Genomic DNA, 112,281 nt, shown 5'->3' on the forward strand with positions numbered 1-112,281 from the left:
ACGATAGGTACATAAGGTACATTCACATCATACTTTGCTTTTACATAAACCTCGTATGTATTGAAGGCGTAGCTATAGGTGGTTCAAGCAGTTAATTTATCCCTGGCCCGCAGTTCTCAGGAGAGTCCTGAGGTTTGGTTCCCAACAGTATTAGCCAACGGATGACAACTGCCAGTGATTTTTTAGCATAAATAATTCAATGAGTGCCAGCATGCCTACACCAAAGTATTATTTCGCCGTCAGTGGCGTAGCCAGAGGTAGATGGAATGTACCCCTCCCCCATACACACAAGATTTGCGGTGAAGAAACTGGGATGGTAAAGAAAATTGACAAAAGAAAAAATAGCTATGATATATGATATTGGATAGGCTACTCGATTTTACAGCACGGTTTGATCTGCTACTCAGAAGGTTTCCCTCTTTAGCTGTAGGCCTACTTAGAATAGAAATAGTAAAAAAAAATAGTAAAAGTAAAATTTGAGTCAATAATTGATACTTCTAGTCAAAGTGAGTCGTACGGCACTGGATTGTCGTCTTTTATAAAAGATCACTGAGAAATCAGATAACTGTGAATACCTACTTACGAGTATTACTATGTATTTGTAAATGTTTGATATCGTTAATATATATACAAGGCCGTAGCAATTGGGGCCACGGGAAGAAGTACTTGCCCTGTCCTCAAAGTTTCTTGCAATATTTAGCATTTTATAAAGCAACTTAATGTAGTTCTAATAATGGTAATGATAGTATCATTTTGCGTCTAAGATCCCTTATCGACAGAAAACTTTCTCAAAGGCGATTGACACTACTCCCAGTATAGGCCCCACCCCTTAAGCCCTTCACTGTACGGACGTCAGAACAATTTTGTCGTATATCGTAGTATACGACAAAAATACAGGCTGTATTTGTTGTGCAAAATCACTTCAATACAAGCGTCAATTCAACCTCCATCGTAATTATGCAATTCACGCATATTCCGTGAGCCGGTCTGATATAGTACAATGTTTAATTAATTGAATTTTTCTTCGTCAATGCCTGGTATGCACATAAAATAAAATTAATACTCTTTTCAACTATAAAGGTGCAATCCATGGCAGTGCTAAATCGTCTAGCTCTGTCTTTGTACATTTTACAGAAACAATAACGTAAATCGGTTGATCCATTTGTGATATGGTGGTAATAAGAAGTAGAAAGTGAGCGTTCATAAAGGTCGAATTTTTAGCATTATATGCCCTACTTTTCAGTAGAAATGTTTAAAAAAGAATGAACCAAATTTGGAAGTATTCCTCCTTATTTCTGGGAGACTATAGTTAGAAGAAAAGAAAACAGGATTTCCAATGTGAGCGGTCCTTTTCGGGCGCGGAACAGAAACTATAATAGTGCTGTTTTGACTGTTTTATTAACACTTTACTCTGAAATATGAATTCTTCTAGACCTCCCCTTTAGATAGTGTAGCCGAATTTTGACATCATATTAAACCAATTGTTTCATGATACAAAAATTTAACCGTTGGGAAATTATTGAGCGATATTTTTAATAATATTTTCATTAAAATATTTTTTATAATAATAATAATACTGTTTTTAATAATATTTCATTTAAAATATGTTTTTAAATTATAATATATCTAATAATATTTCTAAATAAAATATATATATTTTCTTTTGCTTCAACAAAACAATTTTAGACCTCAGAGAGAAAAATGCCGCATTAAAGTGAAAGTGTAGATCGCTTGAAAAAAAGAGTAACACACCTAGAAGAAACCCAAACCATCTATGCCACCCTGTTGAACAAGCAGGAACGTTTCTCTTGAAGGAACAACAACAGAATCGTCGGCATGAAACATCACATTAAGGAGACTGCATTAATATAGCTACCAAGGTTTTCGAGGAAGTAGGAGTCCAGCCGTGCAAAATTGAACGGGCACATCGAGACGGCAAAGCCATACCAGGGAGGGACAGACATCTGCTGGTTAAATTATCCTTCTACCAAGACAAAATCGGAATCCTCAGATCTGCCAAGCAGGCTCTTGCTTATCAAAATCACTACATTATAGACGGCCTCACCTAAGCACAAAGTACAACACCTCTGTTGCAATGTAGTGAGACTAATATTCTCTGGGGGCCTCTGGAGAGGAAGCGATGGAAAACCGTACAAAATTGATTGATGTTTCTCTTGGCAGCCAACTAAATACTTCATCATTTACCCTGTAATATGTCTCCAATCTGTTCTACAATTAATTTACCGTTCCTGCTGTTCAGGAACATTTTGTCAACATTGAAATGCATCCCCATAAGAAGCCACCGACGGGACTTTTGTTTACCCAAGTGGATCCCAGACACGTTGCTTCTTTTTTAACAGATATCTTGGATTTTCTTTGTGTTTTTATGTGTTTGTGTATTCGTGGACTTTATTTCTATCTCAATTCTGTTTTTCGTCGTAAGTACAACTACATGCAGAGACTGTATTCCACATTTCGATTCATATTGATATTTCATTGCCCTAGCTGATATAAAGATTTGCTCCTGTAATATCAGAGGCTTAACGCAGAGTTAAAAACGTAGGCAACAATTTACATATTTTCATCGCCATCATTTTAATATAATTCTTGTCCAGAAAACGCACAGTACCCCTGAGGTGGAGCGCTTCTGGACTAATGATTGGGAAGGGAAAATTATTTTTTCTCATGGTACTGCTCTAAAGTGCATACTGACCAGCATGGTTAATGCATTATTGTTGAATTTAACTACAATCATCGGTTTTTTAATATTGTTTGTACCTATGGCCCTAACCAAGATAATCCTGCTTTCTACAATGACGTTTCTCGTAACTTAAATTTGTTCAATACTAATAATATCATTTGAGGTGGGGATTTCAACTTTGTACTTAATCTTGCATTGATATCTCGGTGGTGACCTTAGAACAAACTTTAAAGCCCGTGATGTATGCCTAGCTCTCATGGATATTCAAAATCTGGTCGATTTCTGGAGAGAGAGAAACCCTCTCTTAAACGATTTCAGCTAGCATTCTAACATTGCCTACATTCCTTGCAGATTTTTTCCTTATATCTCTTAGTTTTGTTAGTAAAGTCGTCAATATTGATTTCCAGCCTCCTCTTCAATCTGACCACTCCTATGGTGGTTTTATCGATTCACAATCATGAAGATAATAGAGGTCCAGGGTATTGGAAGTTTAACAACTCTCTTTTAGCTGATTCTGCGTATAACGTCCTAATCCAATATCTAGTTGCTACTGTTACTCGCAACACACGTTCTCTAAACCCTTCCGCAATTTGGGAGAATCTCAAATATGTCATTTGCTCTAAAACTATTAAATTTGCCAAACAAAAAGCTAAAAGTACACGTAAAAGCGAATCGAAATATTACGCAGTATCTCCAATCTGGAAAGAGAGTTGTATTAAAACCACTCCGATGACATTCGTCAAAGTTTAGATACTGCCCGTAATAAATTAAAAGGTTTGTATCATGACAAGCTTCATGGCATTATTGTTCGGTCGAGAGCTCGTTGGGTTGAGGCTGGTGAAGGAAGCACGTAATATTTTTTGAATTAAGAAAGGCGCAACAAGGCAAATAACAGCATTTTTAGCTTAGATATGAACGGGGGCAATGTCACCAGCAACATTGGAGAAATTATCCGTGATATACGTTTGTTTCATAGTACATTATACTCTCATTCACAATGTTATCCTTCATATTTTATTAGAGATTTGCCTGACTTTCACTTTGAGGAATCGGACCCCAGTTCATGCGACGGGCCCATTACTTTAGAGGAATGTCATAGAGCCTTAAGCTCAATGGCTAACGGTAAATCTCCCGGTAGTGATGGTCTCTCTACTGAGTTTTATAGAAATTGTTTTTTTCTTGGTCAGCTTGCTGTCGATTCCTTGAATTTTGGTTTTGATCATCATTCATTATCCTGTGAGCAAAATAGAAGGGTCATTACTCTAATTCCTAAACCGGATAAGGACCATAATGTTATAGCTAACTATATACCTATCAGTTTCCTTAACACTGACTACAAGATAGGAGCAAACGCATAAGCTAACCGGTTAAAACGGGTCGGCGACAATACTGTTTTGGATAACCTTACTGGTTTTACCAAAAATAAGTTTATTGGGGAAAACATTCGTTTTGTGCTGGACCTAATCGATCACACTACGACAAATAAAAGCTTTTGATTGTATCGATTGGGATTTTATTGACCACACTCTTATTTATTTCAACTTTGGGAACAGTTTTCGACGATGGATCAAAACACTCTACACTGGTAGTTCTTCCTGTGTTTTAAATAATGGTCATTTGACAGGTTTCTTCCCTATTCAGAGAGGAGTAAGGCAAGGTTGTCCCTTTAGCCCGTACCTCTTTATTCTATGTGCAGATATTTTAGCTGGAAAATTATTTATGACAACACAGTCAAGGAGATAAAAATATTTGGCCGGAGATTAATGTTCTTCTTAGACGGTAGCCGCAACAGCACTGTTAAGGTGCTGAATACCTTAGAGAATTTTCGACTAGCATCAGGTCTCAAAATTAATTTCAGCAAATCCCAGTATCTTCCCTGGGTCCTTTCATTTAAAAAAATCTTGCTCATGTCAGTGAATTCAATATTTTGATTACTAACGCTCCTATTAAGTATCTCGGTATCAACTTTACTCACAAGGGTAACGTTCTCTTTCGCTTAACATATGAGCAGAAGCTACCTAGGATGAAACACCAGCTTAGAGTTTGGAATGAGCGCGATCTTACACCTATTGGCAGAAACACAATAGTAAAGTCTTTTGGAATCAGCCAACTCGTCTTCCTTTTTTCAGGTTCTGCCTAGTCCCCCAAAAGACTTTATTTATAAAGTCCAAAGTTTTATTTTTTGACTTCATTCGGAACGGGAATCCTGACAAAGTTAAGAGACTTACTATGTATTACCCAATTGAAAAGGGAGGTTTTAAAATAAAACATGTTCACAGCTTTGTGGAAGCTCTTAAAACCTCATGGGTCAAACGTTATTGTAACAATGCCACCACTGGGTATTGGAAGCTCCTTTTTCATTCCTCTCTTTCGCCGTTCGGTAAAGAGTTGCTTTTCAAATGTAATTTTCATGTCGAGGATATTTCCTGTATCAAACATATCTTCATTTAGCAAATTTGCATGGCTTGGAGAAACGTTACCTTTAAGAAACCCTCGGATCACTTTGGTGATCAAATCCTTTTGAATTATCATTTTATTAGAATTGAAAGTACCATTGTTGATGACAAAAAACTTCACGTCGCCGGTTTACTGTTTGTTAAGGATATATTTTTGCCAGATGGGAAGCAATTGTCCTTCAATGCTTTTTTAACCAAATTTAAAATGTTAAGGTATCGTTTTACTTGTTTTCATGGGATCATTTCTGCAATTCCTAGAGGCTGGAAATATTCCGTCAGTTTAGAAAACGGTGTCGAGGAACAGCAAGATCACCTTATCAATCTTATGTCTAGCTTTTCTAACTTGTCACAAGTAGTCTACCCTCGTCTTATGGACTGCATTTCACTCCCGCCAAAAGCCTGCTCTAAATGAAGCGTTACTTATGACTTCTCTCAGGACGATTGCATAGTTATATTTAAGGTGCCTTCCCGTACGCTTTCTGAAGCAAAAATACAATATTTCCGATTCAAATTCTTACACCGCATCTTAGGAACCAATCGGTTTTTAAATTTAATGAAAATATCGGCTTCTCCGCTCTGTACATTTTGCAATATTGAAGAGAAAACTATTGAACATTTATTCTGGTCCTGTCATGTGACGTCTAATTTCCTTTGAGATTGCGAACAGAAAATTTTTGGTAGACAGTTTATAGGCTCAAACAAAGATCTTTTCCTTCGGTAAAGTGGTAACAGGTTACGACCCATTGATTTTTTTTATCCTTCATATGAAATACTTCATCTTCAATGTAAACAAAACAATGTTTAGCCTGTCTGCTATAATTTCTTCTTTAAAATGAAATTCATTCTTTACGTTGAAAAGCACATGGACTCGAAGCGAAACTCTACTAGCTCTGCTCGTAGAAAATACACGGCATTAAGGACTTGTTTTACTCATTCAATCAATGAACTTTGCGACTCTTGACTTAACCTCTGCTTATCATCTACTTTACTGTTACATATATGTAGTAGCATAGACAATCTCTGATGTTTATCGCTGTTTTATTCCTCACTGTGCTTTGTTTTACCTGTGTGTGTTTGGGTGTTTATGTTCGTAAGTACTTGTTTGTATGCATGTGTGTCTCTATTTTTTTTTGGGAGGGGGGTGTGGAGAATTTGATTTGCTGACGAATCTGGAAGTGGTAACTGAAATGGGGAAGGGGGAAAGTTTTAGTTTTGAAACGTCCTTAGATGCAATTTGGTGCATATTTTAAGTCAAATTTGGCACCGTAGAATTTCCATTTCGATATTATTTTTATGGCAGTCGGCAGAAAACGAATTAATTGCATTACGAAAATAATTTGCATACCGGTACCTTATATTGGAAAGTAGATTATACAAATCGCAGCTTGAAATTAGGAAGTCAGATTCTAATTGCTGAACATTGGTGAATGTAATTATGCTTTGCCTATGCCTCTCGGGCTCAAACCATCGCAATGAGTATGTATACCTTTTCATCAATATTTTTAGTTCGAGCATTATCAGTTATTTGCCGAGAGGTTTTTAACCTCTTTTAAATGCTAAAGAAGTATTTGAGAAAAATATCCTGAAATAAGAAGATATCCTCAGAAAATATTTTCATAGAAATGAAACAGAAATAGAACCAAGACTTGCTGAAGTCCTACTGGAGTGCTTTATAGCTATTGTACGTTGTCACACGGTGACATATTTCACCCTGAAGACTATAAGAATAATTATAATTTTGGTGATTATAGAAGTTATCTTAATACCATACTCACGTACTTTGCAAGAAATTAATAGAGGAAAAACTAATAAAATGTTTGGGACAGAAAAAAGTAACTTTGATCATTTTCTACTATTTTCTTTTATTAATAACTGTTTTCCATGTTTTGTTTAATATAAGCAAACACGAAAAGTTGAAACAATTCTGAAACGGTTCAAAGCGACATATTTTCATTTCCATGATACATTTAAATAACGTTTTATGTTGATAGCAATGGTTTGTTGACCTTGAATCAGGAAGCAAAGGAAAATGAGAAGGAAACTAAAATTAAAATGTTAAAAAACGTTGGTTTCAGTTCACAGTTCCTAACAATTTTTGATCCTTTTAGTATTACTTATTTGACTTTTTGCAAACGTTGTGCGATTTTTCTTTGTTATTCATCTATCATGTTTAATTCAATTGAATGTCAAACCTTATTTACAGCAACAAATATAGTGGTGAGATACGATTGTAGTTCATTAGAAACCAGACAATCTGGTATGGGTATCAATTAGGGTAATGATTGTCTGTAGTTCAAGATTGCACCACTATATACTACAACGAAATGGCGATTACATGCGATAACATTTAAGAAACCCTTTGGGTGGTCTTTGGTATGAAATTTACGTAATTTGGCTGGGAGTTTATCTGGAGAAACTCTACATCCCAGTTTACAGACTGGAGATGTCTATTGTTCATATTAATACAATGGAATGAACAGTACAAAACAGTGTTAGAGACAGTGTCAAAGGGCAAATGATTGCAATTTTGGGTGGTTTGGTGAGGCACAGTCGGTGGGATCAGGTGGGGGGGGGGAGGGTGGCGGGGGTTGAACAGGTTCTGTTGAGTTTGAAGCTACCATGATTATAAGTTATAAATGGGGTGGCTGTTAGCTTACTGCCAGAAGTAAGATGCTTCATTAGTCTACTGGAATCACCCATTGACTGGCAGGTAAATCAACTGTTTGCAGTTTGTTAGGGTTATAAAATTAACATCATATAAAATTCTGATATATTTGAAATGTTAATTATCTTTCAGATAGTAAATCACATAAATATTCCTTGTTATCGTAAAGCAGTCGTCAGCAACGGAAGAAGATGCCTTGGAGCGTGAGAGGCAAAGGGCAGAAGGAATCACTCCAACTGAGTTGAAAGGATGACATAAAAAAATTAAGACAGAAATAACTTCTGGATCTCTAACCGTTACCATCTGAGTCAAAGCAGCTCACACTGTAGTAAGTTGGTTAGCTACAGAATATTTATGGTATGCGTTATTGGTCACCTTGATATTCAAAGATATTTTTTCAATCTTAAAGGCTCAAAGTAACTTAGTGATCACGGCGGGTGAATTTGTTTTAAGACGGTGCTGGATGAGTGATTGACTCAAAGTTCTGTTTGTGCAGTTTCACAGAATGAAAACATGTTTAAAGGGTATTCTGGTGACAGACAATTGTAAACATATAAACTATTCCACAATGCTAGTTGAAAACACCATCTCAATATCATGCCTGTGAATGTGAACGTTTTTGACTGGCTAAACCCTCAACTACTACAGGAAGTTGGATCACAGTAAGGGTTTCGTGTTGTCTTATTTACAAATGCTATTTGGAAGCTTTACTTAGGCTATTATAATCTTCTTGTTGATTTGTCATTGAAACCTGATTCATATGGAAGTTTGCATAGCTGTCAATGTTCTCTGTACTTACAACTTCATCAAAATGCATCTTTTCGTAGAAATATTCTTTTGTTTGTGAATAAATCATTGAGATATTATAAAGAAAAAAAGACATTTTCAGCTAAAATGTCATGACGACATCATCCATTCTGCTGTTGCCAGATGCATTTAAAACATATCACCAGTTTGAAACATTCATATCTTCACAATACAAAAATGCTATGAGGATTTGGTTTTCACAGTAAGATTAAAACAAAATTGTTCAGCAATCAACTTTAGCTACCAGAATATTCTTTTAAGAATAAAACAAGTTAAGATGCTTAACTTAAAATGCATAACTGGAGGCGGAAAAAAACCAACTTTTATTTGACTAATACTAAAGTATTTTAGTACACAAACAATACTGTAGTTCCGGTTTAGTCAAAAGAGACAGTAATTTAGAGAAATTTGATGTCAACGTTAGCAGATTCTCACTGACCAGAAAAACGATGCATGTTACAATGACGTCATTTTATTGTGACATCAACTGCGGAGTGAACCGCAAACGCTAAGCAATAACAATGGACTTTCTAAGTACTTCTCGTTAGAAAGTGAACCTTTTCTTAACATTATACTTCCAATAAAAATGCAGATGCATGAGAAAGAATGGTTGTTAGAATATTTCAGCATTTTTAACTCATGTTATGTAGCAATTCTTCAATCAAAAGTACATTATGGATAAAAACCTGCCTCAACGTCTGGTGATATTCCGTTAGATTAGTTACTTTTATAGGCCAGTATGCACACTGTGCCGTACGAAATTAAGGTGTTTCAACAATTGAAATGCCTACCTTATGAAATATGTCGACATCTCTGGTATATCTTCATTTGTTGTTGCAATTTTAATCGAATCCACAAAATAAGAAGTTTTGGGTGTGTCTCAGTCTCGCTGGCATAAAGTAAGGCGTTCAGAAAATCACAACTCCACGAGAGTAGATACACAAGTGAAGGGAACACCACAGTGAAAAAAGGGCCTGATAGATTCCATATTCCATATACTATTTTCAAAAGTTAAAAGATGCGAAAACTTTTACCGTCGCAGAACAATATATACATGCCTACAATGCACATTGTCCATAAACGTGTTAGTGTGCGTAGTGTCATTTCGTTGGTTCTGCTAAAGAGAACTAAGTCACGCCTGTGGCCTATTGTATAGCAGTGTACGACCTTTCTTTTGTAACATGATCTTTTTTCCCTGCACCTATAGGGTAAATCACGGCTGAAGATAAACAATTGAGCTTGCACATTAGAATAACAAGGCAGTTGTGACTAATGAGTTTAGGCAAATATAAATATAAATATATTAGGGAGACTACCTTTAGAGGGCCTCTGCATAGACTATACTGCCTATAAGTGTTTGCCTGCAGCCACCCCGTTCAAAATTAATCCAAAACCTGTGACGTTTTTCGTCGGTTTCATGACTGGGAAACGTAAAGAAACTTAAACTTTGGTTTTCTGAAGTGTTGCAACCTCCTACTACCCAGTTCCATGGTATTTTGATAATAACAGTATGACAGAGTGTCGTATCAGCCTAGTGTTAGTTCTGAGTGAATAGCTTGATCGAAAGTTTACCTCAAGAGACTCGGCACAAGTACGTCAAAGGGGAAACCTGTAGTCATCTGAGCGCTTTGGAATTTTTGACAAGACGCCGTAATGAGGCAGTCGATTTCTTCTGCTTTTGACAATAGACCTAGCTATTTTCCGGAGGGGAAAACCCCAAGCAGGAAAATTATTTTGTTTGTATTTTTATCAAGAGTCCTATAGGCTACAAAATAAAAGGAAAAATATCCCTGCAAACACGCCTGGGGCATGGTTATTGTTGCCCCAATGAAATCCTTGGACAAGTAAGACCATGTACGAAAATTTGATACAATGTTCTTCTTTAGGGGGCCTTGCCTACGTAAGTCAGTACCAGGTGTATTTAACCTGTTTAGGATGGGGACCTGTTTTTCTTCCGAGCCAAGTTTAAGCTGCATTTGGGCTAACATGTAAGAATGTAGGATGGTATACGCTAATTTCGCGTTGCTAAGGGCCTTTGTATTTCTCCAAAAATTAATGATGAAGCTGATCGTTCTGTTTCCTGAGGATTATTTAATATTACACATATTACAAAATGAAGTCGACTCACTACCGTAAAGATTCTCTAAGCTTTGACTGTCGAAGCCTTAGCCAATTTTCCATAACTTAGCGTATGCGTACATGTAAAAACGACACACTGTGGTATGGATGTGTTTAACTATGGATGTCGTTTGATCTGCTTTTACCATAATGCAAAATAACGTTAATCCGGTTCACTATATGATTTGTCAAGGTATCCGTACCATGTTTAAGCCATCGAATGACAACGAATTTGTCTAAAGTGATTTTACATTAAAATTACACACAATTCCCCAGCACTGACTACTCGCAAGCCGATGACTTGAGAAACATTACATTAATCCAAACAACAACATCCACAAGAATTTGTTTCGAATTAAAGCAAGTTAGGCCTACGCTAGACTGTACTTATAAACACTACATAATAGTATAAATTATGTGCTACACAATAAACATATGTAGGACCAACAGAATCAGATGTTGAGCAATATTCTATTCACACGATGCGATCAAGTCGTGCGTGGTTTTAAAAGAAATTTTGAAAGATTTTGTCTTGAACGATAATTTCTCATGACAAGAGGAGAAGCCATTCACACGTACCGACAAAATCGTACACGACAAGTCGGCTGAAACAACACCGCAGACGATTTTGTCGTGTCGTGTAAATGCGCCTTAAGCGTAGATTAAAGGTGACAATTGTTATGATAAATCAAGTCACTTTCTAGTAATAAACGTAGTTTGAATTTGCTAATTTCCGTCCAGAAAAGCAATGCAATTAGTTTGTTTGTGAACTTAGGACCACATGTTATTGTATATTTGATTTTTAACAAAATTGATTATTTTCCTTACAAAAGGACTTTATACTCGACAGATAATTTTAAGAATACCAGCCACTGTGCACATGCTATTCCATTTAATTGGGATTTATTTCAGAAATCATGATCAAACAACTATGGGCTCCTGAAGAAAATTGTAAGTAGGAAGGCAGTTTTTTGTTAGAGAAAGGATAATGGGTAGAGACATAAAGTTACACAGAAGAAGATGAATATTACTTCCCAAAAATGATCATTTTGAAGCTAAGCCCATGGAGTGATCTGAAGGTGTGACACACCTTCTAATCTTGTGAATGCAGGCATCGCTACTTATATTCACTAATCCATTTAGACTAATGTCTTTCAAATGCAAATATATGTGACAAACTGAAAGAAGAGCTTCAGGTTTTTTCTTACCTTAATGATGCAATATTATCTCATATTAACAATATTGTTGCAGAATGTTACAATAAATTTAATGTCAATATTTTATTGGTATCAAATTCACAATATTACAAACAGAAAAAAAGACAGAATGTTTGTAACAGAATAAATATTAGGGCTTTTTCACATGGTTGTTATTGAATTGATTAGTTTGTTGTGACTGTAATGTACAGTCCACACATAGCTTTAGTTGAGTTTTTCAAGCACTGCATTACATTATTTGTGGGTCCTAAATGCTGTTTCTTTCCTCTGTTTGATAGGGTTCTCAATGACGTAGGATTTTTAGACTTTTTAGACAAGTTGAGACTAATGGAACACTAGTTGTTGTTACTCGCGTTGAGCGATCATCAGACAACTGTTGCATCATTAGGTATCCACTTTCACGCAATTGTTAATTTCCTACAAACTTTTTTCTCTCTTCTTTTTTTTGAGGGGAGGGGGTGGTTGAGGGTTGGGATGCAAACAAATGAAAAGAAATTTGGACAAGTTCACTTTTTCATTTTATCCATTTATGAGACTCATACAATAATCAATTTGCAAATTATCAAACAACAGTAAGCTAGTTAACATTCACAATTTGACATTTATTTCAATTATTGTTATATATGTTCTTATTAGCTTAAAAATAAATTATTTGTCGATTTGCTCTGGTTGGAATTTTTGTTGCAGTTTCTGTTTCTTTCTTGTCTTCTGCCCGTCCTGGTTTCCGACACTCAAAGATCTGTTTGGATCTTTCCCTACATTCTAAGTAAAGACTGCACTGTTGGGCACTTTGTTATACAGTGTTTTGTCTACACCGGCCGTATTTTCATATCTGTGTATTGAAGGCTACATCCGTAACTGTCCAAAGTATCACTATACCAGTAGATGTTTGTTCCTCGAGTAGAGCCGTCGTAGTCCCCGTTGAGGTGAGAATAAGCGCAAGCACCGCAGTTGTCGCTGCCATCGGGGAATAATGCACAATAATAGGGACAGTAAGGCCGACATTCAGAAGCAGAGTAATATTCCCTACAGTGATAATAATAATAGAACCACCAGGCTCCTCGATGTCTCTCCGCACAGTTGTAACTACTCCATCCATCGTTGTCCTGGTCTTTTGTACTGAATTGTTCATTGTTGCTATAATACAAATCATCCTTATCTGCAGCAAACGAGACAGAATAAATAAACCGATTAATTTATATACTTTGAACGAATCCAACATCGAATACAAGTTAGAGGGCCGTGAGTTTTTGTCCTACCAAGATGAAAACGTCAGTTCCGCGTATTTTTTGTTTTTTTGTTTGTTTGCGTGTGTTGAATATTTAGAATACATAGGTAGGTATATTGTCTTTGCAAGTACGTTATTATACAATTTAGTGTTTGTTCCGTGAAATACAGTGCCACAAAAGAAGTCACATACAGATGGGGAAACTACTTAAAGCAAATGACAGGGTTTGGTTACTGTAGAGTCGCTAATATCGCCATTTATTTTACATTTATTTACCGTCATTTATTGGCAATACTATTCATTCAATTTGCTTTAATTCTTATTTCTAAGTCCCCATCTGATTAATCTCCTACTTCATCATATGTGTCGGTATTAAATCGTGTAATTTCTTGAATAATATTATTTGTAATTTAGTTTGCATCATCAAATTTTCATTTCTCCTCTTATTCAACCCTGTGCATGTACCATACAAGTTAACTTAGGCTTTCTTTGAAGCTGGGCCGGGGGGGGGGGGGGGCTGTGTGAGGAAGCTAAATATATTCATCAAGTTAGGAAAGCAAGGATATCATTTAAAGATCTAGTCCTGAGTAACCAAGGTCTGGTTCTACTGGACAGGGCAAGAAGGGTGCTAATTGCGATCGACTGTTCAATTTTGTACCCGATTTTTATAGCACGTTGTAATCTTTGAATTTTTCAACCTGAGCTCACATGTTGGAGTGTAAACGTAGATTACACTAAACACATAACATATCATGAAAAAAATTAGTGTAAATGAAGAATAGAACTAACATAAAGTGAATTGACTATAAATGTTGTAGCTATTATTTTGGGTTAGACAAAGTAACCAAAAGTTGATATGCTACTTTTACAAAAGGATTCAGTAATATTGATTATTGGCAATTTATTATTTAATTCGTATCGACATGTGCAACCTAGTCTCGTACGTTTAACTTCTTCGAACAAACTGATTGATGACATTTTTTACTTTTGAAGCTATATAGACGAGTATTTAAAGATATAACATCTGTTATCTGTTTCAATTTGCTGTCACAGTGAATGATAAAACTTCGATGATTTTATATAACATGATTATCCTAAAATAGTACCTCAACGTTTGCACATATGAGAATCATCAAATATACATACCACTGGAAGTATCGCTCAATAGTAAAGAGAAGGCACATGTGACATACTTCCAGATACTACTAACATATTATTTATCCCCTTTGTAAGTTTGAAATGCTGCGAGCTTTGTAGAAAACAGCGCCAAGGCAACAATCATTTACGTTGAATTTCAGAATACTCGTTTAGGTTGGAATGATAGTGATGTTGAGATTTAATTTCTCTGTGTCAGAAATACATAGAGCCTGGCTTCTATTAGAACATCTACTGTCATAGTTTTATAGATTGCGTATGACGGTCAGTTCTATCATGCTAGGCGCTTGTTACGTGCAAACACGGTAAGGAGACCTGTGCTGCCAAGGAACAACGATATCTTATCGTTTGCTTCTTATGTTTATTCACATTGTATACAGTCTTGATAACATACGTGCGTTCCAACTGCAGCTCAAACGTTTGAAAGAAAATAGCAATGTTTGGAATTGAAAATTGCTGTAAACATTGAAAACATATATCATTTAACTATGGTATCAAGACATTCGTTGTAGTAGAATGCACATTTAAGGAGTACTATAAGAATGCATTGCTATAGGGGAGCACGTCACATGATCCTCCATGGTTGGCATGTTTTTTTTTTTTTTGTCTTGACGCTTCTCCTAATTGATGTAATCGGTCCAGTTTATGTTTGCGTCAATGATTAGAACTTCAACTACTCACCTACATTTCCACTGGCTGATCCAACTGATAGTCGAAACTTGTCTGCCTCGTTATTAATGCTAAAATTCGAATAAACGACGTAATACGATGATGAAGCGGAGTCCCGTAGATCAATACGTAGCTGGTACGTTTTCTGGTTGGTCAGAGAGTGGATATATTTATTACCTAGCCAGTGGTCTTGATTCTTATCACCGAAACCGTCCTTGTAGTCCGACCAACCAAGATAAAAGTCAACGTAGGCACTCGATCGTCGCTGGAAAACCTTTAAAATGAAAGAAAAGGTAATTCAACTGTTTCATCTACTTATCCTAAAGGGCATGACATCCAAAGCCGTTAAAGAGTTAATAAAGATAAATATAAAGATACGAACGTTTACGTTCAGTAGTTGATTTGAAGTCCGAGGCAATTAAAATACATTTAACGTAAAGAAATCGATTGGATCTTTCGTATTAAGTCTCACATCACCGGCCTCAACAAAGACTTGGGACCCCTTAACAACTATCAGTTCTACAAGCATATGTAATCCGTTCTTTGCTCCTTAATCCGCTTCCTGTATAGTCATGGTTTATTTGGTTTTAATTCCATCATTGCAACTTACACTTATCTAGCGTCATACTTTCATTGTGTCACATTTTGCACTTCTCATTTGACTGCCAAGAATTGCTGACGAAGGTCCCAGGGGGACCGAAAATTGCAATATATTTCTAAAACTTACTCCGTATTTGTCAATTGTGAGTCATATCTTATTTCTCTGGTTTTCTCTAATAATATCTTCTTTTGTAGTAAACGTAGATTTTCGTTATATTATATATATATATATATATATATACAAAATGAAATGAAATAAAACTGTTAGCAAACTGCTTATCCACTAGAGAGCCTGTGTAATAGAATGTGTAAAAGTAAGTTGGCCTGACGTTTCGATCCTAGCAGGATCTTCTTCAGAGGCTAAATGACAAGTTACAGTAACAGAGGGGACAAAAACACGCACAGAATACAGACAGGTTAATGAGCACGGTGAACACAATGAGATGGATGAAAGGGGATTATAAGTAGAAAGCAACAGGAGAAGAGGAGAGGAAGGAGATAAACTGTGGAGGGACAAAGAGAGGATTAAAGGCACAGGGTGAGGAATAAACTGGAGAGGGACAAAGACAGAAAGGTGTGAAGAAAAATGGAGGGGAAGAGAGCTGTAAGAGGAAGAGTGAAAGGGGGGGGGGGGAAGGGAGAAAGGGGAGAAGGAGTAGGGAACAGAGGAAAGTTAGTCATGTCCTTCCTGAATGTTCAGCCCATGAGGTTGAATGGTACGAAGGCGTTGCATCCAGAGCCTCTCTCTGCTGATACGTACTAGGTCAGGACGGCTACCTAAGGATTCAATCCCCTGTAGGGACATGTCGTTAATGGTATGGTTGGGAAGGTTAAAATGTTCTCCAACTGGGGTCTCAGTCTTCATGGTGTTGACTGTGGATCTGTGACCATAGAAACGCTTCTTGAGGGTGGTTTTGGTTTCGCCAACATACTGGATGCCGCAAACTCTACAAGAGATCAGATAGATGACATTGGTGGTAGTGCAAGTGATGTGACCCTTAGTCTTGTGTGTGAGTTGCATGCTGTGGCTGGTGATGGAATTGGATTCAACAATGTGGTGGCTGCAGACGATGCATCTCGAAGTACGATCACATTTGAAGGTACCATGCTGAATGGGTGTGGGGTTAGAAGTAAGAGGTGGAACAGCAGCACGTACAAGAAGGTCCCGTAGGTTGCGTGGTCGTCTGTAGGCGATGATGGGTTTTTCAGGGATGGCTCGTTGGAGTCTATCTGAAGTGAGGAGAATGTTGTGGTTGTTAGAGGTGATTTTCTGAAGGGGAGGAAGATTTGGGTGGAAAGTAACAACGAGGGGCAGCTTGTTGTCGCAATCTCGTCCCTTTTTGTCCTTCACTGCCAAAGTAGATGATCTGGAAAGGGAGCGGACTCTCTGAATGGCTTCACGCACCCTTCTGGCACTATGGCCCCTGGCAATAAGGTGTTTTTCCAAAGCATCTGTATGGCGAATGAAAGAGGAATTGTTAGAGCAAATGCGACGAAGACGTAGTGCTTGACTGTAGGCAATTCCAGACTTGCAGTGACGGGGATGGCAGCTTGAAGAATGGAGATACTGGTGTGTGTCTGTGGGCTTGGTGTATAAGTCTGTGGAGAGAGAACCGTGTTCCTTGCGAACAGTCACATCGAGAAAGTTAACCTGTTGGTGAGAGTAATCAGAGGTGAATTTGATGGTGCTGTGGAAAGAATTGATATGATTGATGAAGGTGAGCAGGCTATCCTCATCACTGGTCCAAATGAAGAAGATGTCATCGATGTAGCGCCACCAGATAAGGGGACGACAGGGAGCCGTACTGAGCATGCGTTCTTCAAGGCTAGACATAAACAGGCATGCATAGGAAGGAGCCATCCTGGTTCCCATGGCTGTCCCGTGTCTTTGAAGGTAATGCTTGTCCATGAACGTGAAGTTGTTTTTGGTGAGAACCTGTTGCATGAGAGCTTTGATGTCAGAGATGGGTGGACAAGGGTGGACCTTCTTAGACAGGGCTGCACACGTGGCTGCGATACCTTCAGCATGAGGGATGTTAGTGTACAGAGAAGTGACGTCGAAAGTACCGATGATGGCTGTACTGGGGATTTGGTTTTTGATATCTTCAAGTTTCCTGAGGAAATCTGGAGTGTCATGGATATAAGAATTAATCTGAGGAACAAGAGGTTTGATGAAGTGGTCCACAAACAAGGATATCTTCTCGGTGGGGGACCCATTGCCCGAGATGATAGGCCTACCAGGGTTACCAGGCTTGTGAATTTTGGGCAGGAGATAAAACCTGGCTGCCTTACAGTCTGTGGGAGAAAGGAAAGAAACAGCCTTCTTAGAGATCTGGTTCCGCTGGTACATATCAGTGATGGTCTGTTTTATCTGCTGGGAGAAAATATCTGTGGGATCAGAATCAAGAAGAGTGTAAATATCACTGTTGGAGAGATGACGCATGGCTTCCTTGATGTAATCCTGTCGATCCTGGATGACAACTGCAGAACCTTTGTCGGCTGGCTTGATGATAATGTCACTGCGAGACATCAGTGAGGAGAGTGCTGTTCGCTCATCTCTTGGAAGGTTGTCGTGTGTTCTGCGGAGAGGAGAGTTTGACTGGTTAGTCTCAGAGCTGACGACCTGTGTGTAGGCTTCTAAAACAGGGACTCTGTTCTTAGGAGGCATCCAAGAACTTTTCTTGCAGAAGGGTTCCCGTTCAGTTGGAGGATCATCTAGGAAAAACTCACGAAGGCGAATTCTGCGAAAGAAATGAGTAAGATCTTGACTCAGTTCCGCTTGGTCAAATGCTGGAGGAGTAGGACAGAAGTTGAGTCCTTTGGAGAGAAGTCCTCCGTTACTTTCCATCTCACAGTAGACCTGAATGCCGCTTGGCCAACCATCAGGGTAAATGGTGTAAACTCCATCACTGAGTGCACCGGAAACATAAAGCTCGTAGCAATCTTTTTGGAACAATGTGCACGTCACTCCGTCCCCTTCGTAGCCATTATTACAGTAACATTTGCGGACATCGTTCCTTTCATCACAGGTTGCGTGTTCACTACACTGGTAACTCTGATCTATATGAAGCTGGTTGTTCTTACAAGTTGAATTTCGTGTACATCTTGAACTGATGTAATAGTTGCCCTCCTAATTTAAGATATTCGGAGAAAAAGCAAACAAACTAATACATAAATAAATAATGTACAGGATTTCAACGACAGATGACCAATGCAGAACTCCCCTCGATTGATCTAGTTATGGGTATGAATCACTATGAAAGTTTTATGAGGTTTATGACTCCGATGTAGGGGACCTAGGGATCCGCTCTCAAGAACAATGGTAGCCGTCAAATGTTGCATACAACGGCTTATTGCGACTTTACATTACGCCTACAATTAGTTCTAACCACAAGACTGTGGTATGAAAGATCCATGAATTTTGTGTTAGGTTTATAAGGGGATGCACATCCATAGGTCTTATCTTTCTGACTAATGTAATACGTCCCTCGACTGACAGTTTTGCTGGGCTGGCGACAAAGGTGGGGTCCATGCCTATTCCCAACCGCGATGCGACCGCTACTCGGTTATCTGTAAATGTGATGTGATAATCAACAACTTAAAATAGTAAAAGGTTTTCTTCTAATTATATGGACTATGAATTAATAGAAAAGCATTAAAACTGTCCTGAAAGAACCGTACTGACCGTTAATACACTTCCTTTTTCATCGACGAAGCAGTTGCATTGGTTGAGAGGGATGCATTGTTCTTGCTGTCTCAGATAATCACCTACACAAACACATTGCTCTAATTCTGTGCGAGATGTTGCCGAGATGCAAGTGTCATGGTCATCACAGGTCCTCTCACATGTCGCATTGCTAAATATCTCATTAGCTGGACACCATTCAATCTTTGATTCTAGAAAACAGGAAAGGAAAATAATAGTAACCTGATACAGACACGACGAATATGACATGTGGCAAAGAATAGTTTTTCTTTTGTCATTACTTCAATCCGTGGCTGTCAGAAGGTTAAAGGAAAGTAACACACATTCAGAAGCAGTTCGAATAAATCCAGAACATTTTAAATCAAGTAGTGGTCGTTCCGTAGTCACATTAATGTTAATAGTTATTGAACATTACGAGATAACACCCCATCATTTGTTGTACAACTGGTTTGAAACCATTAAGTCATAGCTTCTGTTTCAGAGTTTCCCGTGGTGTAAGTATACTGCTTTCTGACAACAATGATAATTAATAACAGCATCAAATTTCTTTTGCGTTGGTTGCGTTGATGAAACTGGGAGACGTATCTGCTTTCGGTTTAAACTTTCTGTTGAAAAAATGTTAGGTACGGTTCCTTGTTCAGAGCCAAGGTTAGTGTCGAGTACGCAGCAGTCTTGTAGTGAGTGCGTAATCACACTTTAGCTTATGGAGGCATTTTGGAAATCTTGTATAGATACTAATGCAACATTAAGTATTTGAACTTGCGCTTAGAGCTTGTACTCGCACTCACATGATCATATTGTAATCGCTACTATATGTAATGTATCGCTATTGTACTCTCTGGTACACGATATGTATATTCGTACTTTATGTACTGTAGCAGTTTCTTCAAAGTAAGAAACATATTTGACTTGTAAAGTTTACTTCCAAAATATCAATCGGTTTTTAGAATAAACCTTTACATTTTATGCACGTTTACTTTTGACATTTAATAAACAATTTTGTTTATTATTTTGGCTTTAAATTTAATAAGAATGTATAAGACACTTACCATCTGATATTACGAATGTACCTAAACTTGATATATAATATTTCCCCCATTCATCTGAGATACGAAACTCGTCGTATGTTACATAGTAAGTTTCTCCAGCAACGTTCTCAAAGTCCATCCTCAGTTGGTACCGCTTTTGATTTGTTAAGTAGGCAATTTTCTCATTTCCGATCCAAAACTCACTCCCTAGAAAGCCAAAGCCATTTCTGAAGTCTTTCAAACTTCTATTAAAATTTACAGAATCCAATCTTCTTCGCTGTAGTACCTACAACGAAACAACAAGTTAAGTGTTAACCAGGACGTTATCAAATATGTATATTCGTTCCCTTAGGATGCAATGCGATTTGTTGCTAACAATTATTACACCGAAATAACAAGTTATATTCTAACATCAGTTTGTGGTGTGTCGGCTAGAGGTTTACGGTTTTCTTGGAAAAGAACCACACTGTCCTTAAATTTCAAAATATATAAAATCATTGATTTAAAATTTCTTTTCGATAAAAATATCAAGATTCTATTTGAAATAACCTTGTATTACATCGCTAAATATTACTGTATGCAAAAATGAAGTAAATGTGTACAAAACTATTTAAAGTTGAAAAGGAGACATCAAGTAATCAGCCATACCGTCCATCCACCAGCATCAAGATCATTATTACAGTAAGCCTCAAACGGTTCCGGATAGCCATCTGGTTTAATAAGGTACACTCCAGATGTATTGTGGGTAGAGGAACATACATTCAATACTTCTTTGCAATCTCTCGGATACGCAGGTTGTTGAAAAACAAAGTATGAAGAACCTGGATGGAGAGTAAAATAAAGTTAACATTTTATTGCGACTGAAAAAATCACTTCAGTAAACGAAACTAACGCCTTAGATTCTGAGCCAATTGTAAAAAAACTCGGTTCGTTACAATGAGAACTAAGGTAATAAATCAGTTTAACTACCAATTATTTCTCAACTACCATATAGAGGAAGATATCGCGACTAACATTTGATACGGTAATCTTTATTGAATTCTCAGATGTAACTGTTTTGAAGCATTAGTTTTAATTAGTTTTCAGCTTGCAATGAAAATTCAAAGACGAAGTAAATTGAACTTATTTTTCATCACGCTTCCGTAGTTTTCAATTACATCCAAGTCAGATCAAAAGACTCACGAAAACAGGCATATCCCATTTGTTTAACGTACCTGGGAAAATATCGATGAAACACTTAGGATGTAAAAAAGATGGAAAATATGCGACTCAAAGGAAATCAATCTCATAATAGATCTTCGGAAATGGTGACACGATTGTAAAACAAACATCTAGAGCGAACACTATAAAGAGCCAATATTTTCAGCCATTCAGCTGGCCAACTAAAAGTGTTAACGTTTAGAATACATAGCTGATATGACTCACAAAGGTTACTTGTAATAATAAGGTAAGTCATATGTCATAACTACTACACCTACCTGAAGACCGCCCCTCGGCACTGACAATGACCTGCGATATAAAATAAGGATAAAATGAATCTGTTCGATCGGAAGAAAGAACATTTAGGCGAACTGGTCCGACAAATCTTAGTTTAAGGCAGTAGTTGTTTTATCTTCTACCTAAAATTCATATCTAGTATGCAAGTCAATAAACACAGAACTGAACTTCATATTACAACTTTCATCCAGGAAGCATTAGGTTAATGGCATTTTCCCGGTGTTACAGATACCCTGGTACATGCTATGTAAGCTAACGTAAAAGAACAAAGGCAATAGCCGGCTGCTTTCGTACACAGCTTTGTTGCTTATATTCTTGCAGATGTTCTTTGTTCAAGTTATGTTATGACATTAGAACATTTCAGACATATGTTGTAACGCATTTGTGTTTAACAGTCCTTAACAACCAGTAGGGATCCTTTATATCGTTCCAGCTATTCTTGTTGGAATACGATCTCCATGTCTTCATAATAACATAGCAAAGAGAAACTCTGAGATTTAAAAGGTGTCATTTTACATGTAAGGTAAGTTCTTCGTCACAGACTTGTATATCTTACTAAATAAAAACCTCCATTCAAATTATTAAGGCACGAGATTGAGAGAGATGCATAAGTAGAATTAAGCTATAAAGCGTAAAATAGTAAAAACATATAGTATGCGATCATTTTAAGAAAATTTCTGTCTTGATTGTTTTGTCAGTTTCTTGCGAATTTCACAGCATTAAAAGCTAACAAATGATACAATGTAGCAGTACAAAATGAACTAGAGAATATAAGACAACCTTGTTAAACGCTAATTCTACAAATCTACGTAATTAAGAAAAATGAATAGAAAACTTAACATTAAAATTCTGTCTTCTATAACATGGTCATGGTAATGATGACAATTGCAAGAGATAAAGAATTTTATCAGAAAATGGACAAAAGATAATGAGGAAGGTTTCAAAGAAATAAGAAATATTTTCTTTCTCTCTTTCAGACCAAGGCATTCAATGATAACAAATGCATAGTCTCTAATTATTCTGCTATATGTTATACAAGTAGTCGGCTTTAAATTTGTTATAGTAAGAATGATCGTAAGCACCTTAAAAATTTACGTTTTGTCTTTTTTGGTAAATTCCGAATACCGACATGTTAGAACAGACGAGTATATGGCAGCTCATTTTTCATTAAATTATGATGTTATGTGTCAAGACTAAAATATTTTACAACATTTCCAGGAGATGAAGTGAATTTATACAACTCTCTGAATAAACAAGAGGACACGCTTTAGTTCTTTCCTGAAATGTCAACAGTTCTCTGATTTATGAACATGCTATGTAAGCTAACGTGAAAGAACAAATGCAATAGCTGGCTGCTTCCTTAAACAGCTTTGTTGCTCAATGCAGATAGATGTTCTTTGTTCAAGTTATATTTTGACATTAGAACATTTCAGACATATGTTGTAACGCATTTGTGTTTAACAGTTCTTAACAACCCGTAGGGATCCTTTATATCGTTCCAGCTATTCTTGTTGGAATATGATTGCCGTGTCTTGATACTTACATAGCAAAGGGAAACTCTGAGATTTAAAAGTTGTCATTTACATGTAAGGTAAGTTCTTCGCCACAGACTTGTATATCTTACTAAATAAAAACCAGCATTCCAAATATTAAAGCACGAGTTTGACAGAGAGATGCATATGTAGTATTCAGCTGTAAGGCGTGAAATTGTAAAAACATAATCTGCGATCATTTAAAGATAATTTCTGTCTTGATTGTTTTGTCAGTTTCTTGCGAATTTCACAGCATTAAAAGCTAACATTTAATACAATATAGCAGTACGTTATGAAATAGAGAATATAAGACAACCTTGTTAAACGCTAATTCTACAAATCTAGGTAAAGAAAAAAGCATAGAAAACTTAACGTTAAAGACTGTCTTCTATAACATGATAATGATGACAATTGCAAGAGATAAAGAATTTTATCAGAAAATGGAGAAACGATAATGAGGAAGTTTTCAAAGAAATAAGAAATATTTTTTTCCTTTCAGGCCAAGACATTCAATGATAACAATTCCCTAATTGTTCTCCTATATGTTGTACAAGTAGCCGGCTTTAAATTTGTTGCAGTTATGATCTTTAGCACCTTCAAAATTTACAGTTTTTTTCTTGTTTGGTAAATTGCGAATACTTAAATGTCAGAACAGACGAGTATATGGGAGTTAATTTTTCATGAAATTATGATGTTTTCTGTCAAGACAAAAATATTGTATAACATTTCCAGGAGATGAAGTAAATTTAGAGAACTCTCTGAATAAACAAAAGGACACGCTTTAGTTCTTTCCTGAAATTTCAACAGTTCTTTGATTTATATTTGTCTCTATCAAGTGTTTGATTTTGATCAAACAATGCCTGCACGCTCGTCGTCTTGTCAATATCGACTTGACACGTTCATCATGTCAAGAGTTACTTTATCACGATTTGGAGAAGAATATGTTCCTTTAATACAAGGATATCAAATCACCTTTAACTTTAAGTCATGAAAAATAAAATCAATAGAATCGAAATAATTACGAATGTCGATATAAGCTACCCTAGTGGTACACTGTGTAATTTGCTGTTGCAAACAGAGTAAAAACAAAATGATACCATTTCTACAAAGAGATGGACGCGGTCAAAGGCGATTATTTTGGGATATAGCCAAAGTTTTTGTTATCGCCGATAACGCTTTTTAGAAAGCAATGACTTAGACTGTGTGAGCCGTTATACTGTTCTATCTGCACACATCATTGTGTTTATTATCACAGTAATTTGATTGTCACAAGTCGTGTTTTTCTTGAATATGTTGCTCGTTTGAACGATAGCCACATAATATCATATGGAGGAATTTAATTAGGTATCTTCTAACACATCAGTGAATCGAAAGTGTTTCAAGCTAATTATTATTATTTATGGAGTTGTTAGGTGTTATGATATACTCTCTAGTGTTTGTAAAATGTGCTAGTAAAGCGACATTTAGATTCCATGTAACAGATTTGATGAGTTTGTTTAATTCGTCAAAGTCTATCATCCATATTTTTTAGGTATAGTGAAATTTTCCTTTTGTATACCGAATTAGTTTACATGTTACTTTAAAACGACAAACGAAACGTTAAGTTGTGTACTACACCGACCAGCCACATGGTAACATGCAGGGAAGGTGAGAGTCAGGTTGGAGGGTGTGATGACGGCCAGTGAAAATGGTTGGATATGGGTGGATGTCGGTGACTACGCCCATCACATTTGTATTGAGCTTATGTATAAAAGCTTTAATTTCTTAACACGATAAACTAGCCCGTTGTATTCCACAGTTTGAAGAATAATCATTGCTGATTGTCATTAAAATTTTGTTAAACTGGACTATGTAGAAAGTAGGTTGTTCTCGATCAAAATGAAATGAAATTTACTTGTCGGTGGAAATTTTCGATCTGCAATAATATTGTCATACTTTTTATTCTGCATTGTTGTTACTGTTACAGATTATATCCCAATTTGAATTTAAAAAAAGAGGAAATTATGTATTAATGAATTTACAGGTTTTCAATTTGTGTTGAACATTATAATTATTTAAGGACAAACAACCAGAATATTTTTATATTTACACGTCGCTATGCAGCTATTTTATGTCCTTTTTTATGATTGGTGAAGATGTATATTTGCTTGTCAAACTATGTCCAGAATAGGGCTTGTATTTTAAACTACAACCCCCCCCCCCAAAAAAAAAAACAATTAACAAATTGAGGAAAACATACTTCTTCCGTGAAATTGACTTTTTTGACAAGACATTTATATAGATTTTAAAACAATTTTCGTTGTATTACTTGTTGTTTGACTTAAATTTAACACGTACTAAGAAAATTGTCTGAGGAATTTTATAATGTGTCTAAATTTATACAAATAACTTTTATCCGCTTTTATCCGCAATTAGCCTTCACATTGATCTGTTTTAAAGGTTGGTTTTGAAATTTAAACGGTTTAAACGAGTAATCCAACACTAGCTATAATCTAATCTGTTATAATTTTTTTATTTGAAGGATTGGAAGAAATAATTCAAATAGTACAAAAATGGCAACTTATAAAAGATCTTATAAAAGAAACATAAGTTATAAAACAACTTATACGTATCAGTAACGTCTATGTCATTTGAAATCGACTTTCAATTTTTTTATCTTCCAGTTTATTTGATTGAATATCATGTTCGTGTCACAGTATTTTTTTTTCAATGATGCTTTTACATTACTACTAGTTGTTATTATCATCGCCAAAATCGATTCTACTTACTAGACTAACGTTTTAGAACATTTTATAATAGCGCGACACGTGAATAAGGGATAGATAGTTAAACATGTTGCACACATTTGACAAACAATACTATACAGGTATTTTATTTTAGCTCATAAAATTAAAACAGACATAACAATAGGACAATGATCATATGCGTCTTTTGAAGAAAGAAAATTCTTTGGTTAATATTTAAATTGATTTATTGAATGAATGCAATATGAGCACCTATTTTTTAAATATAAATCTTCGGTTTCGTAACGATGTATCATAAATTCAGATTTAAGTTTTCCGTTTTAAATTTATTTTCGTCCTTTCGATTCTCCCTTACATTGGTATTGTAATACGACATTAAATCTGAGTTGCTATCACGCAGTTACTTTTGGTTAATTCAAATTATTTCTCTTTATGACTCAATTATTAAGGAAATACATATACTCTCTAGTTTAAAATCTCTCTAATTTAACTGTCATTTCAAAAAGCAGGCGATATAGATTTTTTTACACACTTCATCATATCTTAAAGTTTTTCTACTCGTTTATCTAGTATCTTTGCGAATGTGCGGTTAAACTGTTTTATTAATCAAGATCAAATAGTATCTAAATTATATTTACTGGAAGTGACTAACAATAGAGACGAAAAAGAAAAACGGAATCAGGAAAACACCGTTGGCTAGACACTTAAATCGCCAGAGACATCTCTTATGATCGCATACCATTCTTTCGTGAAAGCAATTTAAAGCCATATAGTAGTGTCTGAAAACAGACGTAGCACTCATAAAAAGCTAATTGTCAATGTTTGGGCTTTGTAGCAGTCTTGTTTTCTTTGCTAATTTTGTACTGAAATAAACTCGAGTAACCTAAGTTTATGATATTCAACATTAATCCCGTCCATATATTTATATTTATATCACATCGTTAAATTTCTTTCAATTGGTTTAAATCAGATTGACATAAAAACCAGTTAGTTTTAATGTTGATCAACCTTGTTTCCTTGAATATGTGTTTAAAAAGAATGATCATAGCATATTATTTTGATAACATATAAAAATGGCTCTATTGATTGTTGCAGACTGTTTGCTACACACTGCTACATGAATAATGATATCTAATGAATTGATATGTATAATCATGTGAAGGATGTAACCATTTCGGCAATCTTTATAAATTTTTGAGCTGCAAAATTTCGCCTTTGGATGATAGTTTGCTGCAGCAATATCACCAAACTTAAATTGAAAATTTCTTCAAATTTGATTACAAAGTATGGAACCTTCCACCTTTTTAAAGTTAAGATATCTTACAAAAAAATGTACCATATCATTATAGTTGTGTTCCCAGTAGCTATCAAACTGTTTACTATTTGAAATATAACTTAATTATCTTTGTACTGGTATTTTGACATAGAAATGTTGTCTTTTGTTTTTAGATTAGCCAACGCCAATGTTGCTTTAAAATTTCCATACCGATAACTTGAAAAAGGACAATCAATAACAAAACTGTTCGGAAATCATATCAAAATAACAGAGCCGACAAGGGAAGTTGCCTTTATACAGATTAGACTCAAGTTATATGTATGCATAAGTTCAGTTTGTAAAAATAGCAGGGCATTATAAAACATCTGATCAATTTTGGACTATATAGGAGAACATTGTATACATTTACCCATACAAAGAGTATAGCTCTGTTTCGATAGGGGAATCGCATGATTGAATTTTAAACAAGAAGAAATATTTGAAATTATGAATCTTGAAATAACTGAATGTTACAGTTTAGCATTTAGTTATTATACTAAAAGAGAGAAATAGGCATATGGAGCATGAATTTGAACTAAAAAAAAAAGAAAAAAACATGTGATGTAAAGCTCAATAATGTATAACATGCAATGAAGGATTGTTGTAACGTGTTGGTAAGTATCGGTGAAACAGTGAGGTTGGATATTAAAGGGAAACATTGTGCGCTGACGATCTGTACATGATACTGGAAAGCTCTATACTCGAAATTTTCCTGGCCATATCACGAAACGCGATTGATTTAAAATTAGTGCGTAACAAAACAATAACTTTTGAGATGTATAATTGGCTTTTATTCTTAGTATTGTACATGGAAGCAAGTTTAAAAAAAGAACAAAGTATATAGGCATAAAGGATTCAATTAGAACGTTTTGTTCTAGGGTGAAACACATTGTCTTTTCGCGAAGTTGAAAATACTCAGTATTTAAAGTGAAGGCTTTCTTACTGAATGTCATCAATTATTTTAATCTTTGTTTACCTATTTCTTGTGAGATGCTAACACTCAGTTTGTCTTAACATTTAACTTTAATAAGATTGGCGCAGCAGCACATTGATGCGACTTAGCATTTAAAACTTGAAACAGTCAGAAGATAATCAATAGAGTAATATATTTTTAAAAACAAAATTAAAAAATTAGAATGACTTACCATTTCTGTTCCAAACGAGTTCCAAATCGTCAAAACAGTTAAACAAACTTTGACAAACCTCTCCATAATTTCAGCTTTGTAGAAATGTCACGCTGAAATATATTTGATGAAGGGCAAGATGACAAGTGACACAGAGTATCCAGTTAGGGGTTGACCAACACTTTATTGGAATGACCGTAGTAGTATGGATGTCCATGAATGCCATCGTTTTATTTGAAACATGATTAGTTGATCAGCTTATACATAACGTACTGCGCATATAGAGTATTCGTAGGCTTGTATGTAAAGAAGACTATTCGACATGCGCAATCCAACTTAATATTATTTACAGCTATTTATATCTTGAGATTTAGTCAATAGTACAGTAAGCTTCAGTTGCATCATGTTGAATTGTCCTTGCTCCAATAAAGTCAACATAAACACATATTGCATAGCTAATGAATATCGTGTCTCTAGTTCCAAGGACAGCAATTGTATTGCAAATTCAATAACTGTCAATTTATTTAGTTCTTGAAACAAATATCAATTACAATGGTCGCTTTTCATTTATATTACATATAGCGTGGTATATGTTAAAGGGTTTTGTAGTGGTGTGCCAAACAACGTTCAGGCTACCTAGTCGATGAAAAGAGTCAGAATGCTGATTTTGCTGGTTGTGGTTAAGATGTCATTTTCGATAATCTTTAGAACCCTTAATGAGTAAATTAAGTTAGCTACGTTACAATGCTTTTGATTGGCAGGAAAAATTCAAGAAGTGTCGACTGGATGAAAGGAAGTGTTATTAAAGTACATGGTCTAGTCAGCACTTTATAACATGCAAGAACTGGTACACTATATCGTGTAAACAGTGAAATGTAATGTATGAGTTATACAACACTATCAATAATGCAAGGAATAATCTACAATTTACACACTGTTTGAAATAGTGTACACTTTACGCGCTGTATAATGTAGAATATCATTTAAACACTACGTTAACTAGTCCACACTATACAATGTATGATCTAGTCTACAATAAGACACTGTAAGAACTAGTTTATACTATATGCAAGGTATGATTTGATTAATACCCGATGTGGACTACTGTTTACACTATACACACTGTATGAAATAGTCTTCACTTCATTCAAGGTATGATATAGTATAAACTATACACACTGCACGAACTATACACAACGTGCACTATAGTCTACACTTTACGCACTGCGTGAACTAGTCTAGAGTATACACATTGTATGAATTATGTCTACTCTATACACATCTTATGAGCAAGCATATACCATACACTAAGCATGCATTACGGTGTACAATATACACATTGTATGTACTATTCTACACCATCAATGGTATGAACTAAATTATAGTGCATCTACCCATTATCACCAATAACACACTATAGGGTTTTCTTTTCCAATTTTTTTTTCCATCATGTTATTTAAATCTCTCAAAAATATATGGTACTAAAGATAGCCCTTATTGTGCACCAAACCCACCCACCTGCTCCCCATCTCCCTTCCTCGTTCCAAATTAAATTTTCGGAGGTACTTCCCATTATAGCAGAATATTTCTAACAATGTGTTTGTGTGTGTGTGTATGTGTATATATATATATATATATGCACCCGATACTCATAGCTAGCACAGTAACTACTGTTCATGTTCCACAACCGTGCATCAGTAACTACTGCGCTGTGTTCGCAACACGGTAACATGTGTTACAGTTGGCACAGTAATTACTGCAAAGCTGTTACACGTTGAACTACGAGTCCGACAGGTGAAAATTTGTAGTAATTTAAAATAAAATAAACATTAAATTTAAATTGTTTTAAATTTTTAAAATTTTTAATTTTTTAAATTAAATTTTTAAATTTGCAGTAACAAAAAACTTGCAGTAATTACTGTGCCACCTGTAACACATGTTACCGTGTTATGAACACAGCGCAGTAGTTACTGATGCACGGTTGTGGAACATGAACAGTAGTTACTGTACTAGCTATGAGTATTGGCTGGAATAAACCAGAAAAAAACAAGCTTTAGATCAATCCTGAAATTTTATCAGTTCTCTGATGTTTTTCGTCTCCATCAAATTTGTGAAAATTCTTGAAAACAATGTTTGCATACGGGTCATCGTGTCAATAGTTTTAACACGTCGAACACGTCAAGAGTTACTTTTTGGCACGATTTAGTATCCTTCAAGAAGAATTTGGCCAAGGGTACAGCAAATGGTATCACATAAATCAAAAGTCATGAAAACTAAAATGTACATTTTAAACTTTGCTGTTGCCAACAGAGTAAAGTACACAGTATAAAACTATTTCCACAAAGAGATTGAATCGGGCAAGGCCATTTCTTTGGGATATAGCCAATTTATTTTGTCGTCGATAATGTTACTAAGCAACGACTGTGAGCGACGTTGTATCTGTATACAGCATTCTGTTTATTGCCACTGTATGCTGATTACCACGTACCGTTTCTTTCCTTTGAATATAACGCTCGTTCGAACGATAGCCACTAAATATCATATGGCGGAATTTAATTACATATCTTTCAACATATCTGTAAAACGAAAGTTTTTTAAGCGAATTATTACCAAACAAGGAGTAGTCATAAGTGTTATGACAATACTTTCTAGTTTTTTTCTAGTGTTAGACATTTAAATACAGTGTAACATATTTTATGTTGTTTTATCTGTAAAAAGTCTATCATCTGTGTTTTTAAGTATGGGAGTTTCCTTTCGTATACTGAGTTATTATACATGTTACTGTAAACGACAAACGAAACGTTAAGTTATTTACTACAACGACCAACCACATGGTATAATGAATGGCAGGTGTGAGTCGGGTAGGAGAGAGTGTTTGTGGGCAGCGAAGAGGTAGAGTATGGGTGGGCATCGGTGACTACTCCCATCGCATACATGTTAAAGATGAAATACATTTTCAGTGCTCCTATATAAGTAGTGTGGTCATTAAGTATGAAAGATGACATACATGAATATTTTCGCTTTGGTTTTACATTTAATTCCTATGAAATGTTATAAGTAAGTTTGCATGATTGCCACGACTCTATGGAGCATCTTGTATGAAAATCAAAGTAAACTACGGTATTTGTTATTAGAGTATTAACAGATAACTTAAAGGATCATGAATATCTGTACTTCTCGTAGCAGCCTATTTCCAGGTCATACGTTTACACCTTATAAATTATATCGCACAGTTGTAGTTAATATATTCATACAATGTGTAAGTTTTTTTCACCGTAAACTAGCCTTAAAAATTCCAATAGTTGACAAAACATCTCTCTGGATTGTCATTAGAATGTTGGTGAATTGCGTTGTGTTAAAAGGAATTGTTTTCAATAAAACTGAAATGTAATTTAATTTTTGGTGCAAATTTTCTCGCTCCAAATATGTTGTATTACTTGTTCTCTACTTAGTGTTACTATTATAGATCATTCCTAAGTAACAAAAAAAAAGAAAAAAAAAAGAAGCTATATATTGAAATGTATAATTATTTAAAGACAAGCAACCGAATAAGAAACATGTTATTTTAAACTGTTAGAAATGTTTTCTGCATCTGCACTGAGTTATTCCCCTAGTAATATGGTCTTCAGATATTTTCATGATTGGCTGAGATTTTAGATCTATGTCCAGAATATGGCTACTATTTGAAGCTATAATGTAACAAAACAGATTTAATAGAAGAAAAATAAAATTCTTCCGTGAAATTAATTTATTTAATAAGTCATTTTTACAGCTTTTAAACAGTTTTCTTTCTCTTGAGACTTCAAATTGCCCAGTTGAAAGTTTGGTTTTAAAACTTCAATGAGACAACCGAAACTAAGTACAAAACTAATGATCATTTTAAATTAATCAAAAATTGCAATATATAAGATCTTATTAAACAGCTTATAGGTATACGTAACGTCTATTCCATTGGAAATCGACTTTCAATCTGTTTAATCATCTAGTTCATACAATTAAAGATCGTGCAATACCAGTACTATTTTTAAACAATTCACATTTTATTATCAAAGCGTGACACGTAAATCAGAAATACACAGTTAAACAAGTTGCACACTTTCGACAAACATTTCTTTATAGTTGTTTCATTTTAACTCAGGAGAAACTAAACAGAAGCTAAGAAAAGCACGATGTTCATACAATTAGGTTAAAGAAAGTTTTTTTTTTATTGTATTCTGAACTTAATTTATTGAAGGCAATATGAACATATTTAGGGGTATGCACATTTTCTGTTACTTTTTGATTTAGGTAAGGATATATCAAAATATCTCAATTAAGTTTCCCATTCACAATCGAAATCTTATTTTCTTTCTTTCAGTTTCCCCCGTTAAATTGGTATTGAAATACGACTGAAATCTGAGTCTGTATCAATAGGTTACCTCTGGTCGAGTTATACTACTTCTCGTCATGACATAATCATTGCGAAAGTGACTGTGATCTCTTATTTTGAAATCCATCTTATTTAACTGTCATTTTAAAAGGCATGCCATAACATTTTATTTACAAACTTGATCATTTCAATTAAAGTAAACGAACATATGTTACATTTTCTGCTCTACTATCCATCATCTTTAAAATAGCGGAATATTGGGATTATGTTTCTGGGAATTTCTAACAATATATTTTAACTGAAGAAAAAAGGGAAACATCAAAAGAGAGCAAAATTGGAAGCTAGTCACTCAAATTGCTGTAGACATTACTAAAAATCGCGCTCAATACCATTCTTTCGTTAAAGCAATTCAAATATAAAACGCAGTGCCTGAAAACAGCCGTAGCACTCAGAAAAAAAATGATTTGTTACTTTTTGACATTGTAGAAGTCATGTTTTCTTCGTTCTGCAATAAATCCGTGTAACTTAAGTTTACTATTTTCAACATTAATTTCGTATATGTCACTTTTTTCTAATTTCCATGAATTTTTAATTAGATTGACGTGTATACAAGTTGGATTTATGCTACTCAACCTTGTTTCTTTGAATATGTACATGTACAAGACTAGTGATCAAAATGTTTATATTTCCAAAATACATATCAAAATTACTTCATTTTTGTTGCAGGCTTTTTTCAAACATTACTACACAAAAAACGATATATGTTAAAGAGATCTCTATGAGCATGTGAAGGAAGTAAATATTTAGGTGCTCTTTAGAAATTCTGAGAATAACACGTTTGAATGATATTTTACAGCAATATAATCAAACTGTAAAGTGAGTATTGCTTCAAATTTGATTAAACCTGAAACCCCCTTTAAAGTTATAAATATCTAATTAAAAGGATGTACGTTATCATTATAGTTTTGTTCACATTAGTTAACCAACTGTTGACTATTTGAAATGGAAGTTAATTAGGCATCTTTGTGATTGAATTATGGCATAGAAATGTTTAGTTTTTAGATTAGTCAGCGCAGATGATATATTCATAAGGATAACTTGAACAAAGACAATAAAGTGTCTGTTCGGTAATCATATCAAAATAAACAGAACTGAGGAAGTTGCCAAGTTTATACAGATGAGAACTAACTTATCGTATCCAATTTATGTTGAAAAATAAAATAAAAGCAAGGCATTATAAATAATGAAAGCACAAAAAAATTGAAAATGTTTAACCATACAAAGAATATCGAGAAACGCTCTGTCTTGATATGGTATCTCATGCTGGGATTTTGAACAAGAAGATACTTTGAAGCTAGAAAACATGAATTTTATAGTTTAGTTTTCATTTATCGCTGAAATAAATGATTTATTTTTAGTTTTCGTAAAATTATGGAGCATACATTTATAAACTAGAATGATCTACATGTAAATTTAAGCTCACTTATTTATAACATGTATTGACAGAGTGTTGTAACATGTGTTGGTTTGTATCTGTGAAAGGTGTGGTGACTGAGGAGGATAACTTTGTGAGCTGATCTACTGTAAAGGATATGTGGTGAGCGATATACTCAAAAGTTTGAAAAGATAACAAAAAATCATGGCCATATCACAAAACGTGATTGATTTTAAACATCGGCGTGTTAAGAAAACCGTTGAGATGTAGGAATTTGCTTTCCTTCTAAGTATTTTACATGTGAGCAAATTTTAGAGAATACTGTATTTAGGCATAGGAGAACCAAATAGAACTAATTTATTTATTTTTTCTTCAATTTTTGTGGTTAAAGACGTTTTATTTTATGTCCAAACACTGTTGTCCTATCGCGAAGTTACAAATTATGAGTATTTTAAATTTAAGGCCTTCTTACTGAATATCATCAGGTATTTTTTTATCGAAATTTTCCTATTTCTTAGAAGATGCGTACACTTCAGTTTGTCACATCATTTAATATTAACAGAGTTAGCTCAACAACACACTAGCGCAACTTATGTTACTTTAGAAACAGTCAGAAGATATTCAATGGGAAAATACAAAATATAGTAAATAATAGAAAGACTTACCATTTCTGTTCCAAACGAGTTCCAAATCGTCAAAACAGTGAAACAAACTTTGAAAAACGCCTCCATGATTTCGAGTTTGTATAAATGACACTCGAAAATATATTCGATGAAATGCAAGATGACAAATGACACAGAGCACCAAGTTAGGGTTGACCAACGCCCTATGAAAATATCGTAGTAGTATGGATGTCCATTAGTGCCATCGTTTTATGTGAAATGTGATTTGGTGAACAGCTTATACAGATGTACTGCACATCTAAAGTATTATTAGCTTGTATGTAAAGAAGACTATTCGACATGCGCAATCCAACTTAATATTATTTACAGCTGTTTATATCTTGAAATTTCAGTCAATTGAACATTAAGCTTCAGTTGCATCATGCTGAATTGTCACTGTTCCGATTACAATGTGCAGTTTTAATTGATATTACGTTTAGTTTGGTTCATGTTAAAGGTTATGTAGTTGTGTGTATGCGACGGCAATGCTACCAAGCCGATGAAAAGAGTAGGAGTGCTGATTTGCCTGTTCTGGTTAAGCTGATATTATCGATCTGGATAAGAACCTTTAATGAGTTATTACATTAGCTAAGTTACTGCGCTTTTTGCTGGAAGATAAAATTAATGAAGAATCGAAAGGGCAGGAAGTGATACTATTAATCAGCACTATATAACATGCATGAACTAGTACCATACATCTTATAAATGTACATTTATGATCTATTCTACACTATCAATATGTATTTTACAAATATCTAATTTACACGGTTGGAACATTCGAAGTTTTGCAGTGGTAAACTACGTGAACAATACTTCCTTGTTTATGATGCCTACGTCACACCCTGTTTACGGAATCGAGTATCCTCACATCTGATTGCATAAACATGTCAACTGCTCACTGGGCTTTGAATGGATTTTTCTTGACTGTAAGACTAACACCAATCATGCCAGTAAATTATTAATTAAAAAGCTATTTGTTATTTTGGTACGCTGATATCATATTTCTTTTATATACTCCCTTTTAGTAATAATATGTTTTTAAGCAGAGGCGTAGCTGTAGCTTATTTGGAGGCATAGAATTACTTTATATGCGTTGCTATGGGGGGGGGGGGTATTTAACCGTTTTCCCAGTTATTGAATAAAGCCCTGAGGGGTTGGTTCCCAACAGCTTTAGCCAACAGATGACAACTGCCAGTGATGTTTTTGCATGAATATTTAAATGAATACCAGCACGCCTACGCCAATTTATTATTTCGCTGACAGTACCGTAGCCAGAGGTGGCTGGAAGGTTGCCCTCCCGTACACACAAAACATTTTCAGGGATGAAAACTCGGGCGGCAAAGAAAATTAGCCGAAGAAAAATAAATAGTTATCATATGTGATACTGGATAGGCTACTTTATGTTACAGTGCTTCTCAGAGGGCTTTTCTACTTAGCTATAGGCCTACTAAGCATGGAAAGAGATTTCAAAGAGGTTAACAAGTTAACTTTGATTAGTAGTTGACACTTCGTGTCAAAGTTCCGTGAGTCGTACGGCACAAAATTCCATTTTGATCACCCCTCTCCTAAGATCCCTTCCCAGTGCTGACGCCAGCACAATTTTGTGCTCCTTCACCTAAAAATTGAATTGATTTCGTAACAGAGCGTATAGACTTTATATTTGTACTGCCAATTAAAGCAGATTAATTTACAAATGGTTCAAGGGATGTGAATGGAATGGTTATATTGATTTGGACAATATCATATATGTGTTGCCCTACTAGGCTTTCTTTAATATCATAAACAGCAACTACCATCATTGTCTAGACGTGGAGTTAGATTAACCTTATCCATCTTTTAGATTTAATTGGTCAAACTCTTTGTTCATTATTTTACTTCGCGTTTTTAACTTGTGACCAATAGAGGGCAGCATTGTTGGAGAAAGAAGCAGAAGGGGAAGCAATAAATGTGTAATCGCAGAGTTGACAGAAATTGTGCCGATCTCAGCTAGGCTATTTGGGCCCGAATTGGATCTACATTCACTTTGAAAAGGAAGGATTTACGCCCCTGTACTTGCATTACACGTTTTATATTCGTTGTGGTGCATTAGGACTGGAAGTTGCGCCAAAGACTTCAGATAAGTGAACTTTACATTTTAGCTTTACATTTGAATCTTCTATTACAATAATTCATAAATAAACATACATTAAATCACATGCAGTGATACATATTCAATATATCACATTTTTATATATATAATTTGAGAGCGATGTAAATTTATATCATCTTCATATAAATGTATTAACTATTAAAAGGGGTTAAACTTGTTGGGAAAAACTGTTTAAATCCCAGCCAGTAAAAGCAGATTAATTTACAAATGGAGGGATTTGCATTGGTATGGTTATATTGATATGAACTATATCATATATGTTACACTGCTATGTTTTCTTTAATATTATAAACAGCGATTTCCATCATTGTGTAGACGTGGAGTTAGATTAACCTTATCCATCTTTTAGGGTTTCAGTAGTCAAACTCTTTGTTGATTATTTTACTTCTTATTTTAAATTGGTGGCTAATAGAGGGCTGAAAAAGGTACAATTTTAGCAAACCAAATGTAATCAAAGAACAGGAATTAATTAGCATTTTCGCAGTTTGTAAAAAGTTTATATTTATTAGTTTGTCAATAATATATCAAAAAACTATAAAAATACGAAAACCAACAAACAACAACCACTCAAAACAAGGCAACAAGAAAAAACAAGGCATTACTCAGAAAAACAACATTTGGGATTTCATTTTAATAAAGAATATAGCATCGTGAAATGAGGATATATTCATACAATATTTTCATAACATAAAGCTAAATTGTACCTTGAAGACCGTAAGAATAATTTGAATTTTGATGAAAATGTTTTCTTCATAAGTGTTTTTCCATGTTTAAATCATACAGAAGAGAAACATGAAAGAATTAGAAGGGAATTGAAAGTTGCAAGTCAAGAGAAAGCTGGCACAGATGTTGACATGAAAAAAGTTGAAACCATCTCTGTAATAACTCGAAGTGAGAGATGGTGAGTTGTTTATTTTCATTAAAATTTGAAATACTTTTCAAGTTGATAGCAATGGTTTGTTAATATGATTGGCGTGAAATTAGAAAAGAAAATGAGACGAAACCAAACCAAAAAGTTCCAAAGTATTGTTTCCCAAGTGAGAGTTTCTTTAAATGTTACTTACTAGTATTTTTTATAGTCCGTTGTGCAATTGTTCTTTTTATCATTCATCTTTCATGTTTAAGTTCAGATATTTGAAACAACAAACTAAGACTCTAATTTAATATTTTTCTACAATATCATCCCTTTTTGTATTCTGTTGAAATTAATGTGTGAAATTATGCAATAGAATACTAACAGGAAAATTATGAATTAAGTTAAAAAGAGTAAAAGAATAAAAGGATAACCAAAACAAAAAGTTCCAAAGTATTGTTTCTCAAGTGAGAAATTCTTTAAATGTTACATACTAGTATTTTTTATAGTCCGTTGTGCAATTGTTCTTTTTATCATTCATCTTTCATGTTTAAGTTCAGATATTTGAAACAACAAACTAAGACTCAAATTTTTAATATTTTTTCTCCAATATCATCTGATGATTTTTTAATGCATCCCATTTTGTATTCTGTTCAAATTAATGATTGAAATTATGCAACAGTATACTAACAAGAAAATTATAAATAAAATTGAAAAGAGTTAAAGAATGAAAGGATATACTTGAACCTGTAATCTTTGGGTACAGTCGTGTGCTCTTCTGACTGAGCTATCCAGCTGTTAGGTAGATGTCAGTGCTGGGGCTGCTATATTCTTTGCTTGGGTGAGTTTCTGCAGTGTTGTGTAATAGCACTTTGCATTGCATCATCAAGTTTGTTCAAGGGCATGATCTCATAGCAATGCAGCTATTTGGCTGAAACATTAAAATGTTAGTCCATACAGTTGTGTTCAACATTAAGTAATTTCAGACCCCTACCTTCTACAAAACTTGTATGCATTATATTTCAGACGTTTTGGGTTGTAAAGTTTGTGTGAAATCATAGACCGGTGTAACATCTGTTGCAAATGACTCTCTTTTGAAACGCTTAGTTGATGGTATGTAGTTCCAGATTGCACCGCTATATACTACAACAAAATGTCACTTGCATATAACAAAATATTAAGTATCTGTTGGAAGGTCATTGGTATGAATTTACGTAATTTGACTGTCTGTTTATCTCTGCATTCAAGTTAACCGGCTGGATATGTTTATAGTTCATAACGCAGTTGCTGTAAAATACATTACCGGTGTACAGTGTTAGCGCCATAGTTAACTGTTTAATAATAGCAACGTTGCGTGGTTTGGTAAGGGGTGGGGTGGGGAAGCGGGACAGAGGTTTTGGTGAGTGTAAGTTATAAATGGGGGTGGCTGTAAGCTTAATGCCAGAAGGAAGATGCATCATTAGTCTTCTGGACTAACCGAACATACTGGCAGGTAAATCAATTGTTTACAGTTTGTTATTAACATGGGTTATAAAATTCACATTATGAAAAAATCCTTAAAATTATGATATATCATAGAAAGGTTATCATAATATAGATATTCATTTTATCATAAAATAGTCGTCAGCAACAGAAGACAATGTCTTGGAGAATGAGAGGCAAAGGGCAGAAGGAATCACACCAACTGAATTAAGGGAGGAAAAACAGAAATAACGTCTGGATTTCTAACCATTGTCATCGCAGCAAAAGAATCTCACACTAACAGAAATAACTTCTGGAACTCCAACCATCATCATCTCAGCAAAAGAATTTCAAACTAGTAATTTGGGTAGCTACAGAATATTTCTGGTATACATTTTGGTCACCTTGACATCCAAATATATTACTATTATTCTTAAAGGACCATAGTAAGCTATCGTATGAAGGAACGCTTGATGAGTGGTTGACTCAAAGTTGCACTTGTGCAGTTTCGCAGAACGAAACAAGAATGTTGATGAACAAGTAAAGGTGCTTAATTTAATATTTTTAAAGCTTTGTATTCCGAAAAATGTTTCAAACGATGTTTTTCTCCAATTATTACAAGTAAAATTAGATGATCAAATTTTGGTACAGCTATGTTACTTCTGGTAATTTCATGTTGACGGTACTAAAATTCATATCAACTGTTATTCAAGTTTCCTGGAACTAGATGGGATCCATGACAGTACCCTCTATTGACATTTATTTGCGACTGGAGAGCTTCTTTGTTATTGGTCACATTCAAGAAAAAAGATTCATACAGAGGGAAATCTTGTACTAAATATGTTCATTTGTTTATGGATTAACTAAATTACAGACTTAGCAACTAGTTAAAATCAATTTCCTCATTTTATTAATGTTAATTTGTATTTGTTATGTACTTATAATGATCCTATATTTTTCAGTATTCTCATCTTAATACTGTTTGATAATACTTAACATATTTTCTAACTTAATACTGTATTTTATTAATATTTAGTGGGTTTTTTTTAGTGGTAAGATAACCATTGAATTTTATTGCTACTGCAGTAAGAGGGTATACTAAAAAGTCATTTTATCATTCGGTTTGGTAGTGTTACTGATTATGTATAATTTACTGAACAATATCAATAATTACATATATTTTGTGAAGTATATTATATTAAGAACTCACAGCTTAAAATAGGTCACACAAAGGTCCTGTACTAGATTCATTTAAGAGCGTTTATTAAAGGAAGCTTAGAATAAAGACAAGATTTCTGATAAATCCAGTCAAATTAGGGGATGTGGCTTTTTAGCACCTAAGGTATTTTGAATTTGCTATTTTCCGTAAACAAAAGCAATGCATTTAGTAGATTGTGTGTGAATTAATGAACACATGTTATTTTATATTTGAATTTAAGTAAAATTAATTATTTGCTTAACAAATGGACTATATACCTAGCAGAGGGTTGTAAGAATACTAGTCAGTGTGCACATTGTATTCCATTTAATGGGAATTGTTTAAGAAATATTGATCAAACAACCATTGGCTCCTGAATTAAATAATGGAAGATGATGAACTTGACAAATTATGACCCCCACTGCTTCCTAAATAGGAGAGAAACTAACTAATATGTATGATATATTATAATGATGCTGTTAATTTACTACAAGACTAAACACAATGTTGTGGGTAGGGAGGGGGGGTCGACGGTTATTTGAGAGAGAAGATAATGGGTAGAGAAATAAAGTAAAACAGAAGACAAATATTTCTCACAATATGATCCTTTAAACTAAACCCATCTAGTGATCTGAAGAATTGAAAAACCTAATCCTGTGAATCCAGGCATCACTATTTATGTTAACTAATCCATTAACACAAATGTCTTTGAAATTCAAATATATGTGAAAAACTGAAGAAGAGCTTCAAGTTTTTTTTCTTACCTTGATGATCCAAAGTTATCTCATATTTAGAATATTGTTGCATAATGTTACAATAAATTTATTTGTTTTATGGGTATCAATATTAAAAACAGTAACAAACAATCAGAATTTTCGTAACAGAATAATTGTTAGGGCTAAAAAGTTTTCTTCACATGGTTGTTATTGAATTGAGTAGTTTACCATGACTGTATTGTGTAGTCCACACGTAGCGTTAGTTGAGTATTTCAAGCTTTGTAGTAGATTTTTGATGGTTCTAAAGTTTGGTTTCTTTCCTCTGTTTGATAGGGTTTTCAATGACATAGTAGGATGTTTAGACTTTGTACTTTATTAATTTTTACAAACAGAATTAAACAATTCCCAAATTTACCTGTTATAAACATTGCTTTATTTTAAGTTGACAATTTACATTTTATTAACAACACGAGATGCAACCACTGAATACCTTGTCATATGTTTACATGACCTGTATGAGAATATTTATTTAGGTATGTTGTAAAATATATATGTGATACCCAATGTTTTGTCAGTAGTTCCATTGCAACCCTAATAATGACATCATATAAATTTAGAAGTATATAAAATGTGTGTGTTCTAGAAACCAAGAATCTTTACATATACACTTCCATGCAATTGTTAATTTCCAACTGACTAACTTTTTTTGGGGGTAGTGGAGGGGGGGTGGGAGGGTGAGGATTGACTACGAGGGATGAAAAACATTAAAGAAAAGTGGACAAATTTACTTTTTTTATCCTTTATGAGACTCATACAATAATCAATTTGAAAAAGTTCTATCAAACAACAGTAAGCTGGTTAAGATTAATAATTTGACATCAATTTCAATTAATGATACCCTCTCATTCCCTTAAAAATTAATTATTTGTAATTTTTGTTGCATTTTTCACTTCTTTTGTGTCTATTACACGTCCAGCTGTCCAACGTTCGAAGATCTGTATGGATCTTTCCCTACTTTCTAAGTAAAGCCTGCACTGTTGGGCAGTGTGTTATTTATACAGTGATTTGTCTACACCGGTCGTATTTTCATATCAGTATATTGCAGGTTACATCCGTTACCGTTCAAACTATAACTATACCAGTATACGTTCGTTCCTAGAGTAGTGCCGTCGTAGTCCCCGTTGAGGTGAGAATCAGCGCAAATCACGCAGTTGTCGCTGCCATCGGGAAAATAATTGCAATAATTGGGACAGTAAGACGACCGACAATAATAATAATAAGAATCCATACATTCATAATATTCATAGAACCACCAGGCTCCTCGATGTCTCTCAGCACAGTCGTAGCTGCTCCATCCATCGTGGTCCCGGTCTTTTGTACTGAATTGTTTGTTGTTGCTATCAGACAAACTATCATAACCTGCAAAAATTGAGAGAGAATAAATAAACCGATCAATTTGTAAACTGTGAACGAATCCAACATCGGATGTCAGTTAGAGGGCAGTGCGTTTTTTGTCATACCAAGATGAACACGTCAGTTCCGCGTTTTTTTTTTTTGCGTGTGTGTTGAATATTTAGGATGCATAAGTAGGTATTTTGCCATGGCAAGTACGTTATCATACATTTGTTGTTGTTCCGTTTAAAATACAGTGCCACAACAGGAGCCATATACAGATGGAGAAACTACTTTAAGCAAATGCCTGGGTTTGGTCACTATAGAGTCGCTAATATCGCTCTTTATTTTACATTTATTTATCGGCATTTATTGGCAATACTATTCATTCATTTTCTTTATTTGATTGTTGATACAAAACTTCTATGACTTTATATAACATGATTATCCTAAAATAGCGCCTCAATGTTTGCACATATGAGAATCATCAAATATACATACCACCCGAAGTTTCGCTACATAGTAACGCGGAGGGCACATGTGACATACTTCCAGACACTAATAACATATTATTTTCCCCTTCGTAAGCTCGAAGTGTAGCGAGTTTTGTAGACAACAGCGCTAAGGCAACATACATTTACGTTAAATTTCAGAATACTCGTTTAGGTTGGGGTGATAGTGATGTTGATATTAACTTTCTCTGTGTCAGAAATACATAGAGCCTGGCTACTTTTAGAATATCTACTGTAATAGTCCTATATATTGTGTATGACGGTCCCTCCTATCATGTTAGGTGCTTGTCACGTGCAAACACGGCAAGAACACCTATGTTACCAAGGATTAGCGAATCTTATCGTCTGCTTCTTATGTATATTCGCATTGTATACAGTCTTGATAACCTAAGTGCGTTCCAACTGCAGTTCATGCGTTTGAAATTGAATATTGCTGTGAACATTAAAAACATATCAGTTGGCTATGGGATAAAGACATTAGTTGTTGTAGAATGCACATTCAAGGAGTAACACAAGAATTATTGTCACAGGGGAGCACGTCAAACGATCCTTTATAGTTGTCATGTATTTTTTTTATATTCACGCTTCTCCTAATTGACGTAATCGGTCCAGATTTATGTATGGGTCGATGATTAGAATATCAACTACTCACCTGTATTTCCACTGTGTGATCCAATTGATAGTCGATACTTGTCTGCCTCGTTATTAGTACTAAAATTCGAATAGACGGCGTAATACGACGAGGAAACGGAATCCCTTAGATCAATACGAAGCTGGTACGTTTTCTGGTTGGTCATAGAGTGGATATATTTATTACCTAGCCAGTGGTCATGATTTTTATTACCAAAACCGTTCTTGTAGTCCGACCAACCACGATAAAAGTCAACGGAGGCACTCGATCGTCGCTGGAAAACCTATGAAATGAAGAAAAAAGGTAATCAACAATATATTTTAGTAATTCTTAAGAGCATGAGATCCAAAGCCGTAAAATAGTAAACAAAGACATGAATATTGTGAAAGTGAGGTAATTCGCAAGAGTATTCTGCGTCTTTATTGTTTTTTTCCTAAAATGGTCAAGTTCATCTCCACAAGATCTTCAGTGCATTATTTTGAGGAAAGTTATGTATAACATGAGGAAGTTCAGAATTTAAATCCTTAAATGTTTGCAAAACTCACCGTCCATCCTCCTCCGTTACTTTCCATCTCACAGTAAACCTGAATGCCGCTTGACCAACCATCAGGGTAAATGGTGTAAACACCATCACTGCGTGTACCGGAAACATAAAGCTCGTAGCAATCTTTTGGGATCACCTCGCGGGTGCACGTCACTCCGTCCCCTTCGTAGTTTGCATTGCAGTAACATTTACGGACACCGCTCCTCTCAGCACAGGTTGCGTGACTACTACACTGGTAACTCTCATCTACAAGCCGGTTGTTCCTACAAGTTGATTTTTGTGTACATCTTGAATTGATGTAAAAGTGGCCCTCCTAATTTAAGATATTCAGCACAAAAAAAAACAAAAAAAAAAAAACTAATAAATGAATGATGAAATTGCGGTTGTCACAGTGAGACGTACAGGATTTCAACGGTTGGTGGCCAATGATAAATTCCCGTCAAATGATCTAGGTATGGGTACAAACCTTCATGAAAGTTGTATAAAGTAATTAAAGCAAACTCCGATGAGCTACAAATATTGCATTCAACGGCGTATCGCGACTATACATTAGGCATACAAGTAGTTTTAACCGCAAGACTGTAAAAAAACATCCATTGATAGTAACAGGCACATAAGTGTATGCACAACTGGCGGAGTGGTCAGGTGATTCCCGACTAAACGTAATACATACTTCGACTGACAGTTTTGACTGGACTGGCTGCAAAAATGGGTCAATTGCCCCTGCCCAACCACGGTACGCACGCTACTCGGTTATCTGTAATGTAATGTGATTATTGACAAGTATAAGTAGTAAATGTTTCCTTCTAACTATATGAACAATGATTAAGAACAAAGCATTGTAAAATGACCTGAAAGAACCGTACTAACCCCTAATACACTTCCTATGACAGCAACGAAGCAGTTGTGGATGCACGTCTCTCCGTCCCCTTGGTAGTTTGGATTGCAGTAACATTTACGGACACCGCTCCTCTCAGCACAGGTTGCGTGTACACTACACTGGTAACTCGCCTTAATAATTTGGTTGTTTCGGCAAGTTGATCTTCGTGTACATCTTGAATTGACGTAAAAATCGCCAACCTAATTTGAGATATACAACCAAAAAGAAACAACTAATAAATGAATGATATATTTGCGGTTGTCACAGTGAAATGTACAGGATTTCAACGGTAGCTGGCCAATGATAAAATCCCCCCCCCCCCCACACGATCTAGGTATGGATATGAGCCTTTATACAATTTTAGGAAGTATTTGAAGCCAAGTTCGATGAAGGAGGCGTAAGAATCCGCTTTAAAAAAAAGTAGCTGCAAATATTGCATTCAAAGGCTTACCTTACCGCGACTATACATTAGGAATACAAATAGTTCTAACCGCAAGACTGAATAAAGGATCCATGGATTTTTGTTCAGGCTTATAATTGGATGTACACCCGTAGGAGTGATCTCGTGATTCCCGCCTTAATGTAATACATACATTGAATGACAGTTTTGACTGGAATGGCGACAACAAAATGGGTCAATGTCCCCTGCCCAAGAACGACGCACACGCCACTCGGTTATCTGTCAATGTAATGCTATTATCGACAACTATAAAGAGTAAAGGTTTCCTTCTAATTATCTGGACAATGATTAAGAAAAAACCATTATAAAATGACCTGAAAGAACCGTACTGACCCCTAATACACTTCCTATGTCGGCAACGAAGCAGTTGTGGATGCACGTCTGTCCGTCCCCTTGGTAGTTTGGATTGCAGTAACATTTACGGACACCGCTCTTCTCAGCACAGGTTGCGTGACTACTACACTGGTAACTCTCATCTACAAGCTTGTTGTTCCTACAAGTTGATTTTCGTGTACATCTTGAATTGATGTAAAATTGGCCCTCCTAATTTAAGATATTTAGCGAAAAGAAAAACAACAACTAATAAATAACTTATGAATTTGCGGTTATCACAGTGAAATATACAGAATTTATACGGTGGGTGGCCAATGATAAATCCCCTCGAGTGATCTAGGTATGGGTACGAACCTTTATGAAAGTTTTATGAAGTATTTGAGTCAACGCTGAAGTAGGAGGCGAAGGGATCCGCCATAAAAAGTAGCTGAAAATATTGCATTCAACGGCTTATCGCGACTATACTTTTGGCCTACAAATAGTTCTAACCGCATGACTGTTAATATTGTATCCATGGATTTTTGGTCAGGCTTATAAGTGGATGTAAACCCGTACGGGTGGTATCGTGATTCCCGACTTAACGTAATACATCCCTCGACTGACAGTTTTGACTGGACTTTCGACAAAAGATTAGGGCAATGGCCCCTGCTCAACCACATAGTGCTCGCCACTCGGTTATCTGTATATGTAATGTGGTTATCGAAAACTATAACTAGTTAAGGTTTCCTTCTAATTATATGAACAATGATTAAGAAAAAAGCATTATAAAATGACTTGAGTGAACCGTACTGACCCCTAATACACTTCCTATGTCAGCAACGAAACAGTGGTGGGTGCACGTCTCCCCGTCTCCTTGGTAGTTTGAATTGCAGTAACATTTACGGACACCGCTCCTCACAGCACAGGTTGCGTGATCACTACACTGGTAACTCTCATCTACAAGCCGGCTGTTTCTGCAAGTTGATCTTCGTGTACATCTTGAATTGACGTAAAAATCGCCAACCTGATTAAAGATATTCAGCCACAAAGAAACAAAATAATAAACAAATTATGATGTTGTGTTTGTCACAGTGAAATGTATAGGATTTCAATGGTGGGTGGCCAATGATAGATTCCCCTCGAACGATATGGGTATGAACTTTTATGAAAATTTTATGAAGCATTTGAAGCCAACTCTGATGTAACTGCAAATATTGAATTCAACGGCGTATCGCAACACTATACATTAGGCCTATAAATAGTGTTAACCGCAAGACTGTGAAAACAAGTATCCATGCATTCTTTGCCAGGCTTATAAGTGTATGCACACCCGTAGGAGTGGAATCGTGACTACCGACTAAACGTAATACATATCTCGACTGACAGGTTTCACTGGACAGGCGACAAAAAAAAAAATGGATCAATGTCCCCTGCCCAACCACGATGCGCACGCTACTCGGTTATCTGTACATGTAATGTGTTTATCGACAAATATGGGTATTAAAGGCTTACTTTTAATTATATGGACAATGATTAAGAACACAGCTTTATAAAATGACCTGAATGAACTATACTGACCCCTAATGCACTTCCTATGTCAGCAACGAAGCAGTTGTGGCGGCACGTCACTCCGTCCCCTTGGTAGTTTTGATTGCAGTAACATTTACGGACACCGTTCCTCTCAGCACAGGTTGCGTGACTACTACACTGGTAACGCTCATCTACAATCCGGTTGTTCCTACAAGTTGATTTTCGTGTACATCTTGAATTGATGTAAAAATGGCCCTCCTAATTTAAAATATTCAGCGAAAAGAAAAACAAACAACAAATAAATGAATTATGAATTTGCGGATGTCACAGTGAAATGTACAGGATTTTAACGGTGGGTGGCCAATGATAAATCCCCTCGATTGATGTTGGTATGGGTATGAACCTTTATGGAAGTGTTATGAAGTATTTGAAGCCAACTCTGGAGTAGGAAGCGAAAGAATCCGGACCCCCCCCAAAAAAAAAAGTTGCTAAAATATCACATTTAACGGTATATCGCGACTATACATTAGGCCTACAAATAGTTCTTACCGCAAGACTGTGAAAAAAGTATCCATGGATTTTTGTATCAGTCTTAGCAGTGGATACACACCCGTAGGAGTGGTCTCGTGATTCCCGACTAAACGTAATACATCCCTCCACTGAAAGTTTTGACTAGACTGGCGACGAAAGAATGTGTCAATGGCCCCTGCCCAACCACGATGCGCACGCCACCCAGTTATCTGTCAATGTAACGTTATTATCGACACGTATAAATAGTAAAGGTTTCCTTCTAACTATATGGACAATGAGTAAGAAAAAACTGTATAAAAATGACTTGAATGAATCGTACTGACCCCTAATACACTTCCTATTTCAGCAACGAAGCAGTTGTGGCGGCACGTCAATCCGTTTCCTTGGTAGTTTGGATTGCAATAACATTTACGGACACCGTTCTTCTCAGCACAGGTTGCGTGACTACTACACTGGTAACTCTCATCTACAAGCTTGTTGTTCCTACAAGTTGATTTTCGTGTACATCTTGAATTGATGTAAAAGTGGCCCTCCTTATTTAAGATATTCAGCGAACAGAAAACAAACAACTAATAAATGAATCATGAATTTGCGGTTCTCATACTGGAATGTACATAAGTTCAACGGTGGGTGGCCAATGATAAATCCCCTCGAGTAATCTAGGTTTGGATATGAACCTTTATGAAAGTTTTATGAAGTATTTGAAGCCAACTCCGAAGAAGGAGGCGAAGGGATCTGCATTAAAAAAATAGCTGCAAATATTGCTTCAACGGCTTATCGCGACTATACTTTAGGCATACAAATAGTTCTTACCACAAAATTGTAAAAGCAAGTATCCATGCATATTTTGCCAGGCTTATAAGTGTATGCATACCCGTTGGAGTGGTCTCGTGATTACCGACTAAATGTAATACATCCCTCGACTGACAGTTTTGACTAGACTGGCGACAAAAAATGGGTCAATATCCCCTACCCAACCACGATACGCACGCCACTCGGTTATCTGTAAATGTAACATGAGTATCGACAAGTATGAGTAGTAAAGGTTTGCTCCTGATTATATGGACAATGATTGAGTAAAAAAGCATTATAAAAATGACCATAAAGAACCTTACTGACCACTAATACACTTCCTATGTCAGCAACGAAGCAGTTGTGGCTGCACGTCTCTCCGTCGCCTTGGTAGTTTGGATTGCAGTAACATTTACGGACACCGTTCCTCTCAGCACAGGTTGCGTGTTCACTACACTGGTAGCTCGCCTTTATAATCTGGCTGTTTCGACAGGTTGATCTTCGTGTACATCTTGAATTAACGTAAAATTCGCCAACCTGATTAAAGATATTCAGCCGAAAAGAAACAAACTAATTAACAAATTTTGAATATGCTGTTGTAAAGTGAAATGTACAGAATTTAAACGGTGGGTGGCCAATGATGAATCCCCTTCGAATGATCTAGGTATGGGTATTAAACTTTATGAAAGTTTTATAAAGTATTTGAAGCCAAATTTGATGTAGGGGACGATTGGATCCATCATAAAAAGGAGATGCAAATATTTTATTCAACGGCTAATCGCGATTATACATTAGGCATACAAATAATTCTAACGGCAAGACTGTGTAAAAAAATATTCCTGAAAATTTTGCCAGGCTTATACGTGTATGCACAGCCGTAGGAGTGGTCATGTGATTCCCGACTAAACGTAATACATATCTCGACTGACAGTTTTGGCTGGACTGGTGACAAAAAAATAAAATCGGTCAATGGCACCTGCCGAACCACGATGCGCACGCTACTCGGTTATATTTAAATGTAATGTGATTATCGACGAGTATAAATAGTAAAGGTTTCCTTCGTATTATATGGACAATGATTAAGAACAAATCATTATGAAAATGACTTGAATGAACCGTACTGACCCCTAATACACTTCCTATTTCAGCAACGAAGCAGTTGTGGATGCACGTCTCCCCGTCCCCTTGGTAGTTTGGATTGCAGTAACATTTACGGACACCGTTCTTCTCAGCACAGGTTGCGTGACTACTACACTGGTAACTCTCCTCAACAAGCCGGTTGTTCCTACAAGTTGATTTTCGTGTACATCTTGAATTGATGTAAAAGTGGCCCTCCTAAGTTAGGATATTCAGCGAAAAGAAAAACATCCACTAATTAATGAATTATGAAATTGCGGTTGTCACAGTGAAATGTACAGGATTTCAACGGTGGGTGGGCAATGATAAATCCCCTCAAGTGATCTAGGTATGGGTATGGATCTTAATGAAACTTTTATAAGGTCTTTGAAGCCAACTCCGATGTAGGAGTCCGCGGGGTTCGTTATGAACAGGTAGCCGTTAAATGTTGCATTAAAACGGCCTATTGCGATTACACATTAGGCCTTCAATTGGTTCTCACCGCAAAAATATCGTTAGTAGTATCCATGCATTTTAGTGTAAGGTTTATAAGGGTATGCATATCCGTAGTAGTAGTCTTGTGCTTCCTAAATAAATCTAAGGAAAATATTTGCTTGTTATTATATGGAAAAAAATCATTAAAGGAAAGCACTTAAAATGCCCTTAAAGAACCGTACTTACCCCTAACACACTTCTTTTGTCAGCAACGAAACAGTTGCATTGGTTGAGAGGGATGCATTCTTCTTGCTGTCTCAGATATTCACCGACGCAAACACATTGCTCTGATTCTGTGCGAGATGTAGCCAAGATGCAAGTATCGGGGTCGTCACAAGTCCTCTCACAGGTCTCATTGCTAAATATCTCATTAGCTGGACACCATTCAGGGATTGTTGCTAGAGAACAGGAAAGAAAAAAAATATGTAAATAATAGTAACCTGATACAGCCACGGCAAATAGGACATGTGTGGCATAGCATAGTTTGTTATCATTAAATACGTGATTGTCAGAATGTTAAAGGAAAGAAACATACATTCAGACGCTGCTCGAATAAATGTAGAACAGTTTAAATAGTTATTGGCCGTTCCTTAGTCACATTAATGTTAATATTTATTCCATATAACGAGATAAAATACTATAATTTGTTGTGCAATTCGTCTGAAACCAGGTAGTCATGCCTTCAGAGTTCTCTCGGTGTGAGTGTCCTGATTTCTGACGACAATGATAATTAATACAACATCAAATTTCTGTTCGTTGGTTGTTCTCACAAACTGGGAGACGTACCTGGTTTAAGTGTAAACTGACTGTTGTACAAATGTTAGGTACAGTTCCTTGTTCAGAGCCATGGTCGGTGTTGTACGAAGCAGTCTTGTAGTGAGTGTGTAATCACACTGTAGCTAATAGAGGCATTTTGGAAGTCTAGTATGGATACTAATGTAAGATTAAGTATTTGAACTCTCACTAAAAGCTTGTTCTCGCACTCATATTCATATCATGTTGTAATTGTTAAGATATGTATTGTAGCGCCGTTGTACTCGCTGATAGCCTATACTATATGTATACTCGTACACTATATATATTGTAGCAGTTTCTTCCAAATTTGACATGTAATTTACTTCCAAAATATCCCTTCGTTTTCAGAATAAACCTTTCATTTTCTGCACGTTTACGTTTCTCATTTTATAAGTGATTACGATTTGTTTGAATATTTTGGCTGTATATTTAATAATAATAATAATGTAAAAGGCACTTACCATCTGATCTTTCGAATGTACCTAAACTAGAGATATAATAATCCCCCCATTCATCTGAGATACGAAACTCTTCGTATGTTACATAGTAATTTTCTCCAGCAACGTTCTCAAAGTCCATCCTCAGTTGGTACCGTTTTTGATTTGTTAAGACGGCAATTTTCTCATTTCCGATCCAAAACTCACTCCCTAGAAAGCCAAAGCCATTTCTGAAGTCTTTCCAACTTCTATAAAAATTTACAGAATCCGATCTTCGTTGCTGTAATACCTACAACGAATATAAAAAAAGTTAAGCGTTAACTGGGACGTGATTGAATAATTATTATTCGTTCCCTACTGCAATGCGATTTGTTGCTAACAACTACACAGAAATTAGAACTTATTTCTAACTACAGTTTGTAGCTTTGGCTAAAGGTCTACATTTTCTTTAAAAGAAGAACAACACTGTACCTAAGTACAGCCTTGTTCTTAAATTTCACAATATTGAAAATATTAATTCAAACTTTCGTTTCGATAAAAATATCAAGATTATTTTTAGAATAACGACTTTGTATTACATTGCTATATAATGCTGTAATAAAAATTGATGTAATTTTTTACAAAACTTGTTGAAAATGAGACATCAAGTAATCATCCCTACCGTCCATCCACCAGTATCAAGATCATTATTACAGTAAGCCTCAAATGGTTCCGGATAGCCATCTGGTTTAATAAGATACACTCCGGATGTATTTTGGGTAGAGGAACATGCATTCGATACTTCTTTGCAGTCTCTCGGATACGCAGGTTGTTGAAGGCCAAAGTATAAAGACCCTGGATGGAAAGTAAAAACAAAGTTAAACTTTTATTGTGACTGAAAAATCATTTCATCTAACGAAAATATCGCCTAAGATGTTTTATCTTTAATTGCCACTCTCCACCCAGGGGTTAAATGGGAACATGTGAGATAACTTGTCATTGGGCGCAGTATATAGCTGCAGCTGTTCGGAGGGACTCTCTCTTGGACATGTTATTATTGAACAGGGGTTATACAAAGTCTGTAAAGCGCATTGAAACATATCGCTGTTAAAAAGCGCTAAATGAATCAAATATTATTATTTTTTATTAATATAAGATTCTGAGCCAGTTGTAAGTGAACCGGTTTCGTTACTAAGAGAGTTAAGGCAATACATCAGTTTAAATACCAACTATTACCCAACTACCATATAGTCGAAGATATCGCGACTAAAGTTAAATGAGGTAAACGTTATTGAATTCTCAGATGTAACTTATATTTGATAAGTTTTCAGCCTGCAATGGAAATTCAGAGACTAAGTAACTTGAATTTCTTTTTTACCAAGCTTCTGTAGTTATCAATCATATCCAAGTGAGATCAAAAGACTCACGAAAACAGGCAAATCCCATTCGTTTACCATATCTGAGAAAATATCGATGTGGCACGTAGGATATGAAAAGATTGAAAGTATACTACTCAGTGGAAATCAACCTCGAAATAGATATTCGGAAATAGTGACAGGACTGAAAACAAAACGTCAAGAGCAATCATTAAAAAGCTAACATTTCCAACCACCCAAGTTGTCCAACTGAGGTATCAATGTTTATAATACATAAGTGATATTACTTACAGAGGTTACTTCTTATTATAAGGTAAATAAAATAAGATAAATAATACACCAACCTGAAGAACTTTCCTCGGCACTGACGATTATCTGTGTAAAAAAAAGACATTTACTGAATACATTACAAGACATATAGAGTATTGCAGCCAACACTAAGCAGGATCAGATTAAATCAAATGTTAATAAAACCAGTTTTAGGGAAAGACTGACCTTTTCGCAAACTAGTCCAAAGTATGTTAGTTTAAAAGAGTAAAGTCGATTTAAACTTTGGTAAATTCTCCGGATCACCACTTTTAATAATGTTTTTCTTTCGTCTATATTCCATATCTGTTTCACAGGTCAATGATCACTTACAGCGTACAACTTTCGTCCAGGAAACATTATATTATTGTTTTTTTTTCTGGTTTTACAGCTATACTCTATCGTATGATACGTAAGTTCACGTTAGGAACAAAGGCAATAGATGGCTGCTTCCTTAAACAGCTTTGTTGCCTAATGCAGACAGATGTTCTTTGTTCAAGTTATATTTTGACATTAGAACATTTCAGACATGAGTTGTAACGCATTTGTGTTTCACGGACCATAATAATACGTAGGGATCATTTACATCGTCCCAGCTATTCTTGTTTGACTAAGATTACCGTGTATTGATACTTACGTGCACAATGAGCTTTAAAATGTGTCATTTTTCTTGTAACGTAAGTTCATAGTCATGTATTAATGTATCTTACTAAATAAACAATTGTAGCAGCGCTACAGAAGCTCAGTTAAGCTTCTATTTGAAATCATTGTTTCTAGTGTTGTGCCGATATCGCCAATATCGAATTTGGCAGATATCCGATATTTCAATCCCAATATCGGACCCATACCGATACCGATATTTTTAAACAGCCAGAATGAATGTCAAATTGCACTATAAGTCATACTTTAATACATAAAGTATCAGAATTATTATCGGCTATCGTAAAATATAATATTGCACAACTCACAAACAGTAACCACTTGATAACTCCCTTGTGCCTATTCTATAATACTAGATCTAACCTCCCTTTAACTGAACGATCATAGTCCCCAACAATATGATATGCTATAGACACTGTGTGCTAGCATTTTGCTCTTGGAAAAACACAAGTCCACTCTTCCTGTTACTGCTGTTGAACGATTCGTTACTCTGTTTGACCCACTATGTTCAAAACTTAAGCTGCAAGTATTATACAAATTGTCGTCACATTGAGCCACGAATTTCTTAGCAAAAAGTATTAAAAGATTACATCGAATTAGAATAAAACTGACTTCATGTAGAAAAGATATTAGCATATCCTGGCTAAGAACTTTCAATACTCTTTGTGCTTAACAGAACCAAAACCACAACATTTTCTTTATTTCTTTAACTTTCGTAAATATTATATCCTACCATTTGCCGACTATATTGACAACTAAGCCTAGCCAATTAACAAGTGCCTCGTCCTTGAATTATTCGTTAACCAACCGGTACCAAGTTGTGATACATAAACTCTGATTGTCAAAATAAAATCTTTTCAAGAGTAATTTATGTTTTAACAAAATACACCCATGATAGTCTTTTCAGCTTTTTAAAAGATACATTTTTTTGGAATGATTCAATAGGGGATGTCCACGTGTTATAACTGTTATTCTCAGCTGAGGACTTAGAAGCAGTGTGCAAATAAGAGTGATGAGCTACTACTGTATAGTTATATTCATATAGTCACATAGACTGGTGAAATTTACTTTAAAGCGCTACAAAGACTGCTATGTACGTAGCGTTACGTAGCCTGACTGGTATGCTTTCAGATTATTATATCATTAGAGCGGTAAATATTTTTGATAACTTGCGTCATGCTTGTTTGACCAGCTAGAACAGATTAATAAATCACCGCAAGAAACAAGATGTGGCTTTGTTGTGGAAAGGTAACGGGGATAACGATGTCAATTCCTTTCCAGCTATCTCCTTTTTTTTTTTGCATTATGCTCCTTCTTATAGCAGACCTAGTTTGTTATAAAGTGGAAACACTGTCACGACCTTACTTTATGCAATAGATCGTTTTTCTTATTGCTATGAATAAAATATGCTCCATTGCAAAGACAAAGAACCAACAACATTGCACTTCGTAATTAATGTTCATGCAACGATAGAACGAAACGTAAAAAAAAAACAATTATTCCTCTGATAAACCTGCTTAATCTTGTGGATATTACGTTTGAACTGTGCTGACCCAAATTGCTCACGAAAATTGTACACATATCATTATAGAACGACCTAAAACTTCACTCGACGTACCACAGAAAAACGATAAAAGAAAAAATCGGAATCGGCTCCAACAATATGGGTTATTCTCACACGTATTGCACACACAAACTGTGACAAAGGTCAAATTGGAAATATGTAGTCCTTTTACAAAGAGTAACATCGAGCTAGGTTGGACTGGATCAAGTCTCCAACGGGTGGAATTATGTCCCACAATGACAGGAAATTAAGATAGAAGACATTTTGCTACTCACATCAAAACGCATACTGGTTACGAATACTAAAATATTGGCAAAACAAATAACATTATCATTGCATATGATTGTGGCCCACATTTCATGATAACTGAAACCCCCTGTTTTGAACCCTCACATGACGACAAAAATATTCTTCCAGTACATTTTTTGTTATATTTTTGGTTCACCGCCATTCAAACTTATCTACAATGCCAAATGGAAGAAGTACGTTAAGGCACAGCGAAAGTATGACAACCCAAGTAACGCTACCTCAACAAATCTACGTGGTAAAGTAAGAAAAATAGACTTTTAGCATTAAAATTGTACCTTTTATGATGATGATGATAAAAATTGCAAAAGATAAAGAATGTTAACAGAAAGGAAAAAAGAAAAAGAGGAAGTTCAGGAAGAAATGAGGAATTTAATCTTTTTTCTTTCAGACCAAAATTCATTCATGACCAAAGTTCCATAGTGTGATATTACTCTGCAATAGAGGATTATAGAATTGAACAAATACTCGGCTTTAATTTGTAAAAGATTAAAAGATCGGAAGCAGATTCTACAAATACATTTTTCTTGTTTGGTAATTCAGATTAATATTGACATAGACATGTTAGAACATTCAAACATATGACAGTTTAAAAAACGGTGTTATCTGTCAAGACAAAAACATATTGTTTAGCATTTCCAGTAGTGAATTTAGACAATTCTCTGAAAAAAAAACAGAGAACAAGCTTAAGATCATTCCTGAAATTTTAACAGTTCTCTGATGTTTTTCGTCTCCATCAAATTTGTGAAAATGATTCAAAATAATGTTTGCACATGGGTCATCTTATCAATAGTTTTAACACGTCTAACATGTCAAGAGTTAGTTTTTGGCACGAGTTAGTATCCTTCTAGAAGAATATGGCCCTTGGATACAGAAAATGTCATTACACTTACCTAAAATCACAAATTAGAATCTACCTTTTATACTTTGTTGTTGACAACATAGTAAAATACACAGTATATAACTATCTCCACAAAGAGATCGAAGCGGTCAAGGCGATTTGTTTGGGATATTGCCAAAATTTCTTTGGTCGTCGATAATGTTATTCAGGAAGCACAGACGGTGTGCGACGTTATTATTGTATCTGTATCAAACATTGTGTTTATTGTCACCAAATGGTGAGTATCACATGCCGTTTTTCCCTTGAATATCATGCTCGTTCGAACGATAACCACAAAACATGATATGGAGGAATTTAATAAGATATCCTTCAACATATATAGCGAATTATTACCATACATGGAGTAGTGATAAATGTTATGTTATTGCTTTCTAGTTTTTGTAACGTGTTAGAGAAGAGACCTTTAAATACAGTGTAATGTAATTTATGTTGTTTAATTTGTAAAAGTCTATATTCGATGTTTTGTTAAGAATAGGGAGGGTTTCCCTTTTTATACTGAAGTACATTACATTTTACTGTAAACAATATAAGAAACGTTTAGTTTCTTTTAAGAATGTTGGTAAACTATTGTGTCAATAAAAATGAAGTGTAATTTATTTTGGTGTGAATTTTCTCACTCCAATCATAATGTATTACTTGTTTTCTGTTTTGTTTTACTGTTAAAGATTATGTCCAGGTAAAAAAAAAGAAGCTTTAAACTGAAAAGTATTACTATTTAAGAGATAATCAACCAGAATAATAATCAGTTTCTCTGTTATGCACTAAGTTATACCGCTAGTAATATGACCTTTAGTGCTCTTTGTATGATCGTGTGAAATTTTAGATTTGCTTGTCGCACTATATCCAGAATACGGCTTCAATTTGTAGCTATAATGTAATATAACTGATTCAATGGAAGAAAAAATAGAATTCTTCCATTCAATTGTTTTATTTGATAAGGCATACAGCTTTTAGACAGTTATTATTGTCTTACTTTTTGTCTGGATTGAATACACAAATACTAATGAAACATCCTACTACGATTTTAATTTGAGTGTGATTTTTAAACGTCTATTCCATTAGAAAGAGACTTCTAATCCACTTAATCTTCTAGTTTATTCAATTAAAGATCCTGTAATAACAGTATCACTTAAAAAAAAGCTCTTACAATACTATTAGTTGTAATTATTATCACTTAATCGCTAATGCTTTCTAGACGTAAAGGTCGTTGCACATGTGATTATTATAAAGCGACACGTAAATTAGGAATACACAATTAAACAAGTCGCACAAATTCGACAAACAATACGATACTTTAAAGATGTTTCATTTTGTTTCAAAACACAAGTTAAAACAGTGCAATGTTCATAAAAGTAACTTAAACGAAAGTTATTTCATTGTTTCTTCAATTAATTTATTGAATGCCATATGAGAATATTTAGGGATGTGCACATTTTCTGTTACTTTTTTATTTAGCTAACGATATATAAAAATATCTCAATTAAGTTTCCCATTCACAATCAAATAGTATTTCTTCCTTTAAATTTACCTCTTATCCTGGCATTGTAGAACGACATTAAGTCTGAGTCGGTATCAAGGAGTTACCTTTGGTCAAGTTATATTACTCCTCGAAATAATCATTTAGGAAATCAATCTTATTTAACTGTTACTTTAAAAGGCTTGTGGCTGAGTTTTTTTCTTTACAAACTTTATCATTTTAAATAAAATAAACTAAATGAACATGTCTTCTATTTTTTTCTGCTCTAATATCCATCATATTTAAAATAACGGAGTTTTGAGATTATATTTCCTGGGAATATCTAACAATATATAGCCTAACTGAAGGAAATGAGAAACACTAAGAAAGAGAAAATTGGAAGGTAGCCACTCAAATCGCCGGAAACATTTTCATGGTCGCGTATCATACCATTCTTTCGTATAAGCAATTAAAACCACAACGCTGTGCCTGAAAAATTAGATTTGTGATTTTTTTCTGGCTTTGTGGAAGTCTTTAATCTTTAATAATTCGTTCTGAAATGTTGTTGCAGACTGTTTTCAACTTTGGCACACGTATAACGATATCTTTTAAAGAGATCTCTATGAGCATATGTGAAAGAAGTAAATATGTAGGTGCTTTTTAGAATTTTATATCTGAAACTTTTGCGTTTTAATGATAGTTTACAACAATATAATCAAACGTAAAGCTGAGCATTTCTTCAAATTTGAATAAACCTGAACCACCCTTTCAAGTAATAAAAACCTAATTAAAAGGATGTACCTTGTCATTATAGTTTTGTTCACTGTAGTTTCCCAACTGTTGACTATTTAAAATGGAAGTTAATTAAGCATCTTTGTGATTGGATTATCACATAGAAATGTCTTATTTTAGATTAGTTAATGCAGATGTTGCTTTAATGTATTCATAAGAATAACATGAACAAAGACGAGCAATCAAGTTTCTGTTCGGAAATCATTTCATAATAACAGAGCTGAAAGCGATGTTGCCTTCATGCATATGAATATCAAGTTATTAGTATGTAGTTTATATCGAAATATAAACTATAAGCTAGGCATTATAACAAATGGAAAAAAAATAAAACATTTTAACAAAGGTGCCGAATATCGCTTTGTTTTAAGAGGAAATCTCATGATTGGATTTTTAACAAAAAGAAAATGTTAACTCGATAATCTGAAACGATAAAATATTATAGTTCAGTTTTTAGTTATCGCTGAGATAAATGAATTTCTGTTTTTAGTTATCGTACTCGTAGCCAAAATTGTAGAGTATAGCTTTAATTTGTATCTGTGAAATGTGGGGTTGGCTACTGGAGGGAAACCATGTGAACTGACGTGCTGTAAATAATATGTGGGGAGCGATATACTCATAAGTTTGCAACGAGATTACTTTTTCCTGGCCGTATCACGAAACTTGATTGACTTTGAAAACTTGGTGTGTAATGAAAACACGTTTGAGATGTATGAATTAGCTTTACCTCTAAGTATTTTACATGAGAGCAAATTTTAAAGAATACTGTATTTAAGCATAGAAGAACCGATAAGATGTAATCTTTTGTTTTTTATTCCAATACATGTGGTTAAATTAAAGACGTTTTGTTATTTTTCGTAACACTGCTGTCCTTTCGCGAAGTTAAAAATTCTGAGTATTTTTAATTGAAGGTCTACTAACTGATATTTATCAGGATATTTTATCGATACTTTCCTATTTCTTCGAAGACGCTAACTCTTCACTTTGTCACATAATTTAATATGAACAGTTACCTCAACAACACATTGACGCAACTAATGTTATTTGCGAAACAGAAAATATTCAGTAAAGTATAAAATACATTAAATAATAGAAAAGACTTACCATTTCGGTTCCAAACGAGTTCCATATCGTCAAAACAGTCAAACAAACTTTGAAACACTTCTCCATGATTTTAAGTTTGTTTAAATGACACGCGAAAATATATTCGATGAAGTGCAACATGGCAAATGACATATGGTATCTATTTAGGGGTGGCCAACACCATATTGAAATGACCGTAGAAGTATGGATGTCCATTAATGCCATCATTTTATTTAAATATGATTTGGTGAACAGCTTATACAAATGTGCTGCACATCTATAGTATTGTTGGCTTGTGTGTAAAGAAGACTATTCTACATCCACAGTCCAACTTAATATTTTGTACAGCTATTTGTATCTTGAACTTTCAATAGTGCAGTAAGCTTCAGTTGCATTATGTTGAATTGTCCTTGTTCCGATCCATACAGCATAACACCTACTGTATACTTATTGACTATCGTGCCTCTAGTTCCAATGACAGCAACGGTATTGCAATTCAATTCATGTAAAGGTATTTTGTTTTTAACACGAATATCAATCACGATGATGACTTTTAATATATAATACATTTAGTGTGGTTCATGTTAAATGTTCTATAGTTGTGTGCCAAACGACGTCATCGCTACTAAGCCGATGAAAAAAAAAAGGAATTTTGATATACTTGTTCTGGTTAAGCTGCTATTACCGATATTTTTAAGAAACATTTATGAGTGATTATTTTAGCTAAGTTACTTCGCTTTTGGTTGGAAGGCAAAATTAAAGCAGTATCGAAAGGACAGGAAGTGATACTACTAATCAGCACTATATAACATACATTGACTAGTACAATACATCTTATATACCGTGAAATGTAAGGAATGATATAGTCTACAGTATCAATATGTATGTACAAATATCTCAATATTTGGAACATTCGAAGTTTGTCAGTGGTATGCTAAATGAACCAAACTTCCTTGTTTTATGATGCCTACGTCACACCCTGTTTGCGGAATCGAGTATCCTCACATCTGATTGAATCAACATATCAGCTGTTTCATTGGGTTTTGATTAATTTGTTTATTGACTGAAAGAATTACATCAATAATGACTATAAATTATAAGGAAAAATATTGTTCATTTATATAAGATATTTATTCAAAGGAGCATTGTTTGACTTATAAAAAGGTAGGTTGATATTAGATTTTTTTATACAAATTTTTAAATGAAATTTATATCTAATAACCAGCAGAGGCAAAGCTAGAGCTTATTTGGAGGCGTAGAGCTACTTTATAGGCGTAGCTATAAGTGGTTAATTTAACAGTGGCCCCGTCTTCTCAGGGGGTCCAGATGGTTGGCTGCTAACAGTTTTAGCCAACAGAGACACTGCCAGTCATGACTTTGCATGAATAATTTTTATTAATATCAGCATGCCTAAGCCATCCTATTATCTAGCTGACAGTGGCGTAGCTAGAGGTAGAGGAAAAGCTCTCCCTCCTACACACACAAAACATTTTCAAGGAAGAAAAATGGGACGGCAAGGAAAATTAAATAGCTATTATATATAATACTGGATACACTGAAAATAAAATTGGGTGTCAATTGACACCTTTCAAGGGTATAGATGTTCTGGACACCATTTTCACGCATTTGACACCCACAGTTCCTCACAATAACCCCTTCGTGAGTGTCATTCTTGCATCGCTCCGAGAATGCACATTCCTATGTTGACATCATTTGGGTGTAATCATCAATTTTACTCCGATAGATGTGTCAAAATACACCACTGTGGTGGCCAGCAATAAGCCGGCTACGTGGAGTCAAAACAATTTGAGTGGGTCAGTTGACACATTTGGAATCAGCGTGACACTCTCTGATACTCATTTATATACTGGCACCTTTAGATACTCATAACGTGGGTCAAAGTAAGGCAGTAGGGTGGTCAGATGACACCTTTGAAAGGATGGAATCAGCGTGACACTCTTTGGTACTCATTTGCCTCGTGTACCGTAGTGACCGTACGTTGCTATGTTCCTGCCAAAAGCAAAGCGCGAAAACAGACTTCTTGGGCATGTTTAAGTACAATCTGTATATTTTACGTGCGTGCATAAGCGTTACGTGGGTGGGTAAGTACAGAAGTATAGTAGTGCTAGCCGGTTGCAAATGGATATGATGTTATGTGATATACAGCAGCTTCGTTAAGCGTGACAGATAAACAGGTAATTTCAATTTACAAATTAATGTTATCATAAAATTATATTATTTGTATGGCATATAAATAAGTATCATTCACATCGATTAATATAAAAGGCCTACAACCTGAAACTTTTAAACAAACGAAAGCAGACATTATGGTAAGCCAAAGGTCGTTAGCCTAGCATAGTAAGTAGCAGTAAGTGTCTAATAGTCAATACTGTGTTAGGCCAATACAAGATACTAGATGCTAGGCCTAGTTTAACTAGTTTGCAATCGCAGACCCTAATGTTATGCTAGGCTGCATATACCTCTGCAACAGAGTGAGCAGGCCGACTGTACAAAATAAACAGTCATTAAGAATTTTCTAATATTGAATTAATAGGCTAGGCCCTACAGGACTTTAACACCTTGGAAAATTAACGGAGCAGTAGCAGAATACCAGTTCACGCGCAGACACAACCTAAGAGAGTAAGAAACATTAGCTACACCATCAAAGAAACCTCTCCCTTGCCCTTATCATCTACATCGTCGAATGACCTCTCAAATAAACAACTCCGCTATTGAACAGTGCTGGATATTTATCAAAAGACACTTCTTAGTCCAGTCAATGCGTCTGTGGTGGCTACACCGGCTCCATCATCTACACTGTCAAATAATTTCTCCCTATTGATCAGCTTAGACATTTATCAAAAAAGTCCAAATCCAATCAATATTCCTTGAGTGGCTACACCGTCTACACTGTCAAACGAAGCCTTTTGAGAACGTCACATCACACATATGGAATATGTTTTCGTCATCTAGTCCTTTGAGTCAATGGTCTACTGATAACAAATGTGACTGTGTAGCCGGCTTCACAGTGGACTGGTATTGTGCAATTAAGCCAAAGTAACCCACAGAAGGCTAGGCCTAGCCTAGGCCCTTATGTTGTTAAAACTCACAAAGGTATTGTTTTAGAATCAGTAACTGGAAGCAGAGCTATATGTTGACCCTAACCTCGATAGGCTAGGCCTACACTAACCTTGTTTCTAAGTGTACTAAGTTTCTAAGTTTTGTTTTCCCGAGTGAAAATGGGCGCCCCGAAAAATAGTGGCGGCCCCTTTAAAGAAAACCCCGCGCCTTAAAAAAAATCAACCCCTAGCTCGCTCTGAAAAACGTTGCCCATACCGGGCTTCCAAATGAAACAGATTTTTCCGATCCTCATTTTTGACCAATACACTAACAATCGGGTCGAAAACCGATTATTAAATATGTATATCCCATACCTTATGCAATGCACAACATGAATCAGAACGCGCGACAAGTTCAATGCAATTTTAGTGTGTGAAATCCCTCACATGTAGTTAACCAGTATAAGTTCTCCTAAGACTTAGTGTTAGGGGCAGCCAAATAAACGTTTCTTAATTGAACGCTAATCACCTTTTGCAACCAGTTCAGATTGAAACTTTCATTACTTCAGAGTGTAAATATTTCCCCAACACTTAAAAATTTACTTTGGTACGTGTCAATCCCTTCATAGACTTTCGTCAAAACTAAGAAAGGGAAGCAAGGTTATTGCTACTCATGATTTTATATTTGAATAATAATAATAATAATAATAAACAGTTCTTATTAAGCGCCCGTAACAGAAGTCTCAGGGCGCTTTACAAATAAAAGGTCAAAAAATACATAAAGAATACAAGTCAAACACACAGCTAAAGAAGCATATGACCGAATGATAAAAAGTAAAATAGCACACAAAAGGCAATAACCATGGATAAAAAAGCACTAACATATATAGAAAATGAATTACTGGGTAAAGAGATGAGTTTTCAGTTTTGTTTTAAAATTGTCCACAGAAGATGCAGTCCTGATATGTTGTGGCAAAATGTTCCATTCTGTATGAGCGGCTTCTACGAATGATCGGCGTCCATAGGCGGTGCGTGGTCGGCGAGAAGGGGGTTTGATTAGGTTCTGAGATGAAGAGCGAAGTGACCGACAAGGATTGTATCGCGTGATAAGGTCAGTTAAATATGGAGGAGCAAGTCCATGGAGACACTTGAATGTGAGCAGGTTGATCTTAAATGCAATTCTTTGGCGGATGGAAAGCCAGTGAAGACCGCTCATGATCTCAGATATGCTGTCATACTTTTTAGTGCGCGTCACCAGTCTAGCTGCAGTATTCTGGATTCTTTGCAGCTTCATGATTTCAGAGTCCGGGAGGCCGTAGAGAAGGGCATTGCAGTTGTCTAAACGCGAGGTGACATAGGCGTGAACCAGTTTCTCAGTTGTATCCTGATCGAGATAATGTCTAATCCTTCCGATGCTTCTGATGGCGTTAGTTGCGTTCCGACAGACGTTATTAACATGTTCCCTCATAGTTAGCTGACTATCTAAAATAACTCCCAGATTGCGCGCATAGGAGGTTGGTTCTACGTTAGTGTCACCTACCCTAATTCCAGATAAGGGCGTCGCCTTCATGTTTCGCGATGTGACATGAATCACTTCAGTTTTGCTGTCATTTAACTGAAGTTTGTTGCGTACAGTCCATGATTTTATGTCGGCAAGACACTGTTCAAGTTTGGACACAGAAACGTCTCTGCTTGAAGGATTCATAGAAATATGCAGCTGTGTGTCATCTGCGTATGCCATACACTCGATGCCATTGGAAGAGGCTATGTCTTCGATCGGAGCGCTATACATTGTAAAGATAACAGGTCCTGCTACCGATCCCTGCGGTATGCCGCAGTCCATTAGAAGCGCGTCGGAGAGTGCAGTCTCAACAGCAACAGCTTGCTTGCGGTTTTCAAGGTAGGAAACAAACCAGTCCGGCGCCTTATCCGTGATTCCATATCGCTCCTCTAGGCGCGCAATCAACACAGGATGGTCAATAGTGTCAAAAGCGGCCGAGAAATCTAAGAGAACCAGTACCGCCTCGTCGCCTCTGTCAACAGTCTGCAGGAGGTCGTTGCACACGCGGAGAAGTGCAGTCTCTGTACTGCAGCCTTCCCGATAAGCGGATTGTTTGTTGCTCTGAAGCCCATTTTCTTTAAGATAGGCTTGAAGTTGACTTACAACGACACGTTCCAAGAGTTTTGAGTCAAACCTTAAGTTTGATATAGGACGATAGTTCTTCATGTCCTCACAGTCAAGCGATCATTTTTTGATCAGAGGTTTGACACGAGCAACTTTATAAGCATCTGGAAATTGCCCAGAGGATAGCGAATTGTTGATAATCTTTGTGATAATTGGCAAAAGATCATCAAGCAAGTACATCAGTAGCGACATTGGCAGCGGATCGAGGCTGCATGTCTTTTTCGAAGACTTCATCACAAGGGCGCGCACTTCATCCTCCGAAACCTCTTGAAATTGGACAAGAGAGGAGTCACATTGGTCTGTAACATTCACTGAAGCAGAAGTGGATGCATTGTCAAGAGATGTCCGAAGTTTACGAATCTTTTGATCAAAGAAGTTGACAAATTCATTCGCTATGTCTGCTGAAGACATTCCTGATGGTAGCACTGGTGGAGCTTGAGCGACGGACAATTTGTCAATAACATTGAACAACTGTTTTTGGTCACATTCAGATATGACTGACCGGTGGTATTTGGTCTTTGTGCTGTCGAGAAGTTCCTTGTACTCAGAGCAACTTTCTTGAAAGGCTTGTTTATCAACTTCCAAACCTGACGACTTCCACTTTCTTTCATATGAGCGCTTCTTTCTTTTTGCATTTCTGAGGCTCTCATCATACCAAGGAGCATGCGGCCGGAGAGTTATCTTGCGAGTTTTCACGGGTGCATGTTTGTCAAGAACATCGCTCAGAACAGTATGATATTGCTCAATGAGGACATCAGGATCATCAGCAGGATTCAAGATCAATGGTGAGTTGACAACATCATGACGTAAAGCGTCGAGATCAACGTCTTTCAACCGACGTTGACGAACGGTACACTTAGTTGGTTTTGGTCGTGCAACATCGAGATCACACTTCACTGCATAGTGGTCAGATGGAAGTCCATAAAGTATCGATGGGTTTGATACCAGAGAATCCGTTTCATGCGAAATGATGAGGTCTAGGGTATGACCCTTTTTGTGTGTAGCACCAGTCACATGTTGACGAAGACCAGCAGATTCAAGAAGGTCGCGCATATGCGAAGCATCGCGGTCTTGTTCATTATCCACATGAAAATTAAAGTCTCCAGCGAACAACAAGCGACATTGGACAACAGAGATGGTTTCCAAAAGGATGGCAAATTCGCGAAAGAAAGTTGAGGGCGTCTGCTTACTTTTCGATGATGGAGGTCGATACACAGACAGCAGCCGTAAAGGCTGCTGTCCACTTGAAGAGACAGAAATGTCCATCAGTTCAAATGAAGAAAAGGATTGGGTGTGGTTCTCCGTGATGCCAAAACCCTTTCTGAGAATTATGCAGATGCCGCCTCCTCTACAAAATTTTCGAGGTTTGTGGTAAACAGCATAATCAGGAAGGGTAGCATAAATATCAGCTAAAGCTCGGTTGTCGCGTGAGTCTCCTTTGAGCCAACTTTCGGTAATCAACAGAATGTCCAGTTTATGATCAATAATGAGGTCACATATTGACGCAGATTTCCCACGGCGTTTCATTGATCTAGCGTTCCAAGTAGCGAACCGAACCTTCGGAAACTTATTATCGGATTGCAAATTCCTAGTGCCAGTAGGACTAATAGGAACTTTAACTAGTTGACGTTGTCTTGGTGACGAAACAAAATCCTCAACAGGTTTATCGCTTGATAAAAGTCTATTACTTGTGATGACTGCAATTGATCGATTTTTCCTTACGCTTCGATAACCACGCTTTGTCAGCTTGGCAATCTTGAGTTCTCGTAATTTACTCCATAGGTTTTGATCAATGCGATTACAATGGCGTTTATCACACCTTTGTTTGAGGTCCAACAGAGTAGCATTGCTATAGAATAGGCGAGGTTTCATAGTTTACTAAGTACAGGTTCTATACACACAATGTATCGCTGTAGTAACGCTGTGGCAATATAAATTCACATCAGAAACAGTTCAGAATACCAGATGACGATGAAAAAATGTTCAAATCCACGGAGATTCCGAACGACGAGGTACTTACAGAACACCACAAAATAGTTAAAACACAACAGAGTAGCATTGCTATAGAATAGGCGAGGTTTCATAGTTAAGTAAGTACAGGTTCTATACACACAATGTATCGCTATAGTAACGCTATGGCAATATAAATTCACATCAAAAACAGTTCAAAATACCAGAAGACGATGAAAAAAAATGTTCAAATTCACGGAGATTCCGAACGACGAGGTACTTACAGAACACCACAAATAGTTAAAACACAAATAGAGTCCTCCAATTAGGCAAAATAAACAGGTGTTTACGGAGCGTCAAGAGGAGTGCAACCTGCTGAGGGCGCCACCAGCTTTGAAGCTTAATAGGATAATAGCGAGGTTGATCAAAGGGGTAATGTATGTGTAATTAGTCAACCACTGTATATTGCACAATATACATAGTCTGTTCACGAGGCTTTATGGCTCGCTTGTCGGTGTGTTGCCTACGCACGACTGCGAGAGTTACAGTATAGCATTATCACTGCTGTACACTTGTTGTGTCGTAAGCAATTTCACGATCAGACGTTTAACAGCGGAAGTTGGGTTACTCAGATTTTCTTGGATTTCACAAATTCGTGTGGTATGGCCCTACAGTGGCCGTGTGTTTTGTGACTCGTGATTTGTATCTCCTTCGTAAGTAGTAGGTACATTTTCCATATAGAGTACATTAATTAATCCTATTGATTTTGCTATATATTGTATATGCTTGTATATTGTATATGCTGGTCAGCGGTCGTCTGGGGTCAACAGCTCTAGGTCAAAGACTGAAAACCTTGTAAACAGTAAATCTTGCTATAACTATCATGGATTGAGTTCATATTTATTATTTATGTTTCTTAGGGCAAGTAGATGATCCCTAATGTTTTTGGTGGAGGTCAAAGGTCACCTGAGGTCAGGAGAGGCAATACCCCATAAAAACCTGCAAAAAGCATATCTTCAGGCTTTTAATGATGAAGCTCATATTTGGCATGAGGGTTCCTTGTAGTGAATAGATTATCTATATTGTTTGAAAGGTAGGTCAAAGGTCATCTCAGGTCAAGAAAGTTCAAAAATGAAAATGTGGTAAATTGTTCAATTTCCTAAACTTGAAAGCATTAAATATATATTAGGGACATCCGACGACCTCAAAAGCTGACTTTGGTTGTCCAGACAGAACTTTAATTGTCTTGGGTGACAGGAGGACCATAAATAACTTGAGATATGTTTGATTGAATGTGACCATATTTGACTGTCTAAACCCTAAACTACTCCATGAAGCTGGATCACAGTAGGGGTTCTGTGATTTCTTATTTGAAAATGCTCTTTGGAAGCTTTACTTAGACTATTACAATCTTCTCGTTGATTTGCTTTTGACACCTGATTCATTTGGAATATTTGCATAGCTGTCAAAGTTTTCTGTACTTAGAATTACATAAAGAAGCATATTTTTGTAGAAATAATCTTCTTGTTTGTGAATATATCATTGAGATATTATAAAGAAAAACAAAGACATTTTCAGCTGAATTGTCATGATGTCATCATCTATTCTGCTGTTGCCAGATGCATTTACAAAATATCACTAAATTTTAAACATTCATATCTTCACAATACCAAATGCTATGAGGATGTGGTTTTCACAGTTAGATTCAATACAATTTCAGCATTTTTGTTCAGCAATCAACTTTAGCCACCAGAATATTTTTGTTAAGAGAAAACAAGTTAAGATGCTTAAAATCCATAACTGGAGGCGAAACTTTGTTTTATGTTGGCTAATACTTAAGTATTTTAGTACACAAACAATACTGTAGTTCTCGTTTAGTCAAAAGATACAGTGATTTAGAGAAATTTGATGTCAAAGTTGGCAGATTCCCACTGACCAGAAACACGATACATAAAAAATCATGTTGTCATGACGGCATGTTATTGTGACGTCAATTGCGCAGTGTACCGCAAACACTTCGCAATAACAATGGAATTTCCACGTACTTCTCGTTAGAAAGTGAAGCTTTTATTAACTTTATTCTTCCAATAAACATACAGCTGCATGAGAAAGATAGTTGTTGGAAATGTTCAGCACTTTTTAACTTATTTTGGGTAGCAATTCGTCAATTAAAAGTACATTATGGTTAAAAAACTGCCTGAACGTCTGGTCATATTTCATAAGATCAGTTGCTATTATAGGCCAGTATACATACTGTGCCGTACGATATCGAGGTGTTTTAGCAATTGAAAGGTCTACCTTGTGAAATATGTTGACATCTCGGGTATTTCTTCATTTTTTGTTGCAATTAATCGTGTTTGCAGTTAGTTTTTAGTCAGTATATGCAATTTTAATCGAATCCATGAAATATAAATCTTTGGGTGTGTCTCAGTCTAGCTGCCATAAAGTAAGGCTTTCAGGAAGTCACAACTCCACGAGAGCAGATACACAAGTGAAGGAAACACCACGGTAAAAAAACGGGCCTGATAAATTCCATATTCCATATACTAGTTTCAAAAGTTAAAAGATGCGAAAACTTTTACTGTCGCAGTACAATATATACATGCCTACAATGCACATCGTTCATATACGTGTTAGTGTGCATAGTGTCATATCGTTGGTTCTGCTAAAGAGAACCAAGTCACACAGGGCCTATTGTATAGCAGTGTACAACCTATCTATTGTAACATGATCTTGTTTCCTTGCACCTATGGGGTAAATCACGGCTGAAAATAAACAATTGAGCATGTACATTAGAATAACAAGGCAAATGTGGCTAACAAGTTTAGGCATATATAAGAAAATAAATTAGGGAGACTACCTTTAGAGGTCCTTAAACTATACTGCCTATAAGTGTTTGCCTGCAGACGGTGGGAAACCCCCTTACCAAATTAATCCAAAACCTGTGACGCTTTTCGCAAGTTTAAATGACTGGGAAACGTAAAGAAACTTAAACCATGGAGGTAAAACAGATTTACCTCCATGTTATGACAGAGTGTCGTATGAGCCTAGTGTTAGTACTGAAGTGAATAGCTTGATCGAAAGTTTACCTCAAGAGACTCGGCACAAGTACGTCAGGGGGTAACCTGCAGTCATCTGAGCGTTTAGGAATGTTTGCGAAAAGAGCAAATTTCTTGTACAAAAGTGCTAGGTTTGATCAAGTTTTACATCAATGGAAAGGTACAGGTGTAAAGATTCAATGTAACATACACTTGAAAGGATTAGAGAATGTCGAAAACCACCAGCTATGCATATTAAACAGTTTTATTGCCGACTTGGAAATTCCTACAAATGCTTCAAACGATGTCTTTTTAAATAATAAGTTCCATCATTTTATTAATGTTATTTTGTATTATTTATGTGGCTATAATGATTCATAATTCTCAGTATTCTCATCTTAGTACTGTTTGCTAATTATTAACGTCCACCTTGATCTGTAGATATTTCCAACTTAAAACTATATTTTATTAATATTTAGAGGTTTTAGTAGTAAGATTTCCATTGTATTTTATTTTACTACAATTAGAGGGTATATTTTGAAAGTCATTTTATCATTCAATTTGGTTGTGCTACTGATTATGTACTATTTAAGTAACAATATCAATAATTACATACATTTTGTGTAGTATATTGTATTAAGAACCTCACATCTTAAAATAAGCAACACAAACGATCCAGTACCACATATATTTAAGAATCGTTATCAAAGGAAGCTAAGAATAAAGGTGATAATTTTAATGATAAATCAAGTCAAATCAGGGGATGCCACTTTCTAGTAACAAAGGTAGTTTGAATTTGCTGTTTTCTATCCAGAAAATCGATGCAATTAGTAGTTTGTTTGTGAAGTAAGGAACACATGTTATTGTATATTTGATTTTGAATAAAATTGATTATTTTCCTTACATAAGGACTTTATACTGGACAGAGAATTGTAAGAATATCAGCCACTGTGCACATGCTATTCCAATTAATGGGATTTTTTTTCAGAAATCATGATTAACCAACCATGGGCTCCTGAATAAAATGATTGCAATGATACATGGCAACTTAGCCCCACCCCCAAACACACAAACCTTCCCTATATGAGGTAAAGCATGATTAGAATGATATAATGTTAACTTATACTGATGCTATTAATTTATGACAAGGCTAAGCTCAATATTGCGGGTAGGAAGGGAGGGCATGGGTGTTGGGAGAGAGGGGATAATCATATGGGAATATATATATATATATATATATATATATTTATATATATAATCATAATAATAATAATAATAATAATAATAACTGTTTAAAGTGCATAGCTGGTGATTTTCGACATTCTCTAATCTCTTCAAGTTTATGTTATATTGAATCTTTACACTTGTAATTTCCATTGATGTATGATACAATATGTAGGTGTGTGGTCCTAGAAACCAAGAATCATTACGTATCCACTTTCACGCAATTGTTAATTTCCTACACACTATTTTTTGTGGAGGGGGGGGGGTGAGGTTTGGGATGCACACCATGAAAAGAAAAATGGACATGTTCACTTTGATTTTTGATTTTATTCCTTTGTGAGACTCATACAATAATCAATTGTTAACTATCAAACAACAGTAAGATTGTTAACATTCACAATTTGACATTGATTTCAATCATTGTTATATATCCTTTCATTCCCTTAAAATATGAATTATTCGTCGAATTGCTCTGGTTGGAATTTTTGTTGCATTTTCTGCTTCTTTCTTGTCTTCAGCCCGTCTCGTTTTCCGATACTCGAAGATCTGTTTGGATCTTTCCCTACTTTCTAAGTAATGCCTGCACTGTCGGACACTGTGTTATACGGTGTTTTGTTTACACCGGTCGTATTTTCATATCTGTGTATTGAAGGCTACATCCGTAACTGTTGAAACTATCACTATACCAGTAGATGTTCGTTCCCCGAGTAGAGCCGTCGTAGTCCCCGTTAAGGTTAGAATAAGCGCAATATGCGCAGTTGTCGCTGCCATCGGGAAACAATATACAATAATCACTATAACTGGGACAGTTAGATCGACATTGAGAAGCAGAATAGTCACGTCTGCAGTCATATCGATTGTAGAACCACCAGGCTCCTCGATGTCTCTCAGCACAATCGTAGCTGCTCCATCCATCGTTGTCCTGGTCTTTTGTACTGAATTGTGTATTGTTGCTACCAGTCAGACCATTTTTACCTGCAACAGACGACAAAGAGTAAATAAACCGATCAATTGATAAACTTTGAGCAAATCCTACATCGGATACAAGTTGGAGGGCATTGCGTTTTTTGTTATACCAAGATGAACACGTTAGTTCCGTTATTTTTTTGGTTTTGCGTGAATTCAATATTTAGGATACATGAGTAGGTATTTTGTCTTTACAAGTACGTTATTATACAATTTAGTTTTTGTTCCGTTTGAAAAACAGTGCCACAGCAGGAGCCACATACAGATGGGGAAACTACTTTAAGCAAATGTCAGGGTTTCGTTAGTATAGAGTCGCTAATATCGCTCTTTATTTTACATTTATTTATCGGCATTTAATTGGCAATACTATTCATTTTTTTTATTTGATTCTTATTTCTAGGTTCCCATCTGATTAGTCTCCTAGTCTATCAAAACTCGAGTTACAGATTTATTGTGTGTGTCGGTATTAAATCGTATAATTCCTTGAATAAAATGATGTGGAATTTAGCTTGCATAACCAAATTTTCATTTTCTCTCTTTTTCAACCCTGTGTTTGTACTACACATGTTAACTTAGGCTTTCTTCGAAGCTGGGCCAGGGGTGGGGTGTGTGTAATGGAGCTAAATATATCCTTCAAGTTGGAAAGCAAGGGTATCATTTAAAGATCTAGTCTTGAGTAATCCAAGGTCCCTGTTCTACTGGACAGGGCAAGAAGGGTGTTAATTGCCATTTATTGTTAAATTGTTTACCCGATTTTTATAGCACGTTTTAATCTTTGAATTTTTCAACCCGTGAGCTCACATGTTGGAGTATAAACGTAGATTACACGCTATACATAACAGATCATGAAATAAGTGAGCTTAAATGAAGAATAGAACCGACATAAAGTGAATTGACTATAAATAGCTAATATTCTGGGTTTTGACAAAGTAACCATAAGTTGATATTCTACTTTTACGAAAGGATTCAGTGATATTGATCATTATACATACATATACGTTGAATTTCAGGATACTCGTTTATGTTGGGATGATATTGATGTTGAGATTGAATTTCTCTGTGTCAGAAATACATAGAGCCTGGCTACGATTAGAACATCTACTGTCATAATTTAGTATGACGGTCAATTCTATCATATTAGGCGCTTGTTACGTGCAAACACGGTAAGGAGACCTGTGTTGCCAAGGAACAGCGATATCTTATCGTCTGCTTCTTATGTCTATTCACATTGTATACAGTCTTTATAACCTACGTGCGTTCCAACTGCAGCTCAAACGTTTGAAAGAAAATAACAATGTTTGGAATTAAAAATTGCTGTAAACATTGAAAACATATGTAATGTAGCTATGGAATCAAGACATTGGTTGTTGTAGAATGCACATTCAAGGAGTACTAGAAGATGTAATTGCTATAGGGGAGCACGTCACATGATCCTCCATGGTTGACATGTTTTTTTTTTGTTTTGTTGTTGTCTTGACGCTTCTCCTAATTGATGTAATCGGTCCAGTTTATGTTTGCGTCAATGATTAGAACTTCAACTACTCACCTACAGTTCCACTGGCTGATCCATATGATAATCGAAACTTGTCTGCCTCGTTATTAATGCTAAAAGTCGAATAGACGACGTAATACGATGATGAAGCGGAGTCCTGTAGATCAATACGTAGCTGGTACGTTTTTTGGTTGGTCAGAGAGTGGATATATTTATTACCTAGCCAGTGGTCTTGATTCTTATCACCAAAACCGTCCTTGTAGTCCGACCAACCAAGATAAAAGTCAACGGAGGCACTCGATCGTCGCTGGAAAACCTATGAAATAAAAAGAAAGGTAATCCAACTGTTTCATCTACTTATCCTTAAGGGCATGACATCCAGAGTTAAAGAGTTAATAAAGATAAATTTAAGATATATATATATATATATATATATATATATATATATATATATATTATGTAAAACATTGGCTGTTTTACTTCCAATCACTTACCTAATTCAATTATTGTATCTCACTCGAGATCCAGCCTTTCTCTAAATGCAGCATAGTTGTTTAACAGTTTATATATATATATATATATATATATATATATATATATATATATATATATATATATATATATATATATATATATATATAGTTGTTTAACAGTTTATATATATATATATATATATATATATATATATATATATATATATATATATATATATATATATATATATATGTGTGTGTGTGTGTGTGTGTATTGTATTGTGATAGTGAGATAGTTCGCAAGAGTATTTTGCTTCTTGATCTTTTTCTATTGATCAAGTTCAGCTCAACGAGGTCTTCAGTGCATCATTTTGCAAAATACAAAGCACATTGTGTAAAAGGTAACTTTTTAATTCCTTGTTTGCATTACTCACCGTCCATCCTCCTCCGTTACTTTCCATCTCACAGTAAACCTGAATCCCGCTTGGCCAACCATCAGGGTAAATGGTGTGAACTCCATCACTGCGTGTACCGGAAACATAAAGATCGTAGCAATCTTTTGGTATCAATGTGCACGTCACTCCGTCCCCTTCGTAGCCATTATTACAGTAACATTTGCGGACATTGTTCCTCTCATCACAGGTTGCGTGTTCACTACACTGGTAACTCTGATCTATAATAAGCTGGTTGTTCCTACAAGTTGAATTTCGTGTACATCTTGAATTGATGTAATACTTGCCCTCCTAATTTAAGATATTCGGAGGAAAAACAAACAAACTAATACATAAATAATGCACAGGAATGCAACGATGGATGACCAATGCAGAACTCGCCTCGATTGATCTAGGTATGGGGTATGAACCATTATGAAAGTTGTATGTGGTTTTTGAAACTAACTCCGATGTAGGTGGCCTAGGGATCCGCTATCAAGAACAAAGGTAGCCGTCAAATGTTGCATACAACGGCTTATTGCGACTTTACATTAGGCCTACAATAAGTTCTAACCGCAAGACTGTGGTATGAAGTATCCATGCATTTTGTGTTAGGTTTATAAGGGGATGCACATCTATAAGTCTTATCTTCCTGACTAATGTAATACGTCCCTCGACTGACAGTTTTGCTGGGCTGGCGACAAAGGTGGGGTACATGCCCCTTTCCCAACCGCGATGCGAGCGCTACTCGGTTATCTGTAAATGTGATGTGATAATCAACAAGTTTAAATAATAAAGGTTTTCTTCTAATTATATGGACTATGAATTAATAGAAACATTAAAACTATCCTGAAAGAACCGTACTGACCGTTAATACACTTCCTTTTTCATCAACGAAGCAGTTGCATTGGTTCCGAGGGATGCATTGTTCTTGCTGTCTCAGATAATCACCGACACAAACACATTGCTCTGATTCTGTGCGAGAGGTAGCCGAGATGCAAGTGTCAGGGTCTTCACAAGTCCTCTCACATGTCTCATTGCTAAATATCTTATTAGCTGGACACCATTCAATTTGTAATTCTAGAGAACAGGAACGGAAAAAAGGAATATAATAGTAACCTGATACATACACAACGAATATGACATGTGGCAAAGAATAGATTTTTGTCATTACTTCAGTACGTGGCTGTCAGAAGGTTAAAGGAAAGCAACACACATTCAGAAGCAGTTCGAATGAATCCAGAATATTTTAAATCAGGTAGTGGTCGACCCTAAGTCACATTAATGTTAACAGTTATTGAACATTACGAGACAACATCCCATCATTTGTTGTACAACTGGTTCGAAGCCAAATGTCATAGCTTCTGTTTCAGAGTTCCCCTCGATGTAAGTATACTGCTTTCTGACAACAATGATAATTAATAACAGCATCAAATTTCTTTTGCGTTGGTTGCGCTGATGAAACTGGGAGATTTACCTGTTTTCAGTGTAAACTTTTTGTTGAACAAATGTTAGGTACGGTTCCTCGTTCAGAGCCAAGGTTAGTGTCGAGTACGAAGCAGTCTTGTAGTGAGTGCGTTATCACACTTTAGCTTATGGAGGCATTTTGGAAATCTAGTATAGATACTAATGTAAGATTAAGTATTTGAACTCGCGCTTAGAGCTTGTACTCGCACTCACATGATCATATTGTAATCGCTACTATATGTATTGTATCGCAATTGTACTCTCTGGTACACGATATGTATATTCGTACTTTATGTACTGTAGCAGTTTCTTCAAAGTAAGAAAACATATTTGACGTGTGAAGTTTACTTCCAAAATATCCATCGGTTTTAGAATAAACCTTTCATTTTATGCACCTTTCCTTTTGACATCTAATAAAACAATTTTGTTTATTATTTTGGCTTTAAATTTAATAAGAATGTAAAAGACACTTACCATCTGATATTACGAATGTACCTAAACTTGAAATATAATATTTCCCCCATTCATCTGAGATACGAAAATCGTCGTATGTTACAAAGTAAGTTTCCCCAGCAACGTTCTCAAAGTCCATTCTCAGTTGGTACCGCTTTTGATTTGTTAAGTAGGCAATTTTCTCATTTCCGATCCAAAACTCACTCCCTAGAAAGCCAAAGCCATTTCTGAAGTCTTTCCAACTTCTATTAAAATTTACAGAATCCAATCTTCTTCGCTGTAGTACCTACAACGAATATCAACAAGTTAAGCGTTAACCGGGACGTTATTAAATATGTATATTCGTTCCCTTAGGCTGCAATGCGATTTGTTGCTAACAATTATTACACCGAAATAAGAACTTATATTTCTAACTTAAGTTTGCAGTGTGTGGGCTAGAGGTTTACGGTTTTCTTGGAAAAGAACCACACTGTCCTTAAATTTCAAAATATATAAAATCATTGATTTAAACTTTCGTTTCGATAAAAAATATCAAGATTCTATTTGAAATAACCTTGTATTACATCGCTAAATATTACTGTATGCAAAAATGAAGTAAATGTGTACAAAACTATTTAAAGTTGAAAAGGAGACATCAAGTAATCAGCCATACCGTCCATCCACCAGCATCAAGATCATTATTACAGTAAGCCTCAAACGGTTCCGGATAGCCATCTGGTTTAATAAGGTACACTCCAGATGTATTGTGGGTAGAGGAACATACATTCACTACTTCTTTGCAATCTCTCGGATACGCAGGTTGTTGAAAAACAAAGTATGAAGAACCTGGATGGAAAGTAAAATAAAGTTAACATTTTATTGCGACTGAAAAAATCACTTCAGTAAACGAAACTAACGCCTTAGATTCTGAGCCAATTGTAAAAGAACTCGATTCGTTACAATGAGAACTAAGGTAATAAATCAGTTTAACTACCAATTATTTCTCAACTACCATAGAGAGGAAGATATCGCGACTAACATTTGATACGGTAATCGTTATTGAATTCTCAGATGTAACTGTTTTGAAGCATTAGTTTTAATTAGTTTTCAGCTTGCAATGAAACTTCAAAGGCAAAGTAAATTGAACTTATTTTTCATCACGCTTCCGTAGTTATCAATCTTATCCAAGTCAGATCAAAAGACTCACGAAAACAGGCAAATCCAATTTGTTTAACGTACCTGGGAAAATATCGATGAAACACTTAGGATGTAAAAAAGATGGAAAATATGCGACTCAAAGGAAATCAATCTCATAATAGATGTTCGGAAATGGTGACAGGATTGTAAAACAAACATCTAGAGCGAACACTATCAAGAGCCAATATTTTCAGCCATTCAGCTGGCCAACTAAAAGTGTTTACGTTTAGAATACATAGCTGATGTGACTCACAGAGGTTACTTGTATTAATAAGGTAAGTCATATGTCATAACTACTACACCTACCTGAAGACCGCCCCTCGGCACTGACAATGACCTGCGATATAAAATAAGGATAAAATGAATCTGTTCGATCGGAAGAAAGAACATTTAGGCGAACTGGTCCGCCAAATCTTAGTTTAAGCAGTAGTTGTTTTATCTTCTACTTAAAATTCATATCTAGTATGCAAGTCAATAAACACAGAACTGAACTTCATATTACAACTTTCATCCAGGAAGCATTAGGTTAATGGCATTTTTCCGGTGTTACAGCTACCCTGGTACATGCTATGTAAGCTAACGTGAAAGAACAAAGGCAATAGCCGGCTGCTTTCGTGAACAGCTTTGTTGCTTATATTCTTGCAGATGTTCTTTGTTCAAGTTATGTTATGACATTAGAACATTTCAGACATATGTTGTAACGCATTTGTGTTTAACAGTCCTTAACAACCAGTAGGGATCCTTTATATCTTTCCAGGTATTCTTGTTGGAATACGGTATCCGTGTCTTCATACTAACATAGCAAAGAGAAACTCTGAGATTATAAAAGGTGTCATTTTACATGTAAGGTAAGTTCTTCGTCACAGACTTGTATATCTTACTAAATAAAAACCTCCATTCAAATTATTAAGGCACGAGATTGAGAGAGATGCATATATAGTATTAAGCTATAAAGCGTAAAATTGTAAAAACATATGGTCTGCGATAATGTTCAGATAATTTCTGTCTTAATTGCTTTGTCAGTTTCTTGCGAATTTCACAGCATTAAAAGCTAACATATACTACAATATAGCAGTACGTTATGAAATAGAGAATATAAGACAACCTTGTTAAACGCTAATTCTACAAATCTACGTGGTATAGAAAAAAGAATAGAAAACTTAACATTAAAATGATGTCTTCTATAACATGATAATGATGACAATTGCAAGAGATAAAGAATTTTATCAGAAAATGGACAAAAGATAATGAGGAAGGTTTCTAAGAAATAAGAAATATTTTCTTTCTCTCTTTCAGACCAAGACATTCAATTATAACAAATGCATAGTCTCTAATTATTCTGCTATATGTTATACAAGTAGTCGGCTTTAAATTTGTTATAGTAAGAATGATCGTTAGCACCTTAAAAAGTTACGTTTTGTCTTCTTTGGTCAATTCCGAATACCGACATGTTAGAACAGACGAGTATATGGCAGTTCATTTTTCATTAAATTATGATGATATTTGTCAAGACAAAAATATTTTACAACATTTCCAGGAGATGAAGTGAATTTATACAACTCTCTGAATAAACAAGAGGACACGCTTTAGTTCTTTCCTGAAATGTCAACAGTTCTCTGATTTATGAACATGCTAACGTGAAAGAACAAATTCAATAGCTGGCTGCTTCCTTAAACAGCTTTGTTGCTTAATGCAGACAGATGTTCTTTGTTCAAGTTATATTTTGACATTAGAACATTTCAGACATATGTTGTAACGCATTTGTGTTTCACAGACCCGTAGGGATCCTTTATATCGTTCCAGCTATTATTGTTGGAATATGATTACCGTTTCTTGATACTTACATAGCAAAGAGAAACTCTGAGATTTAAAAGGTGTCATTTTACATGTAAGGTAAGTTCTTCGCCACAGACTTGTATATCTTACTAAATAAAAACCAGCATTCCAAATATTAAAGCACGAGATTGAGAGGGCTGCATATGTAGTATTCAGCTGTAAGGCGTGAAATTGTAAAAACATAGTCTGCGATCATTTAAAGATAATTTCTGTCTTGATTGTTTTGTCAGTTTCTTGCGAATTTCACAGCATTAAAAGCTAACATTTAATACAATATAGCAGTACGTTATGAAATAGAGAATATAAGACAACCTTGTTGAACGCTAATTCTACAAATCTAGGTAAAGAAAAAAGAATAGAAAACTTAACGTTAAAGATCTGTCTTCTATAACATGATAATGATGACAATTGCAAGAGATAAAGAATTTTATCAGAAAATGGAGAAACGATAATGAGGAAGTTTTCAAAGAAATAAGAAATATTTTCTTCCTTTCAGACCAAGACATTCAATGATAACAATTCTCTAATTGTTCTGCTATATGTTGTACAAGTAGTCGGCTTTAAATTTGTTGCAGTTAGAATGATCGTTAGCACCTTAAAAATTTACAGTTTTTTCTTGTTTGGTAAATTCCGAATACTGACATGTCAGAACAGACGAGTATATGGGAGTTAATTTTTCATGAAATTATGATGTTTTCTGTCAAGACAAACTATTGTATAGCATTTCCAGGAGATGAAGTAAATTTAGACAACTCTCTGAATAAACAAAAGGACACGCTTTAGTTCTTTCCTGAAATTTCAACAGTTCTCTGATTTATTTTTTGTCTCCATCAAATGTTTGACTTTTTTTAAAACAATGCCTACACACTCATCATGAGTTCATCATGTCAAGAGTAACTTTATCACGATTTGGAGAAGAATATGTTCCTTTAATACAAGGATATCAAATCACCTTTAACTTAAGTCATGAAAAATAAAATCAATAGAATCGAAATAATTACGAATGTCGATATTAGCTACCTTAGTTCTACACTATGTAATTTGCTGTTGCCAACAGAGTATAAAACAAAATGATACCATTGCTACAAAGAGATTGACGCGGTCAAAGGCGATTATTTTGGGATATAGCCAAAGAGTTTTTTTTTATCGCCGATTATGCTTTTGAGGAAGCAATGACTTAGACTGTGTGAGACGTTATACTGTTCTATCTGCATACATAATTTTGTTTATTATCACAGTAATTTGATTGTCACAAGTCGTGTTTTTCTTGAATATATTGCTCGTTCAAACGATAGCCACAGAATATCATATGCAGGAATTTAATTAGGTATTTTCCAACACATCAGTGAATCGAAAATGTTTCAAGCGAATAATTACCATATATGAAGCTGTTGGGTTTTATGATATACTTTCTAGTTTTTGAAACATGTGCTAGTAAAGCAACATTTAGATGCAGTGTAACAGATTTGATGAGTTTGTTTAATTCGTCAAAGTCTATCATCCATATTTTTTAGGTATTTGGAAATTTTCCTTTTGTATACAGAATTACTTTACATGTTACTTTAAAACGACAAACGAAACGTTCAGGTTTGTACTCCACCGACCAGCCGCATGGTAACATGACGGGAATGTGTGAGTCGGGTGGGAGGGTGTGATGACGGCCAGCGAAAAGGGTTGGGTGTGGGTGAACGTCGATGACTACGCCCATCACATTTGTATTGAGCTTATGTATAAAAGCTTTAATTTCTTAACACGATAAACTAGCCCGTTGTATTCCACAGTTTGAAGAATAATCATTGCTGATTGTCATTAAAATGTTATTAAACTGGATTATGTAGAAAGCAGGTTGTTCTCGATCAAAATGAAATGAAATTTACTTGTCGGTGAAAATTTTCTATCTGCAATTATATTGTCATACTTTTTCTGCAATGTTGTTACTGTTACAGATTATATCCCAATTTGAATTTAACAAAAAAAGAAAACAAAGAAGGAAATTATGTATTAATGAATTCACAGGTTTCATTTAGTGTTGAACATTATAATTATTTAAAGACAAACAACCAGAATAAAAATCAGGTTATTTTTAGTATTAAACATGGTTTCTGCATTAAAACATCGCTATGCAGCTATTTTATGTCCTTCGTTTTTATTATGATTGGTGAAAATGTACATTTGCTTGTCAAACTTTGTCCAGAATATGGCTTGTATTTTTAACTATAACCCCCACCCCCCCCCAAAAAAACCTTTACAAATTGAAGAAAACATATACTTCTTCCGTGAAATTGACTCTTTTGAGAAGGCATTTATATAGATTTTGAAACAATTGTTTTCGTATTACTTGTTGTTTGACTTAAATTAGCACATACTAAAGAAATTGTCTTGTTAGGAATTTTATATTGTGTCTGATTTTATTCAAATAACTTTTATCCGCTTTATCCGCATTTAGCCTTCACATTGATCTGTTTTAAAGGTTGGTTTTGAAATTTAAAGGGTTTAAACGAGAGATCCAACACTAGCTAAAATCTTATCTGTTCTAATTTTATGTATTCGAAGGATTGGAAGAAATAATTCAAATAGTACAAAAATGGCAACTTATAAGATCTTATAAAAGAAAACATACGTTATAAAACAACTTATACGTATAATTAACGTCTATGTCATTGGAATTCGTCTTTCATTTTTTTTTATCTTCCAGTTTATTTGATTGAATATCATGTTCGTTTAACAGTAGTTATTTCTTTAAATAATGCTGTTACATTACTAGTAGTTGTTAATATCATCATCAAAATCGATACTGCCTACTAGATTAATGTTTTAGAACATTTTATAACAGCGCGACAAGTGAATTAACGATAGATATTTAAACATGTCGCACAGATTTGACAAACAATTCTTTGTAGATGTTTCATTTTAACTTATAAGAATTAAAACAGACATAAAATAGGACAATAATCATATGCGTATTTTGAAAAAAAATATTTGGTTAGTTTTTAAATTGATTTATTGAATGAATGCAATATGAGCACCCTTTTTTAAATATAAATCTTCAGTTTGGTAACGATATATCATAAATTCAGATTTAAGTTTCCGTCTTAATTGTATTTTCGTCCTTTTGATTCCCCCTTACATTGGTATTGTAATACGACATGAAATCTGAGTTGCTATCTCGCAGTTACTTTGGAAAAGTTATATTACTTATCTTTAAGACTCAATTATTGAGAAAATACATATACTCTCTAGTTTGAAATCTATTTAATTTAACTGTCACTTCAAAAAGCAGGCGGTATAGTTTTTTTTTTACAAACTTCATCATATCTTAAAGTTTTTCTACTCGTATATCTATTATCTTTGCGAATTTGCGGTCAAACGATTCTGTCAAACGATTCTCTTAATCAAGATCAAATAGTATATAAATTATATTTACTGGGAGCAACTTACAATATAGTTGAGAAAAGAAACACGGAATCAGGAAAACACCGTTGGCTAGACACTAAAATCTTCAGAGACATCTCTTATGATCGCATACTATGCTTTCGTGAAAGCAATTTAAAGCCATATAGTAGTGTCTGAAACAGACGTAGCACTCACATAAAGGTAATTGTCAATGTTTGGGCTTTGTAGCAGTCTTTCTTTTCTTTGCTAATTTTGTACTGCAATAAACTTGAGTAACCTAAGTTTATGATATTCAGCAATAATCCTGTCCATATATTTATATTTATATCACCTTGTTAAATTTTTTTATATTAGTTTAAATCAGATTGACATGTGTACCAGCTAGTTTTAATGTTATTTCCTTGAATATGTGTTTAAAAAGAATGATCATATAACAAATATTGTTATTGTTTTTGCAGACTGTTTGCCAAACATAGCTACATAAATAATGATATCTAAACAATTGATATCTATGAGCATGTGAAGGATGTAACCATTTCGGCACTCTTTAGACATTTTCGAGCTGCAAAACTTCGCGATTAGATGATAGTTTGCTGCCGCAATATCACCAAACTTAAATTGAAAATTTCTTTAAATGTGATTACAAAGTATGAAACCTTCCCTTTTTTAAAGTTAAGATATCTTACTGAAAGAATGTACCATATCATTAAAGTTGTGTTCACAGTAGCTATCAAACTGTTTACTATTTGAACTATAACTTAATTATCTTTGTACTGGTATTTTGACATATAAATGTTGTCTTTGTTTTTAGATTAGATAACGCCAATGTTGCTTTAAAATTTTCATACTGACAACTTGAAAAAGGACAATGAATAACATAACTGTTCGGAAATCATATCAAAATAACAGAGCCGACAAGGGAAGTTGCCTTTGTACAGATTAGACTCAAGTTATACGTATGCATCTGTTCAGTTTATGTAAAAATAGCAAAGGTTTTATAAAACATCTGTTCAACTTTAGACTGCATAGAAGAATATTGTATACATTTACCCATACAAAGTGTATAGCTCTGTCTCGATAGGGGAATCGCATGATTGAATTTTAAACAAAAAGAAATATTTGAAATTATGAATCTTGAAATAACTGAATGTTACTGTTTAGCATTTAGTTATTATTCTAGAAGAGAGAAAATGGCATATGGAGCATAAATTTAAACTAAATAAAAAACATGTGAATTAAAGCTCAATAATTTGTAAGATGTAATGAAGGATTGTTGTAACGTGTTGGTATACGGTTAAACAGTGGGGTTGGATATTTGAGGGGAACATTGTGCGCTGACGTTATGTACATGATATTGGAAAGCTGTATACTCGAAATATGAAAAAGTATATTTTACCTGGCCACATCATGTAACGTTATTGATTAAAAATTGGTGCGTAACAAAACCTTTTGAGATGTATAATTGGCTTTTATTCCTAGTATTATACATGGAAGCACGTTTTAAAGAACAAAGTTGTTATGTATATATTATTCAGTTAGAAAGTTATGTTCTAAGGCGAAACACAGTTGTGCTTTAGCGAAGTTGAAAATACTCAGTTTTTAAATTGAAGGCTTTCTTACTGAATGTCATTAAGTATTTTAATCTGTGTTTGCCTATTTCGTTTAGGATGCTAACACTCAGTTTGTCTTAACATTTAACTTCAATAAGATTAGCGCAGCAGCACATTGATGCGACTTAGCTTTCAAAACTTGAAACAGTCAGAAGATATTCAATAGAGTAATATATTTAAAAAATTAAAAAATTAAAAAAATGGAATGACTTACCATTTCTGTTCCAAACGAGTTCCAAATCGTCAAAACAGTTAAACAAACTTTGACAAAATTCTCCATGATTTCAGGTTTGCAGAAATGTCACGCTGAAATATATTTGAAGAAGGGCAAGATGACAAATGACACAGAGTATCCAGTTAGGGGTTACCGACACCTTATTGGAATGACCGTAGTAGTATGGATGTCCATGAATGCCATCGTTTTATTTGAAACATGATTAGTTGAACAGCTTATAAAAAACGTACCGCACGTATAGAGTATTCTTTGGCTTGTATGTAAAGAAGACTGTTCGACATGCGCAATCCAACTTAATATTATTTACAGCTATCTATATCTTGAGATTTTAGTCGATATGTCAGTAAGCTTCAGTTACATAATATTGAATTGTCCTTGATCCAATAAAGCCAACTAAAACACGTATTACATAGCTAATGAATATCGTGTCTCTAGTTCCAAGGACAGCAATGGTATTGCAAATTCAATAACTGTTAATGTATTTAGTTCTTGAAACAAATATCAATTACGATGGTCACTTTTAATTTAAATAACATTTAGCGTGGTTCATGTTTAAGGGTTTGTAGTTGTGTGCTTAACGACGTAAGGCTACCTAGTCGATGAAAAGAGTCAGAATGTTGATGTTGCTTGTAGTGATTAAGTTCTCATTATCGAAATTTTTCGGAACCCTTAATGAGTAAATTCACTTAGCTAAGTTACAACGCTTTTGGTTGGCAGGAAAAATTCAAGAAGTGTCTACTGGATGAAAGGAAGTGTTATTAAAGTACATGTACTAGTCAGCACTTCATAACATGTATGAACTGGTACACTATATCTTATATACCGTGAAATGGGCTATACTACACTATCAATAATGCATGGCATAATCTACAGTTTACACATTGTTTGAAATAGTGTACACTATACGCACTGTCTGATGAAGTATATAAGTTAAACACTGCATTAACTAGTCTATACTATACAATGTATGATATAGTCAACAATAAACACACTGCATGAACTAGTTTACACTATACGCAAGGTATGATCTGATCTATACTATAAAAAATATATATACTATACCCGATGTGAACTATAGTGTACACTTTACACACTGTATTGACTAGTTTACACTATATGGAAGGTATTACCTAGACCACACTATACACACTTTATGAAATAGTCTTCACTATATTCAAGGTATGATATGGTATATACTATACACACTGCACGAACTATACACAATGTTAGCAAAATTCTACAATTTACGCACTGTATGAACTAGTCTAAAGTATAAAAATTATATGAATTATGTCTACTATATACGCAATGTGTGTGAAAGCATATACCACACTATGTATGCATTACGGTGTACAATATACACATTTTATGAACTATTCTATACAAAACAATTATATGAACCAATATATAGTGCATCTACACAATATCACCAATAACACACTATAGGGTTTTCTTTCCAAATTTTTTCATCATATTGTAAACATTTCTAAAATATATAGTATTAAAATATATGGTATTGAAGATAGCTTTAATTGTGCATCAAACCCACCACCTGCTCCCCTACTCCCTTCCTCCTTTCCAAATTAAGTTTTCTGAGGTACTTCCAATTATAGCAGAACATTTTCTAACAATGTGTTTGTGTATATATATATATATATATATATATATATATATATATATATATATATATATATATATATTATATATATATAAATGTATACAAATATCTAACTAACACCGTTTCGAATAGTTGTGCAGCGGTATACTGTATGAACATTACTTCCTTGTTTTATTGTGCCTACGTCACATCCTGTTTGCGGGATCGAGTATTCTGACATCTCATTGAATAACAATGTCAGCTGTTTTATTGGACGAGGACTTGTGAATGAACTATAGGATTTGCATCCATGCTCTGTATCTTCTATATACGATAGGTACATAAGGTACATTCATATCATACTTTGCTTTGACATAAACCTCGTATGTATTGAAGGCGTAGCTATAGGTGGTTCAAGCAGTTAATTTATCCCTGGCCCGCAGTTCTCAGGAGAGTCCTGAGGTTTGGTTCCCAACAGTATTAGCCAACGGATGACAACTGCCAGTGATTTTTCAGCATGAATAATTCAATGAGTGTCAGCATGCCTACACCAAAGTATTATTTCGCCGTCAGTGGCGTAGCCAGAGGTAGATGGAATGTACCCCTCGACCATACACACAGGATTTGCGGTGAAGAAACTGGGATGGCAAAGAAAATTGACAAAAGAATAAATAGCTATGATATATGATATTGGATAGGCTACTCGATTTAACAGCACGGTGTGATCTGCTACTCTGAAGGTTTCCCTCTTGAGCTATAGGCCTACTTAGCATAGAAAGATATGTACCTCAACAAGTTAACTGTGAGTCAGTAATTGATACTTCTAGTCAAAGTTCCGTGAGTCGAACGGCACTGGATTGTCGTCTTTAATAAAAGATTACTGAGAAAGGAGATAAATGTGTATACCTACTTACGAGTATTACTATGTATTTGTAAATGTTTGATATCGTTAATATATACAAGGCCGTAGCCATTGGGGTATACTTTCGAGAATAATGTCGTACTTCAAGTTTTGAGCACATTCAGTGAAGAAATTCGGTGTTGGATGAGGTCCTTGTCTATTTCACAAATTTAACTAATTTCAACGATATAAAAGTAACTTTTATCTCGTCTTTTATATTTTTAGTAACGTTACTGTTTAATTTTTGTATATTAAGTTTTGGCTAATAGAGGGCAGCAGAGCTGTCGCAAGAAGCAGAAGAGGAAGCAGGGACAGCTCAAGAGGCTATGAAACAAGCCAATAACGCAGTAAAGAGACGAGTGACCGAGGAGGCTGAAAAAGCTGCAAATGAGTGAGACCCTAATTTGTTCCCAATTTATTAAACCAAATGTCATCAGAGAAGAGAAATTAATTAGCTTTTTATTAGTTTTTGAATGGTATATTTTTTTATTTTGTTGCCAACAATTAGTAAACTTGACCATAACCCCCCTCTCCCCCCCCCCCAAAAAATAGAAGAAGCAGATGATGGAATTATACTGATGCTGTTAATGATAAGACTATGCAAATGTTGTTGCTAGATAGGGAAAGTAGGGGGTGAAGTAAAGACGTTTTGGGAGAGAGGGGGATAATGGGTAAAGAAATAAAGTGAAATAGAAGAAGATAAACATTACTTCGCAAAATTATCCTTTTGAAACTAAACCCATCTAGTGATCTGGGGAATTGACACACCTTCTTATACTGTAAATGTATGCATGTAGAACAATGTGTTCAAATATATGTGAGAAACTGAAAGAAGAGCTTTAGGGCCTTTTATCATAATGAAAAGAGATCTCATATTTGAATATTGTTGCAGAATGTTACAATAATTTTTTGGTTATCATTCTATGGGCATCTACTTCACAAGATTACAAACAGGAAAAAAGTCAAAATGTTCGTTACAGAATAAATACTAGGGTTAAACAACTATTTTCCCACATGTTTGTTATTGAATTGAGTGGTTTTGACGTAACTGCATTGTGCAGTCCACACGTTGCATTAGTTGAGTATTTCAAGCATTGTAGTAGATTATTTGTGGTTTCTTAATTCGATTTCTCTCTACTGTCTGATAAGGTAGTCAATGACGCAATAGGATTTTTACATGATTAACTTTGCACAAATATTAAACATCTCCCAAATTTAGCGATATTACCTCTGTTTTCAATATTGCGTTACGTTAAGTTGACTATGTAAATGAGAATAACAACACCATGTGCAACCACAGAATACTTTGTCATCAGTTGACATGGCCGGTATTAGATGATTTATTTAGGGATGTTTTATATATATATATTTATATATATATATGTGTGTATATATATGTGTGTATATATATATATATATGTGTGTGTGTGTATATATATATATATATATATATCTATATCTATATATATATATATATATATATATATATCTATATCTATATATATATATATATATATATATATATATATATATATATATATATATATATATATATATATATATATATATATTAATGTTACCCTATGTCTTGTGAGTAGCTCGACGGCAACCCTGACAATGACTTCATATAAATATATAATCATAAGAAATTTGTGTGTATATCTCCTAGAAACCAAGAATCGTTAAGTATCCGCTTGCAATTGTCCATTTCCTACCAACTAATAATACTTGGGGGGGGGGGGATGAGGATTGACTACGAGGGATGCAACACATTAAGGCACAATACACAAGTTTACTTTATTTTCTATTTTGATTCTTTTGTGAAACTCATGCTGTAATCAATTTTCAAAGTATTAAACAACAGTAAGCTGGTTAATGTTAATAATTTGACATCAATTTCAATTAATATCTTCTCATTCCCTTAGAAAATTAATTATTCGTCGAATCGTCCTGTTTGTAATTCTCGTGTGCATTTTCTTCTTCTTTCTTGTCTATGGCACGTCCTGCAGTCCGATGTTCGAAGATCTGTATCGATCTTTTCTTACTTTTCTTAGTAAAAGCTGTTCTTTTGGGCTATGTGTTATTTATACAGTGTTTTGTCTACACAGGCCGTATTTTCATATCTGTGTATTGCAGGCTACATCCGTAACCGTTCAAACTATAACTATACCAGAACATGTTCGTTCCTCGAGTAGAGCCGTCGTAGTCTCCGTTGAGATGAGAATAAGCGCAAATCGCGCAGTTGTCGCTGCCATCGGGAAAATAATAGCAAAAGTAACTATAACCGGGACAGTAAGACCGACAATAAGAAGCAGAATTATATTTCCTACAGTGATAATAATCATAGAACCACCAGGCTCCCCTGTGTCTCTCAGCACAGTCGTAGCTGCTCCATCCATCGTTGTCCTGGTCTTTTGTACTGAATTGTTTATTGTTGCTACCAGACAAAGCATCATAACCTGCAACAAACGAGAAAGACTAAATAAACCGATAAATTTATAAACTTTGAATGAATCCAACATCGGATACAAGTTAGAGGGCAGTGCGTTATTTTCCTACCAAGATGAAAACGTCAGTTCCGCGTATTTGTTTTTTTGTTTTGTTTTTTTGCGTGTGTTGAATATTTAGGATACATAGGTATTTTGTCTTTGTAATTATGATATTATACAATTTAGTTTTTTCTTACGTTTGAATTACAGTGCCACAATAGGAGCCAAATACAGATGAGGGAACTACTTAAATCAATTGCCAGGGTTTGGTTACTATAGAGTCGCTAATATCGCTTTTTATTTTATTTACATTTATTTACCGGCATTTATTGGCAATACTATTCATTCATTTTTTTAAATTTTATTATTATTTCTAAGTCCCCATCTGATTAGCCTCCTACTCTTTCAAAACTCGAGTTATAGATTTATTGTATATGTCGGTATTAAGTCGTATAATTTCTTGAATATTATTATATATGTGTAATTTAGTTTGCATAACCAAATTTTCATTTCCCCTTTCATTCAACCCTGTGCTTGTACCACACAGGTTATTTTAGGTTTTCTTCGAAGCCGGGTCAGGAGGGGCTGGGGGCTGTGTGAGGTAGCTAAATAAATCCTTGATCTTGTCCTGAGTAAACCAATGTCCCTGTTCTACTGGGCAGGGCAAGAAGGGTGTTAATTACCTTCGATTATTCAATTTTTTACCTGATTTTCATAGCACAATGTAATCTTTAGATTTTTCAACATGAGCACACATGTTGGAGTATAAACGTAGATTACACTATTGACATAACAGATCATGAAATAAATAAGTTTAAATGAAGAATAGAACCGACATAAAGTGAATTGACTATAAATGTTTTAGCTAATATAGGAACATCTACTGTAATAGTCTTATAGATTGCGTATGTCGATCACTCCTATCATGGCAGTTGCCTGTTACGTCTAAACACGACAAGGAGGACCTGTGTTGCCCAGGAACAGCGAATCTTATCGTCTGCTTCTTATGTCTGTACACATTGTATACAGTTCTGAAAACCTACGTGCGTTTGAATGAAAATAGCAATGTTTGGAATTGAAAATTGCTGTGAACATTGAAAACATATATCATTAAGCCAGGAATGCGGTAGCTATGAGATCAAGACATTAGTAGTTGTAGAATGCACATGCAAGGAGTACTACAATAATTAATTGTAATAGGGGAGACACGTCACATATCCTCCATGGTTGGCATGTTTGTTTGTTTGTTTTTTTTTGGGGGGGGGTCTTGACACTTCTCCTAATTAACGTAATTGGTCCAGATTTATGAATACGTCAATGCTTAGAACATCAACTACTCACCTGTATTTCCACTGTGTGATCCAACTGATAGTCGATACTTGTCTGCCTCGTTATTAATGCTAAAAGTCGAAGAGACGGCGTAATACGACGAGGAGGCAGAATCCCTTACATCAATACGAAGCTCGTACGTTTTCTGGTTGGACAGAGAGTGGATATATTTGTTACCTAGCCAGTGGTCTTGATTTTTATTACCGAAACCGTTCTTGTAGTCCAACCAACCAAGATAAAAGTCAACGGAGGCACTCGATCGTCGCTGGAAAAACTATGAAATGAAAACAAAAAGGTAATCCAATTGTTCCATCTACTAATCCTTAAGGGAATGACCTCCAAAGCCGTAAAAGAGTTAATAAAGGTCAAATATAAGATCTACATATATATATATATATATATATATATATATATATATATATATATATATATATATATATATAATTGAAAACGTAATGAGAAGGAAAGTCCAGAACAGTGAAAAAAACTTCCAGCCTCCACCGGGATTCGAACCCGGGCCTCAAGCTTTGTATATATATATATATATATATATATATATATATATATATATATATATATATATATATATATATATAAATATATATATTTATATATATATATATAAATATATATATATATATATTTATATATATATATATATATATATATATATATATATTTATTTCTATATATATATGTATCTATATATATATATATATATATATATATATATATATATATATATATATATATATATATATATATATATATTAATATATATATATAAGTATATTGTGATAGTGAGATATATTTCTATTGGTCAAATTCAGTTCAACGAGGTCTTCAGGGCATCATTTTGCAACATGCAAAGTACATTGTGTAAAAGGTAACAATCCAAAGCCTTGTTTGCATTACTCACCGTCCATCCTCCTCCGTTACTTTCCATCTCGCAGTAAACCTGAATGCCGCTTGGCCAACCATCAGGGTAAATAGTGTAAACTCCATCACTGAGTGTTCCAGAAACATAAAGCTCGTAGCAATCTTTTGGGATCACCTGGCACGTCACTCCGTCCCCTTCGTAGCCATCATTACAGTAACATTTACGGACATCGTTCCTCTCATCACAGGTTGCGTCATCACTACACTGGTAACTCTGATCTATTATAAGCTGGTTGTTCCTACAAGTTGAATTTCGTGTACATCTTGAATTGATGTAAAACGTGCCCTCCTAATTTAAGATATTCAGAAGAAAAAAAAAACTAGTAAATAAATGATTTGTCACAAATTGTCACAGTGAAATGTACAGGATTATGAGGTTTTTGAAACCAACTCCGATGTAGGGTCCTTAGGGATCCGCTATCAAGAACAAAGTTAGCCGTCAAATGTTGCATTCAGCGGCTTATTACGACTTTACATTAGGCCTATAATTAGTTGTAACCGCAAGACTATGGTATGAAGTATCCATTAATTTTATGTTAGGTTTATAAGGGGATGCACACCCATATGTCTTATCTTCCTGATTAATGTAATACGTCTCTCGACTGACAGTTTTGCCTGGACTGGCGACGGAGGTGGGGTTCATGCCCCTTTCCCAACCGTGATGTGAGCGCTACTCGGTTATCTGTAAATGTGATGTGATAATCAACAGGTTTAAATAGTAGAAGGTTTTCTTCTAATTATATGGACAATGAAGTAACAGTAAAGCATTAAAAAAGTCCTGAAAGAACCGTACTGACCCCTAATACACTTCCTTTTTCATCATCGAAGCAGTTGCATTGGTTCAGAGGGATGCATTGTTCTTCCTGTCTCAGATAATCACCGACACAAACACATTGCTCTGTTTCTGTGCGAGAGGTAGCCGAGATGCAAGTGTCAGGGTCATCGCAAGTCCTCTCACATGTCGCATTGCTAAATATCTCATTAGCTAGACACCATTCAATTTTTAATTCTTAAAATATCTTACTAAATAAAAACATCCATTCCAATTATTAAAGCACGAGATTGAGAAGGATGCATATGTAGTATTAAGCTATAAGGCGTAACATAGTAAAAACATAGTCTGCGGTAATTTTAATATAATTTCTGTCTTAATTGTTTTGTCACTTTCTTGCGAATTTCACAGGTTTAAAAGCTAACATTTAATACAATATAGCAGTACGTTATGAACTAGAGAATATAAGACAATCTTGTTAAACGCTTATTCTACAAATCTACGTTGTATAGAAAAAAGAAAGAAAACTTAACATTAATATTCTGTCTTCTATAATTTGATCATGATGACAATTGCAAGAGAAAAAGAATTTTATCAGAAAATGGACAAAAGATAATGAGGAAGTTTTCCAAGAAATAAGAAATATTTTTTTTCTTTCAGAACAAAATATTGTAAAGCATAACAAATGCATAGTCTCTTATTTTTCTGTTATATGTTGTACAAGTAGTCGGCTTTAAATATGTTACAGTTAGAATGTTCGTTAGCACCATAAACATTTACATTTTGTCTTGTTTGGTTAATTCCGAATACTGACTGTCAGAACAGACGAGTATATGGGAGTTAATTTTTCATGAAATTATGATGTTTTCTGTCAAGAATATTGTAAAGCATTTCCAGGAGATGTAGTGAATTTAGACAACTCTCTGAATAAACAAAAGGACACGCTTTAGTTCTTTCCTGAAATTTCAACAGTTCTCTGATTTATTTTGTCTCCATCAAATGTCTGATTTTTTACAACAATGTCTGCACACGGGTCATCTTGTCAATATCGCCTTAACACGTTCATCATGTCAAGAGTTACTTTATCACGATTTGGAGAAGAATATGTTCCTTTGATACAAGGAAATCAAATATCCTTAAACTTAAGTCATGAATAAACAATAGAATCGAAATAATTACGAATGTCGATATTAGCTATCCTAGTGGTACACTATGTAATATGCTGTTGCCAACAGAGTAAGAAACAAAATGATACCATTGCTACAAAGAGATTGACGCGGTCAAAGGCGATTATTTTGGGATATAGCCAAAGTTTTATTTATCGCCGATAACGCTTTTGAGGAAGCAATTACTTAAACTGTGTGAGACGTTATACTGTTCTACATCATTGCGTTTATTATGACAGTAATTTGAGTGTCACAAGTCGTATTTTTCATGAATATATTGCTCGTTCGACCGATAGCCACAAAATATCATTTGGAGAATTAATTAGGTATCTTCAAACACATCTGTGAATCAAAATGTTTCAAGCGAATACTTACCATATATGTAGTTGTTGAGTGTTATGATATACTGTCTAGTTTTTGAAACATGTGCTAGTAAAGCGACATTTAGATACAGTTTAACAGATTTGACGAATTTGTTTAATTTGTCAAAGTCTATCATCCATATTTTTTTAGGTATAGGGAAGTTTTCCTTTTGTATACCGAATTAGTTTACATGTTACTTTTAAAACGACAAACGAAACGTTTAGGTTTGTACTACACCGACCAGTCGCATGGTAACATGAAGGGAATGTGAAAATCGGGTAGGAGGGTGTGATGACGGCCAGCGAAAGGGTTGGATGTGGGTGGACGTCGGTGACTACGCCCATCGCATTTAATATTTTGTCTGATTTTATACAAATAACATTTAGCCTTCACATTGATCTGTTCTAAAGGTTGGTTTTGAAATTTAATGGGTTAAACGGGAGATCCAACACTAATTAACATCTAATCTGTTATAATTTTCATTCAAAGGATTGAAAGAAATAATTCAAATAGTACAAAACGGCAACTTATAAGATCTTATAAAGAAAACAACTTATGCCTATGAGTAACATCTATGTCATTGGAAAGCGACTTTCAATCTTTTTAATCTTCCAGTTTGTTTGATTGAATATCATTTTCGTGTAACAGTAGTTATTTATTTTCAATAATGCTTTAACATTACTACTAGTTGTAATTATCACCACCAAAATCGATACTGCTTACTAGTTTAACGTTTTAGAACATTTTATGATAGCGTGACACGTGAATTAGGGACAGATAGCTAAAACTGTCGCACACATTTGACAAACAATACTTTATAGATGTTTCATTTTAACTTCTAAGAATTAAAACAGACATAAAAATAGGACAATGATCAAATGCGTATTTTGAAGAAAAAATATTCTTTGGTTAGTTTTAAAAATGATTTATTGAATGAATGCAATATGAGCACCTTTTTAAAACAAATATAGATCTTCTGTTTGGTAACGATATATCATAAATTTAGATTTAAGTTTTCCGTTCTAAATTTATTTTCGTCCTTCCCCCTTACATTGCTATTGTAATACGACATTAAATCTGAGTTGCTATCACGCAGTTACTTTTGGTATAGTTATAATACCTCTCTTTATGACTTAATTATTGATGAAATACATACAATCTCTAGTTTGATATCCACCTAATTAAACTGTCACCTCCAAAACAGGCGATATAGTTTTTTTTACAAACTTTATCATTTCAAATACACTAGATGGACATGTCTTAAAGTTTTTCTACTTGTATATCCAGCATTTTTAAGAAAGTGCGGTTAAACGGTTTCATTAATCAAGATCAAATAGTATCTAAATTATATTTACTGGAAGTTGCTAACAATATATAACTGAAGAAAGAGATGAGAACAGAACAAGAAATAAGGGAAAACCATTAGCTAGCCACTAAAATTGCCAGAGACATCTCTTATGATCGCATACCATTCTTTCGTGAAAAGCAATTTAAAGCCATAAAGTAGTGTCTGAAACAGACGTAGCACTCACAAAAAGGTAATTGTCTATGTTTTGGCTTTGTAGCAGTCTTTTTTTCTTTGATCATGTTTTTCTGCAATAAACTTGAGTAACCTAAGATTATGATATTCAGCATTAATCCCGTACATATATTTATATTTTTATATATATAACCTTGTTAATTTCTTTAAATTAGTTTAAATCAGATTGACATGTATACCAGTAAGTTTTAATGTTTATCAACCTTGTTTCCTTGAATATTTGAATATGTGTTTTAAAAGAAAGATCATAGTATATTATTTTGATAACATATAAAAATATCTTTATTGTTTGTTGCAGACTGTTTGCCAAACATTGCTACATGAATAATGATATCTAATGAATTGATATCTATGAGCATGTGAAGGACTTAAACATTTCGGCACTCTTTATACATTTTTGAGCTGCAAAATTTCGCGTTTAGATGATAGTTTGCTGCGGCAATATCACCAATCTTAAACTGAACATTTCTTCAAATTTGATTACAAAGTATGAAACCTTCCACCCTCTTAAAGTTAAGATATCTTACAAAAAGTGTGTACCATATCATTATAGTTTTGTTCACAGTAGCTATCAAACTCTTGACTATTTGAAATATAATTTAATTATCTTTGTATTGGTATTTTGACATAGAAATGTTGTTTTCGTTTTTAGATTAGCCAACGCCAATGTTGCTTTAATATTTTAATACCGATAACTTGAAAAAGTTTAAAGTTAAGATATCTTACAAAAAGAATGTACCATATCATTATAGTTTTGTTCACAGTAGCCATCAAATTCTTGACTATTTGCAATATAACTTAATAATCTCTGTATTGGTATTTTGACATAGAAATGTTGTTTTCGTTTTTAGATTAGCCAACGCCATTGTTGCTTTAAAATTTTCATACCGATAACTTGAAAAAGGACAATCAATAACATAATTGTTCGGAAATCAGATCAAAATAACAGAGCCGACAAGGGAAGTTACCTTTGTACAGATTAGACTCAAGTTATAAGTATGTATATGTTCAGTTTATGTAAAAATAGCAAGGCATTTTAAAACATCTGTTCAACTTTAGACTGCCTAGGAGAACATTGTATACATTTACCCATACAAAGAGTATAGCACTGTTTCGATTAAGGAATCGCATGATTGAATTTTAAACAGGAAGAAATTTTTGAAATTATGAATCTTGAAATAACTAAATGTTACAGTTTAGCATTTAAGTTATTATACTAGAAGAGAGAAATAGGCCTATGGAGCATGAATTTGAACTAGAATAAAAAACATGTGAATTAAAGCTTAATACTTTATAACATGTAATGAAGGATTATTGTAACGTGTTGGTATGTATCAGTTAAACAGTGGGGTTGGATATTTGAGGGAAACATTGTGCGCTGACGTTCTGTACATGATATCGGAAAGCTACATACTAGAAATGTGAAAAAAAGAATAGTTTTTTTTCCTGGCCATATCACGAAACGTGATTGATCAAAACTGGTGCGTAACAAAAACTGAGATGTATAATTGGCTTTTATTCTTAGTATTGTACATGGAAGCAAGTTTTAAAGAACAATGTTTGTAGACATTAAGGATCAATTAGAACGTTTTGTTCTAAGGCGAAACACAGTTGACCTTGCGCAAAGTTGAAAATACTAAGTATTTAAATTGAAGGCTTTCTTTCTGAATGTCATTAAGTATTTTAATCCGTGTTTGCCTATTTGTTGTGAGATGCTAACACTCAGTTTGTCTTAACATTTAACTTTAATAAAATTGGCGCAGCAGCACATTGATGCGACTTAGCTTTTAAAACTTAAAACAATCAGAAGATATTCAATAGAGTAATATATTACAAATTTTTTTTTTAAATGTAAAGACTTACCATTTCTGTTCCAAACGAGTTCCAAATCGTCAAAACAGTAAACAAACTTTTAAAAAATTCTCCATGATTTCGGGTTTGTAGAAATGTCACGCTGAAATATATTCGATGAAGGGCAAGATGACAAATGACACAGAGTATCCAGTTAGGGGTGACCAACACCTTATTGGCATGACCGTAGTAGTATGGATGTCCATTAATGCCATTGTTTTATTTGAAATAGGATTTGGACAACAGCTTATACAAAACGTACTGCACATATAGAGTATTATTTGGCTTGTATGTAAGGAAGACTATTCGACATGCGCAATCCAACTTAATATTATTTACAGCTATTTATATCTTGAGATTTTAGTCAATATGACAGTAAGCTTCAGTTGCATCATGTTGAATTGTCCTTGCTCAAATAAAGCCATAATAAACACGTATTGCATATCTAATGAATATCGTGTCTCTAGTTCCAAGGACAGCAATGGCATTGCATATTCAATAACTGTCAATGTATTTAGTCCTTGAAACAAATATCAATTACGATGGTCACTTTTAATTTATATTACATTTAGCGTGGTTCATGTTAAAGGGATTTGTAGTTGTGTCAAACGACGTAAGACTACCTAGTCGATGAATATAGTCAAAATGCTGATTTTGCTGGTAATGATTAAGCTCTCATTATCGATTTTTTTTGGAAACCTTAATGAGTAAATTAATTTAGCTAAGTTACAACGCTTTTGGTTGGCAGGAAAATTCAAGAAATGTCAACTGGATGAACGGAAGTGTTATTAAAGTACATGGACTAGTCAACACCTCATAACATGCATGAACTGGTACACTATATCGTATATACCATGAAATGTACTGTATGAGGTGTTCTACACTATCAATCATGCATGGAATATATACACACACACATATATATATATATATATATATATATATATATATACATACACACACACACACATATATATATATATATATATATATATATATATATATATATATATATATATATATATATAGATATATATAGTTGTGCAGCGGTAGACTGTATGAACAATATTTCCTTGTTATATTGTGCCTACGTCACATCCTGTTTGAGGGATCGAGTATTCTCACATCTCATTGAATAACAATGTCCGCTGCTTTATTGGACGATGAATTTGAATGAACTATAGGATTTACATCCATACTCTGTATCTTCTATATACGATAGGTACATAAGAAACATTCATATCATACTTTACTTTGACGTAAACCTCTTATTTAATGAAAGGCGTATCTATAGGTGGTTCAAGCAGTTCATTTATCCCTGGCCCGCAGTTCTCAGGAGAGTCCTTAGGGTTGGTTCCAAACAGAATTAGCCAACGGATGACAAGTGCCAGTGTTTTTCTAGCATGAATAATTAAATAAGTGCAAACATGCCTACACCAAAGTATTATATCGCCATCAGTGGCGTAGCCAGAGGTAGATGGAATGTACCCCTCCCCCATACACACAGGATTTGCGGTGAAGAAACTGGGATGCCAAAGAAAATTGACAAAAGAATAAATAGCTATGATATATGATATTGGATAGGCTACTTGATTTTACAGCACGGTGTGATCTGCTACTCAGAAGGTTTCCCTCTTTAGCTATAGTCCTCTTTAGCATAGAAAAATATGTAGTTCAACAAGTAATTGATACTTCTAGTCAAAGTTCCGTGATTCGAACGGCACTGGATTGTCGTCTTTAATAAAAGATTACTGAGAAAGGAGATAAATGTGTATACCAACTTTCGAGTATTACTATGTTTTTGTAAATGTTTGATATCGTTAATATATACAAGGCCGTAGCCATTGGGGTATACTTTCGGGTATAATGTCGTACTTTAAGTTTTGAGCACATTCAGTGAAGAAATTCGGTGTTGTATGAGGTCCTTGTCTATTTCACAAATTTAACTAATTTCAACGAAATAAAAGTAACTTTTATCTCGTCTTTTATATTTTTAGTAACGTTACTGTTTAATTTTTGTATATTAAGTTTTGGCTAATAGAGGGCAGAAGAGCTGTCGCAAGAAGCAGAAGAGGAAGCAGGGACAGCTCAAGAGGCTATGAAACAAGCCAATGACGCAGTAAAGAGACGAGTGACCGAGGAGGCTGAAAAAGCTGCAAATGAAGTGAAGACGTTATGGGAGAGAGTGGGGGGTAATGGGTAAAGTGAAATAGAAGAAGATAAATATTATTTCACAAAATTATCCTTTTGAAACTCAACCCATCGAGTGATCTGGGGAATTGACACACCTTCTTATAGTGTAAATGTAGGCATGTAGAACAATGTGTTCAAATTTATGTGAGAAACTGAAAGAAGAGCTTCAAGTTTTTTTTTCTAACCTCATAATAAAAAGATATCTCATATTTGAATATTGTTGCAGAATGTTACAATAATTTTTTTGTTATCATTCTATGGGCATCTACTTCACAAGATCACAAACAGGAAAAAAATCAAAATGTTCGTTACAGAATAAATACTAAGGTTAAACAACTATTTTTCCACATGTTTGTTATTGAATTGAGTGGTTTTGACGTGACTGCATTGTGCAGTCCACACGTTGCATTAGTTGAGTATTTCAAGCATTGTAGTAGATTATAAGTGGTTTCTTAATTCGATTTCTCTCCACTGTCTGATAAGGTACTCAATGACGTAATAGGATTTTATACATGATTAACTTTTCACAAATATTGAACATCTCCCAAATTTAGCGATAGCACCTCTGTTTTCAACATTGCGTTGTGTTAAGTTGACTATGTAAATGAGAATAACAACACCATGTGCAACCACAGAATACTTTGTCATCAGTTGACATGCCCGGTATTAGATGATTTATTTAGGGATGTTTTATATATATATATATATATATATATATATATATATATATATATATATATATACGGCAACCCTGACAATGACTTCATATAAATATATAAGCATAAGAATGTGTGTGTATATGTTCTAGAAACCAAGAATCGTTAAGTATCCGATTGCAATTGTCCATTTCCTACCAACTAATAATGCTTGTGGGGGGGGGGGGTGAGGATTGACTACGAGGGATGCAACACATTAAGGCAAAATGCACAAGTTTACTTTATTTTCTATTTTGATTCTTTTGTGAAACTCATGCAATAATCAATTTTCAAAATATCAAACAACAGTAAGCTGGTTCATGTTAATAATTTGACATCAATTTCAATTAATATCTTCTCATTCCCTTAGAAAATTAATTATTCGTCGAATCGTCCCGTTTGTAATTCTCGTGTGCATTTCCTTCCTCTTTTTTGTCGTTGGCACGTCCTGCAGTCCGATGTTCGAAGATCTGTATCGATCTTTTCTTACTTTTCTTAGTAAAAACTGTTCTTTTGGGTAGTGTGTTATTTATACAGTGTTTTGTCTACACAGGCCGTATTTTCATATCTGTGTATTGCAGGCTACATCCGTAACCGTAGAACATGTTCGTTCCTCGAGTAGTGCCGTCGTAGTCGCCGTTGAGATGAGAATAAGCGCAAATCGCGCAGTTGTCGCTGCCATCGGGAAAATAATAGCAACATTGACTGTGACTGGGACAGTAAGACCGACAATAAGAAGCAGAATTATATTTCCTACAGTGATAATAATCATAGAACCACCAGGCTCCCCTGTGTCTCTCAGCACAGTCGTAGCTGCTCCATCCATCGTTGTCCTGGTCTTTTGTACTGAATTGTTTATTGTTGCTACCAGACAAAGCATAATAATCTGCAACAAACGAGAAAGAGTAAATAAACCGATCAATTACAGGTTAGAGGGCAGTGCCTTTTTTCTATCAAGATGAAAACGTCAGTTCCGCGTATTTTTTTTTGTTTTTTTTTTGCGTGTGTTGAATATTTAGGATATATAGGTAAGTATTTTGTCTTTTGAGTACGTTATTATACAATTTAGTTTTTGTTCCGTTTGAAATACAGTGCCACAATAGGAGCCATTTACAGATGGGGAAACTACTTAAATCAAATGCCAGGGTTTGTTACTATAGAGTCGCTAATATCGCTTTTTATTTTATTTACATTTATTTACCGGCATTTATTGGCAATACTATATTCATTCCCCATCTGATTAGCCTCCTACTCTTTCGACTTATAGATTTATTGTGTGTGTCGGTATTAAGTCGTATAATTTCTTGAATAATATTATATATGTGTAATTTAGTTTGCATAACCAAATTTTCATTTCCCCTCATTCAACCCTGTGCTTGTACCACACAGGTTATTTTAGGCTTTCTTCGAAGCTGGGCCAGAGGGGCTGGGGCTGTGTGAGGTAACTAAATAAATCCTTCAAGTTAGGAAAGCAAGGGTATCATTTAAAGATCTTGTCCTGAGTAAACCAATGTCCCTGTTCTACTGGGCAGGGCAAGAAGGGTGTTAATTACCTTCGATTATTCAATTTTTTACCTGATTTTCATAGCACAATGTAATCTTTAGATTTTTCAACATGAGCACACATGTTGGAGTATAAACGTAGATTACACTATTGACATAACAGATCATGAAATAAATAAGTTTAAATGAAGAATAGAACCGACATAAAGTGAATTGACTATAAATGTTTTAGCTAATATAGGAACATCTACTGTAATAGTCTTATAGATTGCGTATGTCGATCACTCCTATCATGGCAGTTGCCTGTTACGTCTAAACACGACAAGGAGGACCTGTGTTGCCCAGGAACAGCGAATCTTATCGTCTGCTTCTTATGTCTGTACACATTGTATACAGTTCTGAAAACCTACGTGCGTTTGAATGAAAATAGCAATGTTTGGAATTGAAAATTGCTGTGAACATTGAAAACATATATCATTAAGCCAGTAATGCGGTAGCTATGAGATCAAGACATTAGTAGTTGTAGAATGCACATGCAAGGAGTACTACAAGAATTAATTGTAATAGGGGAGACACGTCACATATCCTCCATGGTTGGCATGTTTGTTTGTTTGTTTTTTTTTTTTGGGGGGGGGGTCTTGACACTTCTCCTAATTAACGTAATTGGTCCAGATTTATGAATACGTCAATGCTTAGAACATCAACTACTCACCTGTATTTCCACTGTGTGATCCAACTGATAGTCGATACTTGTCTGCCTCGTTATTAATGCTAAAAGTCAAATAGACGGCGTAATACGACGAGGAGGCAGAATCCCTTACATCAATACGAAGCTCGTACGTTTTCTGGTTGGACAGAGAGTGGATATATTTGTTACCTAGCCAGTGGTCTTGATTTTTATTACCGAAACCGTTCTTGTAGTCCAACCAACCAAGATAAAAGTCAACGGAGGCACTCGATCGTCGCTGGAAACCTATGAAATGAAAACAAAAAGGTAATCCAATTGTTCCATCTACTAATCCTTAAGGGAATGACCTCCAAAGCCGTAAAAGAGTTAATAAAGGTTAAATATAAGATCTATATATATATATATATATATATATATATATATATATATATATATATATATATATATATATATATATATATATATATATATATATATATATATATATATATATATATATATAATTGAAAACGTAATGAGAAGGAAAGTCCAGAACAGTGAAAAAAACTTCCAGCCTCCACCGGGATTCGAACCCGGGCCTCAGGCTTTGTATATATATATATATATATATATATATATATATATATGTATGTATATATATATATAAATATATATATTTATATATATATATACATACATATATATATATATATATATATATATATGTATGTATATATATATAAATATATATATTTATATATATATATATATATATATATATATATATATATATATATATATATATATAAATATATATATATATATATATATATATATAGAGTAGGTTGGCGTCTATCTTGGCGCAGAGTGCTCTATGTCCATTGGACAGAGCGGAATATATGTTGATACTAGATGAGACTAGTGGAACACTAGTAGTGTTCCACTAGTCTCATCTAGTATCAACATATATATATATATATATATATATATTTATTTCTATATATATATTAATATATATATATAAGTATATTGTGATAGTGAGATATATTTCTATTGGTCAAATTCAGTTCAACGAGGTCTTCAGGGCATCATTTTGCAACATGCAAAGTACATTGTGTAAAAGGTAACAATCCAAAGCCTTGTTTGCATTACTCACCGTCCATCCTCCTCCGTTACTTTCCATCTCGCAGTAAACCTGAATGCCGCTTGGCCAACCATCAGGGTAAATAGTGTAAACTCCATCACTGAGTGTTCCGGAAACATAAAGCTCGTAGCAATCTTTTGGGATCACCTGGCACGTCACTCCGTCCCCTTCGTAGCCATCATTACAGTAACATTTACGGACATCGTTCCTCTCATCACAGGTTGCGTCATCACTACACTGGTAACTCTGATCTATTATAAGCTGGTTGTTCCTACAAGTTGAATTTCGTGTACATCTTGAATTGATGTAAAACGTGCCCTCCTAATTTAAGATATTCAGAAGAAAAAAAAACTAGTAAATAAATGATTTGTCACAAATTGTCACAGTGAAATGTACAGGATTATGAGGTTTTTGGAACCAACTCCGATGTAGGGTCCTTAGGGATCCGCTATCAAGAACAAAGTTAGCCGTCAAATGTTGCATTCAGCGGCTTATTACGACTTTACATTAGGCCTATAATTAGTTGTAACCGCAAGACTATGGTATGAAGTATCCATTAATTTTATGTTAGGTTTATAAGGGGATGCACACCCATATGTCTTATCTTCCTGATTAATGTAATACGTCTCTCGACTGACAGTTTTGCCTGGACTGGCGACGGAGGTGGGGTTCATGCCCCTTTCCCAACCGTGATGTGAGCGCTACTCGGTTATCTGTAAATGTGATGTGATAATCAACAGGTTTAAATAGTAGAAGGTTTTCTTCTAATTATATGGACAATGAAGTAACAGTAAAGCATTAAAAAAGTCCTGAAAGAACCGTACTGACCCCTAATACACTTCCTTTTTCATCATCGAAGCAGTTGCATTGGTTCAGAGGGATGCATTGTTCTTCCTGTCTCAGATAATCACCGACACAAACACATTGCTCTGTTTCTGGGCGGGATGTAGCCGAGATGCAAGTGTCAGGGTCATCGCAAGTCCTCTCACATGTCGCATTGCTAAATATCTCATTAGCTAGACACCATTCAATTTTTAATTCTAGAGAACAGGAAAGGAAAAAAAAAGGTAAATGATAGTAACCTGATACAGACACAACGAATGACATGCGCCAAAGAATAGTATTTTGTCATTACTTCAATACGTGACTGTCAGGGGGTTAAAGGAAAGAAACACACATATAATGTTCATATTATTCAACATTACGAGATAACATCCCATCATTTGTTGCACAACTGGTATGAAACCAGATAGTCATAGCTTCTGTTTCATAGTTTCTCTCGGTGTAAGTATACTGCTTTCTGACAACAATGATAATTAATAACAACTTCCAAATTTATTTTGCGTTGGTTGCGCTGGTGAAACTGGGAGACGTACATGTTTTCAGTGTAAACTTTCTGTTGTACAAACGTTAGATACGGTTTCTTGTTCAGAGCCAGGGTTAGTGTTGAGTACGAGGCAATCTTGTAGTGAGTTCGTAATCACACTTTAGCTTATGGAGGCTTTTTGGAATTCTAGTATAGCTACTAATGCAAGATTTGAACTCGCACTAAGAGCTTGTACTCGCACTCATATCATATAATATCATGTTGTAACCGCTACTATATGTGTTGTACTCTCTGGTATACTATGTATACTCGTAGTTTATGTATTGTAGCAGTTTCTTTAAAACATATTTGATATGTCAAATTTACTTCCAAAAGATCCATTCGTTCTTGGTATAAACCTTTTAGTTTATGCACGTTTACTTTTGACATTTTTTGTATTCATTTATTTTGGCTTAATATTTAAGAAGAATGTAAAATACACTTACCATCTGATATTACGAATGTACCCAAGCTAGATATGTGATAATGCCCCCATTCATCTGAGATGCGAAACTCGTCGTATGTTACATAGTAAGTTTCTCCAGCAACGTTCTCAAAGTCCATTCGCAGTTGGTACCGCTTTTGATTTGTTAAGTAGGCAATTTTCTCATTTCCGATCCAAAACTCTCTCCTTAGAAAGCCAAATCCATTTCTGAAGTCTTTCCAATTTCTATTAAAATTGAAGGAATCCAATCTTCGTCGCTGTAGTACCTACGACGAATATCAAAGAAGTTAAACGTTAACCAGGACGTTATTAAATATGTATTATTCGTTCCCTTCTGCATACGATTTGTTGCTAACAATTATTACACAGAAATAAGAACTTCTATTTCTAATTTCAGTTTGTAGTGCGTGGGCTAGAAGTTTACTGTTTTATTGGAAGAAGAACTACACTGTCCTTAAATTTCAAAATATATAAAATCATTGATTTAAACATTTGTTTCGATAACAAATAACAAGATTCTATTTGAAATAACGATTTTTATTACAACGCTATATATTACTGTATGCAAAATTGTAAAAAAAAGTATATTTTACAAAACTATTTAAAGTTGAAAAGGAAACATCAAGTAATCAGCTATACCGTCCAACCACCAGTATCAAGATCATTATCACAGTAAGCCTCAAACGGTTCCGGATAGCCATCTGGTTTAATTAGGTACACTCCAGATGTATTGTGGGTAGAGGAACATGCATTCGATACTTCTTTGCAATCTCTCGGATACGCAGGTTGTTGAAAAGCGAAGTATGAAGAACCTGGATGGAAAGTAAAACAAAGTTAACATTTTATTGCGACTGAAAAATCCTTTTCAGTTAACGAAAATATTCTCTTACATTTTAAGCCAATTGTGAGAGAACTAGTTTCGTTACATAAGAGTTAAGGTAACAAATCAGTTTAAATGCCAACTATTACTCAACTACCATATAGAGGAAGATATCGATACTAAAATTATATACGGTAATCGTTATTGAATTCTCAGATGTAACTGTTTTGAAGCATTAGTTTTGATTAGTTTTCAGCCAGCAATGAAAATTCAAAGACCAAATAACTTGAATTTATTTTTCATCAAACCTTCCGTAGTTATCAATCATATCCAAATCAGATCAAAAGACTCATGAAAACAGGCAAATCCCATTTGTTTAACGTACCTGAGAAAATATCGATGAAGCACTTAGGATGTGAAGAGATCGAAAATATGCGACTCAGAAGAAATCAATCTCATAATAGATGTTCGGAAATGTTGACACGATTCAAAAACAAACATCTAGAGCAAACACTATTAAGAGCCAATATTTTCAGCCATTTAGCTGGCCAACTTAGGTGTTAACGATTATAATACGTAAGTGATATAACTTAGAGAGGTAACTTCTTATTATAAGGTAAATCATATCAGATAACTACTTCACCTACCTGGAGATCGGCCCTCGGCACTGACGATGACCTGCGTAATAAAAGTTAGATGATATGAATCTGTTTGATCGGAAGAAAGAACATTTAGGCGTAATGGTCCGAAAAATCTTAGTTTAAGGTAGTATTTTTTTAATGTCTTCTACCTAAAATTCATATCTAGACTGCAATCATAAGCACAGAACTGAACTTCATATTACAACTTTCATCCAGGAAACATGAGATTAATGGCGTTTTTCCGGTGTAACAGCTACCCTGGTACATGATATGTAAGCTAACGTGAAAGAACAAAGGCAATAGCCGGCTGCTTCCTTACACAGCTTTGTTGCTTATTGCAGACAGATGTTCTTTGTTCAAGTTATTTTTTGACATTAGAACATTTAAGACATGATATGTAACGCATTTGTGTTAACAGTCCTTAATAGCCCGTAGGGATTTTTTATATCGTCCCAGCTATTCTTGTTGGAATACGATTACCGTGTCTTGATACTGACATAGCAAAGGGCAACTCTGTGATTTAAAAGGTGTCATTTTAAATTTAAGGTAAGTTCTTCGTCACAGACTTGTATATCTTACTAAATAAAAACATCCATTCCAATTATTAAAGCACGAGATTGAGAAGGATGCATATGTAGTATTAAGCTATAAGGCGTAACATAGTAAAAACATAGTCTGCGGTAATTTTAATATAATTTCTGTCTTAATTGTTTTGTCACTTTCTTGCGAATTTCACAGGTTTAAAAGCTAACATTTAATACAATATAGCAGTACGTTATGAACTAGAGAATATAAGACAATCTTGTTAAACGCTTATTCTACAAATCTACGTTGTATAGAAAAAAGAAAGAAAACTTAACATTAATATTCTGTCTTCTATAATTTGATCATGATGACAATTGCAAGAGAAAAAGAATTTTATCAGAAAATGGACAAAAGATAATGAGGAAGTTTTCCAAGAAATAAGAAATATTTTTTTCTTTCAGAACAAAATATTGTAAAGCATAACAAATGCATAGTCTCTTATTTTTCTGTTATATGTTGTACAAGTAGTCGGCTTTAAATATGTTACAGTTAGAATGTTCGTTAGCACCATAAACATTTACATTTTGTCTTGTTTGGTTAATTCTGAATACTGACTGTCAGAACAGACGAGTATATGGGAGTTAATTTTTCATGAAATTATGATGTTTTCTGTCAAGACAAAAATATTGTAAAGCATTTCCAGGAGATGTAGTGAATTTAGACAACTCTCTGAATAAACAAAAGGACACGCTTTAGTTCTTTCCTGAAATTTCAACAGTTCTCTGATTTATTTTGTCTCCATCAAATGTCTGATTTTTTACAACAATGTCTGCACACGGGTCATCTTGTCAATATCGCCTTAACACGTTCATCATGTCAAGAGTTACTTTATCACGATTTGGAGAAGAATATGTTCCTTTGATACAAGGAAATCAAATATCCTTAAACTTAAGTCATGAATAAACAATAGAATCGAAATAATTACGAATGTCGATATTAGATATCCTAGTGGTACACTATGTAATATGCTGTTGCCAACAGAGTAAGAAACAAAATGATACCATTGCTACAAAGAGATTGACGCGGTCAAAGGCGATTATTTTGGGATATAGCCAAAGTTTTATTTATCGCCGATAACGCTTTTGAGGAAGCAATTACTTAAACTGTGTGAGACGTTATACTGTTCTACATCATTGCGTTTATTATGACAGTAATTTGAGTGTCACAAGTCGTATTTTTCATGAATATATTGCTCGTTCGACCGATAGCCACAAAATATCATTTGGAGAATTAATTAGGTATCTTCAAACACATCTGTGAATCAAAATTTTTCAAGCGAATACTTACCATATATGTAGTTGTTGAGTGTTATGATATACTGTCTAGTTTTGAAACATGTGCTAGTAAAGCGACATTTAGATACAGTTTAACAGATTTGACGAATTTGTTTTATTTGTCAAAGTCTATCATCCATATTTTTTTAGGTATAGGGAAGTTTTCCTTTTGTATACCGAATTAGTTTACATGTTACTTTTAAAACGACAAACGAAACGTTTAGGTTTGTACTACACCGACCAGTCGCATGGTAACATGAAGGGAATGTGAAAATCGGGTAGGAGGGTGTGATGACGGCCAGCGAAATGGTTGGATGTGGGTGGACGTCGGTGACTACGCCCATCGCATTTAATATTTTGTCTGATTTTATACAAATAACATTTAGCCTTCACATTGATCTGTTCTAAAGGTTGGTTTTGAAATTTAATGGGTTAAACGGGAGATCCAACACTAATTAACATCTAATCTGTTATAATTTTCATTCAAAGGATTGAAAGAAATAATTCAAATAGTACAAAACGGCAACTTATACGATCTTATAAAGAAAACAACTTATGCCTATGAGTAACATCTATGTCATTGGAAAGCGACTTTCAATCTTTTTAATCTTCCAGTTTGTTTGATTGAATATCATTTTCGTGTAACAGTAGTTATTTATTTTCAATAAGGCTTTAACATTACTACTAGTTGTAATTATCACCACCAAAATCGATACTGCTTACTAGACTAACGTTTTAGAACATTTTATGATAGCGTGACACGTGAATTAGGGACAGATAGCTAAAACTGTCGCACACATTTGACAAACAATACTTTATAGATGTTTCATTTTAACTTCTAAGAATTAAAACAGACATAAAAATAGGACAATGATCAAATGCGTATTTTGAAGAAAAAATATTCTTTGGTTAGTTTTTAAATTGATTTATTGAATGAATGCAATATGAGCACCTTTTTAAAACAAATATAGATCTTCGGTTTGGTAACGATATATCATAAATTTAGATTTAAGTTTTCCGTTTTAAATTTATTTTCGTCCTTTCCCCCTTACATTGCTATTGTAATACGACATTAAATCTGAGTTGCTATCACGCAGTTACTTTTGGTAAAGTTATAATACCTCTCCTTATGACTTAATTATTGATGAAATACATACAATCTCTAGTTTGATATCCACCTAATTAAACTGTCACCTCCAAAACAGGCGATATAGTTTTTTTTTACAAACTTCATCATTTCAAATACACTAGATGGACATGTCTTAAAGTTTTTCTACTTGTATATCCAGCATTTTTAAGAAAGTGCGGTTAAACGGTTTCATTAATCAAGATCAAATAGTATCTAAATTATATTTACTGGAAGTTGCTAACAATATATAACTGAAGAAAAAGATGAGAACAGAACAAGAAATAAGGGAAAACCATTAGCTAGCCACTAAAATTGCCAGAGATATCTCTTATGATCGCATACCATTCTTTCGTGAAAAGCAATTTAAAGCCATAAAGTAGTGTCTGAAACAGACGTAGCACTCACAAAAAGGTAATTGTCTATGTTTTGGCTTTGTAGCAGTCTTTTTTTCTTTGATAATGTTTTTCTGCAATAAACTTGAGTAACCTAAGATTATGATATTCAGCATTAATCCCGTACATATATTTATATTTTATATATATAACCTTGTTAATTTCTTTAAATTAGTTTAAATCAGATTGACATGTATACCAGTAAGTTTTAATGTTTATCAACCTTGTTTCCTTGAATATTTGAATATGTGTTTTAAAAGAATGATCATAGTATATTATTTTGATAACATATAAAAATATCTTTATTGTTTGTTGCAGACTGTTTGCCAAACATTGCTACATAAATAATGATATCGAATGAATTGATATCTATGAGCATGTGAAGGACGTAAACATTTCAGCACTCTTAATACATTTTTGAGCTGCAAAATTTCGCGTTTAGATGATAGTTTGCTGCGGCAATATCACCAATCTTAAACTGAACATTTCTTCAAATTTGATTACAAAGTATGAAACCTTCCACCCTCTTAAAGTTAAGATATCTTACAAAAAGAATGTACCATATCAATAAAGTTTTGTTCACAGTAGCTATCAAACTCTTGACTATTTGAAATATAACTTAATTATCTTTGTATTGGTATTTTGACATAGAAATGTTGTTTTGTTTTTAGATTAGCCAACGCCAATGTTGCTTTAATATTTTCATACCGATAACTTGAAAAAGTTAAAAGTTAAGATATCTTACAAAAAGAATGTGGGCCTACCATATCATTATAGATTTGTTCACAGTAGCCATCAAACTTTTGACTTTTTGCAATATAACTTAATAATCTCTGTATTGGTATTTTGACATAGAAATGTTGTTTTCGTTTTTAGATTAGCCAATGCCATTGTTGCTTTAAATTTTTCATACCGATAACTTGGAAAAGGACAATCAATAACATAACTGTTCGGAAATCATATCAAAATAACAGAGCCGACAAGGGAAGTTGCCTTTGTACAGATTAGACTCAAGTTATACGAATGCATATTTTCAGTTTATGTAAAAATAGCAAGGCATTATACAACATCTGTTCAACTTTAGACTGCCTATGAGAACATTGTATACATTTACCCATACAAAGAGTATAGCTCTGTTTCGATAGGGGAATCGCATGATTCAACTTTAAACAGGAAGAAATATTTGAAATTATGAATCTTGAAATAACTAAATGTTACAGTTTAGCATTTAGTTATACTA

General features: G+C 34.7%; 5 protein-coding genes across 7 annotated transcripts; all 5 read right to left on the minus strand.

Annotated features, from left to right (window-relative positions):
• Positions 1-12,474: 12,474 nt before the first annotated feature.
• On the minus strand, positions 12,475-85,634 carry LOC139974298 (uncharacterized). Of its 3 annotated transcripts, none has more exons than XM_071981330.1 (8): positions 85,220-85,620; positions 78,473-78,503; positions 77,643-77,815; positions 77,012-77,276; positions 75,939-76,150; positions 75,074-75,382; positions 43,962-44,223; positions 12,475-13,123 (listed from the first exon to the last, which is right to left on the minus strand). In XM_071981330.1, exons 1-8 carry the CDS (start codon positions 85,283-85,285, stop codon positions 12,774-12,776), a joined length of 1,668 nt encoding a protein of 555 aa, XP_071837431.1. In that variant the 5' UTR covers positions 85,286-85,620; the 3' UTR covers positions 12,475-12,773. The 3 variants fall into 3 exon arrangements, with proteins under 3 accessions (XP_071837431.1, XP_071837430.1, XP_071837429.1); XM_071981329.1 differs by lacking the exon at positions 12,475-13,123 and adding an exon at positions 42,444-42,824 and having other exon boundaries at positions 85,220-85,634; XM_071981328.1 differs by lacking the exons at positions 12,475-13,123; positions 43,962-44,223 and adding exons at positions 72,051-72,683; positions 74,221-74,482 and having other exon boundaries at positions 85,220-85,631.
• On the minus strand, positions 15,259-35,116 carry LOC139973798 (uncharacterized). Its single transcript, XM_071980665.1, has 7 exons — positions 35,032-35,116; positions 21,829-21,859; positions 20,999-21,171; positions 20,372-20,636; positions 19,302-19,513; positions 18,107-18,746; positions 15,259-15,290 (listed from the first exon to the last, which is right to left on the minus strand). The coding sequence occupies exons 1-7, from the start codon at positions 35,095-35,097 to the stop codon at positions 15,259-15,261; spliced, it is 1,419 nt and encodes a 472-aa protein (XP_071836766.1). The 5' UTR covers positions 35,098-35,116.
• On the minus strand, positions 49,507-53,853 carry LOC139973799 (angiopoietin-2-like). Its single transcript, XM_071980666.1, has 7 exons — positions 53,827-53,853; positions 53,532-53,562; positions 52,494-52,666; positions 51,857-52,121; positions 50,787-50,998; positions 50,204-50,324; positions 49,507-49,526 (listed from the first exon to the last, which is right to left on the minus strand). Exons 1-7 carry the CDS (start codon positions 53,851-53,853, stop codon positions 49,507-49,509), a joined length of 849 nt encoding a protein of 282 aa, XP_071836767.1.
• Positions 85,635-89,490: 3,856 nt separating the features above from the next.
• On the minus strand, positions 89,491-93,499 carry LOC139974300 (ficolin-2-like). Its single transcript, XM_071981332.1, has 4 exons — positions 93,293-93,499; positions 92,476-92,784; positions 91,569-91,830; positions 89,491-90,197 (listed from the first exon to the last, which is right to left on the minus strand). The coding sequence occupies exons 2-4, from the start codon at positions 92,500-92,502 to the stop codon at positions 89,839-89,841; spliced, it is 648 nt and encodes a 215-aa protein (XP_071837433.1). The 5' UTR covers positions 92,503-92,784; positions 93,293-93,499; the 3' UTR covers positions 89,491-89,838.
• An 8,121-nt stretch (positions 93,500-101,620) lies between these two features.
• On the minus strand, positions 101,621-107,736 carry LOC139972939 (techylectin-5A-like). The gene is made up of 7 exons (XM_071979257.1): positions 107,668-107,736; positions 106,840-107,012; positions 106,202-106,466; positions 105,218-105,429; positions 104,357-104,710; positions 103,291-103,543; positions 101,621-101,961 (listed from the first exon to the last, which is right to left on the minus strand). Exons 3-7 carry the CDS (start codon positions 106,317-106,319, stop codon positions 101,621-101,623), a joined length of 1,278 nt encoding a protein of 425 aa, XP_071835358.1. The 5' UTR covers positions 106,320-106,466; positions 106,840-107,012; positions 107,668-107,736.
• Between the last annotated feature and the right edge of the window lie 4,545 nt (positions 107,737-112,281).

The sequence above is a fragment of the Apostichopus japonicus genome, chromosome 9, assembly GCF_037975245.1.
Source record: "Apostichopus japonicus isolate 1M-3 chromosome 9, ASM3797524v1, whole genome shotgun sequence".
Lineage (NCBI taxonomy): Eukaryota > Metazoa > Echinodermata > Holothuroidea > Aspidochirotida > Stichopodidae > Apostichopus > Apostichopus japonicus.

Excerpts from the sequence above, each read along its gene's own strand:
- LOC139974298 (XM_071981328.1), bottom strand. The coding sequence starts at position 85,285 with ATGGAGAATTTTGTCAAAGTTTGTTTAACTGTTTTGACGATTTGGAAC. Across the intron at positions 76,151-77,011 it reads TACATTCGTAATATCAGATG|AATTACAAATTGAATGGTGT; the intron begins GTAAGTGTCTTT and ends CCTGTTCTCTAG. Across the intron at positions 75,383-75,938 it reads AAAAAGGAAGTGTATTAACG|GAGGGCAAGTATTACATCAA; the intron begins GTCAGTACGGTT and ends ATCTTAAATTAG.
- LOC139973798 (XM_071980665.1), bottom strand. The coding sequence starts at position 35,097 with ATGGAGGCGTTTTTCAAAGTTTGTTTCACTGTTTTGACGATTTGGAAC. Across the intron at positions 21,860-35,031 it reads ACTCGTTTGGAACAGAAATG|GTCATTGTCAGTGCCGAGGG; the intron begins GTAAGTCTTTCT and ends TTTATATCGCAG. Across the intron at positions 15,291-18,106 it reads CATCAAGCCAGCCGACAAAG|GTTTTCCAGCGACGATCGAG; the intron begins GTTCTGCAGTTG and ends TTCATTTTAAAG.
- LOC139974300 (XM_071981332.1), bottom strand. The coding sequence starts at position 92,502 with ATGGAAAGTAACGGAGGAGGATGGACG. Across the intron at positions 91,831-92,475 it reads GTAACGGAGGAGGATGGACG|TTTTTCCAGCGACGATCGAG; the intron begins GTGAGTAATGCA and ends TTCATTTCATAG. Across the intron at positions 90,198-91,568 it reads ATCACACAGTGGAAATACAG|GTTATGATGCTTTGTCTGGT; the intron begins GTGAGTAGTTGA and ends CGTTTGTTGCAG.
- LOC139972939 (XM_071979257.1), bottom strand. The coding sequence starts at position 106,319 with ATGGACTTTGAGAACGTTGCTGGAGAAACTTACTATGTAACATACGAC. Across the intron at positions 104,711-105,217 it reads AAAAAGGAAGTGTATTAGGG|GAGGGCACGTTTTACATCAA; the intron begins GTCAGTACGGTT and ends ATCTTAAATTAG. Across the intron at positions 101,962-103,290 it reads ATCACACAGTGGAAATACAG|ATTATTATGCTTTGTCTGGT; the intron begins GTGAGTAGTTGA and ends CGTTTGTTGCAG.
- LOC139973799 (XM_071980666.1), bottom strand. The coding sequence starts at position 53,853 with ATGTTTCCTGGACGAAAGTTGTACGCT. Across the intron at positions 52,122-52,493 it reads TTGATACTGGTGGATGGACG|GTATTACAGCAACGAAGATC; the intron begins GTAGGGATGATT and ends TATTCGTTGTAG. Across the intron at positions 49,527-50,203 it reads TGCTGAGAAGAACGGTGTCC|GTTGGCGAATTTTACGTTAA; the intron begins GTAAATGTTACT and ends ATCTTTAATCAG.